The sequence below is a fragment of the Ovis aries genome, chromosome 3 (genome assembly GCF_016772045.2).
Source record: "Ovis aries strain OAR_USU_Benz2616 breed Rambouillet chromosome 3, ARS-UI_Ramb_v3.0, whole genome shotgun sequence".
Taxonomy (NCBI): Eukaryota; Metazoa; Chordata; class Mammalia; order Artiodactyla; family Bovidae; genus Ovis; species Ovis aries.
This window is the reverse complement of record NC_056056.1, coordinates 14,977,107-15,121,285: the sequence shown is the minus strand read 5'-3', so window position 1 is coordinate 15,121,285 and position 144,179 is coordinate 14,977,107. Positions and strand designations below refer to the sequence as shown.

The following is a 144,179-nucleotide window of genomic DNA, read 5'->3' as shown; positions in this document are numbered from 1 at the left end:
ACACAACTGAGGCGACTTAGCAGCATCAGCAACCTCCTATAAGGGGCTTCCCAGGTGGCTCTGGTGGTAAAGAACCCAACTGCCAATGCAGGGGACATAAGAGACGTGGGTTCAGTTCCTGGGTTGGGAAGATCCCCTGGAAGAGGGCACGGCAACCCACTCTCGTATTCTTGTCTAGAGAATCCCATGGACAGAGGAGCCTGATGGGCTACAGTCCATAGGGTCGCAAAGAATCAGACATGACTGAAGCAGCTTAACATGTTCACACTTTTATTTATTTATTTATTTTTTCATGTTCACACTTTTAAACAGAGGATGTCAATGCTAAAGTCATAGGACATAGTATGCATCTTAACTCAGTGTTAACTTCAGCATCATATTTCCTGGAGACCAAGAAAAAAATGACCATGTCACCTCGTCACTTTGCTTGTCACCTTCTGACTTAAGGAAGAAATTAGATTCTCTAGAAAATGGAAATATTTACACGGAGCCCAAATGCTCAAGATAAAAATGATGATATTGTACTACATAAAGAGGTAATAAAATATCACAGTTCAAATAAATAGAATAATATAAAAATTAAACAAATGACATAAGTAAAAGCTAAGGCTATGATTTGAATGTCTCTATGAGTCACTATTTTTGTGAGGTTCTAAATAAGTAGACTTATTTAGTTTCCTTATTTCTAGTGACAGAATAATAAAACCGGTGGACTATGTCCTGTAGTATGTCAATCTGAAAAAAAAAAAAATGTATGGTCAGTGATTTTGACTTTGTAGTTACGGGAAATCTGCAGATTCATCACACAGTTGCTCTTCCTTGCTAGACTTGTGTTTGACCCAAGATAAACATAGTTAGTATTCCTTGAGTATAAAACACATCTCAGAAGGGATGTTTAGGGTCTTGGCTCTGGAAAAGAAGAATTAAGCACATTTCCCTTTGCCTTTTCCGTTAAATGCACCTATGAACCAGGAGCAAATTTCTGAATCAGCTATTTGAGGACTCAATAAATTAAACTGTTGTGACTTGAAGAAGGCGGGAATTGAAAGTCCAACAAAAAGTCAACTGACAGACCCCAACTACCAGATGATACAGATGTTGTAATGATGGAACAAAGACTTTAAACCAGTTGTTATAAGAATGTTAAAACAGCTACTGGAACATGCTTGAAATAACATTAATTTAGAAAGCTTTGTCAAAAAGATTTTAAAGAAGATATCACAAATAAGCAATTGCAATTTGGAAATATAAAATGTGATAATAAAAACTGGATGACATTGATAGAATATGTAAAAGGAAGGAAAAAGCTAATAGAAATATTTTCAGTGTGAAAAAGTCTTGTCTTTCTGTTTGGCTCTATGATATTTCTCAAGAATACTGGTGCAGGTGCATTGCAAGCTGCCAGTAAGATATCATGAGCCTAACCACCAGATGTGAGGGTCTGAGTGATTATGTCTTTATTACAAATCAATAACATGGTACATTATTTTATAAAGTTAGAAAATGTGCTGCAGTTCCCGAGAAAATATTTCAAATACTGGTGCACAGTGAATGATCTTTCCTTTAAAAATATCACGACACCTCTAGGGAACAAATAAAATTTTCTGCATACTTTCTGGACTCTTATAATCTCTTAATCAATACTAGTTTGGAGCTGATGAATTTAAGATTAATTAAAAAGAAATAGATTATTAATGCCAGACATTCACCTTACCCTCATAGTCCAACAGGATTCATTTTTGAGATGAGCAAATTAAAGATTAATTCCTATGGCAGTGAAATATCCAGTCAGAAGGCACGATCTATTTATATAGTGCACCTTTCCCTTTAGTCCAAAAGGCATGTAGATTAGCTAATGCATTCAAGCATAGACCAAAAAGTCAAGTATCTAACTGTACCTTTTCCAATAACTCAATGGTATTCTATTATTTATCCTGGGCTAAATTTCACGAGGGGTAAAATATAGACCTAATAGTTCCCTTCTTATCCAGGGAAATATAGAGATAAGCAATTTTAGAAATTCATATCTAAATGATGTACAAAATTTATTCTTGTTTCCATTGTTCTAGCTCTTTGACTGGTGAGATGAGCAGAATCTTTATGTTCAATGGGACAGGACTGACATGTGCACTCAACAGGCTTTTCAAGATAATTTGTAATGTACTTAAGAAAGGAACTAAATTTATTCTAATGAGACAGAATAGTTGGATAGATAGTGTATTAATCACAGTTCTCCAGAAAAATAGAACCAATAGGGCATTTATCCTCATATCTATGAGGAGATTTATTATAGAAATTGGGCCACACCATTCTGGAGGCCAGGAAGTCCCATGGCCTGCCATCGGCAAGCTGAAGAACCAGAAAAGTTGGTGATGTAATTCAATCAAGCCCTCAGGCTAGTGACCTGGGATGGGAAGTAGGTGGGCAATGATCTAAGTCTCAGTTTAAGTTTGAAGGCCCAGGACCCAGAATCACCTAAGTCTGAGAGCAGAAGAAGATAAATGTTGCAACTCAAGCAGAGAGCAAATCCTTCCTCCATTTTTTCATTCTATTCCCAAGATCATTGTATTGGCTGATGCCCACTTGCGTGAGTGAGGACCATCTTCTTTACTTAGTATACCAACTCAAATGATGATCTCCCCCAGAAACAACCTCACAGACACATCCAGAAGTGATGTTTTACTGGCCATCTAGATATTACTTAGCTAGATGGACAGAGAGTCGTCCAACTACACTGTGAGCGTCCATCCTTCCTAGAGCGCTGGCAGTTACTGCAGTCAATGGTGGCTTTGAGAGAAAAGAACTTATCACAGTCTTCATGGTTGCTAGGTACTTCCAACTCCATCACTTCCTCCAACACATAGCTGTTGTGAGTTGACAGATATCCGTGATTTGGAAGGACTGATGCTGAAGCTGAAGCTCCAGTACTTTGGCAATCTGATGAGAAGAGCCAACTCATTGGAAAAGACCCTGATGCTGGGAAAGACTGAAGGTAGGAGAAGAAAGGGCCAACAGAGGATTCATTGGTTGAATGGCATCACTGACTCAATGGACATGAGTTTGAGTAAACTCCGAGAGATAGTGAAAGCCTGGGAGGCCTCGCATGCTCCAGTTCATGGGGTCACAAAGAGTTGGACACAACTTAGCAACTGAACAACAACAACAATGAGAGGTCACACAATCCATCTGAGGTCACACTTACAGTTGAGTGATCAGGTCTGGAATCAAGTCTTATTTAAACCCCATCAGAAAATTGTTGCTCCTTCTGCCCAATGGAATCATCTCTGTTTATTTGAGTAGATGACCCACCTGTATGACACAAAATCCAAGAGGTACAGGAAGATATGAGGGAAAAAATCATTTCTTCCTTGGCCCTATTCACTCTATTCCCTTCCCAGCATTATACACTATTAATCAGTCAATTTTATATGGTACAGATACAAATCATGCAGGTATATTTACAAGTGTATTGACATACATAGGTTTTTTTTCCCCCCAAGCACAGTAAAACCAAACAATGACTCTTTTTCAAACTCTCTTAGAGCTCAGGTCCATATATCAACAATTATGAAGTTTTCTTGTTGCTTTTAATAGAGGGATAGAATTTCATTACAAAGATAGACCATAATTATTTAACTAGCTACTACAAATTTCTACTTGTTTCCAACTTTCCCTCTCTTTTTTTGAGTAAAAACACAAAGAATTGCCTTTTAAACTTACCATTATTATGTGGTTGGAGGATAGAAGCAAAAGGGAGATAGAATAAAGGAGGCAGTGCCGCTAGGTGTTGGAGAAGACTCTTGAGAGTCCCTTGGACTGCAAGGAGATCCAACCAGTCCATTCTGAAGGAGATCAACCCTGGGATTTCTTTGGAAGGAATGATGCTAAAGCTGAAGCTCCAGTACTTTGGACAACTCATGAGAAGAGTTGATTCATTGGAAAAGACTCTGATGCTGGGAGAGATTGGGGGCAGGAGGAGAAGGGGATGACCCAAGATGAGATGGCTGGATGGCATCATGGACTCGATGGACATGGGTCTGGGTGAACTCCGGGAGATGGTGATGGACAGGGAGGCCTGGCGTGATGCGATTCATGGGGTCGCAAAGAGGCGGACGCGACTGAGCGACTGAACTGAACTGAACCGCTACTCATGACCTCCTGTGTGTGCGTGCATGTGTGTATGTGTGTGTGCGTGTGCGTGTGTGTGTGTTAGTTGCTTAGTTGTGTCTCACCTTTGCAACTCCATGGACTGTAGCCTAACAGGCTCCTCTATCCATGGGATTCTCCAAGCAAGAATACTGGAGTGGGTTGCCATTCCCTTCTCTACTTGATCTTCCTGACCCAGGGATTGAACCCATGTCTCCTGCATTGGTAGGCAGATTCTTTAGCACTGAGCCACCAGGGAAGCCCTTATCTATGTGTGGTAGACATAAAAGTATCAATAATATCCAGATGAATATTATTTTTAAAATGATTAATCAGAAGAAGCATCTGCATTTTGTGACCTGTGACACAATGAAGGGGAGTAATGGTCAGAATAAAATGCATTAGAAAAGAAAGAGGTAGAATGATTTAGGTGACACCTGGCTAAAATTTGTTCTTTTATTCAAGAGATAGGCTGGTTTTTTTTTTTAATTGCATTGGAGTCAGTCACAATTAATTTGCAAGAAATATTTACACAATATAATTATTTTTTTAATAATCATACAATCCAAATTTCAAGATTTCACTCACTAAGGCAGTAGCAGTCAGGAAAGGAAGTAGACAAATTACAGCATCTTTAGGGCTACCTGCATAGTTAAGATAAATCTGCATGGTTTAATATTTGAGGAGGTGAGGGTTGGAGAGAGAAAGAGACAGAGATGGAGATGCAGATGGAAAGAAATAAGGAGGGCAAGGAAAACCCAAGTAAGAAAATCATTCTGTTAACTTGGTCATCCACCTACTACTTGCGTTTATTTTGTAATGAATGTGTAGCACTCAACTAGTTGGATCTCACTCATGCTGTTGTTCAGTTCCTAAGTCATATCAGCTGTTTGTGATCCCATGGACTGTAGCACGCCAGGCTCCTCTGTCCTCTACTGTCTCTCAACGTGTGTGTTATATCACTTTAGTCGTGTCTGATTCTGTGCGATGGCCCTATGGACTGAAGCCTGGCAGGCTCCTCCGTCCAGGGGATTCTCCAGGCAAGAATACTGGAGTGGGCTGCCATGCCCTCCTCCAGGAGATCTTCCCAACTCAGGCATCGAACCCACATCTCCTACATCTCTTGCATTGGCAAGTAGGTTCTTTACCACTAGCACCACCAGGGAAGCCAAAGTTTGCTCGGATTCATGTTCATCAAGTCAGTAATGATATCTAATCATCTCATCCTCTGCCGCCCCCTTCTTACTTTGCCCTCAATCTTTCCCTGCAACAGGGTCTTTCCCAATGAGTCAGCTGTTTGGACTAGGTGGCCAAAGTATTGGTGCTTCAGCTTCAGCATCAGTTCCTCCAATGAATACTCAGGGTTGATTTCCTTAAAGATTGACTGATTTGATCTCCTTGCTGCCAATGGACTCTCAAGAGTCTTTTCCAGCACCACAATTCAAAAGCACCAGTTCTTCAGTATTCAGCCTTCTCTATGCACCAACTCTCATCCTCCTCCCTGAAAGACAGTCACTACGATGAGCTCTGCGTTTTTCCATGGAAATACTCACCATCATATAGGAAAGTATCACACAGTGAAGTACAGCATATGACTGTCAAATGACTATTCTTGCTTAACATAATTTCACTGCCTGATGCTGCGAGCCAGTAGGACTAGTTAATCCTAATAGCAGACTTTAGTGAATTCAGCTGTAGCCACAGAGCTATAATTATTTACGGCACAGAGGTAATTAGAAGATCAGTTGAGAAGGTGAAAGTATAGGAAAATATCCAGCATATTTCACCAATGAACAAGAAAACAATCTTTTTTTTTCCTACATTACTATTGGTCACTGTGTTTTATATACACAGTATTTCTTTGAGAGACTGCAAATGAACACTGCCCTGAGGATACAGCATTGCAGAGATGTAGCTAACATAATTCTATGGCAACAAATTTAATTCAAAAGGATTAAGTATATTCATAGAATTTAAACCAATCAAATCACAAAGCCAATTTCTGAATTCATTTTCCAGCTATCTTAATTATACAGCCCCCAGTCTGACTTCTCATCAATTACCCAAGTTGTAAAAATCCAAGCCCAGTTCTACGAAGTATTAATCAACACACCTGATATAGAACTTCTTAACACACTTTACTATGGTCTCTGTGCTGAAAATCAAAGCAGTCACCACTGTTGATTAAGCCATAGTTAACTTAAAGAAACATTAATATATGGATTACTTTCAACGTTGTACTGGTTGACCAGACGAAACAGCAAAGCAGTTAAGAAACAAGAAAAATAAAGTGTGCTAGTGACTGAGCATCAAATCAGACAATTTTTTTAAAGCAAAAGAAAAATGTCAAATAGGAGAGGTTGCAAATAGAAGAGCTGTTTAAACGTGGTAAAGAAGATGTAAAGCCACGGTGGGTCATTAGGGACCCTCCCTCTCAAGAAAGACTCCACGAGGCCCCCTCCCCCGCCCCAGGCAACCTCAGGGCATCTGGTGCTCAGATGGGGTTAAAGGTCAAAAGCTGGTCCAGTGCCAAGTGCCTATGTCATCTCATGCCAAGTGGCTATGTCATCTCATTAGGGAAATTCCCGCCAAATAGCTCGATGACAGTGTGTTACGTGTGGATGTCAACCGTACTTCAGGCAAGTTAAAAGGATGAAACACGCGGTTAGTGAGAGCCCAGTAATTTTGCTGTGCTTTTTCTCTGCTTGTGGCAAGGCAAAAGTGCAGGACTCAATAGATTATGGATTTTTAATGTACAAAATTGTCAGATAGCAGAAATTTGTGATCTACAGCTTGAAGAATAGAAGAAAAACAGTTTTGGAAAGGGATGGAAATTAGTATCGATAAATAAGATTAAACGTGTACAAACTGATATTTTCCAGAGACACATGACATTTGGGCCAACTTTAAACTTAAATGAAATAAATTTTATACAGTTAAAATTTACATAGCGCCTAGAGATGAGCTCAAAAGAACTTTCAAGATGTTATGAATTTCACTCTTATATCCCCTTTTTATGACAAGCAGAGAAGCCTTAAAATTGACCAAATACTTATCATACAACAAAGAGCACTGTATTCAGTACCTTGTATATAGTGAAAAAGAATGTGAACAAGAATATATATATTATCTCAGATGCTCAGAGAAGGCAATGGCAACCCACTCCAATACTCTTGCCTGGAAAATCCCATGGACGGAGGAGCCTGGAAGGCTGCAGTCCATGGTGTCGCTAAGAGTTGGACACAACTGAAGTGACTTAGCAGCAGCAGCTCAGATAGTCAGTCATGTCCGACTCTTTGTGACCCTATGGACTGTAGTCTGCCAGGCTCTTCTGTCTATGAGATTTTCCAGGCCAGATTACTGGAGTGAGTTGCCATTTCCTCCTCCAGGGGATCTTCTTGACCCAGGGATCAAACACATGTCCTCTGAGCCATCTGGGAAGCCTATATATATATATATATATATATACACACACACATATATATATATACACACACACATATATATATATGTATGTATATATGTGTATATATTTATAATATATCCTGTATCTGAAATAACTATGCTGTACATCTGAAACACTGCAGAACTATACTCCAATACTAATAATAGCAATAATAATAAAATCGACCAGAAATGTCCATTTTACAAACCTCTCTCCTCTTTGATTTCTCGTCACTTTTGTTGAAAATCTAGTGACCATAGAATGAGAAAATAATAAGATAATATATTTGATATTTACCGTCTAAAGTAGGAAAGTAGATACTTTTTTTTTGTTTGTTTGTAATTTAAAGTCAAAAGTAACATTTAGTCCTGGCCAGGAAGTAGGTTAAGTCCGCTCCCTGGTCACAAGGTCCACGCCAGTTAAAAGGTAACATCTCTTTCCTGGGACTCCAGAAGGGATTTCAGCAGAACAGAAAGCCCTCCTGCGGCAAAGCTCCCAGCCCCTCTTCCTCCTACTCCCTCAACAGTCTCGGTCACTTTTCTTTGGAAAACCAGCTTCCTTCCTCCACTTGCCCACCATTAACACCTGGTCTCAAATGATCTGAAAGCTTAAGAGATGTGGAAAATTGTTCTTTCTCATACAGAGGATAAATCAAACTGGAGAAATTTCCATAATGGCTCCATCGGGACAGAGACCAGGGTGCCAACTCACAGACTCACACACACACCTCTACTCCAACTTCTTGTTTAGGCTCACTTGAAAGTGAGAGTGTTAGTTGCTCAGTCCTGTCTGACTCTTTGTGACCCCGCGGACTGTAGCCTGCCAGGCTCCTCTGTCCATGGAATTCTCCAGGCAAGAATACTAGAGTGGGTTGCCATTCCATTCTCCAGGGGATCTTCCTGACTCAGGGCTCGAACTCTGGTCTCCTGCATTGCAGGCAGATACTTTACTGCTGGAGCTTAGATGGTTGTTATCTGCCTCCACAACCCCAAAGACTTTGCTTTTTCATTTACTTCTTCTGGTTCCTCCTCTACACTCTGCTTGTGGTAGTCGTGGTAAGAATGTGTTCTGTTTGATGAAAGCAGGGTTAGTGGATGTAACGTATTTCTATATAGATATTATACCCATGTTATATCCCATGAGCATGAGGAAGAGATGGGTTATTCAAAGGTGATAAAAGGTGGGAACTACAACTACACTTAATTCTCATAACTATTCTAAAGACTGGGGTACTCACTACACACTAAGACAAGTGAAACTCACCTTTGAGATGATGCACATAGCCTCAATGGGATGTGTTTCCTATTCCGTCATTGTCCTTCAGTCCATTCAGTACACACCATCCACTGATTTACATCTACGTTATTTCCTCTCGTTATCATCTGAATGGTGATTTAGGGAAGGCAGAATTCTGTTAACACTAGAAAAAATTTTTTAAGAAATGTAAACATTGGTGAGTGGTTGTGCATGCCTGCTCAGTTGCTCAGTCATCTCCAGGTGTTTTGCAACCCCATGGGCTATATAGCCTGCCAGGCTGCTCTGTCCCTGGGATTCTCCAGGCAAGAATACCAGAGTGGGTTGCCCTTTCTCATTCTAGGGGATCATCTCAGTCCAGGGATTGAACCCTCATCTCCTGCATGGGCAGGTAGATTCTTTACCACAGATCCACCTGGGGAACCCCAGACATTTGTATATAACTATAAATAATTTTGGAATTTAAATGATATATTTTAAAATAAATGTATCTGATTATATAGTTGATAGGTTATGGAGGATACAGCTTTTACCTTTCTTGTATTTTATAACTTATAAAAAGCATGAATGATTTTACTAGGAACTAAGAAAACATTATTTTTTAAGAGATAGCTGTCTTGAAGGGCAAATTGTTCACTTTCTTAGTTGGTTCAAATCAAATAGAAGCTTTAGAATAAACTTTTTAGTTGAAAAATTATTGAACTTTAATATAATGTGTGAATATATGACTATTACATTCAAAGAGATTTGAATGAGTTTATCATATAGAATGTATATAGTGAATTATATGAAGGACTGTAAGTATCTTCAGACAATGATCTTTCACTTAATGTCAGCGATACCTACTCACTGTTAGTTCCTTTATCCATAAAATGGAAATAATAAATCCTCATAACATTACTGGGATAATGCAGTGACTTTAACAGAGGTAATATGAGTGAAGAGATTAGTCAAGTATTTGGCATATTATAAACAGTATACAGAAGCTATTATTTTATAAAAAGTGAAAAAGCATTAGAGAGGGTTCTTCATTTATGAATATTATGAAATAGTTTTATAAGTGATCCTGTGATCTTTGTGCAGCTTTCAGAAGAGTGAGTTAATTTTGGAATATATAATTTCAGGTCTGGAAATTTCAGTCTATCTGCCTGGAGATAGACTTTGGTAATTGCCAGTATATAGGTGTGGGCCAAAGGCTAGGCAGGTGATCATGGCCTCATACCAGAGAATCAGGACGTCTGGGGGATGGATACTTACAATTTGAAAAGTATCTTCAATTTACTTACAATTTATATGAAACGATCGACTTGAGAGTCCACATCACTTCCTACTCTTGTGTGTAAATGAGAAAGCGCAAACAGACACGTGTGTTACAAACCAGGAATGGTAAGTAATGTATCTGCACCCCAGAACTCATCACAGCAATGCAGAAAGAGCCCGCCTGGACTTAGAACTTCCGGTCTCCTCTGTCCCTCCATCCTTTTAAAAGGACCATTGCATGATAGACTGTGATCACTTCCTTTTACTATCCACCGACACTCTTTACACTACTCTCACCAAGGGTTTATAGATAGCTTTGAAAAAGGATGGTTTTTAAACAAAACTTGGCTTAAATGAGCCCACAGTACACCTTTTGCTCTGTTTTTCTAGGGTCATGGCTGCATCCTGACAACCACAGTGAAGACCTCTGTAAAACAGAGAAGAAGGACCATCTCTGATCTCAGTGCGGAAGGTTCTTTTTAATCACCATTGGGAGTAATTTCAAATAGCAGGTATTTTTAGCTTTATCTGAAAGCTACAAGAAGTGTGTTTGCTGCGTGCCTGTGTGTAGATGGTGTGTGTGTGTGTGTGTGTGTGTGTTGTATATGTGTGTATGTGTGTGTGCATCGTGTATGAGAGAGAAAGACCTGGGTATCATTTGTGTTCACTTCACTTGATCTATTGTTATTGCATTTGTATCCTATAAACTCCGAGAGTTGGTGATGGACAGGGAGGCCTGGCATGCTGCGATTCATGGGGTCACAAAGAGTCGGACACAACTGAGTGACTGAACCGAACTGAATCGATCCTATAATCTGGACTTCCCAGGTGGTGCTAGCCGTAAAGAAGTTGCCTGTAATGCAGGAGACATAAGAGATGCAGGTTTGATCCCTGGGTCGGGAAGATCCCCCGGAGGAGAGCATGGCAATCCACTCTAGTGTTCTCACTTGGAGAATCCCATGGACAGAGTAGCCTGATGGGCTACAGTCCACAGGGTCACAGAGTCGGATATGACTGAAGTGACTGAGCGTGCAGACACATATTGTATAATCTGCCAGATTACACAACAATTAGTGCAAGAGGTAGACAGCAGAGAAAACGAAAATAGTCTTTTTATTAATTAAGGTGATTGTTTCAATGTATCCTCGTAGGTATTAACACCAGAAAATATGGAAAAACAATCAGGGAAAAAACTCATGTACTGAATTCAAGCTGTACGCCTGTACTGGGAAAAGATTGTCTTTTCTAAATTAGATTAACTACCAGTAAATGCTCTTTTTATTCAAATAACACTTGAGTACTTCTCCGTTTCCTCATTTCCTGAAAAATAGATTTTAAAAAAGCATTAGGCTCCCTTCCAGCAACAGGAACTCATAGGAAGAGAAACAGTCCCAATAATAAACTGGTTGGAAAAGTGACCGTTCTGCAAGGGGCTGCCTTCTGGTGCCAAAGCTCCCGTCTGTGTAGGAGGGTAGAACAGAGCCGGTGGAGCTCACTCTGTACTCAGGGAGGAAGGGACAGAGTCCTGTTACCTCTGCACAGATGCTCACCTCTCGGGACTCACCGACTCTTCCACTGTGCAGTTAGTATTTTAATTGGATTTCTAAAAAGTTGTGAGTATCTCATCTATAAGATTGCATGATTTTGTTAACAAGATACAAATTTAAAGAAAATAAAACAAAAAGTAAAAATGCAAAACAAAAGAAACACATACATTTGACCCACTAGGTGAGCGAAGAAACTCCTCTTGTTTGGTCTGTCTTAGTAATCTGCTGATAAAAATATAAATATATAGAAGAAAAAGCTCCTCACTGCAGTTTACGGCAGCTTGGTGCCTCTGCCGCAAAGTTGCTTCAGTCGTGTACGACTCTGTGAGACCCTATGGACAGCAGCCCACCAGGCTCCTCTGTCCATGGGATTTTCTAGGCAGGAATACTGGAGTGGGTTGCCAGTCCCTTCTCCCTTACAACAGCTTAATTGTCCACAAAGCTGTTTAAAGGGATTGGAATCAGTCCTTGTTTCCATCCCCAGCAAAGCTACTTTCTAACAAGCGACCTGGGATGAATTGCTGGATGTTTCAAGGTGCAATTTCTTCATCTGTGAAACAGGGTGATTTGCGGGAGTGACTTTCCAGGCAGTGTTTTGCTGGAGTCCAGCTTCTGGATGCTGCCAGAGCCACCATGCGCATCTCTTCCAGACTGCTTTCTGTGATGTCACACCAGGAGCTGGAACTTTGCCCACCGTTGGGATTTTCATACCATAGAAACTGGCAGATACTAATTTTTTTCTAAAGATCTGTAGTTAAACATTTGCCTGATTTAAAGGTTGTGAGAAGGGGATGACCCAGGATGAGATGGCTGGATGACATAATGGACTTGAGGGACGTAAGTCTGAGCGAACTCCGGGAGATGGTGACGGACAGGGAGGCCTGGTGTGCTGCGATTCATGGGGTCGCAAAGAGTCAGACACGACTGAGCAACTGAACTGAACTGAACTGATAAGTTATAAATGATGAAGATTTAACATAGGTTTAATGATTTATGTGCCTGGTCATTCAGTCATGTCCAGCTCTTTGTGACCCCACGGATTGTAGCCCGCCAGGCTTCTCAGTCCATGGGGATTCTCCAGGCAAGAACACTGGAGTGGGTTGCCATGCTCTCCTCCAATGTTTCTTCCCAACCCAGGTCTCTCACATTGCAGGCAGATCCTTTCCCAGCTGAGCTACAGCTGCCCCTTTTTGCCCTGGTGAAATTAGCACTCATTCTCCTCTTCTCTAAACAGCCTTCAGGTTTTAGCCTGACAGCTATATAGCTATCACTAAAGAGAAACCGAAAGGATTTGAGTCAAGGGGGAAAAAAGGTACAAGAAAAATCTCAACTGCACACTTAGTGTGTATATGATGTGACCACAAAAAATTTTGGCCCTGCTGAATCTGTGTTTCCTCATCTGAGAAATAAATAGGTAAATACTTCCTCACAAAGTTTGCGTAAAGAAAACTGAGAAAGCAAAATTAGAGGTCCGAGCTTGCAAAGCATTTCAGTTCAGTTCAGTTCAGTTCAGTCACTCAGTTTTGTCCGACTCATTGCGACCCCATGAATCGCATCACGCCAGGCCTCCCTGTCCATCACCAACTCCCGGAGTTCACTCAGACTCACGTCCATCGAGTCAGTGATGCCATCCAGCCATCTCATCCTCTGTCGTCCCCTTCTCCTCCTGCCCCCAATCCCTCCCAGCATCACAGTCTTTTCCAATGAGTCAACTCTTGGCATGAGGTGGCCAAAGTACTGGAGTTTCAGCTTCAGCATCATTCCTTCCAAAGAAATCCTAGGGTTGATCTTCTTCAGAATGGACTGGTTGGATCTCCTTGCAGTCCAAGGGACTCTCAAGAGTCTTCTCCAACACCACTGTTCAGAGGCATCAATCCTTCGGCACTCAGCTTTCTTCACAGTCCAACTCTCACATCCACACATGAGCACTGGAAAAACCATAGCCTTGACTAGATGGACCTTTGTTGGCAAAGTAATGTCTCTGCTTTTGAATATGCTATCTAGGTTGGTCATAACTTTTCTTCCAAGGAGTAGGCGTCTTTTAACTTCATGGCTGCAGTCACCAAAGCATTTAAGGAAGACAATTTAATTTCCCTGCCTTTTTTGATCTGGAGATTCCAGGAACTTCAAGTAACTATAATGAAAAAATACAATGCATCCCGTGGTACTCAGTCCCAGAGATGCCTGTAAGGGTGCTACGTGTGTGTGCTCAGTCACTAAGTCATGTCCTACTCTTTGCAACCCCATGGACTGTAGCCCACCAGGCTCCTCTGTTCATGGGTTCTCCAGGCAAGAACACTGTAATGGTTGCCGTTTCTTCCTGCAGGGGATCTTCCCGACCCAGGGATGGAACCCCAGCCTCCAGGAAACTCACAGCTCTCCAGTGACTCCTGCTCAGGTGAGTACTCTCTTCACCTGAGCACACTGCAAATATGAGGCAGTGCTCAGCAGACAAAACATCAGATAAGACTTCCCTGGAGGGAGGAAGTGTTTGCAGAAAACTTTAACTCTTAACCTGCCAAATAGCCACTTTACACACAGTACTAAAGAAAAGCAATCAAATACTGGCTATTATGACTTAATTACAATAGAAAGAAATTTAAATTTGCTTGTCAGTGATGCAAAAGATGGTGTTATGGTCTTTGATAAATAGAACTCCATACATCAGAAGAATATGCTCTGTAAATACTGAATGGAAACTAATCAGTGATTTGGGGGTTTCATGTTGCTTAGGTTAAATATCTTTCATAATAGTAATTTGAGCTTGTAATTTTTTTTGCCCTGACTTGCAAAATATGTGTTCTGTTTGCAGATGAAGTCCTAGATGTGCACAGAACAGTCATCTTATGTACAATCCCTGGACTGTTTTAAATTTTAGTTTGGGTCTTACGTACTGTCACCCAGCCCACCCACTGCTTATTTGTCAAGGGCTATTTACAGAAAAATAAGGGGCTACAGAGAATATACATCCTACTGGAAATTTGTAATAAAACAATCTAATTTACAAAGCCCTTTTTTCTTATGAAGGCATTTGGGGAGCAACATAAGGAAAAGACTGCATTAAAATTAAGAGAATATATTTTCTAATCTCATTTGAAAAGTTAGCTGAGATCTTAACATAATAGCTGCGTTATTTTTATAGTTTTTTTATTCTTGTTTTTCTTCATACATCCTATAGTCTCCTCAATGACTTCTAGTCATTTCTTTGTACTGTTAAATGTAAAGTGTTTCTAAATGTCTACATAAAGGACTGTTTGAGAAGGGTCAGGCCATGCAGTAAATAACCATTCATATGTCAAGTAAGGATTGAAATGAACGCTACTGCTTAACTTGAAAAACCATCAAGAGAGGTGTTTCTTTTTTTCATTTTGCCCAAACAAGTTGAAAAAAAAAACAAAAAATCAAATTGATTTATATCAATCCTAAATAGTCACTCATTTATTTCCCATTGTATATACCAGTAAATGAGCCCCACCCCCACTCCCAATTCCCAAAGGACAGCGTCCAGAAGGTTCATGACCTCTTTCTGAGTCCCAGGGAGAATCCAGTGCAGGCACGTAACATCACAGTAACTGTTACAAGGAAAAACTACGGAAGATATTGTTTAAAGTCATATTAAATAAAACCATGTTATTTAAAATTGGAAGTCACTTAGGAATCTGCACAAGAAATAGAAAACACTACAGGGATTTAAATAGAAAATGATGATCTTAGAAACAATGTGGTGGTTCAAAAAACGTTTTGCAAAAAAGTTTGCTGAGTTTCCAGGAATAAATTTCAGAGTGAGAAACACACCAGTAATCTCATTCAGGAAGACCACTACAAGAACTGTCATGTTCAAGGACCCACATCAGAACTCTGATCTAGGAAACTGGGCAGCTAGACACCAGCAGTGTGCACCGCAGGGGTCCCTGCAGCAGCTGCCTCTGGTCACTGGGATGCTAGAGTGTGACATCGCATGCACTGCAGAAAGAATGCTCACCTTGACAATACTGCTAAAATCTCAGAAGCAGATCAAGGCGGCAGGTAGACACCTCCACTTCTGTATTTCTGTGTTCCACTTCGTGAGAGCATCCAGAACTCAGTTGCAAAGGGAACTGAGAGTCCAGTTTTGGCTTTCTAATCTTTGCAGTAACCAGTAGGATGGGAATGGAAGGGACTGGAACTGATCCGCTGATGTATAGCATCCATACACCATTTCCCTCGTTCAGCACAAGAGCATTCATATATATCAGATCTAATCTTCACAAACCTCCCTGTACTTGGAAACATCCCCTAGATATTCAGTTCAGTTCAGTCGCTCAGTCATTTCCAACTCTTTGTGACCCCATGGACTGCCACACACCAGGCTTCCCTGTCCATCACCAACTCCCGGAGCTTGCCCACATACCGGGAATGAGGAAATGAGATTTGGCAAAAAAGAAGGTGGGCAGATTATGTTTACTGAACACCTACCTATGCCAGACACAGTTCTAGATGCTTTATATCCATTATAAGTCACAAGGATTTCCTTAATCCTTCTAATTGTTTAATAGTTATAAAATAGCAAGATTATACAGACGATACTCAGGCTGAAAGAGGTAAAATATAGTTACCTGTGTAACACACAAGTGGAAAATTTGCCATTCAAATCCTTGTTGTCTGACAGTAAAACCCATAATCTTTTCATCAATACGTTTTTAAAGATACTTAAAAAAAAACGCTATTATTGTTTCCTTTGTTGTTAAGCATACCGTGAAGTGATCAAAATAACACATTGATTTATTGATAATAACTTCCTGAATAACTGCTCTTGAGTAAGAGCATGGCTTTGTTCATTGATGGTTAATTCCCCTCTAGTCTAGAAAACACATTGTCTAAATAAATTGTGCAAGGAATCTTAATTTTTATACAAATACACACATGGCAGTATGTGTTCTCCTGCCATTTTATCTTATACTCTGAGAATTGTCATTGTTTAGTCACTAAATTGTGTCCAACTCTTTTTTGACCCCATGGACTGCAGCCCACCAAGCTTCTCTGTCCATGGGATTTCCCAGGCAAAACCACTGGAATAGGTAGCCATTTTCTTCTCCAGGGGATCTTCCCAACCCAGGGATCAAACCCACGTCTCCAGCTTTGTAGGCAGGGTCTTTATGAGCTACCTAGGAAGCCCATGCAATGAGAATAGTAACTTTTAAAATATTGCCTTTATCTTACCAGTAATTCTCAATTTTTTACAGCAACTAAATAGAGTTAGATTATTGAAGTCCAGGAATATATGTGCTAGATTTTATGTGGCTGAAGAATAATTTTATTTCAACAGCATCGCTCTTACAGTGAGAAATGACTCTTCCAACCCTGGTGGCAGAAGATTGTGAATGAGGAAATGTGACTTTATCTTGAAAACGCACGTCTGACTTATAGAGAGAACAACATAGGTACCTGAGTACCTCTTACTCTAAGAAAGCATCAGCATCATTTCCTTTCTGGCTCAGCACTCAGATTTAGTGGTGAAACAAGTATGTGTGTGTGCGTGTAGTCATGTCTGACTCTTTGTGACCTCATGGACTGAAGCTCACAACGCTCCTCTGTCCATGGGATTTTCCAGGCAAGAATACTGGAGTGGGCTGCCATTTCCTTCTCCAGGGGATCTTCCTGATTGATGCAGGGATCGAACCTGCCTCTCCTACGGGTTTTTTACCACTGAGCCACCAGGGAAGGTCTTCAAAAGAATATAGATTAGATTAATGGGTTGAGGCATTTAGCCTCTATAAAAAATTTAAACAAACAAATAAACCAAAAGCAAACTTTGACAACGAAGGCCAGGACCCACGAACACTATACTCTGAGCAAGACAGTATTTTTGTGAAAGAGCAAAGGTGAATGACCCATGAAATATGCAAGCTGGACTGGCAGGAGCCCAGAAACCTGGCTGAGAAGATATTAACACCCCTTTCCCAGGCAAGCTGCCAACTGAGTCTAACAGGAAAACCTTTTTTTTTTTTTTTCCTTTTCAGTTTCATTATTGGAGAAGGCGATGGCACCCCACTCCAGTACTCTTGCCTGGAAAATCCCATGGGCGGAGGAGCGTGGTAGGCTGTAATCCATGGGGTCTCGAATAGTCAGACACGACTAAGCGACTTCACTTTTACTTTTCACTTTCATGCATTGGAGAAGGAAATGGCAACCCACTCCAGTGTTCTTGCCTGGAGAATCCCAGGGACGGGGGAGACTTATGGGCTGCCATCTATGGGGTCACACAGAGTCGGACATGACTGAAGTGACTTAGCAGCAGCAGCAGCAGCAGTTTCATTATAGAGCAGAACTATTAACCACATTGACAACTAGGAACAGTCTGTTTTTCTGATAACTAGCCTAGGTGTTAAGTTAGAGATGTCTAATCATAAAAGCAGGTAGTTGTATCATGGGAGAAAGATGGGGCAAGACCTGTTAGCTACACAGGACGTGGTACCAGACCACGCCCTATTACAGAGAACAGAAGCAACCTGAGTTTTAATTCCAAGCACCTTTCCTTGCGCAAAGATTAGAGATCTGTTTTCCCTTGGGATGAAGCTTTGTTTTCTTTTATGTTCTTCTGTTCCGTACCACCACCCACCTCAGCCCCATGCTGCTGCTGCTGATGCTAAGGCGCTTCAGTCATGTCCGACTCTGTGCGACCCCATAGACAGCAGCCTACCAGGCTTCCCCAACCCTGGGATTCTCCAGGCAAGAACACCGGAGTGGGTTGCCATTTCCTTCTCCAGTGCATGAAAGTGAAAAGTGAAAGTGAAGTCGCTCAGTCATGTCCGACTCTTAGCGACCCCATGGACTGCAGCCCACCAGGCTCCTCAGTCCATGGGATTTTCCAGGCAAGAGTACTGGAGTGGGTTGCCATTGCCTTCTCCGCTTCAGCCCCACAGCATGCTCCAAAAAATTCTTTGCCATAAGAAGTTCAATATTATTCTTATGCATGCAGTTTTGGAAATAATTAAGGCATGTTGTCTTAAAGTTCTCCAGAGACATGAAAGCTTGAACATATGTATATATGTAAAGAGGGGTCTCCTAGGTAGCACAGTGGTAAAGAATCCATCTGCTAATGCAGGAGACCCAGGTTCAGTCCCTGGGTAGGGAAGATCTCCTGGAGAAGGAAATGGCAACCCACTCCAGTATTCTTTCTTACCTGGAGAATCCCACGGACAGAGTCCATGGGGTCACAAAGAGTTGGACACGACTTAGTGACTAAGTACACATGCACAGATGTACGTGAATGAAGGGGAGAGGCTGACTTTAAGAAATTGGCTCACATGATTATGGAGATGGGCAAGTCCAAGTTCTGCAGGGTGGTCCAGCAGACTGGAAACCCTGGACAGCAGTGATGTTGTTTCAGACAGAACCCCCAGTTGCTGGTGGGAGAAAGGGGTCAGTCTGTTCTGTTTGAGCCCATAACTGGTTGGATGGGTCCCCACACACACCATAGAATGCAATCTGCTTTACACAAAGCTCACCAATTCAAATGTTAATCATGTTGAAAACACCCTCGCAGAAATGTCCAGACTAATGTTTCACCAAATGTCTGGGCACCGTGGCCCAGCCAAGCTGACACATAAAATTACCCACCACACATGCTACCAATAAGAATATTTTTGATAGTAAAACTGGGTTAGAGTAATATTTGCATGAAAAAGTAGCTACTTTAGGGTAAAATGAAAATATATGCAAAAGGAATTAGCACATTCCTTAGATTATTGAACCCAGTGAGAAGCAGAGCAGTTGTTGGTAGCTGGGTTACCATGCCGGCAAGCAAAATCGGTTCCATGTTCATCGAGCTGTTGACTGGCACAAATGAAGAAAAAAAATCTTGAAATACTATATAAAAATAGAGGTTATTTTTTTAAAAGAGCTCATTAGGCAAGAATGCTTTATTTACATAGAAAAGATTAAAATCTTGTTTCTTTAAACCCTTTTCAAACTGCCCTGAACTTTTTTGGACCTTCTGTAACTGAAGCTATTTTTATAGACTCATTCCACAGAGCCAGCAGAAGAGAAATATAGTTATGTAAATATAGAGTCAAGGTAGTGAAAACTGTTGACTGTGAACATTGGAACAGCCTCACATAATACATAAGCTGAATCCGCTCTTCTTATAAATGAAGAGTAAAAAGCCCATACAGGTGAAATGACTTACTTTAGATTATATAACCAGATAATTTTAATTATGCTGATTCCTAGTTCATACTCTCTTCATTAAACCTGAGTTTTTACAAATAAATCTCCAAATAGAGTATTTTTAAATAATAATTCAGACACTATTCTAGGTAAATTGATTGAAGGAACCTATATCATTGCCTCTCCTGCCCTGATACCTGACAAAATGAACAAAAGTCAAACCAACAGGATCCGGTAAAATACTATAAGAAAATGAAGGGAGTGGAAATCGATGATCTTTAGAAAACTCTGCCAAAGAAGAAACAGTTTTGATGTGGCTCAGTATTGTTTCTTCCTTCTCCCATTTTAAAAAGCTATTCTGTTGGAAAGATAAAATGTAAAAAATCTTGAACTTTGAAAGGGGAAAGGAAGAGAAGAAATGGGAGGAAGAAGCAAAAGAAGGGGAAGAAGAAGTGGGAGGAGGAGGGGAAGTGGGAGAAGAAGAGGATTCCCAGCACCAAACTTTTCCCTTGAGTTCAGATGAGACAGGAACTACCCGAGAGCCTTGTTCCTTGCCAGGTCGTCCAGCTGAAATGGGAAATAATAAAACTCTGAAGGTATTCTCATGGGCTTAGGTGATGCTCACAACTCTGAGGATTGAATTTTGACAAAATGTGTTGAAAAGAATCTCAGAGGGAGAAAGTAGAGCTATATACTGTCTGAGCTGCTGCTCAGAGTGCCACCCTTAACCCCTTCAAGTGTGTTTTGAGAGGGAACCAGAAAATGACGAGGAAAAGGAGAGCTGCCCCGTATCAAAGAATGGCCGGAGAAGGCCCGACGAATGATCGTACGCACACTGGCCAGAGAGGAAACAGACTGTATTTGTTTTATTTAGCTAAATGCCTGGAGTCTCTCCCAAATGATGCGTTTAATTTGGTTCCCACTCCTGTAGTTCTTATATTGCCAGAATTTTTCCTCTGAACGTTTAAATTATTAGGTGCTTTACTATCCTAGAACTACAATCTTCAATCAGCAAGTCAGACCCCAAATAACCCAGATGGGGACTACAGAGGATGAGATGGTTGGATGGCATCACCGACTCGATGGACATGAGTTTGAGTAAACTCCAAGAGTTGGTGATGGACGGGGAGGCCTGGCATGCTGCAGTCCATGGGATCGCAGAGTCAGACACGACTGAGCGACTGAACTGACTGACGATCTTCATACATTTTGCTGGTAAAGTTTTAAGCCCCTACCGCTCCAACACACATACATATACACTCACACATAACACGCACACACTCACAAATACACAGATATACACTCATGCATAACACACGCGCACACACATACACACGTGTGCACACGCACACACACAGACTCACACACACACGCGCACACTCCCACCCCCATCATGGTCACGTGTATTGGCAGTGCCTGCAGGACAGGAAACCACAGCTTCAGAACTGCTACCTTTTCTACTTGGTGGTTTTTCAAATTACGCCTTCCTCTATCTTGGGTATGCTTTTGGAATTTTACCAGTTACTATAAATCAGCAGGTTGGTATTTTTTTAATACACTTGGAAAATTGCAGCCAAGATTCTTTCAATCATTTTCATGCCGCGTTTCTCTAGGATGATAATTTGAATTTTTTAGGCAACTTCCAATTCTTACTTGAAGTTTTCCATTTCTTCACTCATTTTGCGTCTCTTTTTAACCTCTGGGTTACTTGGGGTCTGACTGACTGATTCACTGATTTTTCTCTCAGCTGGGAGCTACATTGTATTTCTTCTTCATATTTCTCGAAAATCTTGATCGCATGCTGGACCTTATCTCTGAAAGTACAGTAGAATTAGCAGCAAAAAAAAAGCATTGAAATGGATAGCAATATGCACATTTTAATTATCTTTATAGTTCATTCAATGGACATCTATTTAAACGTCATGATGTAAAATTCCCTTCATGTAACAACACTCCAGCTGTTCAATGTCCATTGTCAGAAATAAGAGTCTCAGGACTCCCCGAGTGGCCATGTGGCTACAAATCCGCCTGCCAGTGCAGGAGACACGGGTTCGATCCCTGTTCCAGGAAGATCCCACCTGCCTCGGGGCAACTAAGCCTGTGCATCATAGCTACTGAATCCACATTCCCTAGAGCCTGTTCTCCACAACAAGAGAAGCCACCGCAATGAGAAGCCCTTGCACCACAATGAGGAGTAGTCCCTGCTCTCCATAACTAGAGAAAGCCCACATGCACCTATGAAGACCCAGCACAGCCAAAAACAAATAAATAAAATTAAAAAAAAAAAGAAAGAAACTATGGACTCCAAAGAAATCATTAAAAAGAAAAGAAATGTGTGTCTCCAGTGCAGGTGAACAAGGAGCTGCAAATGCCTTAGGGGGGACTTCAGAGACTCAGAAGAAACTGTGCGGCAGTTGTTTGAGTGCATCGACATTCCTGTGTATCATCACCAGCTTACTTGTGTCTGACTCTTTGCAACACCATGGACTGGAGCCCACCAGGCTCCTCCATCCTCCATGGGGATTCTTCAGGCAAGAATACTGGAGTGGGTTGCCATGTCTTCCTCCAAGGGAATCTTCCCCACCCAGGTATCAAACTCAGGTCTCCTGCGTTGCAGGTGGATTCTTTACTGTCTGAGCCACCAGGGAAGCCCAAGAATACTGGAGTGGGTAGTCTGTCCCTTCTCCAGGGAATCTTCCCCATCCAGGAATCAACCCAGGGTCTCCCGCATTTCAGGTGGATTCTTTAACAACTGAGCTACCGGGGAAGCCCCTTTCAAGCATCAGTTCAGTTGCTCAGTTGTGTCCGACTCTTTGCGACCCCATGAATCGCATCACGCCAGGCCTCCCTGTCCATCACCATCTCCTGGAGTTCACCCAGACCCATGTCCATCGAGTCCGTGATGCCATCCAGCCATCTCATCCTGGGTCGTCCCCTTCTCCTCCTGCCCCCAATCTCTCCCAGCATCAGGGTCTTTTCCAATGAGTCAACTCTTGCTATCTTAAATCAGGAAGCACGTCCACATAAAACTATATTTAAGTGTATAATTCACAAAATGTGAGAAAGACACATTTAGTACTAGCTCTACCCTGAGCTCTGGTTGTAGGGTGCAGAGCTCTTTAAAGATGAAATCATTGATATCAGCAACGTCTTGTGAAAAGTTAAGACTGGCCGAGGACTTCCCTGGTGGTCTAGTGGTTGGAAATCCACTTGCCAATGTGGAGGACATGGGTTTGATCCCAGCTTAAGGAAGGTTCCACATGCTGTGGGGCAACTAAGCCCACAGCTACTGAGGCCACACTGCAACTGAAGTCCATGGGCTCCAGAGCCCATGTGCCACAGCCACTGAAGCCTGTGTGCCCTACAGCCCCTTCTCCACAGCAAGAGAAGCAACAGTGATGAGAAGCCTGCTCACCACAACTAGAAAGTAGTCCCTACTCTCTGCAACTAAAGTGAAATGAAGTTGCTCAATCGTGTCCGACTCTTAGCGACCTCATGGACTGCACCCTACCAGGCTCCTTCATCCATGGGATTTTCCAGGCAATAGTACTGGAGTGGGTTGCCATTGCCTTCTCTGCAACTAAAGAAAGTCCATATGCAGCAGTGAAGATCCAGGGCAGCCAAGCTTAAATAAAATTAAAATATTTTTAAAGTTAGATGTGTCCCCATTTGTGTGGAAAGTAAAATTCAATTTCCTATTAAAAAATGCCCAAAATATTTCAATGAATTTATATGTTTTGTCTATAGTATTAAGAGTTGAGGTGTTTTATTACTAAAACCAGAGACTAAAAAGAAAAAAAAAATCAAAATCTGTCCTGTAGATTAACACTTTAGCTTTCACAGATTTCAAGGGATCTTTAATCCAGAGAAGCAATCTAAGTGGGAACAGAGTACCATTTTATGATGAATCCATAAAAATAAATCTTTAGTATGTTTGCACGATTGGACACTGGGATTTTCCTTAAACTCCAAAATCAAATGGTAGGTCTTATGATACTGTTCAACCTCATGAGAAAAGAAGAAAAAAGAGAAGCAAAGAGAAAATGAAAGATGACTCTTGGTAGAAACCAGTTCCATAGTCTACCAGATGCTATTAAAGTAATTCTGCCTTTTATTTTCCCTAAATTTCTCTTTTATACATTTACCTACCTAGTATTTATCTGCTGCTGCTGCTGCTGCTAAGTCACTTCGGTCGTGTCCGACCCTGTGCGACCCCTTAGATGGCAGCCCACCAGGCTCCTCTGTTCCTAGGATTCTCCAGGCAAGAATACTGAAGTGGGTTGCCATTTCCTTCTCCAATGCATGAAAGTGAAAAGTGGAAGTAAAGTCGCTCAGTCATGCCCGACTCTTAGCGACCCCATGGACTGCAGCCTACCAGGCTCCTCTGTCCATGGGATTTTCCAGGCAAGAGTACTGGAGTAGGTTGCCATATTTATCTACCTAGTATTAATAATCTGAAGTTACATTTTTCTTTACATTTTCATTACATTTTTCTTTAATCGGTTTACTCAAAAATTTTCCAATCAAAACTAAACCAACTATTTATTAAAAATCTAAGGGATGAAGTGCACTTTAATGACTTTTATCTAAAAGTATTATAAGATAGTTCAAAATATGTTAAAATCAAAAGTTCTATGAATTTTGATTTGTACAATGATACTAAAGATAATGAGTTCTTTGTGCAAGTGCTTGTATATAGATATATAAACGCCTTTCCAAAATACTTTTTACTCAGACCTGACAATGTTTGGCCACTTATATGATGTTTACAGAGAAAGTCTTAACTTATATATTAATATAGAATTAGGTTGACACATATAAAACACATTTTAATGCATATTCTAATTTCAAAGAGGATAGAAAAATCATTATTCCCTAGGCAAACAAAAGTACTTTCCCAAGATTTCCCATTATTTTAAACAAGGAAAGATTCTGTCAAAGTTAAGGAATGTTTCTCAAAGCATAGATAGACACGGCAGATGTCATTCATGTTCAAGGAAGGTGTGAGTTTAACAAATTACCAAAATAGCACCCTGTTTGAGTATGGTATGTGTATAAAATGCATAGACAGTGATAATAGTGTCTGAAGAATTTTATCAACAGTCTGAGTTGAAGCAAATGCTTCACATATTGTTATCTCAAGAAAACAGAAGTCAACCTTTCTGAAATTAACTTGCCTTCACATGCATTGAGCAGTATGTGTACTGGAGAAAGAGGAGGACTTGTCTATGTCCTGTCTTTCTTTCTGAATTAGTGGGGTCTGTTCACTTGGAGACACATTCATGCCAATCAAACGTGTCTGTCGTTCAAGTCATAGTGAAAGAGGAACTGCAGTTGCTCACTTTGTACTCAGAAATCATCCCTGTGGTGCCAGCTTCTGAAAGAAGCAGACTAAGTTTTTGGCTTATTCCAAAGAGAGCAATTGTTCAAAGAAAAACGTTAATGCAAAGCATTTAGGGTAATGTTATGTAAATAAGCAGTAAGACTGGAGCTCTGGCTCTTTTTCTCTTCATTTCCTTAGCTCTGTGATTTTCGCCTTGAAAGTTTTTACTTCACGTTTCATATAGCCTCATTATTTTTCCTTGGCATTTTCTTTAAGACACACAGCAGCTGCACAATATTGATAAACTCTAAGAAGGATAGACTATATACATTGCCATGGCTTCAATCTAAATGGACCATATATAGAAACTCTGAATTTGCACTATTTGTGTTGCAAAATCTTCACCTCTATTTTATATTTTAAAAATTCAGGGTCTAAAACCTCTATACAGTAAATCTCTCAGAATGTCTTTTTTCTAATGTAATAATCTCCACATTTAGCATATTACAGTTAAATTGGATGATAAAATTTCAGTCTCAGAAATGATTAATAAGTAGTCAAGACGGGTCTAAAACAAATTCTTCCTCAATAATGTCATTCTTTTTTTTTTTTTAATTCTTGTGTCTTTCAAAATAAATCCAAACTGTCCATTGAGATCTTATTAAGAAAACCATATCAAGAAAGGGACAGAGTTGCCAAGCATAAAATTATGGGTGACATCACAAAAGAAAAAGGGAAATGATACAAATGCCCAAAGTGAAATCAAGAATAAGATTCATTTAATAGAAACAACATAAATGAATAAGGAAGACCTGAGGGATATCTGCAACAAGTATTCAGAGAGAAATTGGGGTTTTTAAAATTGCTCTTAAAAGGAAACACACAAAAATGCTAATAGAAAAATGGACACATGAGATGTCCAGCCAGTTTACAACAGAACAGGAAGTGTAAACAGTAGGTATATAAAATCCTACAAAGTCATCAATATTCAATGCCCTCTAAGACAGAACACTGTTAGCCACCAGTACTGAGGCGCAGGACAGACACCATCGTCCCTGTCAGTGAGACCATCAGAGTGATTTGTATATCCTTCTAAAGGAAAGTTGCTGATAAATATTACAAGCTTGCCAAGATCATCCTGAATACTCGTGGCTTTACATAATCCACGTAACAACTCTGTGAGTTACTGACAATCTTGCCTTTGTTGTACCTGTGATGAAATGGACACAGAGACGGTTAAGCTGTTGTCCAAGCTACAGGAGAAGGGGGCCGACAGCAGGGACAAAGCTGGGATTTAAATACAAGTCCTTGATTCCAGAACCCATGCTCTAAATTCCACGCTCAAATGCCTCAGAAGAAACAGGAATTTAGGAGTGGGCTGGGGACAGTGTACTAGAGTCAGACCGAAGGGCTTTCAGAGATGGGCATCTCTCAGAAAAATCAGACAAGACAGAAGTGCTTCGCTGGTGTTTATGAGACAATCAGTGGCTTCAAATGCCCAATCCAATCCACTTTTACTGACATGCAGTTTAATTTTCGGTTTTAAGAGTTTGCATTGTTTTCGATCTCAAGTGTTGCCCTAACAGCCACGTTCTTTTATTAACAATGCTAACAGTGCTCTACAGAATGAAGGAATGGGAGATGTGCTTGCTCACTACATCAGTTTCATCAAGGCTTTCAGTCACTCGGTCGTGTTCGACTCTTTGCCACCCCATGGACTGTAGCACGCCAGGCCTCCCTGTCCATCACCAACTCCCGAAGCTTACTCAAACTCATGTCCATTGAGTCGGTGATGCCATCCAACCATCTCATCCTCTGTCATCCCCTTCTCCTCCCACCTTCAATCTTTCCCAGCATCAGATCTTTTCAGATGAGTCAGTTCTTCGCATCAGCATCAAGGATTTAGGCAATAAGTATTCATTAGAATAACGAGCTCTTCCTGGAGCACTTGGATGTTTGTTGTATTTTTTTAACAAGATGTGTGCTACAGAAGGACCATGAGCCATTGCTCCTTCGGCTCCTCTGTCTTCACCCCCAGAAGAAAGGATGTCCTTGATAAGTTCACCCATCTTGGGGTAGGGGCCTGTGCCACTGTTGTGTTCAAGGCGTTCTGCCTCATTAGAGTGGTGATCTTCAAATGTACACAGGATTTCACTAAAGATAGACCTGGCAGAGGAGTCCTGAGGGACCCAAAGCCCTGGCATAACTATTTAGGATAGGATTCATTACTCTGCAGGAGCAGCAAGAATGAGGCACACAGGAAATGAAGGGACTTTTAAAAGCATCAAAGACATCTGATATCTTTGGCTAATGTCACTTGGGCATCATATCATTTTACCTAGCAGAAAAAGTCCACCTAGTCGTGTATTACTTGATATTGTAAACTATGCATGCCACTCAAGTCAGAAAATAATTCTATGAACAATAAATACACTGAGCAGGAGAGGCAGATGTGAATTTTGATGTTGCAAGTTCAGGGCATCTTGTTGACTATTTACTGAACAGAATAGTCAGGCTTTACCTTTTCACTTGTTTTATTTTTTTAATGTGTCTCTGGGAAAAAAAACTTCAAGCTTAACCATTTTCTTCTTGCTTTAGAAAAGATGGAATAGACGTGCTTTTCATAGCCTCCTAGGAAATGTAACTCGACTGTCATTCTACATTAGTCAGCAAATCAGATCCTCACACACCTGTTGCAATCTATGTTTGTGGTTCACTGTTGTATGGGTGTAATTTATCTGTTTATTTTTTAATCAAATGACTACTGACTCCTCATGCACTGTGTGTGGATACAGAAATCAAAGACTTCCTCCCAAGTCCTCTTTCCAGGGCTCATTTTTAATAATATAAACAATCTTAATATAAGGAAGAAAGTGGCTTATGACATTGACTAATAAAGAATAACTTTGTGAATATCAAGGAATTAAGAAGATATAAAATTGTAGAGTCTACTTGACCGCTGAAACTGCATGTGGGCAGCACAGTCAAACCCCCGTTTGTATTCACTGTGTGAATGAGCAACTTAATAGCAGGAAGGTGTTGTGAGAGACAGATGGAATAAAATGCATTAAAGCAGTCATGCACAGCACATAGTAGCTGTTTCAGAAGCGCATGCTCATTTGTCTCCATCCATTTCATATTGCACATACTTTAAAACCTGCTCGTAAACATAGTATTAGTAGATGCGCCTAGACCTTTTCATGCATTGAAGAAAATACTTCTGATTTGTGAAAATAGGTGTGCATTTCTATGCACACCCCCGTGAGAAAACAGAACTCTAATGAGGCAATTTAATTCGCACTTACAATGTACTCAATGTATTGGCATTTATAGAAATTAGTACAGCTCATAAGGAATTAAGTGTAGATCATGGTTGTATTGACAGCCCCCAATCAAAACAAGGTGAATATTTGGTCTTTTTTTTTTAATTAAAGAATAGTTGATTTATTAATGTTGTGTTAGTTTCTGCTGTACACTAAAGTGATTGAGTTATATACATATTTATATATATTTTTTCATATTATTTTCCATTGTGGTTTATTATAGAATAGTAAATATAATTCCCTGTGCTGTACAGTTAGGACTTTGTTGTATATCTAGTTTATATATAATACCAACGTGAAAAGTTGAGTCTTGAATGAAACCCCTCATTGGCTCCCTGGATAAACCGAGGCTGATGACCAAGGCATGTACAGGATTCCTCGGTGGTGGGCGCCCTAAGTGGGTTCCAGTCTTTAGAACTTTCTGACAGTCTTCACACATGTCAGGTGGCCGCAGAGTTCTTCCCATCTCAGGAAATCCCTCTGCCCTCTCTCCCCACAACCCTGTAACTCAGTCTCCTAGTCAACACTCACCTGTGTCTTATACTTGGATCAAAAGCTGCTTCATTCATGAAGACCCCTGCTCCAGAGGTTTGATATCTGTAAACATTTTCTTCAAAGAACATGCATCACTTTATTTAAAATGTGGGTTTAGAGCTTTCTCTTTCTTTCCCTTTGAAGGAGAGCTTACTCTGTGTTTCTTGTTTGTAGCTGTGTTGCCTGTCATGGGACCTGTGCACATATATACTCTGAGAAATAACTGAGATGGGTAGATGGATAAAGGAGTCAATGGATGCATGAATCAGTGAATGAGGGCTTTCTGTGGCATGTACAGAGTGAAGACGAGGTTGGGGAATGAGTGGGGGAGAAACGTGATCTTTTAGAGTTCACCATAACAAACTTTTCTAAAATTTGTTCTCAATAACACAACACAGGATTTTAGGGCTAAATGGTATGAATTTTGCATAAAGAATGAATTCATCCCAAGTGGAAGAGGCAATGACAGATGGTTACTAATCTTGACCATAGATATATTTCACAAAAAAATGCACCTTTATCAAATAATATTACTAAATCTTATCAAAGCAAAATTGACATATACATTTTACTCTAGTCGTGAAATTAGTCAACGCAGAGAGGATAAAATGAATCTAAAACGTGAATCAGTGTAGCCCCGAGAAGGGCGGTCAGTGCAGCGGGCTCCACACTGCTGTGATGTATCTCATCTCTCTCTAAAACTTTCTAGCCATGTCTTAAACCTACATAATGATGAACACTTAGCCCTGAGAAAGTGCCAGACTGTGTTCTAAGTGCTTGCCTCCACATTTTACTCAACCTTGCAACCGCCTAATGAGATAGGCATCATTAGACCCCACAGGTAGATGCACGTGTAGAAATCCATTTTCAGAGAGAATGAACTGGCCCCCCCACAGTATGCAGAGGGAGCAGGGAGGCTTGTCTGTGAAACCAAGGTCTGAGCTCCTAGTCTCTGCCCTCAGGTCCTTGGTGACTCACAGATCTGGTTGCCCTGGGTTTCATTTTTGTCATCTCTAACATGTAAGGGAACTAGGAATTTCAAAACTTCTCTTAAGCACATTGTTTTCTGTTTGTTTTCTTTCTCCTCTGGAATGGAGATTGGCCAAAGTGGCTCTCACAGAAATACTGTAACTGAAGATAGAGGCACATTTTTGTCATATATAAAAACACTCTCAGAAGTGGCCGCATACTCAGACACTGTGATCATCTGTTTACACAGGATAGGGTTGATGAGGGTTTAACCTCGCTGTCAGGATAAAGATCTTTGATTGTCTCACCCTTACAGCTGTAATTTGACTTGGTCTGTTTCATATTTTCAGGGACGCCTTCTCTGTGCCACTGGAGACGTGCTATGGTGATACTTTGTTTGGGACGGATAACTCATCAGAACATGGTCAGCATCAACAATGGGATTTTGAAAAAAGTTGCAATGATATGACTCTCATTATCAGAATTTTTATATCAAAAATTCAATTAAATATGAAATTCATTAAATATTATGTCTGAATTATGGTAACAGCTGTGAAAATTATCTCTCTGTCTTCACCCTTGTGTCTTTCTAATTCATTCATGAGACTGTGGAAAAAATGATCTTTTAAAATGCAAATATAGCCATTCCATTCCTGTGTTTTAAAATGTTTGGATAAATTTTACTGTCTTCAAAAGTGTCTAAACTTCTCATCAAGACCTAAACATCCATAAAAACCTGCATTTCCATTTTTATGTTTTAAGAAAGCTCCAGACTGTTCTCTGTAGTGACTGGAGAACCAATTTATGTCCGCATCAAGAGTGTAAGAGGGCTCCCTTTGGCTCACACCCTCTCCACACTCTATTATTTGTAGATTTTTTTGACAATGGCCACTCTGACTTCTTCCAGGTGATTCCTCATTGTAGTTTTGATTTGTATTTCTCTAATAGTTAGTGAGGATGAACATCTTTTCATGTGCTTTTTGGCCATCTGTATGTCTTCTTTGAAGAATTGTCTCTTTAGATCATCCATCCATTTTTTATTGGGTACCTTGTTTTGTTTTTTATTTTGTTTTGTTTTGATATTGAGCTGCATGTGCTGTTTGTATATTTGGAGACTAATCCCTTGTGAGTTGCTTCATTTGCAAATATTTTCTCCGGTTCTATAGGATGTCTTTTTGTTTTGTTTATAGTTTCCATTGCTGTGCAAAAGCTTTTAAGCCCCAGCAATCCCACACTTAAGCATGTACCCAGAGAAAACCATAATTTGAAGATGCATGCACCTCAATGTTCATTGCAGTACTACTTACAATAGCCAGCAAATGAAAGCAACCTAAATGTCTATCAACAGGGGAATGGATAAAGGAGACGTGGTACAAATATACAATGGAATATTATTCAGCCATGAAAAAAAACTAATGCCATTTGCAGCAACATAGCTGGACCTAGTTATACTTACTGAGTAAAGGAAGTCAGACACAGAAAGACAAATATCACAATATCTTTCATATATGGAATACAAAAAAAAAAGGGTACAAATGAACTTGTTTACAAAAGAGAAGTAGAATCACAGATGTAGAAAACAAACTTATGATTACCAGTGGGTATGGGATGATTACCAGTGGGTATGGGGGGAGGGATAAATTGGGATATTGAGATTGATGCATGCAAACTACTATATATAAAATAGATAACAAGAACAGACTGTATAACATAGGAAACCTTTCTCAATACTCTGTAATGGCTTAAATGGGAAAAGAACTCCCCAAAGCATGGATACATGTATATATAACTGATTCACTTTGCTGTACACCTGAAACTAACACAGCGTTTTAAATCAACTCTACTTCAACACAAAATTTTTTGAAAAGACCTGCATTTCTACTTGCTTTGCATGGCCCTTTGCCTCCTTGTACCTGATATCCAGGAATCCTGAGTAGTGTTTCTCCAACATTTCAGTCTCAACCTTCCTCTACTATCTGCCAGGAACCCCTCCCTATACCCTCATGCAAGACCAATTCCTACATGAGAAAAAAAGCAGAATTATATTAAATATAATTTAATAAAACTCATGAACATATTTTAAAAACTTTGAAACTATGTTAGTAGATATAATCCAGAAATATGCATGTGTGCTAAGTTGCTTAAGTTGTGTTTGACTCTTTGTGACCCTATGGAACCCACCAGGTTCCTCTGTCCATGGGATTCTCCAGGCAAGAATACTGGAGGGGGTGCCATGCCCTCCTCCAGGGGGATCCCCCTGACCCAGGGACTGAACCCGTGTCTCTTTCGTCTCCTGCATTAGCAGGCAGCTTCTTTATTAGTGCCCCCCTGGGAAGCCCAATCCAGAAATGTATTTATGATCAAACTGGGTTTATGTCAGTAGCTTACAGTGAGTTTGACATTGTGAGATGTGTTGGTATAAATCACCATACATATTTTCATTAATTCATAAAAGATGAATATTATGTGATCATCTCAGTATATCCTGCAAAATAGTTTAATAGATTCTGCAATGATTTACAAGGAATGTCACAGGAAACAAGGAAAAAAAGAAACTACCTTAACCAGAAAAATTCATATGCAAGAAAACTAGAAGCTACTTAATAGTAGAATATTAATTCAGGATAAATTCAGGATTGTTAGCCATGCATACTTCAGTTCAACATTTCACTGGAGGCCCTAGTCATACAAGAATTCAGAAAATAGTAGGGGTTAAAGTTTCCAAATTTTGGAAAAGAAGACCCGAAGTTGTCACTTTTTGAGATGATACAATTGTCTAAATATGGCTGCTGGAAAGCTTTTATGTTAAATTCTTATTGAAAATGGTACCCTTTGTTCAACCCAATGTTTATTTTTGACTCTGAGGCTCTGTTAACCCTAGGACTAGCATAGTTGAATTGATTAAAAAAATTTTTTTCAACATCAGATCAGTTCAGTTCAGTCACTCAGTCGTGTCTGACTCTTTGCGACCCCATGAATCGCAGCACGCCAGGCCTCCCTGTCCATCACCAACTCCCGGAGTTCACTCAGACTCATGTCCATCGAGTCAGTGATGCCATCCAGCCACCTCATCCTCTGTCATTCCCTTCTCCTGCCCCCAATCCCTACAACTTATTTGAGGCACCCAAGTAATATGGGTTTGATTTACCAAAAATCACAAACAGTAGAAACAGATTGCTAGAATTTAAAAGTAAGCAGCAGGGGATGCTTTATTGTCCCTTCCCTGCATTGGCATCAGAGACATTCCTGCAGGGTCACAGGGATGGCCAAGCCCAGGACACCCAACCTAGGAAAGCTGAGACCAACAGTTGTATATTCAACACAGAGGCTCAGAGCCTGAGGAGGGGGACAGGGCACATTACACAGGCCACCTGGGAGCTGTGTTTGGGAACAGAGAGAATAACCAGGGCTTACGGGGACAGGCTCTCTAGGATCAACAAGGTCAGGCATCCCTGGTTCCCACAGGAGGATGTGGTTGACTTGTTTCAATAAGTCCACGGGCTGGCAGGAAAGCAAAGCCACTTTTCCAGGATGAGTGAGAACAAGGCCTGGTTCGCTTAATAACAAGGGTTTTTCTAGGGTTCCTTGTCTTCAGGATCAGAGTGAGATGAGGCTCGCAGGCGGGATTCAAGGTCTCCTGGTTTCCCCAGATGTCAAGATAGCATATAATATAGGGCCTTTGTTTTATGTCTTATACCACAAGGGGGCTACATGTAAAATCCTTATTAAATACTCAGCTACATTTCTATAATCTACTATAGCAGTGGAAAATACAAATTAAAAAATACTTTTTACAAAAGTAGAAACAAGCAGAGAGAAGCCAACAATACAATTATCAATAGAGACTCAAAACCTTTCTGAACATAACTATAAGCCTTTATTTGTGTGTGTGCGTTAGTTGCTCAGTTGTATCTGACTCTCTGCAATCCCATGGACTGCAGTCCACCAGGTTCCTCTGTCCATGGAATTCCCCAGGCAAGAACACTGGAGTGGGTTGCCATTCCCCTCCCCACAAGCCTTTTTTAAAAATAATCAAATAAACAAAAAACATATCCATTGATTGGAGGACTCCTTGTAAAAATATCAATTCTTCCAAAACCTTGATTGAAAAATTAATTAATTTTTTCATGAAACTTGAAAAGTACATTGTTTAATTATACAGAATTTGCAGAAGTGCCCGTTTATTGAGTCAGGCGGAATCACTCTCCTTAAAATCATGATTTATTATAAAAATATAATATTGAGGATAGTGTGGGCTGTCAAAGACTTACAGAAACACATCACAGCAGAAAGAAACACAATACACAGCCCTGAAAGAAAAACAGAACCACTTCTGAATCTAATGAGAGGGCACGTTTCAATTAACAGGACAAGGACCATGATCCATATGCTTTTAAAACGTGAAATAGATCCTGATTCCAGTTCTTAACTCCCCCCCCCTCAAGTTAATCCCAAATGGATCACAGACTTAAACTCAAAGGCAAGCTTTAAAAAAATGTTTGAAGGGAATTGACAGAATATTTTCATATCCCCAAAGAGAGAAAAAAGTTCTTAAGTCTGCAATGCCCAACTCATGAGGAAAGCAAGCAATTAATAGCTTGTAAATTAATAAAGTATATTAAACAAAAGATAATGTGAATACACTGACTCTGGGGAGAAGATATTTGCAAAACATAAGATAAATTGTTCGTTTTCATAACACATTTTTAAAAAAAACTGGTAAGAATGAAAAAGGGCGTGTGCACATGCACACAAAATTAGATAAAACAGATAAAAAGGTTTGAGTTATCGCTGTACAGAAGGGAAGACAGAAATATCCATTAAAATATGGAAATAGACTCAACCATCCTAAGTAATCACGAAAAGGATGAATAATAGTGCAATGAGATAACACATCACAATCGGTAGTATCATTTCAGTTCAGTTCATTTCAGTCTCTCAGTCGTGTCCGACTCTGCGACCCCAAGGTCTTCCCTGTCCATCACCAGGCTTCCCTGTCCATCACCAACTCCTGCAGCTTACTCAAACTTATGTCCATTGAGTCGGCGATGCCATCCACCCATCTCATCCTCTGTTTTCCCCTTCTCCTCCTGCCGGCAGTATAAAATAGTTTTAAAGTGCTTCGGCATTTCTTAGAAATGATGGAATGCACACGTGCGTTTCCACTCCTAGGTGTAAGCCCTGGAAAATTTGCTGTATGATGCAAGGAGCTCAAATCCAGGGCTCTGTGACAACCTAGAGACGTGAGGTGGGCTGGGAGGTGGGAACGAGGTTCAGGAAAGAAGGAACATCTGTATGCCTATGGCTGCTTCACGTTGATATGTGTCAGAAACCAGCAAAACATTGTAAAGCAATTATCCTCCTGTTAAAGATAAATTTAAATAAAATAATAAAATGCGACGAATTGTTTTAAAAAAAGGAACTAGATGATCAGCATGAGTGGTCCTTGCCGCCCACCCCCACATCCCACTTCCTTGCCTGCTTTGCGTGAACAGGGATGAGTCCGGCATACAGTCCTCTCCGGCAGCTGGCTGCAGGTGGGCTCCGTCCACAGGGAGAATAAGAGAAGGCGGAGGCCGTCTAGACGTGGCAGGGAAAGGGTGTCTTTCCAGGTTCTCTCCGGCTGTGTTTACCCAGAAGCCCGCACCTCTGCAGCCCTCAGGGGCCAACTTCATCCTGATCCCCCCCAGCGAACCCTTCACCCCCTGGAGAGGACGGCCTCCGTGGAGCTCTGCCTGCATCTTCCCGCAAGCATCCTGCTCATGCCAAATGCTGCCTCCCAGCTACCACGCCTTCTCCAAAGAGGCCAGGGTCCCAGCCTTGCTCTCCCTGGTCTCCCCCTCTCAGCAGTAGCTACGGTCTGCCTTTTCACGTGCTCTTCTCCTTCTCATCCTTCCTCACCCTTCTTTTGTAGTGAAGAGTATTTTACCAGTTACCAAGTCTTTGTATTAAATGTTCACAGTTCTCCCTAGTGGATCTCAGCTGAATCCTAATGTTTACATGTTTAATAATGTTTATAGCAGCATGTTTTATAGATGAAAATATATTGGAAAAATAAATATTCGTCAGTGGTAGATTATATAATTAAATTTGCTACACATATGCAAAATAAAGCACAGAGCAGTGAAAATAAACCACAGCTATACACATAAACATGTGTGCGTGCTAAATCGCTTCAGTCGTGTCTGACTCTTTGTGACCTTATGGACTGTAGCCCTCCAGGCTCCTCTGTTCATGGGATTTCCCAGGCAGGGATACTGGAGTGGGTTGCCATGCCCTCCTCCGGGGGATCTTCCCCACCCAGGGATCGAACCTGCGTCTCCTGTGGCTCCTGATTGACAGATAGACTCTTGCTGCTGGGCCAGGGGGAAGCCCACACATAAACATAAGTGAAACTAAAGAGTATCATGTTGCTGAAAAAAAAAAAAAGCTGTGAAAGATTGCACAGAGACTATTCATACAGGTACATGTTAAAAACTGGCAAAGTAGCAGCGCAGCGACGGCGGCGGCGGCGGTTGTTATTCGGAGCCGTTGAGACGGCTCTGCGGCAGCTGGTGGCGCAGGTGGCTTGCGTGGACGCGGACAGGGGCGGCCGGCCCGCCGCCGCAGCCTCAGCGCCCGCGGCCCCGGCAGGCGCGTCGGGGCACCCCGAGGCATCCTCCCCCTCCCGCCATCGCGGGAGCCGCGGCTCCCTCGCCCTCCCGCATCCCCTCACAGTCTGCATCGCCGCACCTCCTCCTTGGGCTTCGCCCCTGAAACACGACTCGCGACTTCAAACCTGGGGACCTCATTTTCGCCAAGATGAAAGGTTATCCTCATTGGCCAGCTCGAGTAGATGAAGTTCCTGACGGAGCTGTAAAACCACCCACAAACAAACTACCGATTTTCTTTTTTGGAACTCATGAGACTGCTTTTTTAGGCCCAAAGGACATATTTCATTACTCAGAAAATAAGGAAAAGTACGGCAAACCAAATAAACGAAAAGGCTTTAATGAAGGTTTACGGGAGATAGATAACAGTCCGAAAGTGAAATTTTCAAGTCAACAGGCATCAGCTAAACAGTCAAATGCGTCATCTGATGTTGAAGTTGAAGAAAAAGAAACAAGTGTTTCAAAGGAAGATACCGACCATGAAGAAAAAGCCAGCAATGAGGATGTGACTCAAGCAATTGACATAACGACTCCAAAAGCTGCCAGAAGAGGGAGAAAAAGAAAGGCAGAAAACCAAGTAGAAACTGAGGAGGCTGGAGTAGTGACCACAGCAACAGCATCTGCTAATCTAAAAGTGAGTCCGAAAAGAGGACGACCTGCAGCCACAGCGGTCAAGATTCCAAAACCAAGAGGCAGACCCCAAATGGTAAAACAACCTTGTCCTTCAGAGAGTGACATGATAACTGAAGAAGACAAAAGCAAGAAAAAGGGGCAAGAGGAAAAACAACCTAAAAAACAGCTTAAAAAGGATGAAGAGGGCCAGAAGGAAGAAGAAAAGCCAAGAAAAGAGCCAGATAAAAAAGAGGGGAAAAAGGAAGTTGAATCAAAAAGGAAAAATTTAGCCAAAACAGGGGTTACATCAACCTCTGATTCTGAAGAAGAAGGAGATGATCAAGAAGGTGAAGAGAAGAGAAGAGGTGGAAGAAACTTTCAGACTGCTCATAGGAGGAATATGCTCAAAGGACGACATGAGAAAGAGGCTGCAGATAGAAAACGCAAGCAAGAAGAACAAATGGAAACTGAGCAGCAGAATAAAGATGAAGGAAAGAAGCCAGAAGTTAAGAAAGTGGAGAAGAAGCGAGAAACCTCAATGGATTCTCGACTTCAAAGGATACATGCTGAAATTAAAACTTCACTCAAAATTGATAATCTTGATGTCAACAGATGTATTGAGGCTTTGGATGAACTGGCTTCACTTCAGGTCACAATGCAACAAGCTCAAAAACACACAGAGATGATGACAACACTGAAAAAAATACAGCGATTCAGAGTTAGTCAGGTTATCATGGAAAAGTCTACAATGTTGTGTAACAAGTTTAAGAACATGTTTTTGGTTGGTGAAGGAGATTCTGTGATCACACAAGTGCTGAACAAATCTCTTGCCGAACAAAGACAGCATGAGGAAGCAAATAAAACCAAAGACCAAGGGAAGAAAGGGCCAGACAAAAAGCTAGAAAAGGAACAAACAGGTTCAAAGACTCTAAATGGAGGATCGGATGCTCAAGACAGTAATCAACCACAACACAATGGAGACAGCAATGAAGAAAGCAAAGACAACCACGAGGCCAGCAGTAAGAAAAAGCCATCCAGTGAAGAGAGAGAGACTGAAATATCTCTGAAGGAGTCTACCCTAGATAACTAGGTTGACATACCTGGAATATAAAGAACATTTGTAATGGTTTTCATTTGAAATTTTTAGACTGCTGAAAGTTTTAAATTTTTATAAACATAGGTTTTGATGTTTAAAACTTGTTTTGAGGGAGAAATCTCCTTATCTTTGTTTAAAAGTGACTAAACATTGCTAATTGTACTTCTGCAGTATCAACAGCTACATTATACAGTAAATGAGAGGGGAAGTTCATTTAGGAAGTGTTAAACTGCTTTTCCAGACATCGGCTGTAGTATATTTTCAGTTAGTGTGTGTATGTTAATGTGTAATTGATAGTAGAAAAAAGTTACAGTTTTTAAAACTGCTACTTGTATAAACCTTTTCCTCTTTTCCCAGATACTGTGGGTTTTGTGCATAGTTTTTACAAAAATTGGATTTACCAGACTGTCTTTTCACTGTTGTGGGTTTTGTAGAAGTTAAGCATTTTTATGGTTGATAAAATGTTACTTCTATACAAGTACTCACTCCTTCCTTTCTCTTATCAAAAGTTGACTTTAATCTCAATCTACCTTTTGCTACATTACCCTACTGCTTTGTAATAATGTGCAGTCTGTATGCCTTTTTGTATGACAACTAGATACCCAACTGACATTGAACTGACAATTCTACAAGGTGCAAAACTCATGTTAACTTCTGAAGGTAATTTAGTTTTGTGGCTGAGAATTCAGTGAAAGTCACATGTGAGTTTCCTGCAGTAAGCAGCAGTGTATGAAGGAATGAATCTGGCTTTTAGGGTTCAACCACTTAAGATCCTTCATAGGCAGCAGTAGCTGAAACTGAGAACTACATGATAAAAGTTTATTTTTGAGGAATGTCTCGAGTTTCTGAATTTTTTTACAAGTCCCACTCATTAAAGAAGTCGTTAAATATTTTTTTAATTGGAAAAAATGCAATCCATAATGCTTTAAGCAGTAAATAAAAAAATAAACACTATCTAAGGAATCAAACCTATTTGAAAACATGACTATGAGAAGGGAATTTTTATTTCTAATGCATACATGTGACAGGATTGCAAAAAGTTAGTTACTCTGAGGCAGTAGACAAAAGTAAAGGAGTAGTCTGTATTTTCATGTATATGGACTAAATCAGAGTGAACAAAGGTTAACACAGAATTTTAAGAACAACTTTAACAAACAGGATTTCTAAGATATTTTGAATACTAGGTCAGTTGGTGGTTTGCAGTAGCTTAGAAGATGCTTCTCATGTTTGGAAACTAGGAATACGTGAAAAAGGCTTACATACCAGTGTTTGCACGTGACATGCATTGTATGCTTTGACCTCTCGGTAATTTTTTTTTCATCTTTAGATGAAAACTTGGAATCATTTCAGTAATTGGAGTCTTGCTTTAGAGAGGCCTTACAATGGAACTAGGACCCACTGTTCTGAGGGAACTCTGGCTATTATACCTGTTTGGTCCTTACACAATTTAAAGTTGGACAAATTTATTCTAGTTAAGCCATAAGTGTCAACATGTAAACTTGTTTTGATTAAAGTATTTTTCTATCAAAAAAAAAAAAGACAAAGTTGTAAACTAAAATAATAAGAAGGAAACCCTAAACAGAAAATCGTTCATCACTTCTGCCCTCTGGGGACAAAAGGACAACTGTGTTCAACTGAATGGCGCCAATATTATTCTGCTTCTAAATATGAGCCGAGTACATAGGGTTTCTTGTTTTAATATTGTGCTTTTAAAGTATGTCTATACATGTATATATGTAAATATATATACTAATTCATCTTTATTTTAAATGTGTGTAAATCGGGCAAGATTTACTAAGTCTAAAATCAAGAGAAGGTATCACAAGTTATAATAACACCAAAACTAAGGCTTAGATTTCCAAATCAACAGGCAAATATATTACTACAACTATGAGCAGTAAATTAATAGATAAAAATTATAGAGACTATATGATGACTATAAATGCAAGATAAATAAAGCAATGTAATTACAACATATCAATAGGTGATTAATAAATGAGTCAAGTGTTTGAAAATAAAAGTAAAAAATTAATGCTAGAGATCACATCAATACTAATTGATACAACATCATATGTTCCTTTACTTAGTTACATTTTAAATAAATGAAATCGGCCTGGTGCCAGGCCTGTAAGTGTTTGGATTGCAATTGTGTTTGTTGGAAGTATATTACTACATCTTCTTATCTGACAATAGTTACCAGGAATTTTTGAAATATCTAACTTTTCCTCCAATAAATCAATTGCTAACACAATGGTTTCTATGCAAACATTTAGAAATAGTATACATAATAGCCCAAACCAGAAACTACCAAAAGGTGCAATATACGTGGCTTAAGTAACTGTGGTATATCCATATAATGAAATAACAGAATTGCTCAGAATGTTGTTGATGAAAAATATTTAATGATGTGGAAAATAATTATGATACGATGCTGATCACATAGCATTTTAGCACAGACATGTGATTATACATATTAAAAAAGAGACATTGCCAAAATGTCGATCATCTTGGTTCAAAATGAAGAGATTTTGGAGTGACATTTGTCCTTCTGTCACCGATCTCTATTATTTATCATCAATGCTTTTTTGTGTTTTCCAAGCATCCTTACCTTTGGTGTTCATTACTTTGACAATTAATTGAAATAAAGTAACACAAATACTATCAGCACAAGTGGACATTTTTCTGTGGACATATATCAAACAAGAGTAGAATTAATATTTTGTTCACCATGAGTACACAAGGATTTCCAGTTTAGTTAAGATGAGAGAGCGAGGTATCCATGCCCACAGCTTCTTCCATTCATGCATTCATGGAAGATTTACCTAAAGGAGAATTGCTACTTTTAAACTGTTTGCAGTGGGGAATCCATTCTTTCCCTTGCCCTGTGTAACTTCCTCTTAAAAACTGTCTTAGTCCTTCAACCGTGGGTGCAGTTCATGTACGTCACCAAATGGAGATATCCTGGAGCAAAAGATCTTTGTGCAGCAAATCAGAACTCAGCTCACGTGTTTCAGATTACTGCACGCGCCTTTATACCTGACTGAGCCTCACTGGTTTTTAAGCATGAATTTTCAGCTTTGTGGAAAGTGGAAAAACAGGGGGTTGCAGTAATTGCTACCTGGGTCTTTGTTCCAATTTGAATTTTGCATAGGTCTTTTGTTTTGAAAAATGTCCTCTGATATAGGTCAGGCTTCCCGGGAGTCTGGAGACTGGTGTCGGCTCTTATTTTTTCTTACAAACCTAGAACTATTTCCATCACTACAGGGAACCTGGAGGGCCACCTTGTACAACAGTTCCAAATGTGTATAGTGACCAGAAGTTCTGGGAAGACAAAAAATAAAAATCCCAAGAACATCAGCTAGCTAATTGGCAGGTGTTCAGCCCACTTTGGGAACCATGCCACATTTTCTGATCAGCAAACAGCTCCAGGTCTAGTAACACGGCTGGTGCAGGGTAGATTGTACTAGGTTGTGTTTTCATGTTTTTAATGCAGGAGTGGCTGAGATACAGGCTGCAGTACTTAACATTCTGACATTTAATTTTAACATAGCAGTGAGGCCATTTGGTGCATGGTTGGGCAGGGAGCGCCCCCACAGCTCAGCCTGGAGTCAACCATTCTGCACATCTAATGTCTTTTAAGAAATGTCTTTTCTGCTTGGAGAAGACAGAGAAGTTTCATTGTTGCAACAGAGGGTTTTGTCCAAGAAAGAAACTGGCCAAGACAACTGCATGTAGAAATAAGGGGCCCAAGGAATATTACTCTGGAGGAATTTCCTCCTCCATTCCCATGAAGCTTATTAAAGACATTCATTCAGAAATTAAGCAAAAATCTTAAAAACATATCATCACTTTCTTCTTCCCTTATTTTCTTTCTTTCATCTTGACTCTCTTTGTTTCTTTTTTCCTGTCTTCCTTCTTTCCTCCTTTCTTTTTTCTTTCTCTCTCTATCCTTTCTTCCATCATTCCTTTTTTCCTTCTTTCACGAGAACCACAAATTCAGAGGTCCACAAATAATAGAAAAGCTGAATACCCAGGGCCAGGCTAGATTCTGGAGACCAACTTCAGTGACCGCTATCACACAGGAAAACTAGTTTCATACAGGAGCCTGTGATACGCCGTCACAGCATTCTTTCTCAAGTGGAGTGGCTGGGACCAGGCATACCAGCTGGGTGAGCAGAAGTCTCTCCACACCTGCTTCAAGGTCAGAGAAGGCGCTGAGCTGGAGGCACTCGGAGACAGGACTCACACGACTCTTTTCTGGCCCTGAGGCAGCCGCCACCTCTCAGGCCAGTGTCTGCCTGGGGCACAGGGGCCCTGGGCTTTGTAAGCCCTGTTCCAGCAGTAGGTATACAAGGTTATGCTTCTAAGCCTAACCATGAGCTGCAGGCACATGTGGAAAATTGACGAAATTGGCCAGTAAAGCTTCCAGTCCCTTCAGGCATAAAAAATGGGAGATGAGGAGCCTGAAATTCCTTTTCTTACCTCTCTCACTGTGGGCAAACTGCAAGGTGTCGGCTGTATTTCAGAATCTTTTAGCTTACACATTTTCCTGTATGAACTTTTCTATTGCAAGTTTCTATATTTAGAGTCTGACTCTGGATTGAGATGCCTTGGGCAAAGAGAGAGAATAAAAACCACTTCTTAGGTTTTCTACCTAGAATTCAGTTCAGTTCTCTAAGCCTGCCTTTTCCCAGCTGTAAATGGCAGACCCAACTTCATTCAGGTGTGCAGAGCCTGTGAGACGACCCATATCTGACAGCTGGCATAAAAGCCAGGGCTCAGCCAATGTGTCGGGTTTCATAACCATGTATAACTCTATATATAGAATAGTAACTTTCCTGTACTTATTTGTATGCTCATTAATTTAACATTCAACTTCTAGAAGGATGGGAGTGCTGTGGAAAGGCTGTTGGAGGGCACAGGAGGTTTTAATCTAGAAGTAATGTCTTCAAGGAGGCACAGAAGCAGAGGACTGTGGACTCAGATGGGCAAGCAGTAATGGTGAAATAATATCATTCTTTCTCTAGGGACTACAGCCACTTCAGCTTCCACTATCCCAGGACTAATGAGGAGCCACAGACCCTCTGGAGGGAAGCTGAGGAAAATTAGGGAGGTGAATTTTAACATGTTACAGTCTTACAGCCTCAAATGGAGGTTACTTGCTGGCAAATAGGCCACTAAGACTGTATTATTTGCTGCTGGTATTAATCCCTAAGCACAGGTGAGCGTCAAAGCTTCAAAGCCTGCACCTTTTCTTCTTCTAAGTAGCACGCCAGTGTGATGCACAGACTAATCTACTTGGAGTTTACACACTTGTGAAAGAGATCTGAGACCCTTATTCCATCACTAAGCTGTGTCCAACTCTTTGTGACCCCATGGACTGCAGCACACCAGGCTTCCCTGTCCTTCACAATCTCCTAGAGTTTGCTCAGACTCATGTCCATTGAGTCAGTAATGCCATCCCACCATCTCATCCTCTGTCGCTACCTTCTCTTCTTGCCATCAATCTTTGCCAACATCAGGGTCTTTTCCAATGAGACTGTTTAGCCCACTTGTATTAACTTTTAAGTTAAGCTGATTTCTCATTCTTTTAATGGTCTGTAAATGACTATAGTCTATAAATGACTCTCAGAATCTCTTGTTCGTTAGCCCATCTCTTCACATGTATCTCGTGGGGAAAACAAAATTTAGAAAGGTGGAGAAATGGGGAACAATGACTTCCTCAAGTGATTCAAAGGCAGAAAACTTGATTGAGAATTATCCTAATTATACCCTGACCACACTGCACCCTGTAGGCGGAGAGATATCAGCTGCAGCTATTTCTCAGACTGAAGAGACTGAAGTGTGATTTTTCACATTCGAGGTCAAATTTTGGTAGATGTTTTTAGGATGCTGACATTGGACCAGCAGTGAGCAAAGGGCGCTCTAAAGAAATCCACTGACCTCTGTCCCCTTGGTGGATGTATTTGTGTGCGTCTCAGACGGGAAAGCGCTGGATTCCATCTGGGTTTGTCCACATTGGAAATGCACTGGGGTGTGGTTTGGCACGAAGAACACCTTCCTTTTCTGTGTTGCCTTTCGGTTTCTGCCTACACAGATTCTCGTTCCTCCAAATCCTGAGGAATCGTTCACTGTTAACTGCAGGTGAGAGAACTATCAGAGTAGTGAATGCTGATTAAAACTGTATATTTTTCCAGAGTAATAAGACACCAACCAATTGCATATTTTTAATGCAACATCTCAGGAAGGTTTATGTGGGGGGGTCCAGTGAAGAAGATAAACAGATTGATTAGGTAGTGGTCACATCCCTAGGAAAAGAAACAACAAACATCAGTTACTGTTAGTTCCTATAAGGTTGCTGCATACAAACCATCTCCGACTGAGTTTTCTTGATCGGCTTGAAGCAGATTTGACTGTGTGAGAGCGCTGGATGGGGGGAGAGGCTGTGATCACCTTCCTCATTGGAAAGTGCAAGTTCCCTGTGCTGGCAACTGTAGGGGATGCTTGTCTTCTCTCTGCAGGCAAAGGGAGTCAGGCTCTGTGTCTGGAGGCAGGGAACCCGAGGGGAGAGGAAGGAGGAGCTCTCGGAAGAGATGTGTGTACACGGCTGGAGGTAGGAGTGCGTGCAAGCATCATCAAGTGATTCTGAGCAAGACGTGATGCCGCCTTCTCTCCTCTTCAGTCCCCTGCAGCTTTTGGAGTGTGTTGAAAGAGTCCTGAATTTTTATGCTTCACAGGAAAGAACCATGGAGACTAATGGGGGAGCAGGGACAAGATATACAGTCCAGCAAATGCAACCCTCATCTCTGAAAATAAGATGGGAGTATATACCTAGACTGGGGCTAATCGGTAATCTGTGTTCACATCTGAGACAGTCATTCATGATGCACGTGACCAAGGTGTTGGTCCCCACAGGCAGCCACGTATCGTGCACACAGAAACCACATGTACCATCGACAAGAAGGGACCAGAGCTACGTCAGGAATTCATTCCTTTCCTGGGATTTGGCTAGCCACCCCTGCCCCTGTTCCCCTTTCTTCCAAATGAGGAGACCTTGATGGAAGGTGAGTTTGCGCCTCAAGGTGAACCATCCCTCCCCATCTCCAGGCTGCACAGGAGACAGCAGCCCCAATGCTGGAGGCTGTGTTGTGTTTAGTCACTCAGTCGTGTCCAACTCTTTGCGACCCCATGGACTGTCACCCTCCAGGCTCCTCTGTCCATGGGGACTCTCCAGGCAAGAATACTGGACTGGGGTTGCCATGGCTTCCTCCAGGGGATCTTCCCAACCCAGGGATCAAACCCAGGTGTCCTGCATTGCAGGCAGATTCTTTACCATCTGAGCTACCAGGAAAGCCTAAAAATCAAACTGAACTCAGAAATCAAACTGAACAGAAGTTTGTGGATTCTACCTAGTTATAACTCTAGGATTGGGAAATTTCTTGCAGTGTTGCACAGATGAAATTTGTGATTGGAAAAAGTATAATGTATAAGTATAAATGTATAATCATAAGATTATGATGATGATCAATTCCCAACTATTCTGAGTACTTACAATATATGGACACTGATCTTGAATCTAAGTATAAAAAGATAAATTCCCCAGGCTCTTATCTCCTGAAATGGCTAATCTATGCAGGCAGATAGTCAATTACAATGCAGCTTGATAAGTGTCATGGGCTTCCCTGGTGGCTCAGTAGTAAGGAATCCGCTTGCCAAAGTAGAAGATGCAGGTTTGGTCCCTGAGTCGGGAAGATCCCCTGGAAATGGAAATGGCAATCCACTCCAGCATTCTTGCCTGGGAAATCCAGTGGAGAAAGGAGCCTGGTGAGCTACAGTCCGTGGGGCCACAAAGAGTCAGTCACGACTCAGTGACTGAACACCAACAATGTGTCATGATATGCCAGGTGTTGTTACTACCGGTAGACAATCCCCAGACAGACAGAGATGATTATTGGAAAGGATTCCTTCTAGAGGGATGCTTGATTGGAGGTTTGAGAATAGACTAGCTGTTGCATCACTTTTTAGAGAGCATGAAAAAGTGGGGAGGGAGACAAATAGAAAAAGCAGAGTGATGATAGCACATGGCTTCTCAGGAAACTGAGAAATCCATTCATTAAATCCAGAGCAGAGTATGTGAGAAAGAGGGTTGGGAACTGAGAAGGGTGAAGAGATCCTGGTCAGAGAGATGTAAGTGGAGTCCCCTGAAGTGTTAGAGCAACTGAAAGACTCTTTAGTGCAGACACCAACTGAGCCTGAGCAGAAAGAATGTGTGTCTCAGTTGCTCAGTCGTGTCCGACTCTTTGCCACCCCATGGACTGTAGCCCGCCAGGCTCCTCCGTCCATGGAATTCTCCAGGCAAGAATACTGGAGTGGGTAGCCTTTCCCTACTCCAGGGGATCTTCTGGACCCAGAGATTGAACCCAGGTCTCTGGCACTGCAGGCAGATTCTTGTCTGTCTAAGCCACCAGCAAAGCCTAGAAAAGGATAATCATGACTAAATAATAAATGCATGCCAGATTCACTCCGGGCCTCAGGGATTCGTGTCTTAAATAATGAAAAGACCTCCAGGTGAAAACCCCTGTAAGGATTAGAAAAATAGAGTACATATAAAAATGTTGAACTAGGCAGCCATTGTTCAAATGCATTCATTTCTGAATGTGATAAGTGCTAAGTCTGAATTAATTAATTTCCCAGAACCATTTGTTACCAGAAGCAAGTGTCTGATGATACTGAAGTATGACCTAGTGATGCCTTTAAGAAAGGTTAAACCAAGACTGAAACTGCTGGAAGGATTAAAGTGTGAGATTAGTGACAATAATTTCTATAAATGGACTTGCCTGTAGCTATATTGATCCTCAGATCAGTCCCCTAGGAAAGGCCCAGTTAAAGAATGGTCCCTGTGTTGAATATTTCCCCAAGAAAAAGAATTTGAAATGGTCTGTATTCTCTTGCTGGTCTCCTCCTTCCAAATATTTTTCTAAATGTTTGGTACCTATTCAGTAAATATTTATGCAGGACTGACAGTTTATTTGGATACTGTGAGTGGGATGAACGGCAATGTACAAGATTGTCCTCACATTCAAGAGCTTAAACATCTACTGAGGGGAGCAGAGCCTAGATAAATAGATCCTCTGTATTACATCATAGGTAGCTTACCGCCAAGCCCGGGATGGAGGAGCTGGGTCATGCTAAAGACCATTGCTTAATCCTTCTCTTACAAATCCACAGTTCCTCTCCCAGCAAAAAGGAGAGGCTTCTTGTCCACAACAACACATCTCAGTGGTCCATAAACTCCAGTGATTTTCCTCTGCCACAATTCAGTTTCAGTTCCTTTAAAAAAATATATTGTATGCAAGGGGTATTCTCATGATGTTATAATGAAGTACAAAATGCATCAGTGTGTAAGTTTCATCGCCCTAACGACTTTGAGATTTTCTGTTCTTTTACCCACTTGGTCATCTTTTATTCATAACAGACTAGTTGCTGTGGTGTTGGGTGATCAATCTTGGCAATGGTTTGCTGGTAGTAACCGGTGAAGAATGGTTAACAGGAAGCTAATTCTGAAGGACAGATTAATAAAATAGTACTCCTAACATCTCCTAGCAATCCCATAGTTAAAGAAAAGACGTAGATTTTCGGTCTCTAAATCTGCATTTTTAATTTATGCCATAATCCGCCCTCTGACTTATATGCTACTTCATTACATTTGAGAGTACTAAAACACTAAAATAAAAATTGTCTATTTCACCAGCCTGAATGGGTATCAGCGCCAAACCCAGTTACTGCCTGACGTTATCTGGGTAAGAATATTCTAGACTGGTGAATTCAAGACACAAGACACTAAAGTACTGTAGAACTGCACTATTTTTTACATGAAATATTTGATATCTATCAAATAAGTCACACTACATCTGTGTATGCTATGAAGCAGAATGCTTAAGTATAAAATTGTATTTAGAAATTTTAAATATAGCATACTGTCAATAAATACAAAGTTCTGTTCATGAGAAAAATGGAAACAGACCAAAATAAGAGAAAATGCCTAAGTGAGTTTGCGTTAACATTTCTTACTAAATTTATCTTTTCTCCATCAGAGCAGAGAGAGAATGTTTTTGCGCAAATGTCTCACTAATTCTAATCATTATTTCCTTTCATTAACATGACCAGATTATTCTTAAAGATTTGCTTTTAAAGCTTGTAAATACTCAGTGATCAAAATGCATATTAACAGGCTTGAAAAATCTTAGCAATTGTTAATGTTTCCCAAAATAACATTTTTTAATGCCAAGTAAAAATGCTTTAAAAACTGGATACTGTACATATGTATCAAATATTTGGATAAAGTATTCTTTCACTACAAAGTGCAAACATATTGAGCTGGAGGATACCTTAGGGTCCCAGAAAGATTTAACTTATTTTGCAATAAGTGTTCTTGGGACCTCAGAAGCATAGCCATTACATCAAATAAGGTAAAAACCTTATACTTCCAGATGACCAAAATATTTGATTTAGAACATGAAATAAGGGGTAAGGCTAGGAGTCAAGAAATAAGCAAGAACTCAGCATGAGACAGGTATAGTGATGGTTAAGAGCCTGCATAGGGAAAGCAGCTAGACCCCTGGGAGCTGGGATCTGGTTCTTGTGTGATGTTTCCCGGTTGATTACACACCTCGAGAAGCCTGTAGGATAGGGATGCTGTTTTTCAGCTCACAGGGTGAAGAGAGAGTGTGTGTGCTTAACCATTCCAGCCCTAGGTGGGTACATGCTAAGCCGGTGCAGTCGTGTCTGACTCCACAACCTCATGGAGGATAGCCCTCCAGGCTCCTCTGTCCGTGGGGTTTTCCAGGCAAGAATAGTAGAGTGGGCTGCCGTTTCCTTCTCTGCCAGTGCTAGGTATGTGATGGCTTTTATGTCCACTCCAGAGCAGCACTGCAGTCCCAGCTTGCACGAATCAAGCAGAAGCCATCAGAAATCTGAAGCGTGGGGGACCGGGGGCTTCATGTGTGTCTCCTGGCCACCAGCCCACATCTGCTAGTATTCTAGAATGCGGCAAAGAGGACAGGAATTTGGCCCCTACATTGTATTTTGACTGTATTCTCCTATAAGCAGGTCATGAGTCCCTTACGGGTATGACAGCACGTATTTTAAGACTTCACTAAGACTGGAAATAACACATGCAGAACACCTGGTACAGGGCTTGTCCCTGGGCAGCGTGCAGGTGGCATTGCCATCATTACAGGGACTGGCTCAGCATCAGCTCTGAAAGCACTTCAACCCCTAGTGGAGGCGGTTTAACAAAGCAGGAGCTTACACCGAAGCTACGTGACCCACCACAAATCCTGCCCACGTGGTAATGGTGAATCTGAACTGCTTTAAAAAAGGTGCCATACCCTGATTGTGGAGCAGAACCCTGAAGTTCAAAGTCAAGGTTCGACAACACAAAGATGATTGCCTAGATTATGAAGGCAGCCTTGATCACTGGGCTGGAGACGTGAGTGGGTAATGATGTGAGGAAGAGATGCGCAGGGAGGTGGATTAGAAAAGATATGTGGGGGAGAGGCGGCCAGTGATGTAAGGGTGCGCCCTGATCAGGACAGCAGCCAGCTGCCAGCTGCTGGCCAGGGGTACCAGGTGGCATCCGGTACAGCTGCAGAGGACAGGCAGAGGAAATCAGCAAAATCAACGTGGTGACAAAAAGGGAAAACACCATTCAACCAGGTGCACAGGGGAAGAGAAAGCAAAATGAGCTTGAAAATTGAGTCCCGGTGTGTTCATTCAGTAATTTTCCCAGTGCATGGGTGTTGGGCTCAGACCACTGCTTGATACCATTCTGCCTGTCAGGACCCACTCACCTGGTGTATATAAGACACATAATCAACAGGAAAGTCTACACAATAGTCTGTGATAATCTCTAGAGAAAAGGAATCAGAAAAAGAATGAATATATGAGTATATAAAATTGAATCACTTTATTGTACATCTGAAACCAACAGCATTGTAAACCAACTACAGTCCAATAAAATTTTTAGAGAAAAAGAGTAGGTCTCATCCCTAATTCCCTTGTTTATAAGATGAGGCTAATAATCAGCATCTTATATTTGGTTGTGGGAACTGAATGCAATTATGCATATAAATGCAAGACAGCAAAAAAGACACAGATGTGTATAGTGGACTTTTGGACTCAGAGGGAGAGGGTGGGATGATTTGGGAGAACAGCAGTGAAACATGTATACTATCATGTAAGAATCGAATCACCAGTCTATGTCCGATGCAGGATACAGCATGCTTGGGGCTGGTGCATGGGGATGATCCAGAGGGATGTTGTGGGGAGGCAGGTGGGAGGGGGGTTCATATTTGGGATTGCATGTACACCCGTGGTGGATTCATGTCAGTGTATGGCAAAACCAATACAGTATTGTAAAGTAAAATAAAGTAAAAATGAAAATTAAAAAAAAAAGAAGCAGCTGTGGCCACTACACATAGCAGATCCCCTAATTGTAACTTTGAAACCGGTCGATAAAGTTCAAAAGTGAAACACATTTTGCCTTCTCTATGCCCCCCTACACACCAAATCTGTATGGCCTAAAATAATCCAACATTTCTGGACAAACTGTGATTTTACTGATGAGAACAGTAGTAAAGAATGAAATGCTGATCTTCAAATATTAGCCGTATTATTGCAAACAGGAAAATGTTGGAATAATCTTTAAGCAAATAAGTCAAGAGGCCAAGATTTAAACATTAATCCTAAAATTCTGACTTATCAAAATAGTTTCTATCATCAGTATTAAATCTTTTGTAACAACCCAGTTCCACTAACTTGACATGGTGATTCTGTTTTTCTGTTTCTTTTTCATTCTTAAATGACATAGACACTTGTTTTTACACACGGACAGTAAAATGTCCACGTCTTCTTGTGTTTTACTGATATGATTTAACGTTGTGTTTTTTAGAATCACCAACAAACAAGACAATCTCAGAAAGTGATTTAACCCAGAACAGCAAATGAGCTGTTTTAAAATATGAACCAAATAGGAGGGCAAAGAAACACTCCTTTAATTAACATACTACTCAGATTTATAACATGAGAGCATTTATTCGTCTTCCTGCCTTTTTTCTTTTTGGTGTACATTTTCCCATTTTCAGGACAACCTAGATGGAGTCAGCACAAATGTAAGGAAGTAAAATCAGATGGAGGCCTGGGCTTCACGTTTTGCAACTCCAGGAAACAAGGCGTGATACCCTGGTAGACAGGCAGGCGGATGTTACCGCTGTGACCTTGGAGCCATAAAGCGTTCTGAATGCCATCAATAAATCACTCCCTAATAACCTTCCTGAAGAGCAGAGTGCAGTACATCTGGCTATGTTTAGGGTAAAATCACCATAAAAGAATGTGCATAATCAGAGCTATGTTGGAAAAAATTTGGCGTATACAGCAATAGATGCAGTAATGGCTCCAATAGTCAACTGTAGACATTAGCAACACTTTAGACTGTATGTATATGGACTTACATGAGTGCCACTGAAATCCACCAGCAGCTGTGAAGTATATTATTTTAAAAATAAAAAAGGAAATCAACAACAAAATAACACACTTGAAAGAATTCTTGTATAACTGAAAGCAAAGTCTGGTTGTACCTGATAAATTCTCACCTTTCCATGTTACTTTCTATATACGAGCCTCAGCTTCTAAGCTTTAATTTCATATGAAAATGATGCCTATCTCGTATTACAAATAAGAATACTAACTGAAAAACATTTTAGAAAATTATGTTAAATTCTATACACATGTTTAGTATCATCTTAAATAATTTATACAAACATAGGTCATTTATTTGTGTATTTCATCTTTAATAGAGCATCTCATCATAAGAAAAATATAAAACATCTGTGTTTAGTATAGTCTGTACTTCCTGAAACAGTTACATGGTAAAGGACTGATAATGAATGAAAGGGGATTATTTCCGTACTTCTGTCTATACATTTTGCTGCAATAATTTGTGTAATAATTTTAGCTCTGTAAGAATTAACTCAGAAATAGAAAGAATGGTGAGCTTCCCTGGTGGCTCAGTGGTAAAGAATCTACTTCCCAATGCAGAAGATGTGGGTTTGATCCATGGGTTGGGAAGATCCCCTAGAGAAGGAAATGGCAACCCACTCCAGTATTCTTGCCTGGAAAATCCCATGGACAGAGGAGCCTGGTGGGCTACAGCCCATGGGGTCGCAAAGAGTCAGACACGACTTAGTGACTAAACAAAATAAGACTTACTGATTCAGAATGTCCCCCATTTGCTTGATCTCAATTTTTGTCCTGGGGTCTATTTTGACTAATTCATGGTAAAATAAAAGTTAAGCAGATTGAGTTAAATGAAGTATAGAATTTTTAAAAGGTCATTATTCATTTGTTTTTGTTTTTTAACAAACTGAGTTTTCTAATTCTTTTTCATTGAACCAGAAAAGATAGAACACTTGAAATTCACTAAACAAAAATATCATCAGTGGTAGATCAATTTAAACCATATCCAGATGTGTCATTAGAATAGTGTACCTTTGAGGAATAATAATTCATGGAGAAAACTGCAGAATTGCAGATGCTTATCTGGGAAAGAGGATTCTTAAGGTTTTCGCAAATATCAGAAAGACCACAGGTTGGGCAACCTGCGCTTGTTTACAAGTAACCTGAGAACTCACTTGTGGAAGAATATTTAGATGAAATATGTTGGAAACAAGAAGTCAAGGATACAGAAAAATAAGCTTGACTCATTTTAAATGGTTTTCATGGGACAGAATGGCCTGGCATGGGATTTCTGTTGCTAAACAGCAGTATATCGAAATACAGGGTCTTATAAGCTGAGTGACTTTGGATGAGTTACTCAAGCTCTGACTTTGATTTCCTTACAGGTGAAACAGTGTGAAAAGTGGTCTCTGTAAAATATCTGATAGGATTAAAAAAGAAATTATATATAAAGTGCTGAGCAAAGAGACTGACACAAAGTAAGCACTCTGTAAAAACTGCCTGTAAAATTAGACCTGAAAATAATACATAGATCCCTTTTAATATAGGTATTAAATAAATATTATTTTTAAATAAAATCTTCCCTGGTAACTCAGCTTGTAAAGAATCCACCTGCAATGCAGGAGACTCTGTTTTGATTCCTGGGTTGGGAAGATCCCCTGGAGAAGGAAATGACAAGACGTATTCTTGCCTGGAAAACCACATGTACAGAGGAGCCTGGTGGGCTACAGTCCATGGGGTCACAAAGAGTCAGACATGACTTAGAAACTGAACTGAACACAGTCATAACAATAAGTGAAAGTGAAAGTGAAGTCTCTCAGTCATGTCCGAATCTTTGCGACCCCATGGACTGTAGCCTACCAGGCGCCTCCGTCCATGGGATTTTCCAGGCAAGAGTACTGGAGTGGGGTGCCATTCCCTTTTCCAGGAGATCTTCCCAACCCAAGGATTGAACCTGGGTCTCCCACACTGTAGGCAGACGCTTTACCATCTGAGCCACCAATAAGTAAAGTCACATTATTGACTAGTGTATTTTCGATCATTCTCTAGCTGTTTAAAATATAATAAGAATATTTGCATCTATATTCATAAAGCATTCTTTTTTCTTATAATGTCTTTATCTGGTTTGAGTGTCCAGGTAAAGCTGAACTCATGGAATTAGTGTGAAATTATTCCTTCTTCATCAGTTTTCTGCAATAGTTTGGGTAGCATTTGTGTTGTTTCTTGCTTAAATACCAGTGACACCAGATATGTGTCCAAAAATTTTTAAGGAGAAATTTTAAACTACACTTTTAACATTTAAATAGACGTAAAACTGCTCAGTTAATCTGTTTCTTTTGGAGAAAACTTTGGAAGTTTGTTTCTTTCAAGGAATTAGTCTGTTTTACCTAGGCTGTTAAATATATTACTATAAAGTTGTTCACAATATTTATTATTCTTTTAACATCTATAGAACTTGCATGCTTCCTCTTTTATTCCTGATATTAATTCTAAGTTTTATATTATTTTTTTATAGGACTAGCTAAAATTTGTTAAAGATAATAACTTTGCAGAAGAAACAAATTTTGGTTTCATTGTTTTCATCACTTGCTTTTACTTTTATATTTCACTGATTTTTTAACTTATTATTTTTATCCCTGCTTATTTTGTATTTTTAAGTTGAAAGTGAAAGCCATTGATTTGAGTTCGTTAGTATGATAAATTCCTAATTAAACACTATTAACAACCATGACAATTTTTGACATGTGTTTCCATTTTTATTCTTTAAAATATATTTTCTGATTTGTCCATTGGTCTACTTGTTATTTAAAAATGTGTCTTTGAGTTTCTAGAAATTTGGGAGTTTTGCAAATATCTATCTTTAATTTTCAACTTAATTCTGTTGTTCAATAAACAAATAAATATATTAATAAATAAAATTCGTATGATCTGAAACTTTTTCATTTATTGAGAATTGTTTTGTAATCCAGAATACAGTGTATCTTTGTTCAAACTTGTAAAGATTATGTATTCTGGGTTGGGTTTAGGTTTTCTATAAATGTCTACAAGGTCAATTTGATTAATGATGCTGCTCAGATCTTAAATATCCTTAATGAAAGTCTATTTAGTTCTTCTATCAGGTAATGATACAGGGAGGTTGAAATGTCTGACCTTAATTGTGGGCTTGTCTATTTCTTTCTCCTTGCTTTTGATGTATGTATTTAGAAACTCTGATAATAAGATGCATAATCATTTTGTGCCACTATGCCCTCTTGATGTTATCACTTCTTTATCATTCTGAAATTACCATTTTAAATAAGATTTTTGCTCTGAAGTCCACGTTGTCTGATTAATATAGTAACTTAAATTTTATTTCATTCAGATTAATATGAATGTTTCCTTAGGTCCTTTAATTTCAACCTAAATTTATGTCAACATTTATATCTTTCATAGGATTCTTGTCAGCAGTATATACCTGAGTCTTGTTGTTTTTTAATTCAATCTGATAATCTTTTAATACAATTTAAATTTTTTAATCCAATTTGATAATATGCCAGTGAATTTGGAAAACTCAGCAGTGGCCACTGGACTGGAAAAGGTCAGTTTCGTTCCAATCCCAAAGAAAGGCAATGCCAAAGAATGCTCAGACTACTGCGCAATTGTACTCATCTCTCACACTAGTAAAGTATTGATCAAAATTCTCCGAACCAGGCTTCAACAGTACATGAAGCATGAACCTCCAGATGTTCAAGTTGAAATTCGAAAAGGCAGAGGAACCAGAGATCAAATTACCAGCATCCCCTGGATCATTGAAAAAGCAAGGGTTCCAGAAAAAACATCTACTTCTGCTTTATTGACTATGCAAAAAGCTTTTGACTATGTGGATCACAACAAACTGTGGAAAATTCTTCAAGAGATGGGAATACCAGACCAACTTACATGCCTCCTGAGAAATCTGTATGCAGGTCAAAAAGCAACAGTTAGAACTGGACATGGAACAACAGACTGTTTGCAATTCAGGAAAGTAGTATGTCAAGGCTGTATATTGTCACCCTGCTTACCTAACTTATATGCAGAGTACATCATGAGAAATGCTGGACTGGATGAAGCACAAGCTAGAATCAAGATTACCAGGAGAAATATCAATAACCTCAGATATGCAGATGACACCACCCTTATGGCAGAAAGTGAAGAAGAAGAACCTCTTGATGAGGAGAGGCTCTTGAAAGAGGAAAGAGGAAAATTTGACTTAAAATTCAACAGTCATAAAAATAAGATCATGGCATCTGGTCCCATCACATCATGGCAAATAGATGGGGAAATAGTGGAAACAGTGACAGACTTTGTTTAGGGGGGGGCTCCAAAATCACTGCAGATGGTGACTGCAGCCATGAAATTAAAAGATGCTTGCCCCTTGGAAGAAAAGTTATGACCAACCTAGACAGCTTATTAAAAAGCAAAGCCATTACTTTGCCAACAAAGGTCTGTCTAGCCAAAACTATGGTTTTCTGGTAGTCATGTATGGATGTGAGAGTTGGACTATAAAGAAAGCTAAGAGCAGAAGAATTGATGCTTTTGGACTGTTGTCCTTGGACTGCAAGGAGATTAACCAGTCCATCCTAGAGGAAATCAGTCCTGAATATTCATTGGAAGGACTGACACTGAAGCTGAAACTCTAATACTTTGGCCACCTCATGCAAAGAGCTGACTCATTTGAAAAGACCCTGATGGTGGGAAAGATTGAAGGCAGGAGGAGAAGGGGACAACAGAGGATGAGATGGCTGGATGGCATCACTGACTCGATGGACATGGGTTTGAGTAGGCTATGGGAGTTGGTGACGGACAGGGAAGATTGGCATGCTGCAGTCTGGGGTCTCAAAGAGACACGACTGAGCGACTGAACTGAACTGAACTGAACTACATCTGAGCTTTGTTATAGAGCATAGTTACTTTTAAACCATCCAACTCATTTTGGGTCTTTTTTAAAAAGCATCTCTTTTGTTGTTTTTTAAGCAAGGTGAAAAGACAGCCTTCTGAATGGGAGAAAATAATAGCAAATGAAGCAACTGACAAACAACTAATCTCAAAAATATACAAGCAACTTATGCAGCTCAACTCCAGAAAATAAATGACCCAATCAAAAAATGGGCCAAAGAACTAAATAGACATTTCTCCAAAGAAGACATACGGATGGCTAACAAACACATGAAAAGATGCTCAACATCACTCATTATTAGAGAAATGCAAATCAAAACCACAATGAGGTACCACTTCACACCAGTCAGAATGGCTGCGATCCAAAAATCTGCAAGCAATAAATGCTGGAGAGGGTGTGGAGAAAAGGGAACCCTCCTACACTGTTGGTGGGAATGCAAACTAGTACAGCCACTATGGAGAACAGTGTGGAGATTCCTTAAAAAATTGCAAATAGAACTACCTTATGACCCAGCAATCCCACTTCTGGGCATACACACCGAGGAAACCAGAATTGAAAGAGACACATGTACCCCAATGTTCATCGCAGCACTGTTTATAATAGCCAGGACATGGAAACAACCTAGATGTCCATCAGCAGATGAATGGATAAGAAAGCTGTGGTACATATACACAATGGAGTATTACTCAGCCGTTAAAAGAATTCATTTGAATCAGTTCTGATGAGATGGATGAAACTGGAGCCGATTATACAGAGTGAAGTAAGCCAGAAAGAAAAACACCAATACAGTATACTAACACATATATATGGAATTTAGGAAGATGGCAATGACGACCCTGTATGCAAGACAGGGAAAGAGACACAGATGTGTATAACGGACTTTTGGACTCAGAGGGAGAGGGAGAGGGTGGGATGATTTGGGAGAATGACATTCTAACATGTATACTATCATGTGAATTGAATCGCCAGTCTATGTCTGACGCAGGATGCAGCCTGCTTGGGGCTGGTGCATGGGGATGACCCAGAAAGATGTTATGGGGAGGGAGGTGGGAGGGGGGTTCATGTTTGGGAATGCATGTAAGAATTAAAGATTTTAAAATTTAAAAAAAATAAAAAAATAAAAAATAAAAAAATAAAATATAATATAAATAAAAAGCATCTCTTATTAGATTATGCTGACTCACTGCAACATTCAGTCTGGAGATAATCATTCAACAGTAGTGAGGCAAGATGCTTCTTCGTACGCCGTCCAGTGTTGTGTGAACGATGAAGCCTTCCTGTGTACACAATCCAGTGTTGTGTGAATGATGGAGCTTTCCTGTGTACACCATCCAGTGTTGTGTGAACGATGGAGCTTTCCTGTGTACACCATCCAGTGTTGTGTGAACGATGGAGCTTTCCTGTGTACACCATCCAGTGTTGCGTGAACGATGGAGCTTTCCTGTGTACACCATCCAGTGTTGTGTGAACGATGGAGCTTTCCTGTGTACACCATCCAGTGTTATGTGAACGATGGAGCTTTCCAGTCTATCTGGGAGCAACAGGCACTGTGCACTCACCAAATGCTGTCCCCTATAATGCCTATGGTTGTGTGACTGTTGCTCTTATTGCCTCAGGTTGCCTTCTCACATACCTTCTCTGGTCAGTACTTAACTGAATAAATAAAGGAAACCCTCTCAGAACTCTAGAACTCTCTGTGCAGTCTTCTCTTCTGCTGGGCTCTGCCCATAAATTTGACAGTTTGCTTCCTGTGACTTCTAGCTCTGTCTCTTCATTTCAGAAGGAGCAAGATGCGATCATAAGGTTATACCTCCCTGCAGTGGCCTGAACTCTCTCCAGGGGCGAGTTCAGGACCATTTTATGATTCATCAGGCTTGTTTGTCACCTCTCAGAAATGCTCTCTGGCCTACAATCCAAAGAGTATCCCAAGTGCTTAGTCGTGTCTGACTCCATGTGACCTCATGGAGTGTAGCTTGCCAGGCTCCTCTGTCCATGGGATTTCCCAGGCAAGAATACTGGAGTGGGTTGCCATTTCCTTTTCCGGGGGATCTTCCCAACCCAGGGATCGAACCTTTCTCTTCTGCATTGGCAGGCAAATCCTTTATCATTGAGCTACCAGGGAAGCTCACATATGTATATACACATTACATAGACCATGAGTCTCTGAGTCAAGTATGAGCTCACCACCCTCACCAGCACAAACACAAATTCACACACCACACACACACACAAACACGCATGATCATGTTACTATGGGGAAAGCAGTTGCAAATATCACTGCTTTTATGGTTGTTACTTACACAAATCTAACCCCATCCCCACCACTGGGAACAGAATGTATGCCTGCTAATGCCGAGTTTTCATAGCTGAATTCTGAAATCCATTTATGAATGGGCACATTGTTCATAGGCTAGGTCATCTACTGATGGCCCAAAGCAATAAACATAAACTGCCCTTATGGACCAGAGAACCCAGATTCTAGATATAACCTCATAAAGCACTGTATTCTCTCATTTCATAGCTTCACCACATACCGTTTTCAGCCAGAATCCACCCCCAGGACCTGGAATCTCCACTGGATTCCATGTTCTTGGTGAAGCTGTGTCAAAAATGCTTTGACAGTGGGCTCTTCTTCCCTTGGGGCTCATCAAACACTGCTGGTAGAGAGTTTTCTGGCTTTAAATATTTCCTTTCCTCAGGTACCTGGGAATACCATGTAATTTGTAAAGATAGCTGGGGTAATGAATGCACACTGGAGTCCACTCTTACCAGTAGTAATTGGCGCACCTTTCATCTGTCAAGCAGAGTGGTTGGGATTAGGACCAAAAGGCAGCTATCATCTCTCTCATTTCCTGACTCAGACAAAAGGCAAAAAAAGGTGCCTGTCTGTGCTGATAGGTGTCTGATCAAAGCAGCTGAAAGCTGTCAGAAGCCAGCCAGCCTGAGCAGCCTGGCTGCTTCTTACTGCAGCCTTGCCTTTGATCGGCCGGCCGTCTAACTGCGGTTCTATTTATGTAAAAAATAATAAGCAGGGTTGTAACTGAACAGAAGAAAGGGCCATTTTCTATTTTGGTGCTGGTTTTTCAGTCTGATAAAGCTAGGAAATGTGGACCAATTCCATCCAGAGTGTGAATGTGTTCAACTCATTCAATAAAACAAAAACCACAATCAAAAACCGTCAAATCTTCATGAGATAAATTTGCAGCCAGCAGTAAGCAGGATGCTGGTACGAAGAAGTTATTCCCCTTGGAAGGTTTAAAAAACCTTGAGTAAAATTGCTATGGTATTGGCATCTGTATTTTGTCATTAGCAGCATCGACTGGCTGGCTATAGTTTCGTAAAATGGGAAACTGGTCTTGGATTTAAAAGATTTGGGGTCATATCTCAGGTCATCACTTTCTAGTCATGTGAGCTGATATTCATTTCTAATCACATATGTGCTCCAGGTTCCTCATCTGGTTAACGATACATGGGTACATTCCTGCATGCCAGTTACTGCCAGTATCAGATGAAAACGCTGGCTTGTGGTTGTTAAAAGCAACAAAGGAAGGCTGTTGGCCAGAAAGCAGACAGACAAGTATTAATACACTTAACCCCCCTCTTTTCCAGGTTCCACTGCCACTGAGTAGAACCAAGTGTCTTTTATCTCTGTAATAAATTTTCCTGAGTAAGTGAATAAATGAATTTGAGCAAGAACTAATGAAATTCTACTTGGAGAACCAGAATAGCATAGAGATACATTTCAGAAAAGCTCTATTTGTATCTTTATTACTATGATAACTAGAGATCTATCTGCACTCAGCCTTACTGTCTGACGCACATACATAAGCAGGACACACTGCCGGGACCATATACATGTCACTAAATGTCTGTGACTGTCATTCTGTGTAAATATGTTTCCAAAGTGGTCACTTAAAGAATATGAAGTATGAACTCAAAAGATCAGTATCTTGCATAACACCTAAAGCATATTTAGTATACAATAAATGTTTCTGGAAAGATCCAATCGTTCTTCCATAATATTATGATGTGGGAGGAATCTCATACAACTTTTAAATACATTTTATCATAATTGTTGAGATTTATCCCTTGCTGTCACCTTGAAACTCTACTCATCTTAATGTCACAAGACCAGGAGCACAACTCGTCTGGTAAGTAGTCTGTGTTCATTCAGTGTCTGCAGAGGAAACTCAAATACCCATAAAAGTTACAGTCGTTAGAGGTTAGAGCTTGTTGTGACACTAAGATTCTGAACAAATCTTTTACTTTAGAGGCACCAGAGCAGGGCTGGGGCTTCACAGGTTCAGTTTGGGCAGTTAAGGAATATTCAGTGAGCTGCTCCAGAAAATGCTTGCGACCTGATAATTTTCATGTCCACCCTGGGTGTATCAACAGCTGTGCTCTGAGGCCTTTTGGAATTTCTGAGCTCGAGAGGGAGTTTTAGGTCAATTCCACTGTTGGAAACACGCACTGCTTTCCCACAAACCCAGCCAGGCAGACCCTCCTGGGACGCCCAGTGGAGCAGAGAAGAGGACTCTGCCCCGTGGTTTTCAAGGGGCCTTTGTCACCATCCCTCCCCACATCATCTCCTTTCTCCACAATAGACAAAAACTCAGTAATATGTCTCTTCAAACTTACTTCTGATATGACAGAGAGAAAAAGAAACCATTTTAGGGAAGGACAACATCATCTCCTCAGGTCTGAGATTACAAAACAGTGATTTATTGAACGTGAATGTGAGTCTGCATGTGTGAAAGCGTCAGGTGCTCAGTCGTGTCCAACTCTTGTGACCCCATGGACTGTAGCCTGCCAAGCTCCTCTGTCCATGGGATTCTCCAGGCAAGAATCCTGGGAAGTGCGTAGCCATTCCCTTCTCCAAGGGATCTTTCCAACCCAGAGATCAAACCCAGGTCTCTTACACTGCAGGAGGATTCTTTCCTTTCTGAGCCACCAGGGAGGCCCCGTCTGTATGCATACACTTTTTTAAATGCAGAAAATCTTCCCGAGAGTCTCCAGCCACACACTGTGGACTTGCCAGCCAATTGCAGTCCCAGGGGCTCTGCTTCTCTGGAGAAACCTGACTAATCCACTCCTCAGTATTTTCCCATCTTTGCTCTGCTGCTCCCACGCACTTCAGCATGTGAGCTGTGCCTTTCCTAGGACTTCGTCAGTGGTCCCTAAGAGAGGGGAAGAAAGGTGCTTTCCTTAGTCTCTGAGTTATTAGATTTTAAGGTCTGCGCTGAGGAGTGTTGCTTGAAGCTGTATTTCCTGACTGCCTGGAAAGAGCGGTAAAGGGTCAGAAAGAATGAGCAAAACCTCCTAGGAACAGAGGAAGGAACAGAACCCTTGAGCTTGCGGCTCCAGCAGTTACATGTCCCCAGGAACATGAGACAAACACTTTGCCATTTTGGTTAAGTGTATTTGGGTTGGGTTTTGGACACTGCTAAATGACTATAAGTACTGTTAAGGGGGGTTTTAAAAGGAGAGACAAGCTCTACTCAAAAATTAAGCAAGGAGAAATGGGAGATTTGATGACTAAGGTGGACTTTGATTAAGGGAGAGGGCTACAAACTAGAAGTGTGTTTAGAAGCTCTTGAGCACCAACTTGAATCATTTCTTAAATTATGTGACCATCAGGAGGCCGAGAGAGATTGGTGTGCAGAAGTGACATGATCGGACTTGGGTTTTGGAAAGTTTAAATTTGAAGCAATCTAGATAATTATTTAAAGGAGAAAGACTGAAGTCAGGAAGCCAGTAAAAAAAAAAAAAAAAGCAATTTAAATGTGAAACTACTCTGCATTTAAAGTGAACGACTGAAGTTATAAGTGGAACGCAGCATAGATGGTCGTGGTGATGGAGAGCGCATTCACAGAGGCAAAAGTGGGCAGAAGGGGAGGCAGCAGAGATCAGACTGGAGGCTTCAGCCAGAGCAAGGAAAATCCAGACGGGGAAGCAGGGAAGGTGTGTGACTGCCTGCTGGTTCATCCCTCCTCATCCTACAGAGGAAGAGATGTAGAGGAGTTGTGGGAGATGGATAGTGACTTTTAGTTAAAAGGTTGCGCTTAAAATGCCAGCTGGAAAATCCTGGAAAGTCCTGAAGACGAATGGAACTGTGGTTGGTACTCTGAAACTGAGCAGCAAGAAGAACAACAAAAATCCCATATAGTTTCAATCAGATTTGATTATTGAAAATCATCCATATTGAGTAGTGCTCAAAATCACTAGCAACAGATGAATTGATAAAGACCTAATGAAACACAGAGACACTGTAGGAGCTCCGTGCAAGAACTCACGATCTGGATCCTGATGATGCAACAATAAAGTTTCAAAAAGAAACATGTCCTCAAGAGAAGAAAAAAGAAATTAAAAGTGTATGGGTTCCTGAGATGCCTAAGAAGAGAAAGGTCTGATTTGGGCAAAAAGGAACACAAGTTTTCAATCACAAGACCCAACAGAGGGAACAGCTGCTGCTGCTGCTAAGTCGCTTCAGTCGTGTCTGACTCTGTGCGACCCCATAGACGGCAGCCCAGCAGGCTCCCCCGTCCCTGGGATTCTCAGTGGTGCCCAAAACCGCAAAGGCAAGATCAGACACAGTGCATTTGCTTCACATCAGCGTATCCTTTGCTTCTGATGGGGAAAAAAAAAAAAAAGTGTCCACAGTTATTTTAACCAAAGGGCTGATGGCACTTGAAGCTGTGTGGTGAGAAATAATTTCCCCAGGAAATGTTTAAGTGATGGGTAAGACGTTCAGTGTTTTTGAGGGACGTTCTACCAATATAAATAAATTGTTGAATGGGTACTATGAATTTCACACTTTTTTAAAGCTCTCACCAAATTCAGCTAAATGATCCTCAACATACATATGATGCGAGAAAAACATTGTTTTCTTTTCTTGAGGTGAGTCAATCTATGACTTGATGGTTCACATTCCTGTTTCCCATGAAGATATAGGGCACATAGATACTTCACACCATATTTTCAATTTCTTTTCTTATCTATTCCTCAAAGCATAATTAAGCTGAATATAGAAAAATAACCCACTCTTAGCTTCTTGTTGGAAAACAAAGATAAGGCTAGTAAAGTTGTCACAGTTTTCAAGGCAATAATTACCTGTACTTAAGCCAATAAACAATGTCTCCTATAGTAAATAATACTCATTACACAAAACGATTTATTCAGCTCTTGAAATGCACTTGACTACAACTTCTTACCCTACCCTACCAACCTTCAATGCCACAAAATCAGACATCTAGAAGAGATGTGTTGACCTATTTTTTTGGCTTTTAGTATCTAAACTTCTAAGAAAAAGAAATGTATTTCAACTAGTAGAGAAAACTGGGAAATGGTTTCAGTGAATTCAGAACATAAACTTGTATGTTGAGATTAAAATCTAAAATGACAAAATATCTTATTCAAACTTGTCAACAGTTCAGTTCAGTTCAGTCACTCAGTCGTGTCCGACTCCTTGCGACCCCATGAATCACAGCACGCCAGGCCTCCCTGTCCATCACCAACTCCTGGAGTTCACTCAGACTCAAGTCCATCGAGTCAGTGATGCCATCCAGCATCTCATCCTCTGTTGTCCCCTTCTCCTCCTGCCCCCAATCCCTCCCAGCATCAGAGTCTTTTCCAATGAGTCAACTCTTCGCATGAGGTGGCCAAAGTACTGGAGTTTCAGCTTCAGCATCAGTCCTTCCAAAGAACACCCAGGGCTGATCTCCTTCAGAATGGACTATTGGATCTCTTTGCAGTCCAAGGGACTCTCAAGAGTCTTCTCCAACACCACAGTTCAAAAGCATCAATTCTTCGGTGCTCAGCTTTCTTTATAGTCCAACTCTCACATCCATACATGATCACTGGAAAAACGATAGTCTTGACTAGACAGACCTTTGTTGGCAAACTAATGTCTCTGCTTTTCAATAGTAATTCATTAAAATTATGTGATACAGTGGAAAGTGCTCTAAGCTTAGAGCCAGACTGGAGCTCACATCTGAGATCTACCGTCTGTTTTTCTCTGTGCAGGACTGTGACTCAGTGACTTACATTTGCTGAGCCACTGTTTTCTCATCTACTGGGGCTTCCCTGGTGACTCGGAGGTTAAAGCATCTGCAGTTAATGACATTTTTAATGTGGATTCAATAGAGTAGATAGTCCATAAAAGATTGCTAGGATACAGAGAATGTGGAATTCAGCCTTCTCAAAGTAGCTACATAATTATTGTGATTCCAAAATGAACTGAAAGGTGTTTACAACAGATGCGGTGGTCTCTTAAAACCATGCACAATGAATGCTAATATAGTCAGCAGACAGGCAAATTGCTCTGCAAAAAAAAAAAAGTGAGTACACCACTGAGATACTTATGCATTTTTAATATTTGTGTAGTTGAGGTTATGCATGAAGTGATGGGTGGCCCAGCCATTACCCCATATTCATTCATTCAGCAAACTTAGTTATGGAATCGTCTCTATGCTCTGGATCTTGTCCTAGGCACTGGGGATGTAGCAGTGATCAACACAGGGAAGGACCACTGCCCAGAGATGGCCTATATTATCAGAGGAAGCATAACAAGTAAGGGGCATATAAATATACAAATAGGGATTTTTCCTCCTAACTGAAAAGTACACATTTTGTTCCCTTGTAGTAGTATTTGAAGGCTGTTTCAGAAGTTCTTGAGATACATTTTTATTGAACCTTGAGCCCTCACCCTTCCCCCATCTCTCTGAGCTTCTGAACTCAAGGCATAATTATACCCAGTTAAGATCCACATACCCAGGCATAAACTCAGTATTTGGTGTATAGTGTATAATACACAGATTTACTAAAATCCCATTTTTAAATTTTCATTTTTAGAAGTAACAATACTAATGATACATCTTTATGGTGCCATGGCATAATTTCCCTATTTATATCTATTTATAATCCTCACAGTTATCCAGCAAAATAAATAGTTTTTCAAGTTTAACATGGGAGAAGATGAAGGAAACGGAAGTCAAGCACAAGGAATAGGTCACCAGCCTCTGGGAGCAGCAGAGCTGGGTTTGTAGCTTCCATTGACCTCCCTTCTGAGCCATGCCCTCTCCACTGGGCAGCGTCGCATCCCCGCACCCTGCCCCACTCCAGGCATCTGCAAGTCCACCTCTAGGCTTGCTCCCTGCTCTTCTCCAGACTGCCTTCCCCTCCTGGAGATGAGTGGTTGGGTCCCTTGTCTTTTGGTGTCTGGTTGTGTTTGACCACTGGAGAGGAGATGGGATGACCCCTTAGTAATATCTCCACCACAGCCCTCCCTCTGCAGGGTCTGGTGGGCTGGCTTCACTGCTCCTGAAGCTCCTGCCCCTGCCAGTGGCCTCCCCTGCAGGACTCACTTTCTCTCTCTCTTTCTCTCTGGGAGCTGCTGCCACTCCCTCCCCTTCCCCCTCGCCTCTAGGGTATAGAGTCTAGGGTCTAGGATTGCAAGGAGTTATTAGCCTCAGGGAGCTGCAGCAGCCTTGTGGCTCCATGCTCATCCAACCTTTGTCAATTGTGTGTGTGTGTGTGTGTGTGTGTGTGTGCACTCAGTCGTGTCCAGCTTTCTGTGACACCATGGACTATAGCCCGCCAGGCTCCTCTGTCCATGGGATTCTCCAGGCCAGAATCCTGGAGTGGGCTGCCATTTCCTTCCCCAGGGGATCTTCCTGACTCAGGGATCAAAGCCTTGTCTCCTACATCTCTTGCACTGGCAGGCAAATTCTTTACCAATGCACCATCTGGGAAGCCTGCAGCTAGTTTAAGTTTTGCCTAATTACTCAGTTTCATGGTGTTATCAGTTTATACTAAGATGGGCTTCTTATGGGAGAGGTCCAAATCATACAAAATTGACATCAGGTGAAATTTTTCTGAAACTTTCTTAGACTCACTAAACTTCTGCTTTTTACCTGCCCCCAAGTCCCAGGGCAACAAATTCTACCTTGATGGACCTATTGTTTCCTTTTTCCATCAGCCATTCTTTTCTTCTTTATTTGTCCCTACCATAAACTCTATCTATCTATCTATCCATCTATCTACACACAAGTGCAGATATAGACAATGCATACCATATATAGATTGGGAGGTAGATGAAGATAAAGAAACAGAGATAGAGATAGAAATTGATATTGATATATACACACAGAGAGAATTCTTGTGTTTAAAAAATCTCAGCATTCAATTCATTCATCTTAGATGCAAGTGCTATCAATTCAAGTGTTCGGGTTATTATTTCCAAATTCATTCTTTTGTGTGATATAACATTAATTCATCTTGAGAAGTATTGTTTAAGATAACCTATAAAGAGAAACATAGATTACACTGAGAAAAAAGAATTACCAAGTTGTTGTCTCAGTTGCCAAATTTCTACCAGTGTTGTCACAACCAATAAAGCCTCATCTGTTATTAGGAAAACACCTTAGTTCTTAAGCTACTTATCATGACTATTTTATTGTGAGGAATGGGCTTCCCAGGTGGCACAGTGGTAAAGAATCTTCTTGCCAATGCAGGAGATGTGGGTTCAATTCCTGGGTTGAGGAGGAAATGGCAACTCCCTCCTGTATTCTTGCCTGGAGAATCCCATGGACAGAGGAGCCTGGCGGTCTACTGTTCAAGGGGTCACAAAGAGTTAGGCACAACTGAGGTCACTAGCACACACAGATGAACTCACAAACACTCAGAGGGTTGATGGGACTTACTTGAGAATGCAGTCAGGGAATTCTAGAATCAGAGCAAGGACCTGACCGGAGTCTGATTTTCCAACCCACTGTCTTTATATTTCACACTGCTCAGTGGCATCTGTGGAAAGAATTACTGATTTTCTAGTAATCCAACCTCACTCATTTGTTTCAATATGCTGTCATAATGTGACTGCTATTAACACGTCCATAGAAACTGTCTTTCCTTTCACTGCATTTACTCTCCCAGAAAACCAGAGGAAGTGCACCCTTCAACAAGGATGTGGTGAGTTGGCAGCAAGACAAACTTGGTTCGTTTTAAATGAGGCAGTTCAAGACACACACACAGAGACTCCACCCTTGGCCAGAAATCTTGTCTTAAGCAGAGGCTGGATAAAGTGGAATAAAGGAAATATGCACATTCATTTCCAAGGTTTGGGTTTTGGCATCGGTAAGGGAAAAAAGTTAAAGTCTGTGTAGGTAATCACAGCTTCCCCACTCAGCTAGGATTCTCTTCTAAAACACCGGTCTCTTTAAACTCTTCCTTCACTCCCACCTGTAAAGAAAGAGTAAACATTCATCAGTACAGTGGTTTTTACATTTATTTAATTAACATTTGTGAAGAATGTTATGATCCCCAAGTAGTATACATTAGAGCTGGCAAGTTATCATCAAGATTAATAAGCAAGTAAAGGTTCTAGCTGAAAGCCAAGGTTTTGGAACTAGCTACCTGAATACATTGGTTTTTTGTGAAGAATCTTAATGCATTCCCAAACATGTACTATAACATCTAGATGCTGCTGCAAGTCAGACATAGACTCATTCAAGATTATACATGTTAAATGTCATTCTAGTAAAAGTCCGTTATAGTGTCTGACAGTTTCATCCATCTCATCAGAACTGATTCAAATGAATTCTTTTAACTGCTGAGTAGCTTATCCATTCATCTGCTGATGGACATCTAGGTTGTTTGGTTTTGATCGAATTTGTGTTCTTAGAAACATATGAACATAAAAGAATATAGTACATGAAGGGAAATTTGTGCTTATACTCTATTCATTCTTTCACAGATTGTGCAACATACATTCATTTCATTACCGAAACCAGCAGCTATGGTCTCCAGACAGCTGAACATTTCTAGGGGTGTCCGATCCACAAGTCAGAGAAGGTGGAGTTAAATGACTCTCTCTCTCTCTTTTTTTTTTTAAATCAAATAACAGCAATGTCATGCAGGAAAAAAATTCACGAGTGTAACTTATTAGCGCGAGTTCTTCTAGAATTTCTTCTCTCTGCCACAAGCCTAGGTCTCCATATAATAAGTCATCCACCTTGGAAATTTATTAGTCTATTCTATGCCTAGGATTTGGGCTTCCCAGGTGACTCAATAAGTAAAGAAAGCGGAAGTGAAAGTTGCTCAGTCATGTCTGACTCTTTGTAACCCCGTGGACTCTATAGTCCATGGAATTCTCCAGGCCAGAGTACTGGAGTGGGTAGCCTATCCATTCTCCAGAGAGTCTTCCTGACCGAGGAATCGAACTGGGGTCTCCTGCATTGCAGGCAGATTCTTTACTAACTGAGCTATGAGGGAAGCCAGTAGGTAAAGAATCCACCTGAAATGTGGGACATGTGGGTTCCATCCCTGGTTCTAGAAGACCCCCTGGAGAATGACGTGCCTGGATAGTTCCATGGACAGAGGACCCTGGGGGTCATAGTCCATGGGGTCACAGAGTCGGGCACAACTGAATGACTGAGCACAGACACATAGGAATTCCTTTACTTATAGCTCTTAAATCATGGGTCATGAATAAGAAATGAAATATATATATGTAATTTTACTGAAGACAATAATACATATTTAAGATAACAATAAAGACCAAATATTAAAAACATGTGTATAAACTATTTTGAAATGAGATATTAGGCACGAATAATTTTATTATTGTCATCAATCAGCATTTAGAGTTTGTAAATCTGCACCCACCCAAAATGATTTATTTGTGCATGCAGATTTCAGGTCATTTTGTCACATTAACTAAAACAAAAGTATTTCACAGAATTGTTGTAACCTCAATGTCCATCTCGGCCTATTTCTATTTATCTATTCAATACGTCTATTGAAAAGCATCGATCCAGGACATGGCATAACTTACTTCATCTCATTCAGTCAATTCTGACTACCAACTTTTAAATTTTCTTTTTACTTAATAAAAATGAAATTTGATATAAAGTATCTTAGCAAAGGGATTCTTTTTATTTGGGAAATATTTTTATCTCAGTATTTTTCTCATGTAAATACAAGACCTCTCAACAGTGATAGTGTTAAAATCTGTTTTAACACAGATAAAGCACTGTCTTCACCTTAATTTGAATTTCCCAATAAAATTGTATTTTCTACTTTGATTCTATTTAATGCACAGAGTTTCTTCCGTAGCAGTGCCTGGACAGCAAAGTGACCCCATTTAGCTTTGCTTTTCAGGCTGAGAAAATCTGTAGCATATCAATTTCTTCTCCTTGAGAGGTTTCATTAGTATTCAATGTCTTCCTCTTCCTTTTTAAATAAAATCAGGCGTTCATCTTTGTTTTGTATGCGTGCACTCTGAGCATAAGGACACTGGGTTTATTTAATAGATACACAGGAGATCTAGAGAAGAGTCACGACGGAACTATACGGCAACCCAGGGAAGGGGACCCTAGGGATCCAGGTATTAACCTCAGAGCAGGAGTTTAATTCACAAAATCACTCTCCCATTCATTTAATTATACAGTCAGTCATACATTCACTCAATAATCCCTTGGCCGCAGTGCAAAGCCTCTGAGCTCTATACAAAATGTTCTGATGTAGTCAATGCCTTCCATTAGGAATCCTCCCAAAAATGACAGAAGAAGGGTCATAAGCGAGAGAAAAGCCACATGGAGAGGAATGAACCTGAAGAAGTCATCACGTTTCCAGCATGAATGCATCAGTGAGCCTGGTTTACTAAGAGTCTGCATGTGGCCCCTTGTCCCAGGTAGCGTGTGTTCTTCAGGTTTGGATTTAAAGTGAAATCATTGTCACTGGATTATCAGGCTAACTGTGGACATCTACGGCAGCCAAGCTGCACACCAGAGTCTCGCCTTTGACCCAAGTGGAGGGGCCACCTCACTCAGCTTTTTCTTAAACCATCAAAGGAAAAAAAAAATTGGTTTTCAGTGTTTCATACTAGGGGAGAAGCTTTATCTGAGAACTAGGCTTCATTTTATGCTTTTTGTTTTCTTTTTCTCTTTTTTGCCCTGGGATCCACACCAGACTCCATATCTTCCCCTCACTGTTCTCATCCTCCTTCTGAAGAAATGGAAAAATATGTAAATTTGGCTGAAACTGACTGTCTCCTCCTCTGTGACCACCCATACTTGCTCTCAAGTATTTACGATATGAGCATTTACATCTCCCTCTGAACATGCTTTTTCTTACAGAATTTGCCCTATAAAATTCATTGTGTTTTTTCTTAAAAGAGGTTTTGGCCCCTGAGAAGGATCTCAGAAAAAAGCAAGGTACTGGGCCAGGGTGCACTTGCTGCAGGGGCTCTGGGGACGTTTTCAGGACTCAGGCCCACCATGTGCAGGCTGTCCCATCAGGGGCACACGTGAAGCCAACTCTCTCATGCAACTATTCTGGGCTCTTGGAAAGAGTCACTTACAAAAACTACAGTGTGTTGGTCATTTTTGCTTTCATTTTAAATCTCAAGTTAATTTAAGCCTAAAATCTCTCCAGACTAATGGAATTTTTTTTTTTTTCTAAACCATTCCGATTATGTGACCACTACATTGAAAGCCCCATTAAGGCAGTCACGTACCGCTAAGTCTACTGGTGAAAGTTTCTGAATGCTGTCCATGAAAAGTCCTTTTAGATACTAAATTATGACAGTTTTCAGAAAGAAGAAAAAACATGATATTCTGTGAGCACAGGTGTATTCACACACACCAGAAAATTGAAATCCAATTCAGAAGGCAATATTGGAAACAATTTGAGCCTGGATCCAATCTGGCCAGGGCTGAAATAGCACAAGAAATGACTTTGAAGATGATTCTGCCATTTTTTTCAGTTCATTCTATACGACTGGAGCCATCAATATGGAATGAACTGGAAAACCCACATTAAATTCCTGCTTATGTCGTTTCAGCCAGAGCAGAGGCTGCAAGTTACTTCCAGGGGTGCTACTGAAGTAAAATGTTACACAATTTTTTAAAATTAAATAAGAAGCAAAATAGAAAATGAGCTTTACTTTTAAAACTACAATTACGAAAAACTCACAAGTGTAGTTACTTTTAAATAAATAGGATCCCTAACTCCAATGCAGTACATGTTTTAAACATTCTCGTATACTGTTACAATCTCTAATTTGATTATACAAGAATATGAAATTTTATGCCATAAGTTCATTCTTAAAACGGCATTATTCTCATTGTTTTGAGTATTGATTTTTCACAAAATAGGATTGTGTTATCACTGCCATGTTTAAAACGGATAACCAACAAGGACCTTTTGTATAGCACATGGAACTCTACTCAATGTTACGCGCCAGCCTGGATAGCAGGTAGGTTTAGGGTAAAATGGATACATGTCCGTGTATGGCTGAGTCCCTACGAAGCTCACCTGCAACGTCCACAACATTGTTAAACAGCTTTACCTCAATACAAAATGAAAAGATTAAAGTTTAATTAAAAAAAAAAAGAATTCTGTTAAGCATGCATTATATGATAATTGAGGAAAAGAAAACTTCCTTTCCTAAAAGAAGGAATCCTTCCGGCATGTAAGTAACTGGTCCTCTGAAGTTTTTAAATTTGTTCTTTCATAAAGCCAGTAAAGGACCTCCGAGAGTTGTCCCGATTCCACTGGGGGCACCTGAACCCCCCTCACTGTGTGTGGCCCCCGAGGAGCCTCAGCTTTTCTTGAGGACCAGACAGAGCGAAGGACAGCCTCTGCTGAAGGTCAGACTTCTTTGTGACGCCTGCTCACTTCTGACTTTATCATCAGGGTTTCAGTTTCCCTGGACCAGCCTGGCTTACTGCTGCTCTCCAATTCTTTGAGTCTCTGATGTAGCCAGGCTGTGACAAGAAATTCTTACGGCTGACTCTGTCCAAACCGCCAGACTTCGGACCCACCTGCCCGATTTTCACCAACATCATTAGTGTGGTCAATTCTGATTGTCTCAGCTGACCCTTGATATGAATTCATACTCTTACAGTTGCAAGAGCATGTTTGTGTGAATTGCAATAAGGTAGGACCAATTTTGAATTTCATGGTTGCAGTCACCATCTGCAGTAATTTTGGAACCCAAGAAACTAAAGTCTGACACTGTTTCTGCTGTTTCCCCATCTATTTCCCATGAAGTGATGGGACCAGATGCCATGATCTTCATTTTCTGAATGTTGAGCTTTAAGCCAACTTTTTCACTCTCTTCTTTTACTTTCATCAAGAGGCTTTTTAGCTCCTCTTCGCTTTCTGCCATAAGGGTGGTGTCATCTGCATATCTGAGGTTATTGATAATTCTCCCGGCAATCTTGATTCCAGTTTGTGCTTCTTCCAGTCCAGTGTTTCTTGTGATGTACTCTGCATATAAGTTAAATAAGCAGGGTGACAGTATACAGCCTTGACGTACTCCTTTTCCTATTTGGAACCAGTCTGTTGTTCCATGTCCAGTTTTAACTGTTTCTTCCTGACCTGGTGACTGCAGCCATGAAATTAAAAGATGCTTACTCCTTGGAAGAAAAGTTATGACCCACCTAGATAACATATTGAAAAACAGAGACATTACTTTGCCAACAAAAGTCTGTCTAGTCAGGGCTATGGTTTTTCCAGTGGTCATGTATGGATGTGAGAGTCAGACTGTGAAGAAAGCTGAGCGCCGAAGAATTGATGCTTTTGAACTGTGGTGTTGGAGAAGACTCTTGAGAGTCCCTTGGACTGCAAGGAGATCCAACCAGTTCATTCTGAAGGAGATCAGCCCTGGGATTTCTTTGGAGGGAATGATGCTGAAGCTGAAACTCCAGTACTTTGGCCACCTCATGTGAAGAGTTGACTCATTGGAAAAGACTCTGATGCTGGGAGGGACTGGGGGCAGGAGGAGAAGGGGATGACAGAGGATGAGATGGCTGGATGGCATCACTGACTCGATGGACGTGAGTCTGAGTGAACTCCGGGAGTTGGTGATGGACAGGAAGGCCTGGTGTGCTGTGATTCAAGGGGTCGCAAAGAGTCGGACACGACTGAGTGACTGAACTGAAATGGGGACCAATTTTTACATCCTTCTCCAGTCATTGCATATGGATAGAATGTCTTCATCAAAAGTGGTGCTCAGAGTAATTTTTGTGTTTTGATTTGTATTTTTTTATTGTTTGATTTTGCTTTAGTGATACACGAATTAACTTCTGCTTGTCTATCCGCAAATTCTTGTCCAAATGCCCAATTTATGGAATTAAAGAGAGTTGTTTTACTGGATGAGCCCAGAATAGGTAGACTAGAAGAAACTAAATACATGCAAATATTAACTGTCATTTTCAGAAACGTGGATAAACTTGATCTTAGTAAAAGAAAGGAGACATGAAAGAATAAGGAGCATAATTCATGGGCAGAAGGAGAACATATCCACAGGGTTCAGAGAACTCCAGGACCTAAGGTCCAGGGCCCTGGTGGGAGCATGCCACTGGCAGAAACAGCTTCCATATGTGTGGATTTTAAAACAGACTTTCTCAACCAACACTGCAATGATGCAGTTTTGGATCTTAGTGTAGGCTTCATGCTTATCTCTGATCATCTTTATCTGATTAGATGAAATGTAATACCTTGTTCCCCTCTAAAGCACACCTTCAGGGTGATAATTTGGCTGTTCCTTGATCATTTCTTCTGAAGGGAATCTTAACTTTATCCTGCAGAAGGCATTGCCTTTTGAGTTCTTGCAGCTTTTTAAGTTACCCTTTCTAGAAGTGCAAGTGGCCAATAAGAAAAGCAACATGAAAAGATGCCCAACAAGGTTAATTATTAGAGAAATGAAAATCAAAACGACAATGAGGTACCACTTCACAGAGTCAAAATGACCACCATTAAAAAGTCTACAAATTACAAATTCTGGAGAGGGTATGAAGAAAAAGGAACACTCATATACTGTCGTTGGGAATGTGAGTTAGTGCAGCCACTGTGGAAAATAATATGGAGGTTCCTCAGAAAACTACGTAATAATAGATTCACCATATAATCTAGCAACCCCACTCCTGGGCAAATACCCAGACAAAACTACTATTCAAAAACATACATGCACCCTCATGTTCATAGAAGCACTATTCACGATAGCCAAGATATGGAATCAATCTAAATGTGCATTGACAGTTGAGTGAACAGAGAAGATGTGATATACATATGCAAGGGAAAAAAAAATTAATGCTATTTGCAGCAACATGTGGAGAAGGCAATGGCACCCCACTCCAGTACTCTTGCCTGGAAAATCCCATGGACGGAGGAGCCTGGTAGGCCTGCAGTCCGTGGGGTCACTAAGAGTCGGACACAACTGAACTACTTCACTTTCACTTTTCACTTTCATGCACTGGAGAAGGAAATGGCAACCCACTCCAGTGTTCTTGCCTGGAGAATCCCAGGGATGGGGGAGCCCGGTGGGCTGCCGTCTATGGGGTCATACAGAGTTAGACACAACTGAAGTGACTTAGCAGCAGCAGCAGCAACATGGATACAACTAGAGATTATTGTACTAAGAGATAGAAAGACAAGTCCCATATGATAGCCCTTATATATGGAATCTAAAATATGACACAAATCAACTCATCTATGAAGCAAAAATAGAATCATGGACAAAGAAAATAGACTCAATTCAGATCAGTTCAGTCATTCAGTCATGTTCGACTCTTTGTAGCCCTGTGGACTGCAGCACACTAAGCTTCTCTGTCCATTACCAACTCCTGGAGATTACTCAAACTTATGTCCATCAAGTCGATGTTGCCATCCAAACATCTCATCCTCTGTCGTCTCTTTCTCCTCCTGCCCTCAATCTTTCCCAGCATCAGGGTCTTCGCCAATGAGTCAGTTCTTCGCATTAGGTGGCCAAAGTATTGGAGTTTCATTTTCAGCATCAGTCCTTCCAGTGAATATTCAGGACAGATTTCCTGAAAACAGACTAGTGGTTGCAAAGCTGGGTGAGAGGGTAGTGATTGGAGGAGAATGGAATGGAAGGTTGGGGTTATCAGATGCAAGCTATTATATATCGGATGGATAAACAATGGGATTCTACTGTACAGCAGAGAGAACTATATTTAATATCTTATGATAAACCATAATGGAAAATATTGAAAAAGAACATATATATACATATATATGTGTGTGTGTAACTGAATCACTTTGCCATACAGCAGTAATTAACACAACAGTGTAAATCAATTATTCGTCAATTAAAAAAATAAACTGTCCTTTCTACTCTAAGGATATGGACATAATCTGATAAGGACAGGTTCTTAGCTCCCATTATTCATCATGGTTTATGTTAAGCTAAATGATTTCCACAGTTTGCTTCTCTGATGATATTTTTTCTTGATGTCTGTACTTTCATAAACAAACAATTCATTATTTTGTCTTCTACTTTTGGAATGGCAACTGCTCCATATCACCATCTTTTACTATGTCTCCTTTGTGTTTGACCTCAGGCTTTTTATTTTGTTAAGATCTCACAGGGGTGTGGGTTTCGTTTTTCCTGGGTAAACACTGTGTACAATCCAGTCTGCCCTGGGGGCAATGGTCCTTAGAGCTCTGTGTCAAGAAATCTGGAATTAATTGAGCCAGGATGGAACAGAACATCTGGTATTTTAAAAGTTTTCCATGTGATTTTACTATTCTACCATGATTGCTATCCCCTGCTCTGATCGAATCCTCCTTTATATAATTTTTGCAAAATCTTCTCTAGCCTTGTAGACAGAACAAACTTCCAATAATTTATACAGGTGCCCTCACACTGGCCACACAGAGTGATCTTTTTCAAAGACGTATGATAGCTGTTCCTGGGTCTCATTTAATTATTATTTTCTAAGTTATCATCTCCAGAATGTTCTTAAGTATCCTTCTCTAGTAACTTCAATTTGTGACAGCAAAAATCTAACACACGATGTCATGTATATTCTAATCATCTTTGTAGAGAGAAGCTATTTCACACTCCTAAGCCCCCAGTTTCCAGGTGCCAACACCTTGGACTGAGATGCTACACGTCAATTCATATCAAAGTTTTATTCCATGACCTCCTGCTGAAGAGTCTCATCATGCTTGGTGGCAACAAAGGTCTTTGGCTGTTGTTCATACTGAAACTAAATATCATCCTTTAAAAATAGAATTGGTAAGAAGGCATTTTTGTAGTTTTAAATTAATATCTTTTGAGTGCTAACCCAGGGGAAAAGTATTTACATGACATGTACTTAGTCCCTTTCACTTCCTGGTTGACATGGGTCAAGTTGGTTCTAGGCAGGAAAGGTACACCTTTTTAATGAGAAGGGTTAGCATTATGAAATAACTTTTGTGCTTCTCCAAGTACTAGGAACAGCATGCATTTCCTGAGGAAGAATTTGTTCCAGTGATACTGGCGCTACCCTTTTGGATCCTAATAAGTACATCCTGTTCACCCTTCAGTGATTTAAGTCAGAACATCTTAGCCCCCTCCAGCTCCTCTGACTCTCCAATTCTCCATGAACTTCCAAACATAATCCAAAGCTATTCAACCTCACAGACAAGTTTCCTCTGCATTAATCAATGATTTGCCTTATCAGGATCAAGATTTTGATTCTTTGTTTTTATCGTTCTGTTTTCTTTGGTGGTTGTTGATGTTGATGTTTCTGGATGGAAGTGATTCAAAACTTAACCCCTTCTGGCCTAAAAGGACACAGTCAAAGGATGCTGGCTTTATTGAAAAGATACTGAGGCTCACAAAACTGAAGAAATGATAGCTCTCAAGAACTAAAGGGAAACTCAGTGACAAGTAGAACTAATTCTCATGTTTACTGCCTTCTATTCTCTCAGCAAAGTTGAGTTCTACTTTCATGATCACCAAGCCAGTTTCTTGACTAAATAGACAACAGAGTATCATCTTTTCAGCTTCAGAAGATGTGAGGGGAAGGACCATGCTTGGCTGGGCTGGAATCATAACAAGTTATGTTAAGAAGGATATAATTTTATGATTAGATCTTTCTGATTCATCTGCCCACCTCTGAGTCAGAATGGATAGGTTTTATTCTCAAAATGGAGAGAAAATGGTTTTTAAAAATCACCACATACTTGGACTCATTTAGAGCAGTTAAGCACTCTTTCAGAATCACATCATCTATCTTGAGTGTCAACTAAAAGGAAACTTGCTTTACAATTTTTTTTTACCTGAAGATCATTTCTCTTGTCAGAAAAGTTGAGAATAAAACCAGAACTGAGTAGTTCCTCTCCAATTTCAAGCATTTTGCCCCAACCTGTAATGTCCTTTCTTATCTTATTCTCCAGAAATCAGTCATTTCTCACTTTCTTTAAAGTTTTACAAATCCTCTTTGAGATTTAGATTTTTGAAAATAGTTTTTCAGAACTATAGTCTATACTTTTATTCTCTACATTTTTCTATATTTTCATTCTCTTCATGTTCTGTATTTTTATTCTCATCTTTGGTTATGCATTTTCACTTTCCTTTTCCTTTTACTTTAAGCTCCAAGGGCATGGTTCTTTGTGTGTAGTAACAGTGGTCAGGCCACTGATGGTGCCTGGGAGCTTCCTGATTGTCTAGGTGTATCTCCTATAAATAATATAAATAAATAGTATGTTTATAAATAGTATAAATAATGAATGATGATCCCTATCATATTTATAATGAAATAATCAAGCAATCCCTAACTAGGGTAGGAAGATGCCTTAGAAACTTGTTCTCTATCTCTAACTTCTATTGTTCCCTTCATTGTTTAGAGTTAGTATAAAATTCACTGAGATCTCTTTACTCTCTAGCTCAACAACTGGTCATCAGAAACACAACACAAGAAATAGCAAAGCTTTCATTCTTGCTTTTGTTGCGCTTCTTATAGCTGAACAAGATTACCAGCAGATGGTTTAAACCTGTCTTGTCATCACATACGGCTACTATGTCAGTGTAGTGGTCTTAGAGGGAATATAGCATCCATGTTCTCTTATTTCATTCCTATTTATTTCAATCTTTACCCAAGAGTTCTCCAAATGAATGCACTCTGCATCTGTGACTTTGTATTTTGGCATATAGATTTCATTACATACTGCTACTTTAGCTCCCCTGCCAAATAGTTAACTTATTTGTAAGAAGAGATATAAAATCTGTTTATATGAGGGGGGATTCACATGTGGCTAAAAATGGAGGCTGGCTGCCTTGACAGAGTCTCTTGAGGTGACACTGGTTTGATGTGGTTTTTTCTCATCCTCATCTCTAGCCTGCAGAGCCTTCAGCATCAGCATCACTCTCAACCTTGAATCTATGGAGCAGATTACCACTAGCAAAACTCATAAGATCATCCTATGTAAACTAGAATCGCCACACACATATTTTATTGACATACATAATTATCCAGCAGAGTCAGCTGTGTTTGTGTCTCAGTAAGTTTTCTTCAGAGAATAGTGAGTGGCTAAATAGTACAGTCAATCCTAAAGGAAATCAACCCTGAATATTCATTGGCAGGACAGATGCTGAAGCTGAAACTCCAATGCTTCAGCCACCTGATGCAAAGAGCTGACTCATGGAAAAGACCTTGATGCTGGCAAAGATTGAAGGCAGGCGAAGGGAGCAACAGAGGACGAGATGTTGGATGGCATCTTGGACTCAGTGGACATGGCTTTGAGCAAACTCCGGGAGATGGTGAAATACAGGGAAGCCTGGCATGCAGTAGTCCATGGGGTCACAAAGAGTGAGAACAACTGAGTGATTAAACAATAACAAAATAGTATTGGTATATTGCATGAGTATGAGATATAAGTAAAAAGACCAAGCTGGAGAAAATGTCTCTGAGCTGCCATCATCAGGTTAGAGTATTTTGATCAATGCTCTAACTTATGTAGCTTTAACACTTTTGGATAAACATTCCTAATACCAAGGATCTACTCTTCCATTTTTTAAGTTTTATCTTATCCGTGCTTTAACTCTGTGAGAATATAATCTCACTTTTTATTCCTGTCATACAGTAACAGAATTGAAAAGCACTTCTTTTTTTATGGTCTCCTTCTCTGGATGTTGAGTTCCTTACATCAGCCCTGCTACAGCCTACTCTTCTCTTGCTGTGTTTCCTTCACAGATCTTCTCCCGTCACAAATACCCAAAATATTCGTCTGTGATCCGTGTTCACCACTGCTTCCTGACTTTTGTCACCCAGGAGTATGTGTGTGCAGGCATCCACTGATGGGTTTGAGGCCATCCTATTCAGTGCCCTTGTCCAACAACATACTTACACTGTTTCCAAGGCCCTAAGATAGCTCACCAGATATAAACAATTCTCCAAAGTGATGAGCAGATATTTACATTTAAGGAATTTTTATTTCATTTCCTAATCTGATTTTTGGTTCTTCATGATGAACAACTGTTGCTTGTTGATCTCTGTATACCAACTCCCTGAACAATATATAGGATATATGCCTGAAAAGAACATTTTCTGAATTATTTAAATTCTCCAGGAAGGAAATGGCATTGAATTAAAGTGCATTTCTAGTTAGTGAGGTTTATTTGTTTTTAATTCTGGGAACTTAGGAGAATGGTGATGTCATTGATGAAGGTAAATATTACAAAAAAGTAGCGGGTGTGTGTGTGTGTGTGTGTGTGTGTGTGTGTGTGTGTGTATTAGTGAAGGGGGAGGAAGACTTGAGTGAAGGGTGAAGAAGGACCTCATAGCCCACAGGAAAGAAATGCATGATGGGAAATATTATACAATGCCACAGAAAAGCTTCTGCAAGGTATGCTTATAAGGATACGATGTATAGTATATTAGACTTTTTAAAATATTATATTTTAGTCACTAACTCTAAATCAGAGTTATCTAAAATGTGTGTGTGTGTGTGCACATGCCCGTTCAATCACACAGTCATGTCTGAGTCTTTGTGACCCCATGGACTGTAGCCCCCAGGCCCCTCTGTCCATGAAATTCTCCAGGCAAGAATACTTGCGTGGGTTGCCATTTCCTTCACCAGGGGATCTTCCCGACCCAGGAATCAAACCCGGGTCTCCTGTGTCCCCTGTATTAGCAGGAGGATTCTTTATATTGCTGAGCCACTGAGGATGCCATCAACAGATGATAGTATATAAAATGAAACTTCACAAAATAACTAAATCTACCTTTATTTCCCTGACTATACCTTCTTAATAATCCTGAGCCCCTGCCATCTAGAATTGCTGGTTGTTTTGAAATGAGCAAGCCTGAGCTATCAAGAACCAACTCTATAATCAATACAAAGTTTTATTTTCTGTCATTTCCAGAAAACTAGTTCTTAACCTAAAAAGTCTTCACTTTTTCTCTAAAGTCATCAGAAACATTATGTAGTGAATTCCCTAAGCCTTTGACACCAGTTTTTCTAGTCTACTCTTAAAACGCCTTTTAATCTTTTTCATTGCATTTTTAAAAATTAACTTCTCATTTTGAAAGCAGATTTTTAAAAGAATGCTAGTCCCTGAGTTGCCAAAGGCATGGATGGAGGTACCATCAAGGGAGAGTTGGGACCACTGTGACTCCAAGAGCCAGCATCTCAGCTGCAGAGCCTTGCTCAGGCTCCTCCAGCCCCACCCAGTGCTCTGTGCAGTAGCAATTTTAAGCTGTAAGGATTTCCCTAAGAATAAATTCCTTAAGGGAGATGGCAAGATGCTTCATTCCACGTGCTGAAACTCACGGGTTTTAATGTAATTGACAGTTGGTAATTTTACCAGTTTTTCCCTTCTGCATCAGTGACTTATGGAAGTGACATTCATAATGAAAAATGCAAGAAGTTATTCTTCCTACTCTTTCTCACTTCAATTAACTAGAGGTGAGCACGTCAGCTGCACAGCCTCCCTGGTGCATTAATCACTGGGAAACCATGCGAATTCAGAAAGATTTGTGGCTCCACTCTTAGCTTGAGCAAAAGTAATCCTCGCATAATTGATATATTTGATACATTTTGGATTGCAGTTTCAATAATGATTCAGTACCATGGTTTAAGGATCCAATCCATTTGAACAGCCGCCCTTCAACCTGGAATGAAAACAAAGAGTCATTCTGTGATACATAAGAAATTAATTTCCATTTCCACTTCTTTTCCTTCTACTTTATCCTAATCCTGCTCATTGCCCATTCCTCCAGGATTAAATGCCCATACTCCTCATTCAACCACAGCTGACCATGTCCACCCTTGCCTACCCACTTCCTCTAAAAGTCTGCAGCGTGAATATAAAGTAAGTTCACTCCAGGTGACACCACCATTTTTTTCACTGCTTCTTACTTTCATTGTCCAAAGCGGAGTTTCAAATTTCTTTGTACATTTCTTTTCCGCCAAGCCCACCAAGACCTTCACCCCCAGCACAGTGCCAACATCATATGCTTTCAGGTTAAATGGATTAAATGTGTGCTTAAGAGCCCAATCCAGGAAAGGTTCCTTTTAGTTGTGTGCTGTGCATGGGAGATGAGTAGACTTTGTAAGGAAATGGCGCTAGCTCTTATAGTCTTTAGCCATTTCAGTCAGTAGCTTTCAGTTATCAGCTTAGTCATTTTAAGTCACATATTTGAAGACTTCCTTGGTGGTCCAGGGGTCAAAACTTTCCCCTCCAAAAAAGGGACACAGATTTGATCCCTGGTCTGGAAGCTAATAGCTTCCATGATAGCTCAGTTGGTAAAGAATCTGCCTGCAATGCAGGAAACCCCGGTTGGATTCCTGGGTAGGGAAGATCCACTGGAGAAGGGATAGGCTACCCACTCCAGTATTCTTGAGCTTCCCTTGTGGCTCAGCTGGCAAAGGATCCTCCTGCAATGTGGGAAACCTGAGTTCAATCCCTGGGTTGGGAAGATCCCCTGGAGAAGGGAAAGGCTACCCACTCTAGCATTCTGGCCTGGAGAATTCAATACACTATATAGTCCATGGGGTCACAAAGAGTCAGACACGAATGAGCAACTTTTACTTTCACCAGGAGCTATCTCGGACATGCTTCATGGCCAAAACAAACAGAAAATCCTAAAACAGGAGCAATACTGTAACAAAGTCAATGAAAAATTTAAAATGGTCCACATCAACATCTTAAAAAATAAAAGCACATCATATGATTGCGACAATTAAGGGCATATAAACATTTGTTTTCATGTGAAGAACTGGTTTCTCAAATCCAAGATATAGATAAAAACCTACTTAGAAGAGTTCTTGTTGTTTAATTGTAATCAGTATTTAGATGCAATTTTGTCTCAATTAATGATTTAAAAGCTAGATAACCAATGTACTAATTTTATTTTTTCTTAAGTATTTAGGTGGACATCATAATGGACAAAATTTTATACAAAGGTATCTTATAACTTATTTGCAAATCATATTTTGTAATGTAACTTTTCCTGCTATATGCATGCTCAGTCATTTAAATTCTACTTAATACAACCTATAAAAGTTCAAATTTAAAGAAATATTAAGGATCAATTATTTCACCAAAAGAATTACCAGCTGATTCTACTTTTAAAACCTGTTTCATACTAGAACATCAACAATTAGTGCATAAATAACTATATGACTATATTACTCAGTGAAACGAGAAGAAGTGTCCAGTAGCCACATACATCCCAGGGACACATTGAGATGTGGAGAAAGCATAGAAACATACAATTCTCAGCTGCTTCCAGACAACAGATGATCTGAAATAATATATTCTAATACTTTCTAAGTTTTGTCCATAAAGAAATGACGGGGACGAAAACCCATAGAATACCAAAAAATTATCTCTGAGGCCCCAACATTTTTCACAGTCAAGTCATAACAATTAAACAACCTAAAACAAAGAAAACCAAAGTAACCCAACTCCCTGCTGGGGAAGAAGAGCATAGGACTGGCAGCAATCCTACTGCTGGGCATACACACCAAGGAAACCAGAATTGAAAGAGACACGTGTACCCCAGTGTTCATCACAGCACTGTTTACAATAGCCAGGACATGGAAGCAACCTAGATGTCCATCAGCAGATAAATGGATAAGAAAGCTGTGGTACATATACACAATAGAGTATTACTCAGCCATTAAAAAGAATACATTTGAATCAGTTCTAATGAGGTGGATGTAACTGGAGCCTATTATACAGATTGAAGTAAGCCAGAAAGAGTAACACCAATGCAGTATACTAACGCATATATATGGAATTTAGAAAGATGGTAACGATAACCCTGTATGCAAGACAGCAAAAGAGACACAGATGTATAGAACAGTCTTTTGGACTCTGTGGGAGAGGGAGAGGGTGGGTGATTTGGGAGAATGGCATGGAAACATGTATAATATTATATAAGACACGAATCGCCAGTCCAGGTCTGATGCAGGTTACAGGATGCTCGGGGCTGGTGCACTGGGATGACCCAGGGGGATGGTACGGGGAGGGAGGAGGGGTTCAGAATGGGGAACACGTGTACACCTGTGGTGGATTCATGTCGATGTATGGCAAAACCAATACAATATTGTAAAGTAATTAGCCTCCAATTAAAATAAATACATTTAAATTAAAACAAAGAAACAACAAAAAAAAAAAATCCTAGACTAACATTCACCCTCAAACATGCCCTCCTTCCTCCCCTGCTCTTTATGTCATCCCAGCTGCTGTTTGCGGTGGGGTAGAGGTTTCCATTCTCCTTCAGCTACCAAGACACTCAGTGGTCTCTGGATTCATTACTGGTGTTGGAACCCAGTAGCATGCGTAGCTTGTCTTATTAGAGATCCCCAGATTCGTGCCACTGGGTCTCATCTCGGGCCTAGCCTTGGATTTCTGTGTCAGAATTTGCTTTACGTGCACTTTCTTCTGTCTTTGTTGATAATCACAGTAGTTTCAAGCCCTCTGATACCCGTGGAAGAGGAAAACTGTCTGCAGCCCTTTAAGCTCCAGCAGGCTCCTGGTACCCCAAGATTTTATGGCCTCATATCTCTGCACCACGTTCCTCAGAACATGCTTCAAAAGTAAAAGTTCAAAAACTAAAATGTGTTTGTAAGCGGTTCCTTTCTCCCATCTTGACATCCAATTTGGTAATACTTCACTTAACTAAGAATCATGCCAGCACTGTGCTAATTATTCAGCCCTTCCCTGGCTTCTGCAAGCTCTAATTAGTAAAAGAAGTTTTCAGGACAAGTTATAATTTGCATGCCAACAAATTTTCCTATAAATTACACAGGAAAGGTAAAATTTGGTACCATCAACTCCCTTTACACAGCTTGATCTATTATACAGACAGATTAGCTGTGGCGTGTACCTGAATAGGCTGTCATGAAACTTGGTGAACATTTTATTCCATTTTTACCCCTACCTTAGACCTCCGATTACGATTTTATTTTGATTTCTTCTGTAAATCTCTACTTGTTATGGGCTTCCCAGGTAGCTCAGTGGGGAAGAATTTGCCTGCCAATGCAGGAGATGGAGAAGTTGAGAATTTGAACCCTGGATTGGGAAGATTCCCTAGAGGAGGAAATGGCAACTCACTCCAGTATTCTTGCCCAAGAAATCCCATGGGTGGAGGAGCCTGGAGGGCTACAGTCCATGGAGTTGGAAAGAGTTGGACACAACTGAGCTCTACTTGTTGTAAAAGCACTGCAATTCACAAGCCAAAGTAACTGCACCCAAAGTATACAAATATTGTCCTTATCACCTTAGATATCTCCATAAAAATAAAATGATTTTGATATGACTTACCAGAGTGTGTCTTAGTAAATCACAAATGTAATATCAGATGAATTAATTTTGAAAGTCAGGGTTACTTCAGAAAAAGATTTGACTTGAATGAGGCCATTTTTGCTATGGCATCAGGGTCCAGGATTACACAATATAAGTTTATGAATGCATGTCCTACTATGTACTCTAACTTTCCAATTCTAAATAAAAATACATTTATATTCACTTATAAAGTCATCTTATTTAGCTTGCAGATCCTTCTTGCTTTCCTAAGTGTGGAACTTCCAAGGGAGTTCATGCTCTCGATTTCAATTTTTGCTTTAAAAGTTAATTCCCCAAAAATGGTATCAGAAGATGATCTTAAAATTTTAACAATTCCCCAAAGTGGACTTATCAGATGGTATGGTCCTACTGTCTCAGTCATCTCCTCTCATCCAGAGATGTTGTACCTGGACAAACAACTGCTGCGTGAAGAAATGATGTTGCAAAAAATCTTCCGCCAGGACTCTGGACGCTGACAAAAACAAGCATTGGACAAAGAAGTGATAATCCATGAAAAAAAGCTGGATTTTGTGTGAGAAGGGCAGAAGTCTGTTCTTGGGTCAGTGGGATGGTTCTACCAGCTGGGACAAGCTGGGACGACAGGAGCTTTAGTGCCAGAGGGGCCTGACGTGACTTGAATGTGGTCTGGAAGACATAATGCTCGCAGCATTTTCCATGATAACAGCAATACTGATGGCCAACTGACAGAGAAATGGAGAGGCTCCCAGTGTCATGGGCTGGTTCAGGCAAACAACAGATTGACAGGTTGGCTGGAAATTTACTAGGGAGATCTAAGAAATGAGACAGCTGTAGGGTAACAGAGTAATGACTGGCTGGTTAAAATGCTACTCAGACACATGGTGACCCTAGGAAGCCAAGGTCAGTATGGACAGTGACTACAGCCATGAAATTAAAAGACGCTTGCTCCTTGGAAGAAAAGCTATGACAAATATAGACAATGTATTCAAAAGCAGAGACACCACTTTGCCAACAAAATCCATATAGTCAAAGCTATGGTTTTTCCAGTAGCCACGTATGGATGTGAGAGTGGGACCATAAGGAAGGCTGAGCACTGAAGAATTGATGCTTTTAAACTGTGGTTTTGGAGAAAACTCTCAAAAGTCCTTTGGACTGCAAGGAGATCCAACCAGTCCATCCTAAAGGAAATCATCCTTGACTATTCACTGGAAGGGCTGATGCTGAAACTGAAGTTCAAATACTTTGGCCACCTGATGAGAAGAGTCGACCACTGGAAAAGATTCTGATGCTGGGAAAGATTGAAAGTGGGAAGAGAAGGGGGAGACAGAGGATGAGATGGTTGAATGGCATCACTGACTCAACAGACAAGAGTCTGAGTAAACTCTGGGAGATAATGAGGGACAGGGAAGCCTGGTGTGGTGCAGCCCATGGGGTCGAAACGAGTGGGACATGACTCAGCTGAACAGCTGAACAACAGCAAAATTCACGTTCATCTCATCATCTTTAGGTGTTCAGTTATGTCCGACATTTTGCAACTCCAAGGACTACAGTCCACCAAGCTCTTCTGTCCATGGGATATTCCAGGCAAGAGTACTGGAGTAGGTTGCCATTTCCTACTCCAGCAAATCTACCCAACCTAGGGATTGAACCCACATCTCTTGTGTCTCCTGCATTGGCAGGCGGATTATTTACCACTGAACCACCTGGGACGGTATAATATATAATTTTAAACTGAGTAGAAACAGCAGCAGCCACACACCGTAGGGGAATGGATTCCATCGATTTACTCCAGGCAAGGTACTACACAAACAAACAAAAAAATCCGTTAAACAATTCAACAACAAAAATTCCCAGGGATAAAACATCAGAATCCACTGTTGCTAAATGTTTACCAAAAATGTTCAGTTTCCAATAAAAATTGACACTTGCAAAAAAACAGTAAAGTTTGACCTCCATCCAGGGTGAACATTTATTATATCTTTTTATTATACTTTTATTATAAATCACCTCTTCATCAGGAGACAAATGGTAAAGCTACAGTGAAATTTCCAATCATAGGCTTATCCTATAAACATGTACTGAGAGCTGCTCACTCAGTTCCAGACACTCTGCTGGGGCCAGAAATACACACTGTTTACTATAGAGCCCATCTCCCACAGTTTTGCATTTGTTGTCAAGAGAACAGAAAAGTATAACACTCTGTGATTGGAGCCATGATAGAACTAAGTGTAGCATATTGCAGGGACATGCAGTGCAGACTGGGTTTTGTTTGGCCTGTATTGGGACACAGGTCAGCCCTAGATTTAGTCATTCATTTAAGACACATCTACTCAGCGCCTACCTTGTGGCTTATGCTACTAGGTCCTAGGAATACAAATATGAAGGAACATGGAACCTCACTTAGAACAGTTCATAATCTAACTGGGGAAGCAGAAAAGTGGACAACCCCACATATGTCAATGGTTTATGTTCAAATTATGCTCATCCTACATTTCCAGGAAAATACAAAAATCCTTGGAGAAGCTTTCCTCGCAACTCTGGTTAAAGACCTTTTCCAAGCTGAATGAACCAAACCTGAGCATTTTTGTTTATAAACACAACCGCACCAGCTTGTTGTGTGGCCACAGCAACATGCCCGTAGAGACAGCAATGGACTTTTTATTAATGTCAAACATAGATAGTTGTGTTAATATTATTATTTTTATATAGGATGTCATCACAAGTTAAGTACTCTAATGATGATTAATATTCAACACAATTTGGAGCAGATGACTGTGTAGAATTCAGTTTTAGTTTAAATGTACTAAGCAAGTTGTTGACTATTTTATCAATTTAGAATAAACTCAAATTGGATTAAAGATCTAAATGTAAGATCAGAAACTATAAAACTCCTAGAGGAGAACATAGGCAAAACACTCTCAGACATAAATCACAGCAGGATCCTCTATGATCCACCTCCCAGAATTCTGGAAATAAAAGCAAAATAAACAAATGGGATCTAATTAAAATTAAAAGCTTCTGCACAACTAAGGAAAATATAAGCAAGGTGAAAAGACAGCCTTCTGAATGGGAGAAAATAATAGCAAATGAAGCAACTGACAAACAACTAATCTCAAAAATATACAAGCAACTTATGCAGCTCAATTCCAGAAAAATAAACGACCCAATCAAAAATGGGCCAAAGAACTAAATAGACATTTCTCCAAAGAAGACACAAACACATGAAAAGATGCTCAACATCACTCATTATTAGAGAAATGCAAATCAAAACCACCATGAGGTACCACTTCACACCAGTCGATCCAAAAATCTGCAAGCAATAAATGCTGGAGGGGGTGTGGAGAAAAGGAACCCTCCTACACTGTTGGTGGGAATGCAAACTAGTACAGCCACTATGGAGAACAGTGTGGAGGTTCATGTTTGGGAATGCATGTAAGAATTAAAGATTTTAAAATTTAAAAAAAATAAAAAATAAAAAAAGAAATAAATTTAAAATCAAAAAAAAAAAATTGCAAATAGAACTACCTTATGACCCAGCAATCCCACTTCTGGGCATACACACCGAGGAAACCAGAATTGAAAGAGACACATGTACCCCAATGTTCATCGCAGCACTGTTTATAATAGCCAGGACATGGAAACAACCTGGATGTCCATCAGCAGATGAATGGATAAGAAAGCTGTGGTACATATACACAATGGAGTATTACTCAGCCGTTAAAAGAATTCATTTGAATCAGTTCTGTTGAGATGGATGAAACTGGAGCCGATTATACAGAGTGAAGTAAGCCAGAAAGAAAAACACCAATACAGTATACTAACACATATATAAAGACAGGAAAAAGACACAGATGCGTATAACGGACTTTTTGGACTCAGAGGGAGAGGGAGAGGGTGGGATGATTTGGGAGAATGGGAATTCCACTATCGCCAGTCTATGTCTGACGTAGGGGGCAGCATGCTTGGGGCTGGTGCATGGGGATGACCCAGAGATGTTGTGGGAGGGAGGTGGGAGGGGGGTCATGTTTAGGGAATTAAAGATTTTAGAATTTAAAAAATAAAAATTAAAAAAAAATAAAATAAAATTTGCTTCAGACTTCAAAAAAAAAAAAAGAATCAAATACAATAAGCATTTTTTCCTAATAAACTTATCCAGATAACAAACAGTTTGAAGTACCATAATCACCATTCATCTGACCAGGCTGAATCTATTATAAGTTTGTAAAATATCCTAAGCCCAAAGTTGGTACAAGAATTACTTTATCTCTTGACAAATAAGAGTCTAATTAAATGTTCATGGTTCTGCCCAGAAGAGATGGTTGTTTCATCTCAATGCTAATTAGTAATCAGAGCTTTAGAAAACTACAAAATCTTTATAATCTCAGAATCATCAGCATTGTTCTTCATGTCTCAAACTTTTAAAGAATTGTAAGGGGCAGGTACATACCTGGTATAATTTATAAAAAAACAGTGATAATAATTAGTCTTCTGAGATTAGATAGAATTGAATTCAATTCCCCACTCTGAAACAATAGCTATTTTCTTAATTAACACTTTACTGATTTTATACATTAGCTGTAATACTTTTTAGGGTTTTTTTCCTTAAACTTTCCGTTCAGTCTGGAGTTATGATTTACATAATTAACAATAAAAACAATTCTTCCCTCAGCCTGAATATATTTTCAATAATTTCATCATCATGATATTTACATGATTTTTTGTTTATATTACTATAAGCAGTAAATGTTAATAAAAATAGATAGTTCTTTTAAATTTTTTGGCTTTTTCCTTTTTTTGCAGTTCTAGAAGCTAGAGTCCTTGGGATTACTTGATTGGACTCATCTACAAGTTTTGCCCAGGGCTACTTTGCCTCACTTATTTCTACAACTACAATAATATACAGATGCCTATTTTTCATTCCAGCCTTCAAATTATATTTCTGTTTAGAAATGAAACATATTTTATAATGTGTTAATAAGAAAGCTGACTTTTGAACAAGTAGGTTAGCATCAACTTATAGAGAATAAGAAATTCACTGTAGAGAGTGAGGTGGGCTGTATAAGCTCACTCTTCCTAAAACAGAAAGTATTCCTAGCCACGCATTCATATAGATGCATATCTGGGTTGGCGTGTGTCCATTCATGATCCATGGACATTATTAACACAGAGATTGCACACTATTTTCTTTCTCCCATTTCCCTTTTGTTGATGTTTCCTCTTGAGTAATATTTCCAGTATTGAGTTGAAATTTTCTAGGCCCTTGAAATCCAGCTCCTGTGTCCATGCATGTTCCCTCAAAAAGTTTGTTAACAAAAATGTATATGTCATTATATCACCATATGTTGAGACCCTGTAACAGAATTAAATAAGAAGTTGGCAAGTTTCCCCCAACTTGAGATATTTAAACAGAGACAGAGACTTCATTCCATCAAGGATGTGAAAAACTTATATACTGAAAACTGAAAAACATTCACGAAAGAACTTGAATAAGATCCTAAATAACTGGAAAGGAGATAGTCACTAATATAGGCGGAAAACAAAACTATAATCCTAAAAACTGAAATAAGGAGAAAAATATATTTGCCATTTTAAGAGTAAAAATATTCAGCAGAAAATAGCATATTTAGAAATGGTACAGATGAGCCTGTTTGCAAAGCAAAAACTGGAGACACAGACATAGAGAAGAAATGTATGGACACCAAAGGAAAAAGTGGGGTTGGGACGAATTGGGAGGTTGGAATCGGCATATATACAGTACTGATACTATGTATAAAATATACAACTATTGAGAACCTACTGTATAGCACTGGGATCTCTTCTCAGTGCTCTGCGGTGACCTAAATGGGAATGAGATCCAAAAAGGGAGATATATATTTATATCAGTTCAGTTCAGTCACTCAGTTGGATAATGTACATGAGAACTGACTTACTCTGCTGCACAGTAGAAACTCACACTACACTGTAAAGCAACTGTACTCCAACAAAAATTGTTAAAAAAGAAAAGAAAAAATAGCACATTTTGCCTAGAATAGGAAAAATATAGATGTTTCAAATGTTACAAAGCATCACTGCAAATCCCTGGGATCACTTTTAGAGATCCTGACTTGTAGGGTGAGGATCAAGCCTGAAGATCTACTTAGATGATTCTTATTTACCAAATATGTTGCAAACCACTGACCTATTTAGAAAAATAACCTGAGAAAAAGAACCTTTGGATCTCTTCTTACTGCTGGCTCTCCTCAGATCACTGCCTTTCAGATCTGTAGATATGGCTGTTCAGAAATGGTGCTGTTCGGCATTTAGATACTGACTCAGTGCTCGTGAGAATGAACACATACTTGAGGGTATTTGAAAATTATAATCTGCAGGCTTACAGGGAAGTAGAAAGGCAAATAGCTTGCAGAATCACATGTGAAATCAGCTGTGGAAAATAGCTTTGTCCATCTGTGGATAATAGCATCAAATGGACTCAGAGAGGCTCAAAGGAAATTGAGATGGAATACAAATTCAGTTTAAAGTGTAGCTGGAGGCACCAGTTTCTTTAGTCTTCCAAAGTTAAAATATTGAAAAAAATCTTCTAGGCAGTCTGATTTAATATACAGTTCACCTGATTAGTATCTGGAAGCCCCACGTTAGAATCTCAATGATGGCGTTGTCTCTTATTATCTCCTTTGCGGTCCAGAGGTCCTCTTTATTGACTGTGTATCTGCTGGGGTTATGGGCCAGCTCTTCTTCACCTCCTCAAGTTGTCCAACACCTCTAGACAGGTTCAGCATCCTCACAAGTCTTTCCTCCTCTGAGTCCTGGGGTAGGAGACAAGGTCGAAGGTACCGAGGGGTCATACCCCTGCAAAGGCCCACCTAACTGCACAAAACAAGCAATTCCAGGAGTGGAGGGCACTACAGAGACCGACGTTGACCTGCAAGTGATCTTAGGGATCACACAACAGACTCAAGCGAAACTGTTAGAGCCATTGGAGCTTTCTTCTGCCAACTGTTTTGCTCTGTGGCATCGTGAAGATCTATTTCATACTTTATATATTGTTGACAATGAATATCATGGCTGGTTAAGTTAGAGCAAAGTACGTACATATATACCATTTTTGAAACTGATCATACTATTGTTCAGTTGCTTTGTCATGTCCAACTTTGTAACCTCATGGACTGAAGCATGCCAGACTTCCCTGTCCTTCACTGGAGTTTCCTCAAACTCATGTCCATTAAGTTGATGATGCCATTGACTGTTAAGAGTATATCAGATGGGCTGAAATCTCTGTGGAGTCTACAAACTGAGAAAAGTCAAGAAAAACACTGGAAAAAAAGATTATCTAAGGATCTTTCGGATCTAATATTTAAGAAGTTGTTATTCTAGATGTGGCAATCAGAAATTCTTAAGGGCTGCTTCCTGTATTATTGACAGATAGTTATCCTCATATTTAGTTTCCTGTAGGGAATCTTTGAGTTGGACATGACTGAGCAACTTCCCTTTCACTTTTCACTTTCATGCATTGGAGAAGGAAATGGCAACCCACTCCAGTGTTCTTGCCTGGAGAATCCCAGGGACGGGGGAGCCTGGTGGGCTGCCGTCTATGGGGTCACACAGAGTCGGACACAACTGAAGTGACTTAGCAGCAGCAGGGAATCTTTGAAATAGTTTTATAAGGGAGTTCTAAGTAAATTACTTTTGGGGGGAAAAAAATGACACAAATAAATTAAAAAAAAAAATTGTTGATGAACTTCCTGTTTCAGCACCAAAACAGAGAACTGGAAATTGTGTCACCCTACACAACAAGAAAAGAGCTGAAAAAAGTGAAAATTGATAACTTCTCTTAAATTCATCAGAGAACTGATGTTGCAGAAAAACCACTATTCCAAAATATGGGGAGAGACAAGTGACTGCAGGTCGAAACAGTCCCAGTGATTATAAACCAATGGCAGGCTTTTTCAGACAACATACAAGCCAGTGGGATAACCAGGTGACTCAGTGGTAAAGAATCCACCTATCAGTGCACAAGAAGCAGGAGACACGGGTTCAATCCCTGGATCAGGAAGATGCCCTGGAGAATGAAGTGGCAATCCACCCCAGTATACTTGCCCAGGAAATCCCATGAACAGGAGCCTGGCAGACTACAGTCCATTGGGTTGCAAATAGTTGGACATGACTTAGTGACTGAGCGCACGCACACACACACGCACAAACCAGTAGAAAAATTCAGCTAAACATTTTATCATTTCTTAAAGGCAGAGTGCGGGCTACCATGAGAGTGTAAAGCCCCTGAGGACCAGTCATCAGGGTGTTTTTTCCCATTTCAGTTTCTTCCTTAAGCCTTTTTAATAGGCACTCATGCAGAAAGTAGGAACCATTTAAGAAAGTTTCCATGCTGCTGACTATTGAAGAGGAACAGCAGTCAAGGCCAAAATTCCTCCTAAACCCATCTGCTCTAAGTAACAAAACCTTAATCTTTAGTAAGAGATGAATAAACACTGCCAACTTAGAAGACTACACAAATTCACTGCATCTAGAAGAAAGAAACGAGAGGGAAACCTACACCTCTGGATGAAACATGAATGCATATCTGTCCCAGCAGGGGATATGTGGGAACTCTCTGGGCTTTCCTTTCCACTTTACTGTGATCCTAAAACTTCTCCAAAACAAAAAATCCTAATAAAGGTTTTTGTTCACATGAAAGCTTATACACCATGTCTACTGCTGCTTTACTCATAATTATAAAAAAAAAAAAAAATGGGAGAAATCAAGATGCTATGAATGAGTTAATGAATGAAGTGGAATTTTCAGAGGTAGAAAACAACGACCTATTAATGCATGGAAGGAATGATGCTAAAGCTGAAACTCCAGTACTTTGGCCACCTCATGCGAAGAGCTGACTCATTGGAAAAGACTCTGATGCTGGGAGGGATTGGGAGCAGGAGAAGAAGGGGACGACAGAGGATGAGATGGCTGGATGGCATCACGGACTCGATGGACGTGAGTCTGAGTGAACTCCGGAGTTGGTGATGGACAGGGAGGCCTGGCGTGCTGCGATTCTTGGGGTCGCAAAGAGACGGACAAAACTGAGCGACTGAACTAAACTGAACTGAATGTGAATGGATCTCAATAAGGTTCGCTGAGTGCAGCACTATAGATATTTATGTGCAGTCCTGGGAAAGGCAAAGCTATTTGAATGGAAGATGGATGGCGAGTGCCTTGGTTTGGGGGGAGAGGAGAGCAGCGGCAGCAAGCAGAAATCACAAAGGAAATTCTAGATAATGGAATGTCCTGTGTGGGACTCGAGTGATGGGTTCATGAGTTCACACGTTTGTCAAAGCACCTGGCAAAAATGACTTTTACGTTTCACAAAGAAAACAAACTGAACAGATTTTGGGGGATATTCAGAACAGAGGCCACCCTGTTATAAATAAATCTGCTATTACTGCTAATGTCCGACACAACTGCACTGAAGAGGGTGGGGATAAAGGAGTTGGGTGAAATCACTTTGGGAGGGATTTCCCTGGTGGTCCTGTGGTTAAGACTTCACCTTTCAGTGCAGGGGCTGTAGGTTCAATTCCGGGTAGGGGAGTTAAGATCACACATGCCTAGCAGCCAAAGAAACCAGAATGCAAGCAACAGCAGCAATATTGTAACAAGTTCAACAAAAACTTTTAAAATGGCCCATAAAAAAAATTTTTTTAAATAACTTTGGGACTTTTTCTGGATGCTTTAAGGATGGAGACAAAAAGGAAACTCTTGGTGGTAAAACAACCCTTTACAGAAGTACATAGTAGCAACTTAGAAACTAATTTACACATATCCTAAGCAAGTAACTATATACTTTGTAGATGATGAGAGCCAGGTTACTCACTGACAGAGAGAGACCTAGAGAGGAAGGTTAAAGTGAATCCTACATGCTAGGTGAGAACAGCTGGGATAGCAAAATAAGTCACAATATCATTTAAGATTATAAACCATAGAATAAAATCAATATCCAAATAGCTTGACTATTAAGGCAGCTGGAATAAATAATCAAATGAATGAAAGAGTAGGACAGTTGTTTTTAGAAAAAAAAAAACTTCCAATTAATAAATGTAGAAAGAGTGAGGAAAATAGAAAAATCACCATTAGAACACCACAGCAATCATTACTGCAGGCAAGAGTCCTTGATGAATGCTATAATTAGTGGACAAAACTTTAAAGAGATGCAGAAAATTTTTGTAACTTCAAAGTCTCTCCCATAAAATATGTATTCATTGCTTCTGTCGTTTTAATATGTATCTACAAATGTTCTGATAATTCTCTCTCTGGGAGAGGGAGCCTAACTCCCTTCCTTGGGCATGAGCGGCACTTAGTTACTGGTTTCTAGCACATACAGTACGAAATGGGAGAGCAGTGAATTTACAATGGAGAAATCTGACAGAAACCACTTAACAAAGTGACAAAAGTGAAGAGTGAAAGTGCTAGTCACCCACTCATGTACCTCCCGGCTCCTCTGTCCATGAATTTTCCAGGCAAGACTACTGCAGTGGGTTGCCATTCCCTTTTCTGAAGGATCTTCCCAACCCAGGGATCAAACCCAGGTCTCTTGCCCTACAGACAGATTCTTTACCATTTGACCACCAGGGAAGCACAACCAAGTGATAAAGGCCACCAGAAATAAGGTATTATGACATCAGATGCTACTTCTCTGGTGCAATAATGAAAGCACATCCCCTCAATGATCTGCGCAATCTGTGATGATCAAGCATTAGTTAGCAAATTGTGAGAAAACATCAGGAACACCCAAGTTGAGGTGCTTTTAACAAAACACCTAGTATTCTTCAAAATTGTCAAGGTCATTGAAGACACGGGCAGGATGAGTGCACACGACATTAGATAATGAGTTGACTCTTAGAACTGAAAAGGGATATTAGTGAAAACAGCCGGAGAAATCTGAATAAAATCTACACTATTCCTATCAATAATGGAAAATGGAATGGAGATTCTTTAAAAAACCAAAAATAGAGGTATCATGTGATCCTGCAAGCCCACTCCTTGATCACATATCCAGAGAGAACCATAGTTCAAAAAGATACACGTACATAAGGCCATTTTAAGAATGAACTTATCGCATAAAATTTCATAGTCTTGTATAATCAAATTAGAGACTGTAACAGTATAAGAGAATGTCCCATTACTTCATGGGAAATAGATGGGGCAACAGGGGAAACAGAGTCAGACTTTATTTTGGGGGGCTCCAAAATCACTGCAGATGGTGATTGCAGCCATGAAATTAAAAGATTTACTCCCTGGAAGGAAAGTTATGACCAACCTAGACAGCATATTAAAAAGCAGAGACATTACTTTGCCAACAAAGGTCGATCTAGTCGAGGCTATGGTTTTTCCAGTGGTCATGTATGGATGTGAGAGTCGGACTGTGAAGAAAGCTGAGTGCTGAAGAATTGATGCTTTTGAACTGTGGTGTTGAAGAAGACTCTTGAGAGTCCCTTGGGCTACAAGGAGATCCAACCAGTCCATTCTGAAGGAGATCAGCCCTGGGTGTTCATTGGAAAGACTGATGCTGAAGCTGAAACTTCAGTACATTGGCCACCTAATGTGAAGAGTTGACTCATTTGAAAAGACCCTGATGCTGGGAGGGATTGGGGGCAGGAGGAGAAGGGGACAACAGAGGATGAGATGGCTGGATGGCATCACTGACTCAATGGACATGAGGTTGGGTGAACTCTGGGAGTTGGTGATGGACAGGGAGGCCTGGTGTGCTGTGATTCATGGGGTCGCAAAGAGTCAGACACGACTGAGCGACTGAAATGAACTGAACTGCACTGCAGGTCATAGTATTATTTGTATGAACTCGTTCTGAAACCAGCTCTACGTGAGGACACCACTTCCATTTCAGCTCTAAGTTAGCAGTGTTTGTACTCTGTACCAACCTCCCCTCCTGTGCTCACATGCACTCAAGTTTGTCATATTTTTTCTTAAAAATGAATGCTTGGGGCTGGTGCATGGGGATGACCCAGAGAGATGTTATGGGGAGGGAGATGGGAGGGGGTTCATGTTTGGGAACGCATGTAAGAATTAAAGATATTAAAATTTAAAAAATAAAAAACTAAAAAAAAAAAATGAATGTACTCCAAAATAGGAGGCAAGCTAGGCTAGTATCACGTTAGTTTTGATTTAAAATCTATCTATATCTCTATATAATACATGAAATTTAAAACTATACACATGTACAAACTACACTGGCATCCAGGCTCCAGTGGACATTGCTGGATTAGACCGAATTCTTTTCAAATCCCAGATCCAGTTGCTCTGGAGTCTTTTTGGAGTAGATGTGCTTTTAAATATTCATGGCTGCCTTGACAGAAAATAAATTGAAGATTGACCATATTCTATCAGCAGAAACTATTTGACGTTGTTCTAAGACAATTTCTTGCTAGACAGCTTAGTATCCTTCAAGTCAATCCACTACTTTCCAAGGTATCTTGCTCACATTTCAATTCTTCAACAGTGATTGCTGAGCATGCCTCAGAGTTTTATCTTTGAAATATATCAAGCTGATAATGCCTGAGAAAATAAGCACATGACCAGAGTGCAGGGCTTCAAAGAAGTGTCAGAAAGCACGCATTCCAAATCCAACATGAACAGCTAAATAATTCACTCAGACCCTATGTGTTTTCACATTTGCAAGAGGTAACTCTGAATGTCTAACTATCTGACATGGTGCATACTTTCACCTGTAAATACATAATATGTATCAAATTAGAAAATGCTATTAATATTATCTATGCTTTGGAGATGTAAGAAATTAAACTGAGTGAGAAGAAAAGCAAGTGAAAACATTTCTCTCCACCGTATGGCATCTCTGCATGAAATCCCTGCATTTTTTAAAACACACACCTTGAACTGCTTCAAACTATTGAGGTCAGTAAGTCCCCTCTTTTTAAATAGATTTTTATTTCTAAGATAATTTAGAAAAATAACTCATATTCTTCATTACCACTGTATATTCACATATTTAGTCCAAAATATAAATATGTAAAGATTCAGGTATCAGTTAAAGGCAAAATGTGATAATAAAACAAGGATAGGATGTATTTACAAATACTTTTATCCCAAAATAAGGATATTTGAATTTTACCGTTTTGAAAAGATAAGGTATAGGTTGATGCATTTAGTAAGTGACCTTCAGCATTGATTTGACATTTAGTGCAAGATACTGAACATATGACAGAAATGAAACCATATATAATACTGTACAGAATATCATGAATAGGATAATATGAGAATGATTTGCATCTCAGTTGGTTTTCAAAGGAATAAAACAAGAAAAAAGCAACCTGAGGAAAATGTGATTGATGTCGATTAGCTTGAATTTCCATCCATGTGCACTGTAACAGTCTCCCTTGTAACCTCACTCTCCCAAGTGAGATGTTTTTTTTCTTTTTTAATGCCACACTGCCTTGCTCCATAATGAGAGTCGCCAAATTCTTCCCCTCTCCCAAATGCCACCAACACAAGGCTAGGGCATCCAATGCAAGGTATATTGAATATTCAGGAAAATAGAAGAGGTTTACAAATAAGGAAAGAGCAGCACATATGTGAGTTGCAATACTGTACTTTTGGGGATCATGCAAGAACAAAAGCATCTTGGTGGAGACTCACTTTTGTTCTGAAATGAATTTAAAACTGAATATTATAAATCTCTATCCTTAATTCTATTGGCTACTTAACTGCCATGGATTTCTCTTGAGCCGCTTTCTCCATGAACTCAGTCTACCATCATATCTCTGTTTTTATTTGGTCACCCCCCCACTTCTCCTTGACCACTGTTGACCCCAACTCCCAAATCTTGACAAATGACCCTGTTTGTCTTTGCTTTCTGATCTTTATTCCACAAGTCAAGGCAACCTATCAAAGTATTTCCTTCAAACAATAACAATTCTCTCTCTATGAAGATCTGTACGGCTGATTTTAAAATAGCATGATTTCCTATGTACCTTAATGACACTAACTCAATACCTAGTAGATGTGATCTTCTTGCTTCCATTGAATTTTCACATTTCCTTGAAGCAGTTACTATACTAGGAGACGCACATAGAAACTGAAACCATCTCAGTCAAATAACATAGACCAAAATGGGGAAACGACAGTTTTATAAGTCTGAAGTCACAGCTGGGAAGTGCAGAGTCAAGATTTCACCCAAATCTACTTGCAAACAGTACAAGTCTATGTTTCAATTTGTTAATATGGTGCATCACAGTGATTGATTTGCATATATTGAGCAATCCTTACATCCCTGGAATAAACCCAATTTGTTCATGGCGTATGAGCTTTTTAATGTGTTGTTGAATTCTGCTAGAATTTTGTTGAGGATTTCTGCGTCTAGGTTCATCAGTGACTGTGGCTTGTGTTTTCTTTTTTGTGTTGTCTTTATCTAGTTTTGGTAACAGGGTGATGGTGCCCTCATAGAATGAGTTTAGAAGTGTTCCTTCCTCTGCAATTTTTTGAAAGAGTTTTGGAGGGATAGGTATTAGCTCTTCTGTAAATCTTTGATAGAATTCACCAGTGAAGCCATCTGGTCCTGAGCTTTTGTTTTTTGGGAGATCTTTGGTCATAGTTTTGATTTCAGTGCTTGTAACTGGGTTGTTCATAACTTCTATTTCTTCCTGGTTCAGTCTTGAAAGCTTGAACTTTTCTAAGAATCTGTCTGTTTCTTCTGCATTATCCATTTTATTGCATATCATTGCTCACAGTAGTCTCTCATAATCCTTTGTATTTCTGCGCTGTCTGTTCTAACTGCTCCTTTATAATTTCTAATTTTGTTGATTTAATCCTTCTTTCTTTTTTTCTTGATGAGTCTGGCTAAAGGTTTGTCAATTTGGCTTATCTTCTCAAAGAACCAGCTTTTAATTTTATTAATCTTGACTATTGTTTCTTTCGTTTCTTTTTCATGTATTTCTACTCTGATCTTTATGATTTTTTTCTGCTAATTGGGGGGGGGGGGTCTTTGTTCTTCTTTTTCCAGTTGTTTTAGGTGTAAAGTTAGGTTGTCTATTTGATGTTTTTCTTGTTTCTTGAGGTAGGATTTCATTACTATGAAATTCCCACTTAGAATTGCTTTTGCTGCATCCCATAAGTTTTGGGTTGTTGTGTTTTCATTGTAAATTGTATCTAGGAATTTTTTCATTTCCCTTTTGATTTCTTCAATAATCTGCTCATTATTTAGAAAAATATTGTTTAATCTCCATGTGTGTGTGTTTTTTTTTACAGTTTTTTTTCTTGTAATTAATATCTACTCTCATAGCACTGTGGTCAGAAAAGATGCTTGATATAATTTCAATTTTCTTAAATTTACTGAAACTTGATTTGTGACCCAAGATGTAGTCTATTCTGGAGAATGTTCCATGTGCACTTGAGAAAAAGGTATGTCAATGCAATACACCATATTAACAAATTGAAATATAAAACCATATGCTAATCTCAATCAGTTCAGTTCAGTTGCTCAGTCATGTCTGACTCTTTGCGACCCCATGAACCACAGCACGCCAAACCTCTCTGTCCATCACCAACTCCCAGAGTCCACCCAAACCCATGTCTGTCAAGTTGGTGATGCCATCAAACCATCTCATCCTCTGTTGTCCCCTTTTCCTCCCACCCTCAATCTTTCCCAGAATCAGGGTCTTTTCTAATGAGTCAGAACTTCGCATCAGGTGGCCAAAGTATTGAAGCTTCATCTTCAACATCAGTCCCTCCAATGAACATCCAGGACTGATCTCCTTTAGGATGGACTGGTTGGATCTCCTTGCAGTCCAAGGGACTCTCAAGAGTCTTCTCCAACACCACAGTTCAAAAGCATCAATTCTCTGGTGCTCAGCTTTCTTTATAGTCCAACTCTCACATCCACACATGACCACTGGAAAAACCATAGCCTTGAGTAGATGGACCTTTGTTGACAAAGTAATATCTCTCCTTTTTAACATGCTGTCAGGTTTGGTCACAACTTCCCTTCCAAGGAGTAAGCATCTTTTAATTTCATGATGGCGATCACCATCTATAGTGATTTTGGAGACCAGAAAAATAAAGTCAGCCACTGTTTCCACTGTTTCCCCATCTATTTGCCATGAAGTGATGGGACCAGATGCCATGATCTTAGTTTTCTGAATGTTGAGCTTTAAGCAAACTTTTTCACTCTCCTCTTTCACTTTCATCAAGAGGCTCTTTAGTTCTCCTTCATTTTCTGCCATAAGGGTGGTGTCATCTGCATATCTGAGGTTATTGATATTTCTCCCAGCAATCCCAGCTAATCTCAATAGATGTAGAAAAAGCCTTTGACAAAATTCAGCACCCATTTATGATTAAAATTCTTCAAAAAATGGGCATGGAAGAAACCTACCTTAACATAGTAAAAGCCACATATGATAAGTGCACAGCAAGCATTATTCTCAATGGTGGAAAACTGGAAGCATTTCCCCTAAGATCAGCAACAAGAGAAGGGTGTCCATTTTAACCACGATTACTCAACATAGTTTTGCAAGTCCTAGTCCTGATACAGCAATCAGAGAAGAAAAAGAAATAAAAGGAATCCAGATCAGAAAAGAAGAAGCAAAGTCCTCACTGCAGATGACATGATACTATACATAGAAAACCCTAAAGATACTATCAGAAAATTACTAGAGCTAATCAGTGAATTTAGCAAAGCTGCAGGATACAAAATCAATACACACCCATGGCAGATTCATGTTGATATATGGCAAAACCAATATAATATTGTAAAGTAAAAATAAATAAATTAAAAAAAAGGAAATGTAGAAAATTCAAAAAAAAAATCAATACATAGAAATCACTTGCATTCCTATATACTAACAGTGAAAAATCAGAAAACTAGATTAAGGAATCAATCCCATTCATCACTGCAACAAAAAGAACAATCTAGCAGCAAACCTACCTAAGGAGACAAAAGAACTGTATACAGAAAATTATAAGACATGGATGAAGGAAATCAAAGACAACATGAATAGATGAAGAGATATTCCATGTTCCTGGGTAGGAGGCATCAAGATTGTGAAAACAGCCATACTACCAAATGCAATCTACAGATTCAATGTGATCCCTACTAAATTACCAATGGCATTTTTCACAGAACTAGAACAGAAAACTTCACAATTCATATGGAAACACAGAATAGCCAAAACAGTCTTGAGAAAAGAGAATGGAGCTGGAGGAATCAACATTAATGACTTCAGATTATACTACAAGGCTACAGTCATAGATATAGTATGGTGCTGGCACAGAAACAGAAATATAGACCAATGGAACAAGATATAAATCCCAGAAATAAACCTACGCATCTATAGGTCCCTTATTTTTGACAAAGGAGACAAGAATATACAATGGGGCAAAGAGCATCTTCAATATGTGGTGCTGGGAAAATTGGACAGCTGCATATAAAAGAATGAAATTAGAACACTTTCTAACACCATACACAAAGATAAACTCAAAATGGATTAAAGACATAAATGTAAGACCAGAAATTATAAAACTCTTAGAGGAAAACATAGAACACTCGAAATAAATCAACAAATAACTCAATAAGTCAAAGCAAGATCTTCTATGACCCACCTCCTAAAGTAATGGAAATAAAAACAAAAGTAAACAAGTAGGACCTAATTAGAATTAAAAGATTTTGCACAGCAAAATTTAGTCGCTCAGTTGTGTCTGACTGTTTGTGATTCCATGGACTATAGCTCACCAGGCTCCTCTGTCCATGGAATTCTCCAGGCAAGAATACTGGAGTGGGATGCCATTTCCTTCTCAAAGGAAACTATAAACAAGGTGAAAAGACAACCCTCAGAATGGGAGGAAATAGTAGCAAATGAAACAACTGACAAAGGATTGATTTCCAAAATATACAAGTAACTCAAACAACTCAACACCAGAAAAACAAACAACCCACTCAAAAAGTGGGGAAAAGACCTAAACAGACATTTTTCCAAAGAAGACATACAGATAACCAGCAAACCCATGAAAGGATGCTCAACATAGCTCATTATTAGAGAAATGAAAATCAAAACTACAATGAGATATCACCTCATACCAGTCAGAATGGCCATCATCAAAATGTCTACAAACAATAAATGCTGGAGAGGATGTGGAGAAAAGGGAGCACTCTTGCACTGTTGTAAGAATATAAATTGATACAGCCACTTTGGAAGACAGTAAGGAGATTCCTTAAAAAACTAGGAATAAAACCACCTTAGGACCCTCGAGTGGACCATGACCACTCCTAGGCATACACCCTGAGAAAACTGAAATTGAAAAAACACATATACCCCAATATTTATTGCAGCACTATTTACAATAGCTAGAACATGGAGGCAACCTAGTTGTCCATTGATAGATGAATGGATAAAGAAATGTGATACATATACTTGAAGGAATATTACTCAGCCATAAAAAGGAACACATTTGAGTCAGTTCAAATGAGGTGGATGAACCTAGAGCCTATTATACAGAGTGAAGTAAGTCAGAAAGAGAGATAAATATCATATACTAATGCATATATATAGAATCTATAGAGATGGTACTGATGAATTTATTTGCAGGGAAGCAGTAGAGAAATACAGAGAACAGACTTATGAACATGAGGAGAGGGGAGGAGAGGATGAGCTGTATGCAGAGAGTACCATAGAAACTTACATTCAGTTCAGTTCAGTTCATTTCAGTCGCTCAGTCATGTCCGACTCTTTGCGACCCCATGAGTATCAGCACGCCAGGCCTCCCTGTTCATCACCAATTCCCGGAGTTCACTCAGACTCGTGTTCATCGAGTCCATGATGCCATCCAGCAATCTCATCCTCGGTCGTCCCCTTCTTCTCCCGTCCCCAATCCCTCCCAGCATTAAAGTCTTTTCCAATGAGTAGACTGTTCGCATGAGGTGGCCAAAGTACTGGAGTTTCAGCTTTAGCATCAGTCCTTCCTAAGAAATCCCAGGGCTGGTCTCCTTCAGAATGGACTGGTTGGATCTCCTTGCAGTCCAAGGGACTCTCAAGAGTCTCTCCAACACCACAGTTCAAAAGCATCAATTCTTTGGTGTTCAGCCTTCTTCACAGTCCAACTCTCACATCCATACATGACCACTGGAAAAACCATAGCCTTGACTAGACGGACCTTAGTCAGCAAAGTAATGTCTCTGCTTTTGAATATGCTGTCTAGGTTGATCATAGCTTTCCTGCCAAGGAGTAAGCATCTTTTAATTTCATGGCTGCAGTCACCATCTGCAGTGATTTTGGAGCCCAAAAAAATAAAGTCTGACACTGTTTCCACTGTTTCCCCATCTATTTCCCATGGAGTGATGGGACTGGATGCCATGATCTTCGTTTTCTGAATGTTGAGCTTTAAGCCAACTTTTTCACTCTCCTCTTTTACTTTCATCAAAAGGCTTTTAGTTCCTCTTCATTTTCTGCCATAAGGGTGGTGTCATCTGCATATCTGAGGTTATTGATACATTACCATATGTAAAATAAATAGGCAATGGAAATTTTCTGTATATCTCAGGGAAATCAAACAGGGGCTCTGCATCAACCTAGAGGGGTGGGATGGGGAGGGAGATGGGAAGGAGGTTCAAGAGGAAAGGGACATATGTACACCTATGGCTGATTCATGTTGATGTTTGACAGAAAACAACAAAATTCTGTAAAGCAATTATTCTTCAATTAAATAATAAATAAATAATTTTAAAAGTACAAATCTACTTTACTTTTAAATGATGTGACCCAAGTTTGAAAAGGTAAGATTAATATTTGATACATCTACCGAATCTTATTCAAGGTGTGATCTTCAGGCTTCCCAGGTGGTGCTGTGGTAAGAATCTACCCACCGATGCAGATGGCAGAGACATCGATTAGAGCCCTGGGTCAAAAAGGTCCCCTGGAGAAGGAAATGGCAACCCACTGCAGTATTCTGGCCTAGGAAATCCCATCAACATGGACTCCTGGTGGGCTACAGTCCATGGGGTTGCAAAGCATCAGACACGATCGCGTAAATAAACACACAAGCACACACTTCAGAATCTATACCCAGCATCACTAGGGGCCTGGTTGAAATGAAGAATCTCAGGCACTGTTCTAAAGCCACCAAATCACAATCTGCATCTTAACCAGACTCTCAGGTCATCTTCAGCATTTATGAGTTGGACACTGATGTATAACATCATTTTATCTCCAAAATAGTCAACCAAAAAGGCATATTTGCGAATTAAGTAGAAGTTGTCAAACGTGATGATTTAGCCCTGCAAATGCAAATATGAAGTCACCCTCATGTGTGTGAACACATGACTCTCGGGCGAACAGATGTCTGCTTAGTAGCGATCACTAACTCAATTCCGTGGCAATGGTGATGTCATTGGTAGAGCCGCCCACAGTCATTGACAAATTCTAAAAGAGGAGCATCAGCAGAGAGGCCAGCCTACCTCCATATCCATCCCCCAGGCCGGTCACAGCTGAGTCACAGCTGCTCCTGGACTTCAGAGCCAAGCGGTGCGGTGCTGGAATTAGAAGAGGTGCAGGTGTGGCCACCCCCTCCCAACACCCCCTCGGCCGCTTACCTCAGCTCTGCCTGCTCTATTTCTGGACAGGTGACTCAGCTAACACCAGTGAGTAATTCTCAGACTGATGATATCACCCCGTTTCTCAGCCTGGAATCAAACTTTCACCATCTCTGTATCCTGTCTGTTTTCCCCTCCGGCAAAAACGAAAATGTCTTAAGGCCACTGAGGCTGCAGTGGAATGTGGTGGTATCCCAGATTCACAGTCGTGCAGAGCTTTCTGAAATCTCACTGAAATGCAGACTCTAATTCAGGAGGTCCAGGTGGGAGGAGAGACTGTTTCCAAGAAAATCCCAGGCGATGCAGGTTCTTTGACCCACATTTAACAATGACTTGTGCTGCTGATGACTTGTAAAGCTAGCAAAACTTGTTTGGGGAAAGTTATTTGGAAGTAAGTATCAGAAATCTTTGGGCTTCCCAGGTGACACTAGTGGTAAAAAAAAAACAAAACCTGTCAATGCAGAAGATAAAAGAGATGCAGGTTTGATCCCTAGGTCAGAAAGATGGCCTGGAGGATGTGGCTACCCACTCCAGTGTCCTTGTCTGGAGAATCCCATGAACAGAGGAGCCTGGCAGGGCTGTAGGGTCACAAAGAGTTGGACACAACTGTGTCCATGGACTTAGCATGCACACAGACACATAAAAAATCTTTAAGTATATTTTGACAATGATTATATTTCTGATGAATTTTTAGATAAATAGGAATATATGCAAAGATTTGGACATTATTCTTTTTTTTTTTTTAGTTTTTTATTTTTTTAATTTTAAAATCTTTAATTCTTACATGCGTTCCCAAACATGAACCCCCCTCCCACCTCCCTCCCCATAACATCTCTCTGGGTCATCCCCATGCACCAGCCCCAAGCATGCTGCACCCTGCGTCAGACATAGACTGGCGATTTAATTCTTACATGATAGTATACATGTTAGAATGCCATTCTCCCAAATCATCCCACCCTCTCCCTCTCCCTCTGAGTCCAAAAGTCCGTTATACACATCTGTGTCTTTTTTCCTGTCTTGCATACAGGGACGTCATTGCCATCTTCCTAAATTCCATATATATGTGTTAGTATACTGTATTGGTGTTTTTCTTTCTGGCTTACGTCACTCTGTATAATTGGCTCCAGTTTCATCCATCTTATCAGAACTGATTCAAATGAATTCTTTTTAACGGCTGAGTAATACTCCATTGTGTATATGTACCACAGCTTTCTTATCCATTCATCTGCTGATGGACATCTAGGTTGTTTCCATGTCCTGGCTATTATAAACAGTGCTGCGATGAACATTGGGGTACATGTGTCTCTTTCAATTCTGGTTTCCTTGGTGTGTATGCCCAGCAGTGGGATTGCTGGGTCATAAGGTAGTTCTATTTGCAATTTTTAAAGGAATCTCCACACTGTTCTCCATAGTGGCTGTACTAGTTTGCATTCCCACCAACAGTGTAGGAGGGTTCCCTTTTCTCCACACCCTCTCCAGCATTTATTGCTTGCAGATTTTTGGATCGCAGCCATTCTGACTGGTGTGAAGTGGTACCTCATTGTGGTTTTGATTTGCATTTCTCTAATAATGAGTGATGTTGAGCATCTTTTCATGTGTTTGGACATTAGTCTTTACATAGCTATTACAATAGCAAAAATAAAGTGAAAATAACCCAACTCTTCTCAAAGTAGAGTTTTGACTCAAGAAATTATCTGAAATCACTTTATCTGAAGTCACTTGAACATAGGTTACTGAGGAAAAAATGTTCACATGGAACTGCATTCAAAATATAATTTAAAGCAAAATATAGACTATGAAATTTCATGTCAGGGTTAAGTTCACATTTTATCACTTTATCTGAATATTAAGAAATATGTGGATTATTATATGTGGATCACAGAGACTTTAGAAGGATATGCAGAAAAGGGACTATATTGTCTTCTAAGTACAATATCTTCTAGCTGCAGAGTCTAGAAATTGAAAGTCTCTTTTCAATTGGGCTGCTTATCACACAGCGATCTGAATCCTGACAGAACCCTCCTCATCCTGGGGTCCACTCTTCAGTGACTCCTGGCTCAAGTCAGCTTCGTCTCTATATTCCATCCCCCCCTCCCCCCACACACACACATACACTCCTGGCCCCTTTCCCCTTCACTGTGTGTTTGGAGAGTGGACCTGGTATTTAACTCCACACTTCTAGGGATGTTGCTCGAGACCCTGCATGATGGTCTCTGAGTTAGGGCATCCTGGCTCCTGCCTAGACTCAGTGTCCAAGGCTGCTGGTCACCAGGAGAAAGGAAGAGGGTGCCTCTTATCCTCAGCATCAGAAACAGTGAAGGGACACCAGATGTTTGCTGCGGACAAGATGTCTGCCTCGTGTCAACCTGTTGACACCATAGGAACCTCACAAACTCCCAAGGAGGTCTCTGCTGGCCTCTGGTCCCCTGAGGATGCTGAGATAAGGCACAGAGCGGAAGAGCCCCTGAAGTCACACATGTGGGAGGCTGCTGAGCTGGCCTGCGTCTAAACCCTCAGGCTCCTGACTGGCTCTTCCAACATGGATGACTGAAAGCTAAACATAGCTTCCACGAAGCAGTGTACTTTCTCCATTGTGTCAATTCCAAAGGGTAATTTCCCAAAGTGAGATAACCATCAATGAGTCTCTCTATCCATTGCTTTCAAAAGAATATGTTCACCATGCTGGGTTGTATTGTGATGCTACACATATGTACACAGTGTGCAGCGCAGCAGGTCCCAAACTTCCCAAAGCTATGGTTCTTCCAGGAGTCATGTGAGTATGCATGCGAGTTGGACCATAAAGAAGACTGACCACCAAAGAATTGAGGCTTTTATACTGTGGTGCTGGAAAATACCTTTGAGAGTCCCTTGGACAGCAAGAAGCTCAAACCAGTCAATCTTATAGGAAATCAGTCCTGAATATTCATTGAAAGGACGGATATTGAAGCTGAAGCTCCAATACTTTGGCCACCTGATGCGAAGAACTGAGTCATTGGAAAAGACCCTGATGCTGAGAAAGATTGAAGGCAGGAGAAGGGGACAACAGAGGATGAGATGGTTGGATGGCATCATGGAGTCAAGGGACATGAGTTTGAGCAAAGTCTGGGAGGAAGTGAAGGACAGGGAAGCCTGATGCACTGCAGTCTATGGGGTCACAAAGAGTCGGAAACACTGAGAGAACAACAGAATTCACTTGGGAAGGTTAAGAAGCCCACTGTCTACCAGCTGGGAGTTTCTCTTGATACAGACCTTAGGGTCCATCACAACCTGCTCCCCGAGTGATTCTGAGGCAGCTCCTCTGCCCATCACGCTTCAGAGACTCTGTTTTCAGTGATGCCCCAGAAGAAAAACCAATTATGAGACCCTTTGGTGTCCATGTAACATGGCTAGTCAAAACAAGTTTGGGCACAAATAACTGGCAGGAGAAAGGCCAAAATAAATACCAGATTTCAGGTACAAACCTGTCAAAGTGGCTGTTTTACTAATTACATGCAGGGAACAAAAAGGGCATTTCTACAGTACTTGTTGAAAAATAATATCTCAACTAAATATTATATTTACATGTTATGAAGTGGTTTTAATGCCTTATGACTTTTGCAGGACAAACATTTGCAGAAAGGGAGAAAAGAGAAATGGTGAAGATCAATGAGCTTCTCATCTGTGGATCAAAAATGCAGCCCAGAGTTACAGACATCAAACTCTAAACTCAGTGCTCTAATCGCCACCCCTCATTCTCTCCCAGGTGGACACCGTGGAGGAACATAGTACTTTGAGAAAGAAAGAGCTTTGAAACCAGAAAATGTTATATTTCAATGAGGCTCTACCACTTATTAACTGGCCAGTGTTGCCCAATGTAAGAAACTTTGATAGCTTAAGGTGAATGATGTTGGATTCATGATCTCCAAAGAAGATTTAGCTTCGGGACCAGGGACCAGGTGTGATCACTCAAGAGCTTCAGAGTTTTATTAAAGTGAAAAAGAGACAGAGAAAGCTTCTGACAGAGACATAAGGGAGATGGAGAGTGCCCCCCTCACTAGTCTTATGAAGGCCTTATATACCTTTACCAGACCCAATCCCACATCATACTTCTTAAATTAACAAGATTCAACTAATAATAGAAAGGTTTTAGAGGACCCCACTCCCACAATATATGTTGTTATCTTATATATATATAATATATATATAATTGTATATATATAATATATATAATTGTATATATATAATATATATAATTATATATATTATATATGCATATATATATGGTATATAATGTTATCTAAGATAACAAGATTATTCAGAAGATTCTTCTTAAGGAAAAACATGTCCTCAAGCAAGATACATTGTTATATTGACTAAGACAAAACAATGCAGAAAAAAAAGTATGTCTTTTTCTCCTCCTTGATAACCCCAGACCCCTGTCTCCTTGTCAAGGGCCCCTCTCCTCCTCGGGGACCCTGGACTTCTTATCAACCTACCTAGGAACTGACTCTCTCATTTCCTTAAATATGTTTCCTCAACAGTAAATTTGAGATTGAGTCACTTATTCAACATTTACTGAGCTTCTGCAGTTGAGGAAAAGAATCAGTTGAGTCTGGTTTCATAGTCTGCCCCCTCTGTACAATTTATTTTGAATATTAAGAATTAAATTCTGAAAACAATTCACGTGACTTAGTGAGCAATAAATTTGCATTCTGTCACTTTGTTTGTTGTTGTTTAGTCACTAAGCTGTCTCTGACTCTTTGCAACCCCTGGACTGTAGCCCTCCAGGCTCCTCTGGCATGGGATTCCATAGGCAAGAACATCGGGGTGGATTGCCATTTCCTTCTTCAAGGGATCTTCCTGACCCAGACATTGAACCCATGTCTCCTGCCTTGGTAGGTGGATTCTTTGCCCTGAGCCACCAGAGAGCCCTAGTCTTTCACCTACACTGTTATTAAGCCTGTGGAGATTATCAGATGATCATACATAAGCAATATTTTTTCTGCTCAGATACTTTGGAAAAATAACTGGGCAACCTGTTTGCTTCCACATTTTCAGTAAAGTTCAGTTCAGTCACTCAGTTGTGTCTGACTCTTTGTAACCCCATGAATCACAGCACGCCAGGCCTCCCTGTCCATCACCAACTCTTGGAGTTCACTCAGACTCGATTCCATCAAGTCAGTGATGCCATCCAGCCATCTCATCCTCTGTCATCCCCTTCTCCTCCTGCTCCCAATCCCTCCTAGCATCAGAGTCTTTTCCAATGAGTCAGCTCTTCCCATGAGGTGGCCAAAGTACTGGAGTTTCAGCTTTAGCATCATTCCTTCCAAAGAAATCCCAGGGTTGATCTCCTTCAGAATGGACTGGTTGTATCTCCTTGCAGTCCAAGGGACTCTCAAGAGTCTTCTCCAACACCACAGTTCAAAAGCATCAATCCTTCGGCATTCAGCTTTCTTCACAGTCCAACTCAAATCCACACATGACCACCAGAAAAACCATAGCCTTGACTAGACAGAATTTTGTTGGCAAAGTAATGTCTCTGTTTTTCAATATGCTATCTAGGTTGGTCATAACTTTTCTTCCAAGGAGTAAATGTCTTTTAATTTCATGGCTGCAGTCACCATCTGCAGTGATTTTGGAGTCCCCCAAAAATAAAGTCTGACACTGTTTCCACTGTTTCCCCATCTATTTCCCGTGAAGTGATGGGACCAGATGCCATGATCTTTGTTTTCTGAATGTTGAGCTTTAAGCTAACTTTTTCTACTCTCCTCTTTCACTTTCATCAAGAGGCTTTTAGTTCCTCTTCACTTTCTACCATGAGGGTGGTGTCATCTGCATATCTGAGGTGATCGATATTTCTCCCGGCAATCTTGATTCCAGCTTGTGATTCTTCGAGCCCAGCATTTCTCATGATGTACTCTGCATAAAAGTTAAATAAGCAGGGTGACATTATACAGCCTTGATGTACTCCTTTTCCTATTTGGAACCAGTCTGTTGTTCCATGTCCAGTTCTAACTCTTGCTTCCTGACCTGCATATAGGTTTCTCAAGAGGCAGGTCAGGAGGTCTGTATTCCCATCTCTTTCAGAATTTTCCGCAGTTTATTGTGATCCACACAGTCAAAGGCTTTGGCATAGTCATTAAAGCAGAAATAGATGTTTTTCTGGAACTCTCTTGCTTTTTCCATGATCCAGCAGATGTTGGCAATTTGATCTCTGGTTCCTCTGCCTTTTCTAAAACCAGCTTGAACATCAGGGAGTTCACGGTTCACGTATTGCTGAAGCCTGGCTTGGACAATTTTGAGCATTACTTTACTAGCACGTGAGATGAGTGCAATTGTGTGGTACTTTGAGCATTCTTTGGCATTGCCTTTCTTTGGGATTGGAGTGAAAACTGACCTTTTGCAGTCCTGTGGCCACTGCTGAGTTTTCCACATTTGCTGGCATATTGAGTGCAGCACTTTCACAGCATCATCTTTCAGGATTTGAAATAGCTCCACTGGAATTCCATCACCTCCACTAGCTTTGTTCATAGTGATGCTTTCTAAGGCCCGCTTGACATCACATTCCAGGATGTCTGGCTCTAGGTGAATGACCACACCATCGTGATTATCTTGGTTTTGAAGATCTTTTTTGTACAGTTCTTCTGTGTATTCTTGCCACCTCTTCTTAATATCTTCTGCTTCTGTTAGGTCCAGACCATTTCTGTCCTTTATCAAGCCCATCTTTCATGAAATGTTCCCTTGGTATCTCTACTTTTCTCGAAGAGAGCTCTAGTCTTTCCCATTCTGTTGTTTTCCTCTATTTCTTTGCATTGATTGCTGAAGAAGGCTTTCTTATCTCTTCTTGCTTTTCTTTGGAACTCTGCATTCAGATGCTTATATCTTTCCTTTTCTCCTTTTCTTTTCGCTTCTCTTCTTTTCAAGCTAATTTAAGGCCTCCTCAGAGAGCCATTGTGCTTTTTTGCATTTCTTTTCCATGGGGATGGTCTTGATCCTTGTCTCCTGTACAATGTCACGAACCTCATTCCATAGTTCATCAGGCACTCTATCTATCAGATCTAGACCCTTAAATCTATTTCTCACTTCCACTGTGTAATCATAAGGGATTTGATTTAGGTCATACCTGAATGGTCCAGTGGTTTTCCCTACTTTCTTAAATTTCAATCTAAATTTGGTAATAAGGAGTTCATGATCTGAGCCACAGTCAGTTCCTGGTCTTGTTTTTGTTGACTGTATAGAGCTTCTCCATCTTTGGCTGCAAAGAATATAATCAATCTGATTTCGGTGTTGACCATCTGGTGATGTCCATGTGTGGAGTCTTCTCTTGTGTTGTTGGAATAAGGTATTTGCTATGACCAGTGCATTTTTTTTTGGCAAAACTCTATTAGTCTTTGCCCTGATTCATTCCATATTCCAAGGCCAAATTTGCCTGTTACTCCAGGTGTTTCTTGACTTCCTACTTTTGCATTCCAGTCCCCTGTAATGAAAAGGACATCTTTTATAGGTGCTAGTTCTAAAAGGTCTTATAGGTCTTCATAGAACCGTTCAACTTCAGCTTCTTCAGCATTACTGGTTGGGGCATAGACTTGGATTACTGTGATATTGAATGGTTTGCCTTGGAAATGAACAGAGATCATTCTGTCATTTTTGAGATTGCATCCAAGTACTGCATTTGGACTCTTTGTTGACCATGATGGCTACTCCATTTCTTCTAAGGGATTCCTGCTCACAGTAGTAGATATAATGGTCATCTGAGTAAAATTCACCCATTCCATTCCATTTTAGTTCGCTGATTCCTAGAATGTCGATGTTCACTGTTGCCATCTCCTGTTTGACCACTTCCAGTTTGCCTTGATTCATGGACCTGACATTCCAGGTTCCTAATATTGCTCTTTACAGCATCGGACATTGCTTCTATCACCAGTCACATCTACAATTGGATATTGTTTTTGCTTTGACTCCATCCCTTCAATGTTTCTGGAGTTATTTCTCCACTGATCTCCAGTAGCATATTGGGTACCTACTGACCTGGAGAGTTCCTCTTTCAGTATCCTATCATTTTGCCTTTTCATACTGTTCATGGGGTTCTCAAGGTAAGAATACTGAAGTGGTTTGCCATTCCCTTCTCCAGTGGACCACATTCTGTCAGACCTCTCCACCATGACCCGCCCATCCCCGGTGGTCCCATGGGCATGGCTTAGTTTCATTGAGTTAGACAAGGCCGTGGTCCTAGTATGACCACATTTTAGGAAGTGAAAAATGTCCTGTGATGCTACACATAACAGGAATGTTAATAGCAGAAACAACCAAAAAATAAAAAGAAAGAAAGAAAGAAAACAAAACAAGAATCTTTAAAGTCATGAACTCTTGTGACGAGGTCTATTATTAGTGACTGCTTCTCCTATGAATTGTTTCTCTTTAGATGTTCAGGTAACTCAGCAGCAAAAGTGATATTCTGGGCAGTGGCTCCCCCTGGGGGGAGATATTCAAACACAGAAAAAAGCACCAGGGCAATCATTTTCCCTTGCATCAGAGGCATATTTATATTCCAGAAGATTAAAAGTTGCAGTCTCCACAACTGTCTTTTTTACCACCTTCAAAGCTACAACATAAAAGTAGTTCAAATGAAAGTACCGTAATAACCTCCCTTAACCTGCTGGCATCATGCTTGCCCTTGGTGTGGGCTTATGGGCAGCATGCAAGCAGATGCAACCATTCAGTGAGGAAAAGTCTCCAATGGAATAGAAAAGAGAGCCTGGTAATAAAACCCAGCATACAAGGTCAACTAATATTTGCCAAGGGAGCCAAGAACACTCAGTGGGAAAATGACAGTCTCTCCAACAAAAGAATGGATAACAATCTGAAGAAGATGAAATTGAACCCTTATCTTACATCACTCATGAAAATTAAGTCAAATTATAAGACCTGATACCATAAAACTCCTAGAAGAAAGCACAGGGAAGAAATCTTGGCAATGATATTTTGCGATATGACACCAAAAGCACAAGCAGAAAAACTAGTGGGACCACATCGTAGCTGGCAATGGTCTTAACCAGCTACCAGGCTCTGACACCTTAAGGAAAAGTATCTTGTCACCAAAAGTAAAAGCATTCTGAATGGTACATTCCCCTGAACTGGGAGATTTCTCCAGAACAAAAATATCTAAGATCTGACTTAGAGAAAACACGGAATTCCTTTTATTCCTATGCCACCCAGTGGTGGGGTGGAAACAGCTCATAACGTCTCATAAGAGCCATGCTTTGTTCTCTTCTAAGACTTTGGTAAATCAATGGCTAAGCTCAGTAATTATTAAAGGCTATTTGCATGTTTTGTGTCTGCCAGGTAGAAATACTATATAACGCTGTACTAACTCACATCTCTTTTCAAGACCTCATTTAGTGATTGCATGTCAGTAGCTTCAAACTGACTATGATTAGAATATTTACACCATGGAAATTAATGACTGATACAGATGAAAGCATTTTTTCTGGAGACTGGGTGGTTACACATTTCCCAGTTACAGTTACAGCATCATCAGTTCAGGTAAGATAATGTCATCTCTAAATGATGCTCATGGGCAAGAAATCGGCACTGGATATTCTAAATGGACAGCACTCTATTTTGGTTTGTTTTGGAAGGAGGTACAGAAGCCAGGATGTTCCTTCTGTGTCTTTCTGTCTCGTTTAAGCACACATATTCAACATAAAAACAGGGTGTTTTTTTATGAATTTCTAATCTCATTACTTTGAATTGCCTCAGGATTATCATTCTCTTTTTCCTCCTACTAAATTCCTGTTTATTATTTATGTAGGATCTCATTCAGTTGTCACTTTTCTGTAAAAGCATTGTCCACACTCCAGGCATCCACGGAGAGTTCATAGCTTTGTGCTACTTTCTCAGTGACTCCTATCCCAACAATTCTTTTTAAAACTGTCCTTGGCATAATCTTTCTTCAGTACTCTGCTTCATCACATAAGCACATAAAATGCATTTTTTATCCTCTCTTTTAAATTCCATGAGGGCCAGGAGTTCTTATATATTTCATGTGCCTAAAACAGTCCTTAGCATGCAGTAAGCGCTCAACAAACAGTTGATAAATGAGTGAATTACATTTGCAAAGGGGCAGTATGAAGCTGGGTTCCAAAATGAGACAAATTATTTACCAGCTCTGTAGCCTGGGGAAATTATTCGAATTCCCTGAGCTTTGCCTTAGGGTAGTTATGAGAATTAAAACATGTAACTGGATATTTAACCTGAACCCCACTGACCAGCACCTTGTGCAGACTTCAAAACTGTCCATATCATTTCCTCTCAATAAGTCTTTGTTTCCGCACAGATTTCATGTTCACTGAAGCCCTATTGTTGTTTAGTCAATAAATCATATCTAACTCTTTGTGACCTCATGGACTGTAGCATCCCAGGCTCCTCTGCCCATGGGATTTCCCAGGCAAGAATACTGGAGTGGGTAGCCATTCCCTTCTTCCTGATCCAGGGATCAAACCTAGGTTTCCTGTGGCTCCTGCACTGGCAGGCAGATTCTTTATCACTGAGCGACCAGGGAAGCCTTATGGAGGCCCCACGTGCAGAGTTAACCCTGTGACCATCAAGGCCGTGAGTCGTCTCATCCCCTACTACACTTATCCATCAGGCAGGAGTCCTATCAATGCCACCCCACTCCAGTACTCTTGCCTGGAAAATGCCATGGATGGAGGACCCTGGTGGGCTGCAGTCCATGGGGTGGCGAAGAGTCGGACACAACTGAGCGACTTCACTTTCACTTTTCACTTTCATGCATTGGAGAAGGCAATGGCAACTCACTCCTGTATTCTTGCCTGGAGAATCCCAGGGACGGCGGAGCTTGGTAGGCTGCTGTCTATGGGGTTGCACAGAGTCAGACACTGAAGCGACTTAGCAGCAGCAGCAGTAGGAGTCCTATCTGACCACCCTGGGGTGATGAGGAGGAGCGGAGACTGGATCATCACAGACAACCTACTCGGAGGATAAAGCACTTTCAGCTGCTCAGAGGAAGCTCACTTCTGCAAACTCTGATCAGGGCCATTACTATCGTCCCTGCCCAAACACGAAAAAGCACTCGCATGGTGACTAACCTTGAGATTTCAATTATGAATGAATGAACAAAATGTCTGATGACCTGTTCTAGATTATTAAACATAAAGCATCAAAAAAAGGTATTAAATTATTCAATGCCAGCATTTGGGAGTTCAAGGGTTTGAAATCTTTTCTCATGTTGGATCACGCAGTGAGGCCAGACACGTGACTCCCTGAGCCAGCATGTCAGCAGTGAAACATCAACATATGCCAAGGCATTAGAGACTGGATGCTATGCTGAGTCAGGGCAGTAAAACAAGGGTTTTGTCAACAATTCACTTCAACCTGGTGATCAAATTCACTTGAAGCGCCTCTGTGGAGTTTTGGCTTTCTGCTCATATTTATTCAAGACAGTCTTTTACAGCATACCATTATGCCCTGTTTTATCTGATAACCACAGTATTTCATTCACTTAATACACAGTGGCATTGCTCTAGATGTAGTAAGAATTGATATGATATTTCATATAATGTACAAACTACATTATGAAACTGGAATATAAAATTCCTTGAAAAATACCCTTCATAAAAGGCAGAAAGTTTTGGGAAGAATGCTTTAAAGATAGTATGAGCCTCCTTTTGTTCATGATCTTCACAGTGAGTTTAAGAGTAGAAGATATTTCTACAATATTCAGGAATTCAGAAGTCTCTGGAAATGGTCTGTGAAGGTTGACCAAGCTATTAATATTATACAAGCCACAGAAAATATGATGTGATTTAGAAGTTCCCACCTGCTTCTTGTGGTCTGAAATGTTTCTTCTGTGTCCAAACCAAAGTAAAGGGCAATTTGGTTATGTTTTTTCCTATACTCTATTATGTAGAGTATGCATTTGGAATGTTGGAAGATGTATGTGAAAAATTTCCATCAGCTTTGCCTGACCGAGTATGACAGTAATAGCTGTTGGGGCTGAGATAACACACAGTTTCCAAGATCTGTGGTGACTAAATATTGCTGAAGAGCCTGACCACAAAAGGTAACCATTACTTGTGTATTGGGAAGGAGGGAGAGAGGACACTGACGTTTAATGGGCGGTCATCACATGATGAGTACAGACCTTAATATGTGTCACAGCCAGTCCTCTGACAGCACACCAGAGTGAATGTTACCATCTTCACCTCTGACTCAGAAAGACTTGCAAATACTCTAAATTCATCCTCTGTTCTTCAGAGAAAAAGAAAATAGACTTAATCTCCTGGCAGACCTCTGTAGAAAACTCCATAGTAAGATGAGTTCTGAGATCCTGATATCCTTAGGTATTTGAGCAGTACAGCAGGAATAACAATACATAACTTGCAGGGTTATTGTGAGAATTAGAGTTTATGTGTGCATACACGTCAATGAACGTTTTACTCTAGAAATACTAGTTGTACTGCAGTAGTAGAAGTACCCACTCTTGTTAAAAATGTCTTATTATCATTGTGGGGCTTCCCTTGTGGCTCAGTGGTAAAGAAACCACCTTCAATGCAGGAAATGAAGGTCAAGAAGACCCCCTAGAGGAGGGTATGGCAACGCACTCCAGTATTCTCGCCTGGAGAATCTCATGGACAGAGGAGCCTGGCGGGCTAGAGTCCATGGGGCTGCAAAGAGGCAGACATGAACAGCAACAACTGTTATCATCAGGACATGTTATTTGCCACCTACAGTATGAGTTGCTAGAAAGAGGCCATTGCTTATGCAATATGTAATGCCTGATAGGCATTTAGATATTTGGGGGGAAATAGATGGGGGTTTTAAAAACTGTGCCTGATCCTCTTCTTCATCTTTTCATTTCTATTTACTCTAATTTGGGAGAAAAATTATTTCTAAATTAAGCATGATTTTTTAAATAATCCAGGGTGGCTGCCCTGGTGGCTCAGTGGTAAAGAATCAGCCTGCCGATGCAAGACACACAGGTTCGATCCCTGATTCGGGATGGTCCCAGAAGCCACGGAGTAACTCAGCCTGTGCACAACTACCGAGCCTGGGCTCTAGAGCCTGCGCTCTGCCACAAGAGAAGCCGCCTCAATGAGAAGCCCGTGCACCGCGACGACCAAGCCCATGCTCCGCAGCAAGGGAAGCCATCACTTCTCTTCTCTTGTTCAGACATCATGTGACCTCCCAACGTGACCCCATCACTTTGTTTTTAACATGTTCTTACTTTCTGACACCGCAACATATTCTAGACCTAGCTGGCTTTTTCTATTCCCCAAACCTGGAATCAGCCATTTCTTTAAGGAGCTCTGTAAGATATGGTTGCTAAACGTGGTCATTGATATTGAGGTGTCATTGATTCTAGACTCTCATAGTGGACAAAACTAGAAAATATATGCACGGGCATTCACTCTTGGAGATAAAGATACAGAGAGATAGAGACAGATATATTAGATAAATAAATATAGGCCAGATGGATGATAGACAACAGATAGATGTTTATGATATTTATGAATTTCTTAATATTAAAAGAACCTTCTTATATTCTTATAAAAAGTGTAACTTGGTCATTGTATATTATTTTCTTTATGTGCTATTGGTTTCTGTTAATACTTTTTTGAGTATTTTTGCATTCATTTTTATAAGAGATGTTGACCTGTAGTTCCTTTTCTTAATTGTTTATTGGTTTGTTTTTACTATCTCTACTGGGTTTTGGTTCATTTTTTTCCTGATATTTTGAGCTAGGAATTTAATTCATTTATTTTAATGCTTTCCATTTTATTTAGTTTTTAAAAAAATCTCCTATCATACAAATTAAAGTTAAATCTGGATAATCATTAAGGCACATCTTGAGGATATTTATCAAACCTAACAGAGAATCCAACCACTTAAGCATCTATGAAATAAAGTGACCAGACAACAGAATTCAGAGATCAAACTGGCAAGTTCATGTTTCACTGTGAATTTGAGTCACAAACCTTCACTGCCAAAGTAAAATTCTAGTCTGTACTCTATAGAAAAAACCTTTGATTTCCCAAAAGAAGAAAAAAATAATATTTAAATTCTATTTCTGCTTAGCAAACAATATGCGTCTTCCCTTTCTTTCTGGTAACTAGCAATAGCTTCTTACTGTCCACTTTTCAAGAAGGTGGAAAATTTTTTAGCCAACTGAAACTTTTGGTAACTGAAAGTCTGCATCATTGTTTTTAAATATCTTTATTTGTAAAGTAATTACCCTAATTCCCCTACTCCTCTCATTTTGTATTATATTTTTCTGCAAATAGAATAAAACCTCATGTTTATGGGAACCAACTCTGAAATATTCTAGAAGATAACACAAATCTGATTTCAGAGAATTATTTTAATTGAGGATAGAGAGCTTAAGTAGAGTTATGGTCAATAGATAGGCAATTAATTAGAAAATGTTTTAAAAGATCATAGAAGAAGCTTATAGAGAAATGCATCGTTAATTGCAAATAAAATATCTAGAACACAGGCAGCAAACTTTGATAAGTTGTTAAGATTATCAACTGGCTCCTCCTGGCCATGTTAACCAATTGTCACTTGACCACTGTTTTAAAGGTTATCAGTTTTTATTTAATTAAGTAATCTCTCATGTCACCTGAGGAGAAGGCAATGGCAACCCACTCCAGTACTCTTGCCTGGAAAATCTCATGGACGGAGGAGCCTGGTAGGTTGCAGTCCATGAGGTGGTGAAGAGTCGGACATGACTGAGCGACTTCACTTTCACTTTTCACTTTCATGAATTGGAGAAGGAAATGGCAACCCACTCCAGTGTTCTTGCCTGGAGAATCCCAGGGACAGGGGAGCCTGGTGGGCTGCCGTCTATGGGGTCGGACACGACTCAAGCGATTTAGCAGCAGCAGCATAGGCTTTGGATTGTTGTGTTTTCATTGTCATTTGTTTCTAGAAGTTTTTTGATTTCCCTTTTGATTTCTTCAGTAACCTGTTGGTTATTTAGAAACATGTTGTTTAATCTCCATGCGTTTGTGTTTCTTATAGTCTTTTCCTTGTAATTGATATCTAATCTCATAGCATTGTGGTCAGAGAAGATGCTTGACACAATTTCAATTTTCTTAAATTTAAGAAAGGTAAGTTTAAGAGTTTCGATTTGTGACCCAAGATGTGGTCTATCCTGGAGAATGTTCCATGTGCACTTGAGAAGAAGGTGTATTCTGTGTATTTGGATGGAATTTCCTGAAGATATCAGTGAGATCCCTCTCATCTAACATATAAGAGTCGGACACTTAATGAGCGACTTCACTTTCACTTTTCACTTTCATGCCTTGGAGAAGGAAATGGCAGCCCACTCCGGTGTTCTTGCCTGGAGAATCCTAGGGATGGAGGAGCCTTGGTGGGCTGCCTTCTATGGGGTCGCACAGAGTCGGACACGACTGAAGCGATTTAGCAGCAGCAGCAGCCGAATGTCACCTGAAGAACCTGGTCACAATATCTGAATCTTCCTCAATTCAACATATTAATCTACTATTACTAGTTTATATTGGCTGGCATGTGGGTTAAAACCTGCTAGTTAACCCAGATAAGGGGCTAGTCCTTTTAAGTACCTTTCAAGTCTGCATTTTAAGAGAAGGATTTAAATATCAGAAACAAGGAACTGTTTCTTCAAAGGTAACTTCTAGTGGTTAGATTAAGAGGAACAGAGCAAAACATTTTTGGATTCCAAGAAGAAATTAGAAAGGTAAGAAAGAGCGAAGTCTGCTCTGTGTTCAAGGATAAACTCACTTTGCTAAAAGAAGTATGCTGTTGTTAACAGAAGTATTCCATACTTGGACAATGGAGGGCTTTGGGGAGTAAGCTGAGGATTTTGTCCATTTCCAGTTAGTGAAGGAAGAACTATATTTTATTTAAATAAGTGCATTTTAGGAAGTTTTGACTGACAAGCCTGAATTGTAGGGGAGGGAGGCAGGACATAGAAAGTCTGTTTGGTAGGATGTGAGTGAAGAGAGGGAGTTTTAAATTGAATGGTATGTAGCAGATAGCCAAAACCTTAACCTGGACACTAACAGAGAAAAAAAAATGGAAGAAAGGCAGGCAAGAGAGGCACTCTAAAGGCTGAAGCAGTAATGAGTAGATGTAGCTGAGTAAGACAGAGTAAGGAGGAAAGAGATATGAGATCAATCTTAACTGCTAACTATCTAAGCCAGGCATAAGTGTGCCCATAAGTATCACTTCAGTCATATCCGACTCTGCGACCCCATGGACTGTAGCCCACTAGTCTCCTCTGCCCATGGGATTCTCCAGGCAGGAACACTGGAGTGGGTTGCCATTCCCTTCTCCAGGGGATTTTCCCAACTCAGGGATCGAACCCCTGTCTCTTATGTCTCCTGCACTGGCAGGCGGGTTCTTTATCACTAGCGCCACCTGGGAAGCACCATGCATTCATTCTCCCAAATACCATGTCTGCCAACAAACCTTCTGCAGAGCAGACCCTCTGCATCTGTTACAAATGAATATTTCAGCAAAGAAAATTTACTAAGGAATATGTTTCTATGAAGTCCGTAGAAATAAATGATCCCCCAAGTGAGAATAAGAAGGGGCTATTCATCCAAAGTTTGCTATAACCGGAAAAACAGCCACCATCACTCAAATTTGGCAGAAAGCGGGAAGATGGAGAGTAGTGAAGATCCAAGTGGGGTGGAAGTCTCCAGATGAGCTTCGAGTGGAGGTTTGGGGCATAAGAAAGCTAATGAAAAGTCAAGCATTTTATTAGATTGGTTTGGGGAACATGTGCGACTTTCTCTAACTGGTGCTGAGTCGGAAGCAGAGCCAATAACTAGAAAGTTGGCAGTCACTGACCAAGCGCAGCCCATTGGGGCTGATGGCTGCAAAGTTGTGGTTTGGCTTCCTGGAGAAATTGCTACAGAGGTCAGGGGTCTGAGTCCTATTGTCAAATATGCTCTGGCCTTTGTCCGTGTGCATATTCATCTCTAAAGCCATGTGTGCTATGTTCAGGTGAAATGTTCAATTAAAGGATAATAACTTTCAGAACTAATTTTGTTTAATGAGTTCCTCATCAAGAGTATCTACTTACTTTAATTAGAATGAGAGATTACTGATTATTCAAATGCATGTGTTTTATTTTTTTTTTTTATTTTTTTTTAAAAAGAATATTCTTTTATTCTTTTTTTTTTTACTTTTTTTTAAATTTTTTAAATTTTAAAATCTTTAATTCTTACAAAATGCATGTGTTTTAAAATAATAAATGTGAAGAACATGGTGAAACTAGCTGTCTAAAGTTTAGGCTTAGTACTCTTAAGAAGGGTATTTCCTCTGAATTCGGTTAATCCAGTGTTTCCTTTTAAAAATATTCTTACTAGTATTGTCGCTTTGTCTATACAAAAGGTGATACAACTGGTATGAAAATAAAATAAAACAGGTGATCTGGCTGAATAATAAAGGATATTTGTCTGCAAATGTTTGTCTGTCATAGCCTGGGAAAGTGAGTGAATTTTTTCCTCAGGACTTAAATAAAATTCAAATTATCTACCAAATCCATTAGGATTAATTTAATAACAAGAAATCAACTAATTGGCACAAATAACCATTTAGGGAATGGGACAAGCTAAGCCAGTCTTGAACGTAGCATGTGAATTTTCAAAGCCATTTTTAACATTCGTAGTTTACTAGGAAATTTGTCATTCTAGAAAACAAATTGTTTTGAAATTGCAGCACTTTATTTTAATTTTTAAGGGACTTCATACTAAATGTATGCTTTATATTCAAGTATATGATTGTTCATCCAGTTCATCATGATGGGCTTGCTTTCTGTGGCCTCTTTATTGAAAAAAGAAAATCAATTATTAAACATTCTCGTTTTCTAGGGATTAATGCCATAGCATAAAAATAACTATAAAATACTTTACTTCAAGGAAATCTAATCTGATATTATGTCAACATTTTATAAAATTATGGAGAATTTATTTTTTCAAAGCATACTTGTAATAGTTTCCTAAGCATGTCTCAAACATTTCTTGGCAAAATCTGGTACTGTAGAGCAACCAGTTGGATGCCTCAGATTTAAAGGTTAACATATTTTTTATATTTTCTTATTGCATAAAACATCCTGATTTAAGTTTTCCATTCATCTAGAAAATCTATTATTGGAAACAAAAGTTGCATTTTAATTACTTCTCAGGTATTTAAGCTTAAATGACACACACACACAAAAATCTGAGTCTAAAATGCTTTCCCACAGGTTGGCAAGATTTCTCATTTCCAAGATGCTTAAGTCTTTTCAACTTCTCTCTTTTTTTGAAATATTTTTCCTATGTGGACTATTTTTAAAGTCTTTATTGAATTTATTACAGCATCGCTTCTGCTTTTTATGTTTTGGTTTTTTAGCCAAGAAGCATGTGGGATCTTAGCTCCCCTACCAGGAATCAAACCTACAGCACCTGCATTGGAAAGTAAAGTTTTAACCACTAGACCACCAAGGAAGTCCCCTCCATCTCTGTCCTTTCTGCCCAACTCCCTTCTCAGAATTTTAAAGAAATTAGCTTTTGACTGTATTTGGGTAAAGATGATCCTCAATGGGTTTTCAAAAGTGTTCACATTTCCAGGCCCCAGGACACATAAACCAGCCTTTAGGATATTCTTCAAATATTAAAATAGCACTTATTACCATAACGCATTTATAAAAATAGTACCATAGCATCTCTGTTCATATAGCCATCTCTCTACACATCATCCATTCATAATATTAGCTGTTTCTCAGCTAATAATGATTATTGGAAAATGTCCTTGCCCACCCTAAGAAATAAAGCTTCTGGTTCAACCAATATTGAATCATGCTTATGGCATCGCTAGTGATGAAGTGAACATCTTTTACGTTCAGTTCAGTTCAGTTCAGTTCAGTCGCTCAGTCATGTCCGACTCTTTGCGATCCCATGAAATGCAGGATGCCAGGCCTTCCTGTTCATCACCAACTCTCAGAGTTCACTCAGACTCACCTCCATCGAGTCCGTGATGCCATCCAGCCATCTCATCCTTGGTAGTCCCCTTCTCCTCCTGCCCCCAATCCCTCAGAGCATTAAAGTCTTCTCCAATGAGTCAACTCTTCGCATGAGGTGGCCAAAGTACTGGAGCTTCAGCTTTAGCATCCTTCCTTCCGAAGAAATCCTAAGGCTGATCTCCTCCAGAATGGACTGGTTGGATCTCCTTGCAGTCCAAAGGACTCTCAAGAGTCTTCTCCAACACCACAGTTCAAAAGCATCAATTCTTCGGCACTCAGCCTTCTTCACAGTCCAGCTCTCACATCCATACATGACCACAGGAAGAACCGTAGCCTTGACTAGACGGACCTTAGTTGGCAAAGTAATGTCTCTGCTTTTGAATATGCTATCTATGTTGATCATAGCTTTCCTGCCAAGGAGTAAGCGCCTTTTAATTTCATGGCTGCAGTCACCATCTGCAGTGATTTTGGAGCCCCCAAAATAAAGTCTACCACTGTTTCCCCATCTATTTCCCATGAAGTGCTGGGACCGGATGCCATGATCTTCGTTTTCTGAATGTTGAGCTTTAAGCCAACTTTTTCACTCTCCTCTTTCACTTTCATCACGAGGCTTTTCAGCTCCTCTTCACTTTCTGCCATAAGGGTGGTGTCATCTCCATATCTGAGGTTATTGATATTTCTCCCGGCAATCTTGATTCCAGCTTGTGTTTCTTCCAGTCCAGCGATTCTCATGATGTACTCTGCATAGAAGTTAAATAAGCAGGGTGACAATATACAGCCTTGATGTAGTCCTTTTCCTATTTGGAACCAGTCTGTCGTTCCATGTCCAGTTCTAACTGTTGCTTCCTGACCTGCATACAGATTTTTCAGGAGGCATAGTCAACAAAGCTGAAACAGATGTTTTTCTGGAACTCTCTTGCTATTTCCATGATCCAGCGGATGTTGGCAATTTGGTCTCTGGTTCCTGTGCCTTTTCGAAAAACAGCTTGAACATCTGGAATTTCATGGTTCACATATTGCTGAAGCCTGGCTTGGAGAATTTTGAGCATTACTTTACTAGCATGTGAGATGAGTGCAATTGTGCGGTAGTTTGAGCATTCTTTGGTGTACCTTAAAGTTTATTGAAGGAGCCAGATCAACTTTGCTCCTCAAATTCCAATTTCCAAGTTGATTTCAGTGAGAAAAGTAATTAATGTAGTATTCATAAAGCAATCTTGGTATTTATCTCTCCATTCTTAGTGCACTGCCTTTAATTTTTTCTCTGAACTATTCATCGTACAAATCATTGTGGAATGAATGCATCTTATTGGCGTAGTGAGAGATTTCCTATAAAGAAAACCAACTGAGACTGCAGCCTAGGGTTTTTCAAATCATTTTTATAAAAATCTTCATTTAACCAAATGCAACATTAATATCCAAGTCTACCAAGTCTATGCCCCAACCAGTAATGGTAAAGAAACTGAAGTTGAAGGGTTTTATAAAGACCTACAAGATCTTTTAGAACTAACACCCAAAAAAAGATGTCCTTTTCATTACAGGGGACTGGAATGCAAAAGTAGGAAGTCAAGAAACACCTGGAGTAACAGGCAAATTTGGCCTTGGAATGCGGAATGAAGCAGGGCAAAGACTAATAGAGTTTTGCCAAGAAAACGCACTGGTCATAGCAAACACCCTCTTCCAATGACACAAGAGAAGACTCTACACATGGACATCAACAGATGGTCAACACTGAAATCAGATTGATTATATTCTTTGCAGCCAAAGATGGAGAAGCTCTATACAGTCAACAAAAACAAGACCAGGAGCTGACTGTGGCTCAGATCATGAACTCCTTATTGCCAAATTCAGGCTTAAATTGAAGAAAGTAGGGAAAACCGCTAGACCATTCAGGTATGACCTAAATCAAATCCCTTATGATTATACAGTGGAAGTGAGAAATAGATTTAAGGGTCTAGATCTGATAGATAGAGTGCCTGATGAACTATGGAATGAGGTTCGTGACATTGTATGGGAGATAGGGATCAAGACCATCCCCATGGAAAACAAATGCAAAAGAGCAAAATGTCTGTGTGGGGAGGCCTTACAAATAGCTGTGAAAAGAAGAGAGGTGAAAAGCAAAGGAGAAAAGGAAAGATATAAGCATCTGAATGCAGAGTTCCAAAGAAAAGCAAGAAGAGATAAGAAAGCCTTCTTCAGTGATCAATGCAAAGAAATAGAGGAAAACAACAGAATGGGAAAGACTAGAGATCTCTTCAAGAAAATTAGATTTATCAAGGGAACATTTCATGCAAAGATGGGCTTGATAAAGGACAGAAATGGTCTGGACCTAACAGAAGCAGAAGATATTAAGAAGAGGTAGCAAGAATACATGGAAGGACTGTACAAAAAAGATCTTCACAACCCAGATAATCATGATGATGTGATCACTAATCTAGAATCAGACATCCTGGAATGTGAAGTCAAGTGGGCCTTAGAAAGCACCACTACGAACAAAGCTACTGGAGGTGATGGAATTCCAGTTGAGCTGTTTCAAATCCTGAAAGATGATGCTGTGAAAGTGTTGCACTCAATATGCCAGCAAATTTGGAAAACTGAGCAGTGGCCACAGGACTGGAAAAGGTCAGTTTTCATTCCAATTCCAAAGAAAGGCAATGCCAAAGAATGCTCAAACTACCACACAATTGCACTCATCTCACGTGCTAGTAAAGTAATGCTCAAAATTGTCCAAGCCAGGCTTCAGCAATACATGAACCATGAACTCCCTGATGTTCAAGCTGGTTTTAGAAAAGGCAGAGGAACCAGAGATCAAATTGCCAATTCCACTGGATCATGGAAAAAGCAAGATAGTTCCAGAAAAACATCTATTTCTGCTTTATTTACTATGTCAAAGGCTTTAACTGTGTGGATCACAATAAACTGTGGAAAATTCTAAGAGAGATGGGGATACCAGACCACCTGACCTGCCTCTTAAGAAATCTGTATGCAGGTCAGGAAGCAACAGTTAGAACTGGACATGGAACGACAGACTGGTTCCAAATAGGAAAAGGACTACATCAAGGCTGTATATTGTCACCCTGCTTATTTAACTTCTATGCAGAGTACATCATGAGAATCGCTGGACTGGAAGAAACACAAGCTGGAATCAAGATTGCTGGGAGAAATATCAATAACCTCAGATATGAAGATGACACCACCCTTATGGCAGAAAGTGAAGAGGAGCTGAAAAGCCTCGTGATGAAAGTGAAAGAGGAGAGTGAAAAGTTGGCTTAAAGCTCAACATTCAGAAAACGAAGATCATGGCATCCAGTCCCATCACTTCATGGGAAATAGATGGGGAAACAGTGGAAACTGTGGTAGACTTTATTTTGGGGGGCTCCAAAATCACTGCAGATGGTGACTGCAGCCATGAAATTAAAAGACGCTTATTCCTTGGAAGAAAAGTTATGACCAACCTAGACAGCATATTCAAAAGCATTACTTTGCCGACTAAGGTCCGTCTAGTCAAGGCTACGGTTCTTCCTGTGGTCATGTATGGATGTGAGAGTTGGACTGTAAAGAAGGCTGAGCACCGAAGAATTGATGCTTTTGAACTGTGGTGTTGGAAAAGACTCTTGAGAGTCCCTTGGACTGCAAAGAGATCCAACCAGTCCATTCTGAAGGAGACCAGCCCTGGGATTTCTTTTGGAAGGAATGATGCTAAAGCTGAAACTCCAGTACTTTGGCCACCTCATGTGAAGAGTTGACTCATTGGAAAAGACTCTGATGCTGGGAGGGATTGAGGGCAGGAGGTGAAGGGGACGACCAAGGATGAGATGGCTGTATGGCATCACAGACTCGATGGACTTGAGTGAGTGAACTCCGGGGGTTGGTGATGGACAGGGAGGCCTGGCATCCTGCGATTCATGGGGTTGCAAAGAGTCAGACACGACTGAGCAACTGAACTGAACTGAACTGAACATTAATGATCTTTGTCATCAATATGATGCTTTTTATTATTGATGTTAGGGGGAAAGGAAAGATGAGAATTCCCTAAAGAAATAAAGAAAACAGACACACCACTGCCTGAAATAAGTGGACACTTACCTGAGTCACTGATGACAAAAAGTCATTGCTTTTCAAGCAATTGTTTATTCTGCGAACTTTATAATGGGGATATCTGGAGAGACTTCTACTCATGATAAATAAATATCTTCATCATCATTTTTTTTTAACAATCAACAAAGTTGATATTGACAACAAAGTTGAAGTTTTTAACTCCAAGACTCTTCACTCTAGTTGATGACACACATTCTCCCTAACTCTTTAATGAAATGGGACAAAAGTCTCAAAATTAACATGCATTCAAATTAGAAAAAGTCTATGGTACAATCTAACGTATTTGTCTAAAGGACAGAATTATTACAAAGAGAAGGGAATTACTACAAAGGAAAGAGAAGGATTTTGTACATGTCAATAATTAACATTTTTTTGAAAAGAGAACACTTTTCTTGTACTATATAAATTTAAAAAAAAAAAGAATATTGTCACCAAGAATACATATTAGGCCACATAGTGTTCACTATCAGAATTGACTGTGAAGTGCACAGCCCCTGTGAGGATTACCAGGTCAGGGGTGAAGTCTCTTTCTTCTTTGCAAGTTACTACAGTTCTGTAAAAAGCATGGGTTTTGGATACATAAAGGTGATTTTAATAAGGACTCTTCCCTTTAATAGGTAGAGTTTTTATGTTTTGGATAGTTTCTAGAAAAGACCCTGATGCTGGGAAAGATTAAAGGCAGGAGGAGAAGGGGACGACAGAAGATAAGATGGGGAAATGGCATTGCTGACTTGACCTACATGAGTCCCTGAGACTGCTGCCCAGAGTCCAATCACAGGCTGTCACCGTACTTCTGACCCACTGGCTACAGATTAGTTCCTTTCTTGGGGTTCAATTAATTTGCTAGAGCAGCTAAGAAAACTCAGAGAAACATTTCCTTCCTAGTTCACTCATTTATTATAAAAGGATGTAACTCAGGAACAGCCAGATGAAAGATGGGCAGCAAGAGCCACAGAAAGGAGCCCCCATGCTCTCTCCAAATGCACCGCCCTCTCCAGACCTCTGTGCTTCTCAACCGGGTAGCTCTCAGAACCCCATCAATTTGGGTTTTTACAGAACCTTCATTACCTAGGTATAATTGATTAAATCACTGGACATTGATTCATCCAGCCTCCATCCCTTCTCCCTTCTGCCCTCCCTCCCAGTTCTCCAATCACATGTGCTTTACCCCGGCATCCAGCCTTCATCTTAGGTGACCTATGAGTGATCCAAAAGTCACCTCATTCACATAAAAAAAAAAAACAAAAAACCAGAAACCTTTGTCCCTCTCGTCACTTAGAAAATTCCAAGTGTTTATGGAGTTCTGTGCCTGGAACAGGGACAAATATCAAATATAGACAGATATTTTTATTAAAAAATCACAATGTTACTGTTTCTCTGGTTATATTTTTAAGGGCTAGACAGAAACTAAACATTTAGAAGTTTTGATTACCTTATTAATTTGTTTTATTGAGTTGAAATTCTGTGGATGTCAAGTTACTTGTTTCAGAAACAAGCTATTTTATCTATCACTAAAGACATTTAATCATTCTTTTTATTAAAATTTTAAAATCTAAGTTTCTACAAGTATAGAAACCTACATAAAGTGAATAGGAATTTTCAAATGTTTGCTACTAGACAAATATCAAAAATAATACATTATTATTTATAATAATCATCTATGAAGGTTGTTATAAAACTTAATGTTTCTAATATTTGAGAATACTTAAAGGACTTGTTTTGACAAAGACCTGACTAAATTTTACATAGTATTACAACAGAAAATTGATTCTTTCATTTTTTAGTTACCATGGAAGCCTGAGATGCTAATTTTAGTCTTTCATGCTTACTCTCATCTTCTAGCTTTATCAGTGTGAAGAGTAGCACACACACTAAAAAGAAAGAAACCTCATTAAAGTAGCCCTTTATAAGAGGCATTCTCACCTGGTTCAGGACTATATAAACTCTTCTATCTATGTATAAGATTATTTATTGGGAGTTTGGGATTGACTTGTACACACTTCTGTATTAAAATAGAAAACAAACAAGGGCCTACAGTATGGTCCAGGTAACTCAGCTCAATGTTCTCCATGGTTTTCCCTTTTATTCAGGATTTAATTCCCATGAATAGTCCTCTTTCCAGCCAGGGTCACAAACAACAGAAACCAGAGGCAGATGGTTTCTTCACTGCAGTGAATGCTAAGTAGAGGGTTTTGGTATCCATTTCCCAATCTGCCCACTAAAGAATCCTGAGGGTTCTGTAGCCATCTACACAACTGAAATAGAGTCACCGATCTAGAAAACAAACATAGTTACCAGAGAGTAAGGAGGGAGGGATAACTTGTGAGATTGCATTGATGTACAAACACTATTATATATGACAGATAATTAACAAGGACATGCTGTATAGTACAGGAAACTCTACTCAATACTCTAATGATCTATATGGGAAAAGAAAATAAAAAAGAGTGGATATATGTACATGGATATATGGACAGCAAGGAGATCAAACCAGTCAATCCTAAAGGAAATCAACCCTGACTATTCATTGGAAAGACTGATGCTGAAGCTGAAGCTCCAATCCTTTGGCCGCCTGATGTGAAGAGTCAACTCTTCAGGGAAAAGACCCTGAAGCTGGGAAAGATTGAGAGCAAGAGGAGAAGGGGGCAAGAGAGGATGAGATGGTTGGATGACATCACCAACTCAATGGACATGAGTTTGAGCCCAATCTAGGAGATAGTGAGGGACAGGGAAGCCTGGCATGGGGCAGTTCATGCGGTCTCAAAGAAGGGGGCATGACTCAGTGACTGAACAGCAGCAACAACAACTGAATCACTAAACTGCACATCTGAAACTAACACAACATTGTAGATCAATTACACCCCAATAGGAGGTAAATAAACAAATAGAACCTGGAAAAAAAAACCCCACAAGAATCCTGAGGGCTCATAGTGAATATGGTTGAAGGAGTCCTGTCTGGGCAGGTTGAGTCTAGATTCTCTTCTCAGGCCCCCTGAGCTCCCTGCATCCCTTGGTCCACTATCTTCAGAGTATATATCATTGACCATAAAGCAAACATTCATCAGTTCAGTTGCTCAGTCATGTCTGACTCTTTGCAGCCCCACAGACTGCAGCACGCCAGGCTTCCCTGTCCATCACCAACTCCCAGAGTTTACTCAAACTCATGACCATTGAGTTGGTGATGCCATCCAACCATCCCATCCTCTGTCATATCCTTCTCCTCCTGCCTTCAATCTTTCCCAGCATCAGGATCTTTTCAAATTAGTCAGCTCTTCACATCAAATAGCCAAAGGAATGGAGTTTCAGCTTCAGCCTCAGTCCTTCTAATGAATACTCAGGACTGATTTCCTTTAGGATGGACTGGTTGGATCTCCTTGCAGTTCAAGGGACTCTCAAGAGCCTTCTCCAATGCCACAGTTCAAAAGCATCAGTTCTTTAGTGTTCAACTTTCCTTATAGTCCAACTCTCACATCCATTCATGACTACTGGAAAAACCACAGCTTTGACTAGACAGACCTTTGTTGGCAAAATAATATCTCTGCTTTTAAATATGCTGTCTAGATTGGTCATAGCTTTTCTTCCAAGGAACAAGCATCTTTTAATTCATGGATGCAATCACCATCTTCAGTGATTTTGGAGCCCCCGAAAATAAAGCCTGTTACTGTTTCCACTGTTTCCCCATCTATTTGCCATGAAGTGATGGGACCAGATGACATGAACTTAGTTTTCTGAATGTTGAGTTTTAAGCCTAATTTTTCACTCTTTTCTTTCACTTTCATCAAAAGGCTCTTTAGTTTTTATTCTCTTTCTGCCAGAAGAGTGGTGTCATCTGCATATCTGAGGTTATTGATATTTCTCCTGGCAATCTTGATTCCAGTTTGTGCTTCCTCCAGCCCAGCATTTCTCATGATGTACTCTGCATATAAGTTAAATAAGCAGGGTGACAATATACAGCCTTGACATACTCCTTTCCCTATTTGGAACCAGTCTGTTGCTCCATATCCAGTTCTAAAGTAATCATGGGCCAGTTTAAACCTATACTACCTCACAATGTGTACAGACTTAATCTTCAGTGTTTCCTTCCAGTCACGGCTGGTAACACAGTGGCTTTCTGTCTCTAATCTAGGATGTTTATCCACCCTCTGTGCCTTTGTATTTTCTCTGTGAGGTCAGGGATGGCTTCACTTCCCGAATGCTTCAGCGACAGGAGGGGTGTTTTTTATTTTTTTAATTTTAAAATCGTTAATTCTTACATGTGTTCCCAAACATGAACCCCCCTCCCACCTCCCTCCCCATAACATCTCTGTGGGTCATCCCCATGCACCAGCCCCAAGCATGCTGTATCCTGCGTCAGACATAGACTGGCGATTCAATTCTTACGTGATAGTATACATGTTAGAATGCCATTCTCCCAAATCATCCCACCCTCTCCCTCTCCCTCTGAGTCCAAAAGTCCGTTATACACAGCTGTGTCTTTTTTCCTGTCTTGCATACAGGGGCGTCATTGCCATCTTTCTAAATTCCATATATATGTGTTAGTATATTGTATTGGTGTTTTTCTTTCTGGCTTACTTCACTCTGTATAATCGGCTCCAGTTTCATCCATCTCATCAGAACTGATTCAAATGAATTCTTTTCAATGGCTGAGTAATACTCCATTGTGTATATGTACCACAGCTTTCTTATCCATTCATCTGCTGATGGACATCTAGGTTGTTTCCATGTCCTGGCTGTTATAAACAGTGCTGCGATGAACATTGGGGTACATGTGTCTCTTTCAATTCTGGTTTCCTCGGTGTGTATGCCCAGCAGTGGGGTTGCTGGGTCATAAGGTAGTTCTATTTGCAATTTTTTAAGGAATCTCCACACTGTTCTCCATAGTGGCTGTACTAGTTTGCATTCCCACCAACAGTGTAGGAGGGTTCCCTTTTCTGCACACCCTCTCCAGCATATATTGCTTGCAGATTTTTGGATTGCAGCCATTCTGACTGGTGTGAAGTGGTACCTCACTGTGGTTTCGATTTGCATTTCTCTGATAATGAGTGATGTTGAGCATCTTTTCATGTGTTTGTTAGCCATCTGTATGTCTTCTTTGGAGAAATGTCTATTTAGTTCTTTGGCCCATTTTTTGATTGGGTCGTTTATTTTTCTGGAATTGAGCTGCAGAAGTTGCTTGTATATTTTTGAGATTAGTTGTTTGTCAGTTGCTTCATTTGCTATTATTTTCTCCCATTCAGAAGGCTGTCTTTTCACCTTGCTTATATTTTCCTTTGTTGTGCAGAAGCTTTTAATTTTAATTAGATCCCATTTGTTTATGTTTGCTTTTATTTCCAGAATTCTGGGAGGTGGATCATAGAGGATCCTGCTGTGATTTATGTCGGAGAGTGTTTTGCCTATGTTCTCCTCTAGGAGTTTTATAGTTTCTGGTCTTACATTTAGATCTTTAATCCATTTTGAGTTTATTTTTGTGTGCGGTGTTAGAAAGTGATCTAGTTTCATTCTTTTACAAGTGGTTAACCAGTTTTCCCAGCACCACTTGTTAAAGAGATTGTCTTTACTCCATTGTATATTCTTGCTTCCTTTGTCAAAGATAAGGTGTCCATATGTGTGTGGATTTATCTCTGGGCTTTCTATTTTGTTCCATTGATCTATATGTCTGTCTTTGTGCCAGTACCATACTGTTTTGATGACTGTGGCTTTGTAGCAGAGCCTGAAGTCAGGCCAGTTGATTCCTCCAGTTCCATTCTTACTTCTCAAGGTTGCTTTGGCAATTCGAGGTTTTTTGTATTTCCATACAAATCTTGAAATTATTTGTTCTAGTTCTGTGAAAAATATGGCTGCTAGCTTGATAGGGATTGCATTGAATTTGTAAATTGCTTTGGGTAGTATACTCATTTTCACTATATTGATTCTTCCGATCCATGAACATGGTATATTTCTCCATCTATTAGTGTCCTCTTTGATTTCTTTCATCAGTGTTTTATAGTTTTCTATATATAGGTCTTTAGTTTCTTTAGGTAGATATATTCCTAAGTATTTTATTCTTTTCGTTGCAATGGTGAATGGAATTGTTTCCTTAATTTCTTTTTCTACTTTCTCATTATTCGTGTATAGGAATGCAAGGGATTTCTGTGTGTTGATTTTATATCCTGCAACTTTACTATATTCATTGATGAGCTCTAGTAATTTTCTGGTGGAGTCTTTAGGGTTTTCCATGTAGAGGATCATGTCATCTGCAAACAGTGAGAGTTTTACCTCTTCTTTTCCAATTTGGATTCCTTGTATTTCTTTTTCTGCTCTGATTGCTGTGGCCAAAACTTCCAGAACTATGTTGAATAGTAGCGGTGAAAGTGAACACCCTTGTCTTGTTCCTGACTTTAGGGAAATGCTTTCAATTTTTCACCATTGAGGATAATGTTTGCTGTGGGTTTGTCACATATAGCTTTTATTATGTTGAGGTATGTTCCTTCTATTCCTGCTTTCTGGAGAGTTTTTTTATCATAAATGGATGTTGAATTTTGTCAAAGGCCTTCTCTGCATCTATTGAGATAATCATATGGTTTTTATTTTTCAATTTGTTAATGTGGTGAATTACATTGATTGATTTGCAGATATTGAAGAATCCTTGCATCCCTGGGATAAAGCCCACTTGGTCATGGTGTATGATCTTTTTAATGTGTTGTTGGATTCTGATTGCTAGAATTTTGTTGAGGATTTTTGCATCTATGTTCATCAGTGATATTGGCCTGTAGTTTTCTTTTTTTGTGACATCTTTTTCAGGTTTTGGTATTAGGGTGATGGTGGCCTCATAGAATGAGTTTGGAAGTTTACCTTCTGACAGGAGGGGTGTTAAAGTCACGCTGGAGAAGACAGGCGTCAGGCTGAGCATCTCCTATAAAATCCTCTCCCTATCACGTGGCACCAGGACCTTTCCTGTGTGTATTACACCCCTAAATGCTCTGATGATAAGAGTTTGCAACATTATAGCTTAATGACTTTATTCTCAATATCACATATATGACCCCAGGGATGTTCCTTTCACCTAGGATTCACTTTTCACTCTCTGCAGCAACTCAGTCCATTTCAGACACACACATGATAACTTCCCCCTATTTTCCAGAATACTGCTGATTCTTGTTACTATTCATCATCTGGGAAACATCCCCCGACAACCAAACAAGTATGTGCTCCCCTTTCAAGGGCTTCCAAGGAGCCCTGTGGATACCCCTTGTTTACCAGATGAACCAAGTTACATATCTGTTTTGTTTCAGAGCAGATTAGGCTAAGAGACTGAGTTTATCTTTGCCAATATTTTATATAACACAGGTTCGCTGAGGGAGTCATAATAATTTCACAAGCCAATAATGTAGAGGAAAATGTCTCTTAATAAGGTAATAAAGAACAACCTAACATAACATATTCCAAACCAGTGATGGATTAATTTTATCATTGTTTCAAGCAAGAGGAAGATGAAAGGAATAAAATCCCAGTTTAGTTTAGGGTTTAACTTTCTAAGAGTTGGCTTTCAAGAGAGAGAGCTTAGCCAATCAAGAGCTGACATCAGGCTACCAGTGCAAAAGGCAAAGTCCCTTGTTGCTAGGGCATGTTGCTAGGGCAGAGGATGCTGATGCTGGCAGGTAAGATGCTCTTCCTGGGACCACTGTGTAGTTCTTACTGAAGTTGAGCAGAGATCCACCTAGCCCAGGGAGGAGCTAACACCCCTATGTGCTGTGCCCAATGCTCCTTTACCTTCCTGTACGATGTGTCTCCGGAACTGTGGGCTCAGCCTGCACCCACCCGGTGGACACAGTGCTGGTCTCTCTTGCTACCAGGTTTGCTGGAGTCAGGGTTAAATGACCTGCATCTCCACCAGGTTTGGGGCTGCAGATCTCAGGGACCAACTTCAGCATTGAGCTTGGTGCTTTGAATCTAGTCCAGCAGTTCAGCTACATGTCACTCGAACACTGATCACATCAATGTTTATACTTGGAGGCCTCATAGTGACACGGGAAGTTTGTGGATAGTATATTGAGATATTCAGACACATTTAACAAACGCAATAAAAAGGAGGATGCGTTTTGAGAATGTGTCATCAGAAATGTATGTCATCGGAGTATCCTAGCTGCTGACTCCATGTTAGGATGCTTTCATGAGTTGCCTTCTCGAGAGAAGCTGCTCTGTTCATTGTCCCCAAGCCACCACCTCCCCTGCCTTTGTTGAAGTTCTTTTCTCACATACTGGGCATCAAACTGTCTTGCTGTGAAGTGACTTCATCAAGTGGCTGTTTGAACTTGTGTAGACAGAACTGCTGTTAGAAAGATGAAACAGAAAGGGCTCCTGGGCTGCAATTTCATTTGTGATTATATTTTTATTAAAACAGTTATTGGCCGAAGCCTAAGTTTCATATAACATTCAGTCATTCTAGTAGCAATGAAAGTACCCACCTATTGTAGTAAAAAAGTGAAAATCAAGATATTTTAATAGTCTGTGGAATCTAAATGTGTATAATGTTGATACAAAAAAATGAATTTCTTGATTATGTAATGTTTGGTACAGATTTAAAACTCTGCTCAGTCTCCTGGTGACTAATTTGATTCTAATAAGAAACATGTAAACACCGATATAAAAATAACTTGCAACAGTAAAGCAAGAAATAAGGAGAAAAGATAGGAATGATTTTTTAAAATAGATATATCCTTGGGGTTTGGGAGGGTGATTCTCTCTTTAGTTGAATTATTACCCAGGCATTTACTTGGGAAAACATCACAGAATACTATAGAGCACACTATAGGTAAGGTTCTATTAATTAAAAAAGACGTCATAAAATGTTTTTTTAATAGCTTGAGTCACTGAATGTCTTGTGTTACTAATGACCTATCAATCATATTTGCTAAACACTAATCACGATAAACTTTTAAATAAGGTTTATTTGTGGAAAAATTATCATATGACTATGAAATTCATGGAGCATCTTTTTCCCAAGTCCTAGGCAGGTCTACAGGAGTAGGAGGTGTGTGTTAAATTAAGTCCCACTGCTGAGTAATTTGCAAGAAATCCTTCTCTACCTGCTTGCTCTTTTTTTCAGATGTTTTTGATGTGGACCATTTTTTAAAGTCTTTATTGAATTTGGAAAAATACTGTTTCTGTTTCATGTTTTGATTTTTGGGGCTGCGAGGGATGCGAGGTCTTAATTCCCAGAGCAACAATGGAACCCACCAGGGATCGAATCCAGAAAGCTTTGCATTGGAAGGCGAAGTCTTAACCATTGGAACACCAGGGTCCCCTGCTTGCTCTTTCCAGTTCAAAAATTTTGCCCGTGTGTGTGAAGAAGCTGTGAAAAGCAAAATTACACACCTTACGAAGGTGCCCACTGTGAACTGAAAAGACGAGCAAATACAGACCGATGAATGCTGATGATAAAAGCAAAATGAGAATACTCACGATAACGCTGTCCAATTGTTAAACAAAATATTTAGTTACCAGCCTAACCTGTGGCTGGGTCAGCCCAGCACCAGATCAGTAATGGAGATTACCCATAGTCTTCATCAGACACCTCCCACCCTCCCATCTCATGCCCCTGGTCTGGGCGTAGAAATCCAGAGAGCTTTGTTTGTGTCTGGTTCTAAGACTGTTGCTCCCTGGGCTTGCCTACCCCACCCCTACACACCCAGCTCTCAGTCCTTGCCTCTGCAGGCAGCATTTGACAAACTTGCAGAAGATTAGGATGAATGGAAGTAAAGAAGCAAGATGTGCAGAGCATGGAAAGTTACTGGCTTTAATATTATGGATAAACATAGACATAGCTACAGATGCTGATGGGCTTCCCACGTGCCTCTAGTGGTAAGGAATCCACCTGCCAATGCAGGAGACACAAGAGATGCGGGTTCAATCCCTGGGTTGGGAAGATCCCCTGGAGCAGGGCATGGCAACCTTCTCCTGCCTGGAGAATCCCATGGACAGAGGAGTCTGGCAGGCTACAGTCCATGGGGTCGCAGTGTTGGACACGACTGAAGTGACTTCGCATGCACACTCACACATAGAGGCTGATCTATGTGCTTACCTATCTGTCATCTATCTATTTATCGATCCTACCTACCTATCATCTTCTCACCTGTGTGTCTGTCCTCTGCCTTATTCTCCAAACCAATTTAACACAACAGGACAAACATAAATAAGACATTTATGAAAGGCCAACACTAAGAAAGAAAAATAAACTAATGCAGAGATGAAGTTAGAAACAAAACAAATATTCTCAAATCCTGGGCGCTTGTATAGGTGAGTCTGAGCTGCTCGGAATGCAAGACAAAAGAGAAATCAATTGCTCAGGGAAAAAAAAGTGACACGGCTCTTTCCATCACAAAGACCTAAACTCACTTTCTGCCCTTGCCGCTGAAGAGGACCTGCCTTAGGGGTACGACCAGCGTCATCTAGAGCAACCTTGGAGTAAATGCATTCACTGGATCAGACGTTTCTTTCTGTTTGTTTTTAATGGGTGCAGATTTCCTGTTGCTGAAATAGTGCTCAGCTGGAAAGCACTGTTGGGGAGGTGAGTGGTGCTTCACAGAGAAGTGCTGACTTCGCAGCCTGTGATGTGATTGACAGCTCCTCCTGTCAGCACTGGCAACGCCACGACCGCCATGATGACGATGCGCTAACATCCTTATCTGAGACGGGCAAGATCTCGACAGACAAGCGAGTCTCCCTCTTATTAAAATTACCGGAGGATCTTTAAAAAATGACGTGTCGTTCTCATCCTCGGATATATTTTCCCTCAAACTTTCTCTCATCCATCGGTCCAATCATTTTATAACTCTAGATGAACTTACCCCTTAGTCTTCATGCAGTGTCTCTATATTTCCTTGGTAATATTGCTTGTTCTGAAGCTGGCTTTGTCTAATGGCATTACAGCCGATCTACACTGTTTTGAGTTGGACTTCTATGATGCGTCTCTTATTCTGTTGCCTTTGAGTCATTTGTGCCGTGTAGTGATGTGTGCTCCATTAGACAGCCTGTGGTCGGTTTGGTCTTTTTTATTCAGTCCCTCAATCTCAGCCTTTAATTTTATCATTCAGGACGTTAATCTTTCACATGCTTATTAATGTGTTTTAATTTAAATCTGACATCCAGTTTTAAATAAAACTGTCTTTTATTTTAAATAAAAACTGTCTTCTAGCTTAAATAAAACTGTCTTTTTATTTGCCCCATCTGTTGCTTACTCTATTTTTCCTCTTTCCTGTTTTAGCTTGAATTAAATGTATTCTTGTGTTCCCATTTTATTATCACTTTTGGCTTCTCAGGAAACCTTTTTAAAAAATGTTCATTCACTTAATTACTAATTTCACCGATTGCTTTGGGGTTCACTGTACCTGTCTTTGTCCTATCATCTATCCTCAAATGATATTATACTATATCTCATGTGATATAAGGTGCTCAAAGCATTCTATCCTTTCCTGTCTCATCCACTGTGCCATGTCACACATTTTTATGTCATCAAGCCTGAACCCCATTATTACCATTTAAATGTTTAATTATTTTATTGATGCTGAAGTGGGAAAACAACATGATTTAGATAATTTGTATTTACAAAAGATGGTTATTCACATTCCTGTACAAACACGTTAATTTCCATCCAGTATCACTTTTCTTTAGCCCTCACGAACTTCCTTCATCCTTTATAATGTTGCTCTTCTGGCAGTGAGCTCTCCCATCTTTTGTTGGCCTGAGATAGTCTTTGGTTACCTTTATTCGTGGGCTATATGTATACCTGGTAGAGAAACCTGTCTCTGAAGAAACAGAACATTTATGTCTACCCAGAATGGACTTGCCTCTTTCCTTGCCAGACTCGCCTGTGGCCTGGTGAGTCGATTTCATCCACAGCTGAGCCCCTCTTGGGTTTTGTTTTTTTCCCAGATCACCTTGAGTGACTGCAGGCTTTCCGTCCCTTCAACAGCCCTCTGCCCTTTCCTGGACATGTTGAGATCTGAAATATGGCGTACCCCAGCATCCCTGCTCTGCTGTCAGCTCTAACAACAGTAACGTACTATTATGGGATATTATTCAGTGAGAACACTTTGACTTAGGAAAAAAACTGGAATCCTCTTTATTTCAGTTGATTCAGTTTATAACGAGCCATTGATATGTTAACTTTTGCTTTAAGCTTTTAAAAATTATTTTATGTTGGGTTGCAATGATTTGGGGTAAAATGTGCTATTCTTATAAGTGAATGAGTGTTTAATTTTCACAGATCACATGATGTTTCCAAAGATGATCCTTTTCAATTTCATCAGACTTGATTTTCCCTCAGTTGCCTTTATTTGGATGAAAGGAATTTACTTTTGATTCTTGCACTGTATTTCACACTTGACAGATTGATAACATTTTGTTGATTTTATATTAGTGGCATATATTGTTTGCTCAATATCATTGGAGAAATATGAGTGAGTATTAAGGCATTGGAGAAAATCTAAGATCAAGTGGAAAATGTGTTTGTTTCATGAAACAAATTGTTCTTCTGGATCATCTTTGAAACCACGGAAATACTTTTTGATAAATTAAAGATTTGAAAGGCTCTTCCATGAATCATCTTTCTCAACTTTTTCTAGCTCTTGCTTGTGACAGAAATTGTATTCAGTAGTACTCAGATTATCTTACACTTATTACTGAAAAAAAATATACTTTTGAATTTGCATGCATGGTTAGTCTCTCAGTCATGGCCAACTCTTTGCAACCCCATGGACTATAGCCCCCCAGGCCCTCTTTTCCATGGGATTTCCCAGGCAAGAATCCTGGAATGTGTTGCCATTTCCTTCTCCAGGGATCGTCCAAACCCAGGGATCAAATAAAGTTCTCTTGCATCTCCTGCATTGGCAGGTGGATTCTTTATCACTGGGCCACCTGAGAAGCCTATTACGTTTAGTGTGCCAATAATCTGAACAACATTTACATAAAAGTCTCCATCTCCTTAGGTGTCAGAGGGCTGGAAGAAACAGAACAACTGTATAACATCAAAGCTTATTCTTCACAATATAAAGCAGGACCTACCTTATGTGGTGACATTTGTTTTGAAAAGTTTCTATGAAATGATCAAAAACATAAGTAACAATTATTAACGTTCCCTAGCACACTTAGATGCAAAAACGTGACATTTCTTTTCAGCCTTTTTTAAAAAAAATCCAAATTAAATACAGTTTTAGGAAAATATTCCCCAACATAACACAAAGCCCAATATCTGCTGTTATCAAAGGATAATGTTGTTGTTGTTCAGTTGCTCAGTTGTGTCCAACTCCTTGCAACCCCATGGACTGCAGTAAGCCAGGTTTCCCTGTCCTTCACCATCTCCCGGAGTTTGCTCAAACTCATGTCCATCGAGTCAGTGATGCCATTCAACCATCTCGTCCTCAGTCGTCCCCTTCTCCTCCTGCCTTCAATATTTCCCAGCATCAGAGTCTTTTCCAGGGAGTTGGCTCTTCACAGCAGGTGGCCAAAGTATTGGAGATTCAGCTTCAGCATCCGTCCTCAGTGAAAATTAAGGGTTGATCAAAGGATAATAATGTTCTTTATTTCTAAAGTCATAGCAGAGCCCTGTGAGTTGGTATAGTCTAGGAAATTCAAGGGAATTATCTCTACTCTTTGGAACACCTTAGTCACCATTGGGCTTACTTCAGCTTTGATGGTGGGCAAGGTTTCCTTCTGTGCAAATCCAAGGTCTCCTACACGAAAACACCTCATTTCCAGAATCTTTAAAGGTCTGCAATTCACAGGGTCAACTCATCCCCATATAAAGCAGAGCCCCTCCCCTATGCACTTGACTATTCCCTCCGAGGGCTCACTTTCATATGACTCCTAGAAGATGTCACTTTATTTCTTTCAGTGTGCCTAGATTAGTGGTTTCCACATATTGCTTTTTACTGAAATTACCTGGGAATCTTTAAAAAGAATACTGATCCGTGGCTCCCATCCCTAAACGTATTTTCGAATACTGCTCTCCACCACTGCCATTGTTTCAAAGATTGTTTCTTGTTACTATCATTTGGTGTTATGTGCCATACACTGTCCTGAGTCCTCTCTATGGACTTTATTTATTTATTACCAGCAGGATGGGGAAAAGAGCCTATTTGGGAATGGCAGAGAGATTGCCTTAAGGGCATGCAAACTAGAACCTAGACTCTCATACAGAGTGAGGTAAGTCAGAAAGAGAAAAAAAAATACACAGTATGTTAATGCATACATGTGGAATCTAGAAAAAGGTACTAGTGAACTTATTTGTAGTACAGGCATAGAGACACAGACATAGAGAACAGATTTGTGTCTGTGCACTTTAACATTTAAGCTGGTAGAATCTATGCAACATCCTAATTAAACAGGCGCTTATGATGATGCCCACTCACATCTTTGGGAACTGGGAACAAAGGAGTTAAGCTGGTGGGGGCTCACAGCTCCTAAAGGGCAGAACAGAACAGGGAGTCAGAGCCTCACAACCTAAACCACCACACTGCACGTCTGTGCCTGATTGACAGTCCTCCCGAGGCTTAAGTCTCCCAAATCCATGCTTCTTCCACTTTCAAAACAACTTCTGTTCTGTGCTCATTATCTCAGCTTCCCATGATCACTGTTCTTTTGAAAAAACAAAATCATTTTATTAAAAATACGTATATTCACCCCCCTTACTCTGCTGGCTGGATGGCATTCCAAGGCTACAGTGTCCTAGTGGGTGGCAGGGAGCATTTGTTCTTGCTATCTCTACTTAAGCGCCTGCTATCTCAAAAGGACTGGTGCTCTTACCTCCCGACATTTCAATGTCTTGTTTACAGTGTTTATTCATTTACTAGGCTGTCAGCTTTGTCTTTAACAAGTCAAGTCCATTTTGATATGGATTCGTGTCTATTAAAAAAAGAATTCCCCCAAATCTATTAGGCCCATATCTGTTCAGACAGAGCCCTGAACATTAAAGGGTGCAACTCAGACCCATGCTAAAATTACTACATGTATAGACAAAATTAGAAACTAACATTGAAGGGGGAAAGACTTTTTTCTTTTTTTGTTTATTTTAAAATCTGGCCTCTTTCATCACCATTCAGTTCAGTTCAGTTCAGTTCAGTTCAGTCGCTCAGTCAGTCCAACTCTTTGCAACTCCATGAATCACAGCATGGATGTGGACAGGCCTCCCTGTCCCTCACCGACTCCCAGAGTTCACTCA

At 40.2% G+C, this 144,179-nt stretch overlaps 1 protein-coding gene across 1 annotated transcript; it reads left to right on the top strand.

The window, feature by feature from the left end:
- The first annotated feature begins 36,692 nt into the window (after window positions 1-36,692).
- On the top strand, window positions 36,693-38,326 carry LOC101122591 (PC4 and SFRS1-interacting protein-like). Its single transcript, XM_042245753.2, has one exon. It carries the CDS (start codon window positions 36,751-36,753, stop codon window positions 38,299-38,301), a length of 1,551 nt encoding a protein of 516 aa, XP_042101687.2. The 5' UTR covers window positions 36,693-36,750; the 3' UTR covers window positions 38,302-38,326.
- Window positions 38,327-144,179: the final 105,853 nt, after the last annotated feature.

Coding starts and splice junctions, on each gene's coding strand:
- LOC101122591 (XM_042245753.2), top strand. CDS start 36,751: ATGAAAGGTTATCCTCATTGGCCAGCTCGAGTAGATGAAGTTCCTGAC.